This window comes from Muntiacus reevesi, chromosome 2 (assembly GCF_963930625.1).
Source record: "Muntiacus reevesi chromosome 2, mMunRee1.1, whole genome shotgun sequence".
Taxonomy (NCBI): Eukaryota; Metazoa; Chordata; class Mammalia; order Artiodactyla; family Cervidae; genus Muntiacus; species Muntiacus reevesi.
This window is the reverse complement of record NC_089250.1, coordinates 268,738,205-268,860,132: the sequence shown is the minus strand read 5'-3', so window position 1 is coordinate 268,860,132 and position 121,928 is coordinate 268,738,205. Positions and strand designations below refer to the sequence as shown.

The 121,928-nt window shown below is 53.6% G+C and overlaps 4 protein-coding genes and 1 pseudogene across 4 annotated transcripts; 2 read left to right on the top strand and 3 right to left on the bottom strand.

Annotated features, from left to right (window-relative positions):
• Window positions 1-25,195: 25,195 nt before the first annotated feature.
• On the bottom strand, window positions 25,196-27,666 carry CLEC11A (C-type lectin domain containing 11A). The gene is made up of 4 exons (XM_065926624.1): window positions 27,292-27,666; window positions 26,876-27,065; window positions 26,358-26,549; window positions 25,196-25,983 (listed from the first exon to the last, which is right to left on the bottom strand). The coding sequence occupies exons 1-4, from the start codon at window positions 27,436-27,438 to the stop codon at window positions 25,538-25,540; spliced, it is 975 nt and encodes a 324-aa protein (XP_065782696.1). The 5' UTR covers window positions 27,439-27,666; the 3' UTR covers window positions 25,196-25,537.
• A 3,817-nt stretch (window positions 27,667-31,483) lies between these two features.
• SHANK1 (SH3 and multiple ankyrin repeat domains 1) lies at window positions 31,484-79,555 on the top strand. Its single transcript, XM_065926545.1, has 23 exons — window positions 31,484-31,547; window positions 34,057-34,354; window positions 34,589-34,792; window positions 35,498-35,569; window positions 37,187-37,295; window positions 37,399-37,550; window positions 40,207-40,374; window positions 40,780-40,896; window positions 46,990-47,067; window positions 47,282-47,348; window positions 47,609-47,939; window positions 48,794-48,987; window positions 53,293-53,406; window positions 53,578-53,653; window positions 61,814-61,896; window positions 62,130-62,254; window positions 62,840-62,975; window positions 63,413-63,493; window positions 64,251-64,319; window positions 64,793-64,911; window positions 71,876-71,972; window positions 73,738-76,855; window positions 78,786-79,555. Exons 2-23 carry the CDS (start codon window positions 34,100-34,102, stop codon window positions 79,501-79,503), a joined length of 6,483 nt encoding a protein of 2,160 aa, XP_065782617.1. The 5' UTR covers window positions 31,484-31,547; window positions 34,057-34,099; the 3' UTR covers window positions 79,504-79,555.
• Window positions 79,556-81,702: 2,147 nt separating this feature from the next.
• On the bottom strand, window positions 81,703-93,330 carry C2H19orf81 (chromosome 2 C19orf81 homolog). The gene is made up of 5 exons (XM_065926631.1): window positions 93,264-93,330; window positions 85,406-85,478; window positions 85,182-85,302; window positions 83,653-83,792; window positions 81,703-82,397 (listed from the first exon to the last, which is right to left on the bottom strand). Exons 1-5 carry the CDS (start codon window positions 93,328-93,330, stop codon window positions 82,202-82,204), a joined length of 597 nt encoding a protein of 198 aa, XP_065782703.1. The 3' UTR covers window positions 81,703-82,201.
• On the bottom strand, window positions 86,216-86,731 carry LOC136161628 (ubiquitin-like protein FUBI pseudogene; annotated as a pseudogene).
• A 7,311-nt stretch (window positions 93,331-100,641) lies between the features above and the next one.
• Window positions 100,642-115,361, top strand: SYT3 (synaptotagmin 3). The gene is made up of 11 exons (XM_065926568.1): window positions 100,642-100,711; window positions 101,348-101,478; window positions 102,939-103,104; window positions 105,896-106,421; window positions 108,622-109,009; window positions 109,135-109,353; window positions 111,768-111,888; window positions 112,190-112,361; window positions 112,450-112,582; window positions 114,620-114,688; window positions 114,856-115,361. Exons 3-10 carry the CDS (start codon window positions 102,954-102,956, stop codon window positions 114,683-114,685), a joined length of 1,776 nt encoding a protein of 591 aa, XP_065782640.1. The 5' UTR covers window positions 100,642-100,711; window positions 101,348-101,478; window positions 102,939-102,953; the 3' UTR covers window positions 114,686-114,688; window positions 114,856-115,361.
• Window positions 115,362-121,928: the final 6,567 nt, after the last annotated feature.

Below are 121,928 nucleotides of genomic sequence, written 5' to 3'. Positions count from 1 at the left end.
AGAGAGTTGTAAGCCAGCAGATCAGTCAGAAAGTGAAAAGAGAGGGAACTGTGGGAGGAAGGGAGGCCCAGGGCAGGTAAAGTCCAAAATCTGCATGACTTCATCCAAATCCTTGCCTGACTAAATTATTTAAGTTTGAGGGAGACCCCAGGATGCCTGGTGAGAAAGCAAGAGCTGGAATTTGCAAGCACTAAGCAGAGATTTCAGTCGTTTGCCCGCCACAGAAGTTAGTGTGTAGAGTTTTGAGCAAAGATTTGAAGGAGGCGAGGAAGAAAGCCGTGTGAACATCCGGAGGAAGAGTGTTGCAGGTAGCATTAACAGCCATGCAGAGACCCTAAAGTAAGACCATGCCTCCTGAGTCCAAGGAGCAGTGAGAAGGCCAGTGAGCGATGGGGAGAGGGGTTGGAAGTGAGACGAGACAGGGGATAGGGTCGGTTCATGCAGCGTCCTGGGGGCCACAAGGAGGACTCCCCCAGCTTTTACTGGGAAGGAAGTGGGAGCTGCAGGAAGACTCTTCGCAAGTGGAGGGACAGGTTCTCAGTTAGATTTTAACAATCGCTGCAGCTTCTGAGTTGAGGCTAGATTGAAGAGGGCTAGGATGGAAGCAAGAGGCCAGTAAGAAGGCGTCTGCAAAAATCGGGGTGAGCCATGGTAGTGACTGTGATCATGGCGATAAACATCACAGGAGGTATGTGTGTCTGTGTGTGTGCGCACGCGTGCACTCAGTTGTGTCCAAATCTTTGCTACCCGAAAGAGTAGCCCACTCTACTGTAGCCCACCAGGCTCCTCTGCCCATGGAATTTTCCAAGCAAGAATACTGAAGTAGGCCGCCATTGGCTACTCCAGGGGATCTTCCCAACCCAGGGATCGAACCCGCGTCTCTTGCGTCTCCTGCATTGCAGGAAATTCTTTACCACTGCGCCACCTGGGAAGCCCCATCAGAGGAGGCAGTAAGAAGCATATCTTGGATGTATCTTGAAGGCAGAGCTGACCAGATTTGCCAATGGGCTGGGTGTGCAGAGTGAGAGGAAGAACAGACTCAGCGGTGACCACAGATGGCTGAACAGCTGGGATTTGGGGCTCCAGAAACTGATGGGGAAGACAGCGTTGAGGTCGGGGCAGGGTGGGGGTGGTGCAAGTTTAGGATAAGACCGGGAGCTGAGTGTTGGACACGCTGACTTTGCCTGTTAGACACTCAAATAGGCAGTTAGATATTGGCAGTGAGATTACAGGAGAGTGTTTCCAGCTAGAGATATGTGGGCATCATTAAAATTTGTGTTCTTTTTCCTAAAATGCTTTTTATAATTTATTTATTTATTTATTTTAATTTTTTTTTTCCAGTGGGTTTTGTCATACATTGATATGAATCAGCCATAGATAATTTATTTTTTACTTGAAGGATAATTATTTTTAACTGAAGGATAATTACAATGTTGTGCTGGTTTCTGCCACACATCACCATGGATTAGCCATATTGAATTTCTTGTTCAGCCTTGAGCCTGACTGTGAACATCAAGGGTTAGTGTAGAGAGAGAACAGACATCTAGTGTTGGAGAAAGCATGTGAGCTTAGATGTGAGACAGTCATAGGTTGAAATTCTAGTTGAGAGGCTGGCTGTGTGGTCGTGGGCAAAGAGCTTTCCTTCTCCGAGCCTCAGGTTTGCTCACCCGAGAAAGGGGTATAGAATCCTCAAACACCTTTCTCTCTTCCCCTAAGTCCAGTTCACCACAAAGCCTGGTTGATTTTGCCTCCAAAAAGCCTCTTCTGTCTGTATACTTCATCCTGTCTCCCCAGCCCCTCCGTCCAATGGAGGGGAGTGGAGCCCCGGCGTCTCCCACGTACTACTGATCTTTCTGCTCCTATACTTTGATCTCCTGCAAGCCATTTGTCACTGAAGCCAGAATGATCCTTCAAAAGTCCAACTCAGGGACCTCCCCTTTGGTCCAGTGGTTAAGACTCAGGGCGCTTTCACTGTCGGGGACGTGGCTTCAGTCCCTGGTCAGAAAACTAAGATCCCGCATGCCCAACGCAGTGCAGCCAAAAAGGGGAAAAAAAAAAAAAAAAAAGTCCAACTCAGAAGCTGCACTTTGGGGCTTCCCTGGTAGCTCAGTGGTAAAGAATCTGCCTGCCAATGCAAGAAACTCTAGTTCGATCCCTAGTCCTGGAAGATCCCATACACCTCAGAACAACTAAGCCCATTAGCCAGAAGTATTGAGCCTGTGCTCTAGGGCCCAGAAGCTGCAACTACTGAAGCCCTCGCACCCTACAGCCGGTGCTCTGCAAGAAGAGAAGCCACCACAGTGACAAGCCCGCAAGCTGCAGCTCACCGCAACCAGAGAAAACCCTGCTCTCTCGCGCTCAGTCGTGTCTGACTCTGCGACCCTCTGGGCCATTGACCACCAGGCTCCTCTGTCCCTGGGGATTCTCCAGGCAAGACGCTGGAGTGGGTTGCCATGCCCTCCTCCAGGGGATCTTCCCGACCCAGGGATCGAACCGGTGTCTCCTGCATCTCCTGCATTGCAGACAGATTCTTTACCTGCTGAGCCGAATGCCTGGCAGCAATCAGACCTGAGTTTGTGGGGTTCGCTGATTCACGTCTGTCTCCCCCACAAGACTCTGAGCTTCATAAAGGCGAGGCTAGTATGTGACTCATTCACGAGAGCCTAGCACATAGTAAGCACTCAATAAATAATTGAAAACGGATTGTCTAAGGAGGACAGTCTCTCCTTGTCCCCCAGAGGATGGAGTCATTCATTTAAAAGTCTAAATATACGCATGGAGCCCACAGTGTCTGTCACACACTCTAAGCACTGGGGGAGCAGCAGTGAGGAAGAATCTCTTTTCTTGGTGGAGCTGACGTGAAAGGCACGAGGAAGCTCTTCGCCTGGAGGAGGTGTTTCAGAACTTTTCATCTCTTTTGCCGCCACAACCTCCTGGAACTCCCCTGCTGCACTTCCCCTGTCCTCATCTCACCTCCCACCCTCTGAGCCCCCTGAGGCTCTCCCCTCCAAATACCAGTTCCGCGTGACCGTTTCCCATGTCCGAGGGCAGGGGTGTCAGGCTGAGGAGACTCTGTCTGTCTCCTCCGTCCGTCCTGGGAAGTCTCCAGCCTTGAGCTCGTGTTGGAGTAAGGGGGCATATGGCCAGAAGATGGTGAGTGAGTTTGGAGCAGGTAAGATCCAGGAAACAGTGTTGAGCAAGAATCGTGGTGGCCCCAGAGATGAACATCAGAGCCCACGAAGCATCAGTAGATGTGGGTCCTGCTAGGCTGTGGAGGCTGGGAGCTTGGTGGGACTAGGAGGAGAGAGGCTCCAGACAGACCATTTTGCTGCACCGCTCCAGTCCCCCTCGTCTGTCCTTTCTAACACCCCAGACCCCTACCCCACCTCAGGAAGAAAACTCAGCCTGCTTATCCCTACGTTGGGGAGCTCCAGTTGACCTTCTCTTAGGAAATGATAGTGGATACAATGGTGAATAAGGTTTTTCCTTGTGGTCGTTCAGTCACTCAGTCATATCCGACTCTTAGCGACCCCACGGACTGTAGTACCCCAGGCTTCCCTGTCCTTCACTGTCTCCTGGAGTTTGCTCAAATTCATGTCCATTCAATCAGTGATGCTATCTAACTCTCTCATCTTCTGCCACCCCCTTCTCCTTTTGCCTTCCATCTTTCCCAACATAGGAGTCTTTTCCAGTGAGTGGCCAAAGTATTGGAGCTTTGGCTTCAGCGTCAGTGCTTCTAATGAATATTCAGAGTTGATTTCCTTTAGGATTGACTGGTCCAATCTCTTTATTGTCCAAGGGACTCTCAAGAGTCTTCTCCAGCACCGCAGTTTGAAAGCATCAGTTCTTTGGCGCTCAGCCTTCTTTATGACCCAAATCTCACATCTGTCCATGACTACTGGAAAAGTCACAGCTTCAACTATACAGACTTTGTTGGCAAAGTGATGTCTTTGCTTTTTAATACACTGTCTAGGTTTATCTTAGCTTTCCTTCCAAGGAGCAAGCGTCTGTTGATTTCATGGCTGCAGTCACTGTCCACAGTTGGCTTTGTATAAGCCAACATAAAAAATACATGTCCTCCCCACTAATTTTTCCGATGCATGGCGGTGGTGATCCATAGAATCCAAAACTCTAAGAGGAGTTCCCCAGATTCCTAGGGTCAGTAGGGATTTGTAGCAAAGCCCAACACATCAGAACTTCCCACAGAGTCATGAGCAGGAGACATGGTTGTTGTTTTAAGCTTCTATGTTTTGGGGTGCTTTGTTTGGCAGCAAAACTAACTGATACACATGGGAAACAGCCCATTTCATTCAAACTTCATTGACTATGTTTTAAGCACCTGCCATGTGCCAGGCACTGGGCTGGATGTTGGGGAGAACAGGGTAGACACACAAATTCTGCCTCCAGGAAACTCTGAGTACTGAGAGAGAGAGAGAGAGAGAGAGATATGAAATAAATACACTGACAACAAATGTATTTATTTACAGATAGGGTTAAGTGTTCTGAAGAAAGAGTAGTTGAGGGTTGCAACAAAGGAGATGGTATCAGGGCTGGAGGATTGATGAGGAAGTGACACTCAGGGTGAGATCTGAAGGCTGATAGGTTTTCAACAGCTGTAGAGGGAGGGAGCAGTGTCCCAGAGAGTGGAAATGCACATGCAAAGGCCCTGGGGACGACAGAGCCTTTTCTCTTTTTTATCTTGCTGAGGTTTCTTTTATCAGCAGTTTGGGACAGCTGGAATTTCCAAAACCAAGCACCAAAGTTGCCTTAGTTGAGAGTGAGAGAAAATAGCAGACCTATAAAGCTGAAAATACACATATGGGAACGAAACATACAAAAGGGATTCCCAGCAAATAGAACATGAAGCGTGAAATGTTTTCATCCGGCCAGAAGAAAGTCAAGAAGTCAGCCTTGGGAAGGTCCAAGAGTTTAAAAAATCAATTACCTTTCAGCAGAGAGAAACTTTGAATTGGTATAAGCCCAGCCAACAACAAAACATATGAAACCTTGTCGGTCTGTCAAAAAAATAAATCCCATTGAGGTTTAATTTACATCTAATAAAATTGCCCATTCTTAGCATGCATTCATTTTTCCCCTGAATACATGCATCCATGTGAAACAGAAACTGTTGGTCATTCCATTGCGTCCCATTCTTTGCAACCTGATGAAATGTAGCCCTCCAGGCTCCTCTGGCCATGGGATTCTCCAGGCAAGAACACTGGTGTGGGTTGCCGTGCCCTTCTCCAGGGGATCTTCCTGACCCAGGGATTGAACCCGTGTTTCCCACATTACAGGCAGATTCTTACTATCTGAGCCACCAGAGGAGTAACCAGCACTATAATTAAGATCTAGAACATTTTTGTTCCCCAAAGTTCCCCCAGGCCCCAAGTGGCCGCTCATCTGTTTTCTAATATTATAGATTATATCAGAAAACGTTTTCTAAGTTTCATATAAATATGTAATCCTTTTAGTGGTTCCAGATCTAACAGATGAAAATACAGGATGACTTAGTTACATTTTAATTTCAGGTAAGTAAAAATAATTTATTTAAAGATTTCATGGGACATGCTTTTTAACACGTTGTTTATCTGAAATTCAACTTTAGCTGGACATTTTGCATTTTATCTGGCAATGCTTCTATCTTTAGAGCCGGTTTCTTTCAGTCAGTACAATGTTTTGAGATTTATCCATGCTTTGTATCAGGATACATTTTCATTGTTGTGTAGTATGCCACTATAAGGACATAACACAGTGTATTTATGCATTCTTTTGTTAGTAGATGTTTGAGTTGTTTTCAGTTTGAGGTTTTCAGTGGGCTGAATATTTGTGTCCTCTCAGTATTCTTAAGGGATTCCCAGGTGGTACTAGCAGTAAAGCACCTGCCTGCCAATGTAGGATGGATAAGAGATGTGGGTTGGATCCCTGGGTCGGGAAGATTCCCTGGAGAAGGGCATGGCACTCCAGTATTCTTGCCTGGAGAATCCCTTGGACAGAGGAGCCTGGAGGGCTATGGTCCATAGTGTCGCAGAGTCGGACATGACTGAAGAGACTAGCATGCAATATTCTTATCTTGAAATCCTAGTCCCCAGTGCGATGCTATTAGGAGATGATAAGGTCATGAAGGTAGCATGCTCATGAATGGGATTCGTGCCATTATAACAGAGACCATGGAGAGCCCCCCCACCACCACCACCACCACCGGCACCTTTCACCAAGTGAAGACACAGTGAGAAGATGGCAGAGTGTGAACCAGGAAGAAACGTGAACCAGATGCTGAACCTGCTGGCACCTTGATCTTAGACTCCCCAGACTCTGAAATTGTGAGAAATAAATTTCTATTGTTTATAAGCCCCCAGACTATGGTATTGTGGCACGGCAGTTCAAGCAGGCTAAGCTCTGAATTCGGCTCTGAATCTCCAAGCCCAATATTTAACATCTCCCCCCCACCCCGCCTCCACAGATGATGCTGGTACTCTTGAACGTGTGGTGACCACAGACACAGGTCGTGGAGGACCTGGGGAATTGCAAAGACAGTGCCTAGAAAGTACACGTGTGACTGTGCTCCCAACAAGCTCGTCACTCCCTCTGGCAGGCAGGGCCCTCCCTCAGTCCTGTATCCGCTTTCCCCTCTCTCTGCACTTCCTGGGGCTGTCATGACCATGAAATTAATTATTGCCTGCAGAGTGCTAGAACAGTGTCTGGCACAAAGAAAGTGCTCAAAACTTGTCAGCTGTCATGATTAACATGAGTGCGTCTTCTGCAGAATGTTTCATCTGCTGCATTTCAGCAACTCTAATATGTACCATTTTTTTTAAAGGTTATACCATTTTACCAACTGGCCAGTTAGCTCAGTTGGTTAGAGTGAGGTGCTAAGAAACTATGGTCCAGGTTCGACCCTTTGTGAGCAGTCCAGTTGGTGCTAAGGAACCTGCCTGCCAATGAAGGAGGTGTAAGAGACACGGGTTCGACCCCTGGATCGGGAAGACCCCCTGCAGTTGGAAACGGCAACCTACTCCAGTATTCTTGCCTGGAGAATCCCATGGACAGAGGAGCCCGGTGGGCTACAGTTCATGAGGTTGCAAAGAACTGGACATGACTGAGCAAATGTTTCAGTTACAGTTACAGGCAGTTGGACTCCATGAAGAATGAAAAGACATAACCTGTAAAATAACAAATGCTTCTTACCACCACCAGGGAAGTCCAGACTCAGAATGTTACTTTATATTTATTGAAAGATCTCTTCTAGATGAATTTTGCGCATGCACAAAAAGGAAAATATAAGAGAAATTAAGTGTTTGTAGAATTTCTTCCTGATTGAGTGCTTCTTTTGTTGTTTGAAAATTTCAGACACATTAAAAGTAGTCAAAATAGTGTAATGACCCTCGCATGTACTGATCACTCAGCCTCAGTGATCTCATTTCATCTGTATTCCTGTCCATTCTTCTCCAACTGGATTGTTTGGAAGCAAATTCCAGATACACCATTTTATTACAAAAATTCCAACTTATGTCTCTCAAAGGAAGAGCACCTTTAAAAATATGTAATAGCACCATCACACCTAAAAAGTAATGAAAACTCCTCAAAATACACAAAATAAGTTCTGTCAGTGTTCGCATTTCCAATTGTCTCCTAAATATTATAACATTTTTTGAGGGGACTCAATTCTTCCGATGTGAACAGCTGACTCATTGAAAAAGACCCTGATGCTGGGAAAGATTGAGGGCAAAAGAAGAAGGAAATTTCAGAGGATGAAATGGTTGGATGGCATCATAGACTCAATGGACATGAATTTGAGCAAACTCTGGGAGAAAGTGAAGGACAGGGGCGTCTGGTGTGCTGCAGTCCATGGGGTCACAAAGAGTCGGACGTGACAGAGAAACTGAACAATAACTCTTATGGATCACCAGAGTCAGTAACGTCCATATATTATATACCACACCATCATCTGTGCCACCTAGATCAGGGGTGGGTGAAATTCTTTCTGTTAAGTGCCAGAGTGTAAATATTTTTTACTTTGTGGGCCACGTGAATTGCATCAAAAGTACTCAACCAACCCTGTATTATGAGAAGCGTTTCCACCGATAACAGGTGAATGGCTGGACATGGCCATGTACCCATAAAACTTTATTAGTGGACACTGAATTGTCATTTTTGTATGATTTTCATGCGCCATGAACATTATTGCTTTGATTTTGTGCAATGATTTATTTTATTTTGTTTTTTGGCCGCTCAGGTCTTGGTTGCGGCACGTGGTTTCTTTGCCGCAGCTCACACAGGCTTGCTTCTCTCTAGTTGCAGCTCGTGGACTCCAGAGCACGTGGTCTCAGAAGTTGCAGCTCGTGGGCTGAGTTGCCGCTCAGCTTGTGGGATCTTAGATCCCAGACCAGGGACTGAATCCCTGCTCCCTGCACTGGAAGGCAGATTCTTTATTTTATTTTTTTTTAATTTTATTTTATTAGTTGGAGGCTAATTACTTCACAACATTTCAGTGGGTTTTGTCATACACTGACATGAATCAGCCATAGAGTTACACGTATTCCCCATCCCGATACCCCCTCCCAAGTCAGATTCTTTAATACATTTATTTATTTGTTTATTTTTGGCTGTGCTGCGTCTTCATTGCTGCAGGGACTTTTCTACAGTTGCAGCGCGCGGTTTTCTCATTGCAGAGGCGTCTCTCGTTGTGGAGCACCGGCCCAAGGGCACCCGGGTTTCAGGAGTTGCAGCACGTGGGCTCAGCAGTTATGGTTCCTGGGCTCTAGAGCACAGGCTCAGTAGTTGTGCCCGGGGTTAGTTGCTCCGAGGCATGTGGGATGTTCCCGGATCAGGGATCGAACCCGTGTCTCCTCCATTTTGCAGGTAAGTCATTTACCACTTAGCCACCAGGGAAACCCTGGAAGGCAGATGCCCTGGACCACCAGGCAACTCCCTGGGCAATCATTTGAAACTAAAAACCATGCTTAGCACACGGACTGTATAAAAACAGGCAGTGGGCCACAGTTTGCCAACCTCCACCCCGGTCTCGATTTGGTGAGGCAGTGTTTCTTTAAAGATGACCTGGGAAAACTAAAAACCCGTTGCTCCCCGGCTCTTGAGGCTGCTTGGCCATTACATACGCTGGCCTATTACTGATTTCTATTTCCAGGGCACTTCCAAACACGACTTGTTCATGACTGATCCCCCCACGCACACCCAGCTGGGTCCCGGGGGCGCAGAGTTGCCCTGCAGGACTTTCTTCCAGGCTTCAGACAGCCCTTCTGCAGGAGCTCGTGCCTTGCCAGGAGCGATCCTGCGGTGCTGGTCGTTGGAAGATGCCTCCCGGTTTCAGACAGGTCAAGATGTGAGGCAGTGTAATTCTTAGAATAGATCAAATACTATACCTTTCTGATGTTCTGCTTTATCAAAGCCAGTTTCTTTTCCCAAAGGGGAGCACTGCGGGCAGCTGGCAAGATGCTAATTGTTCTCACCAGGTTGCTCTCTGCCTGGAATCCGGGACTTCTTCCTGCAGGGGTGAAATCCTGTATAATATATTTAAATGGGTAGCTTTGTTCTACATAATTGATTTCCAGAAGTATTTCCCCACTGCTATAGATGCTTCAAACTTTAAAAAAAAAAAAAAAAAAAAAACCAGAGTGTCCCATGCAGTGATGGTGACATTCTCACGGAATTCCATCTGGTCACAAATTCAAGTTTTTCTTCATCCCCGTCCCCACACCACCATCACCACCACACTGGTTTGTTTTCCTTGGCCAGTCCTGCAGCTCGTGGGATCTTAGTTCCTCAACAGGGATCGAACCCTCAGCAGTCCTAACCACTGGACTGCCAGGGAACACTGGAACAAACATTTTTTTCCCCACCATGTGTTTTGTTTTTACAGATACTGCTGCAAACAACCTCTTTGGGGATAAAGCTTTCTCTCCATATTTAGGATTATTTCTTTGGATTCCCAGAAAGTGAAAGAGGCTCAGTCGTGTCCGACTCTTTGCGACCCCATGGACTATACAGTCCATGGAATTCTCTAGGCCACAATCCAGGAGTGGGTAGCCTTTCCCTTCTCCAGGTGATCTTCCCAACCCAGGGATCTAATCCATGTCTCCCGAATTGCGGGTGGATTCTTTACCAGCTGAGCCACAAGGGAAGACCAATGACACTGGAGTGAGTAGCCTATCCCTTCTCCAGGGTATCTTCCCGACCCAGGAATCGAACCAGGGTCTCCTGCCTTGCAGGCAGATTCTTTACCAACTGAGCTATTAGGGAAGCCAGATTGCCCACAAAGAAGAAAAGACTTCACCTTTGTCTTCTACAAGGATGGATGTACAACAGAGCAGGCCTCTCCTACCAGCTCTGGGTCTTCTTGTGTGAAAAATTCCCCCTGAGGGCTTGCTTTCCTGGTGTCTCAGTGGTTAAGAATCCACCTGCCAATGCAGGAGAGAGTTTGATCCCTGGTCAGTGAGGATCACTCTAACTCCCAACTAGAGAGAAGCCCTTGCAGCAAATAAGACCCAGCACAGGAAAAAATAAATAAATAAATTATTTTCCCACCTGGGTATTGACTTATTGGAGTTTTGTAAATTATTTATTTGTTTTAAATTAATTATTTATTTGTTTTTGATTGTGCTGGGTCTTCATTGCTGCAAACGGGCTTTCTCTAGTTGTGGTGACCGGGCTTCTCTTTGCAGGGGCTTCTCTTGTTGCAGAACCCCGTGCTCTAGGACTTAAGGGTTAAGCAGTTGTGGTACACGTGATCAGTTCCTTCATGGCACGTGGGATCCTCCTGGAGCAGGGATTGAACCGTGTCCCCTGCATTGGCAGGCGGATTCTTAACCACTGGACCACCAGAGAAGTCTCCAGAATTTCTTGATTTCTTATGTGACGCACTGTCTTCCTGTAAGGCTGGTTTACTCCCTATATTCTCTCTTTGGGGAACTGTCTCTTTACGTATTTTGCCCACTTGCATCCTGGAATCTAACTATTGTGTTCCCTTTTTCTGTCACTTTATATGATAAGATTATTAACGTTACTTCTGTCACATGTTATTTCTGTACAATTTTTTTTCAAGTCGGTTTCTTCTCTTTTAATTTTAATGTGAGCTGTTTTTTATACACAGAGCTTTTAAATTTAAGGTTGTCAAATCTGTATCCCTAATACAAGGGGGGGAAAAGGAAAAAATCTACTGTAAGTATTTTTAACACAAAAGCATTATTTGCATACAGTACAATCCACGCTTTTAGATTCAGTTCTATGGTTTTGACAAATGCATATGCTGTGTAATCACCAGCCCAGTCAAGACACAGATTGGTTCCATCACCCCCGAAATCCCTTGCACCCTTTTTATACTTTAAGTATTTTAAAACCCAAGAAAGCGAAGTGAATTGACATGATGAATAGGCAAGTCTTATCTCCTAAACACATTATGTTTTCAGATATTGAACCAAGGACTTCCCTGGTGGCCAGTGGTTAAGAATCTGCCTGCCAGTGCAGGGGGACATGGGTTCGATCCCTGGTCTGGGAAGATTCCACATACCACGGGGCAACTAAGCCCGTGCGCCTAGAGCCAGTGCCTGTGCAGTGGAAGCAGCCCCCACTCACTGCAGCTGGAGAAAGCTCAAACAGCAACAAAGGCCTAGCAAAGCCAAAAATAAATAAGTGACATTTTAAAATACTGAACCCAAATACAGAAGATCTCTAGTAGATGTCATCACAATCATTGGTGTTACTGACACCTTCACACAGGCCAGTCTATCGGGAATACTGGAGGAGAAGAGAATGGAAAAGAGATGGACACGACTCAGCGATTCAACCACCATCACCACCAATTATGTAATTATAGAAGGTAGTACAAATGCATAGTTTTTCTGCTGTATTCTCTCAACTCACTTAAAAACAACTATATAAAGTCATGCATATCTAATGTATTGCTGGCTTATCACATATTGAAATGTAGTATGAAATAAAGCAAAGTGAAAGTCGCTCAGTCGTGTCTGACTCTTTGCGACCCCATGGACTAGTCCATGGAATGCTCTAGGCCAGAATGCTGGAGTGGGGAGCATTTCCCTTCTCCAGAGGATCTTCCCAACCCAAGGATCAAATCCAGGTCTCCTGCATTGCAGTCGAATTCTTTACCTGCTGAGCTACAAGGGAAACCCGTATCTGCCTATAAAAACCAAAGGAGGCAAGTGGGAAAAAAGCTATATTGGACTGAGGAAATGACTACAGACTGCAAAATATTAATAACAATGTACTGTTGGGTTTGTAGCATTAATATGTATAAAAGTAATTTCACAGAAAGAGAAAGAGAGGAAATTGAGCTATATAGGAGTGACAATTGTCTATCTCACTGAAATTAACCTAGTACAAATCTGAACCTGCCACTGATCAATTTAAATGTATATGGTAAGCCCCAAGGCAACAAGTAAAAAAAAGAACAAGAAGAATACATAAAAAATTCTTACTGTTTAATAACAAAAAGACAAATGGCCCAATTAAAAGAAATTTTTTTTACTGTAGTATAGCTGATTTACAATGTTGTGCTAATTTACGTACAACAGCAAAGTGACTACAGTTATATACATATATACATTCCTTTTTAAAATATTATTTTCCATTATGATTTATCCCAGAAGACTGAATGTAGTTCCCTATGCTATACAGTAGGACTTCATTGCTTATCCATAATAGCCCAATTTTTTTAATGGGAAAAGGATCTGAAAGACATTTCCCAAAGTAGATACACTGATGTCCAAAAGTACATGAAAATATTAACACATTGGTGTTGGTGTTTAGTCGCTAAGTCATGTCCCACTCTTTTGTGACTCCATGGACTGTAGCCCGCCAGTTTCCTCTGCCCATGGGATTTCCCAGGCAAGAACACTGAAGTGGGTTGCCAATCTCTTCCCCAGGGGATCTTCTCCAGGGGTTGAACCTGTGTCTCCTGCGTTGCAGGGGGATTCTTTACCACTGAGCCGTCAGGTAACATCATTAGTCGTCAGATAAATGCAAATCAAAACCACAATGGGGACAGCACTTCACACCATTAGGATGGCTAAAAGAAAAGGTCAGTTAGTAACAAGGGTTGGCAAGGTTATGGAAAAGCTGAAACACTCATACACTGATGGTTGGAATGTAAACTGTAAAGTGATGGAGCCATTGTAGAAAATGGCAGTTCCTCAGACAGTTAAACATAGAGGGACCATATGACCCAGCAATTCCCCTCCTAGGTACAGATCCTGAGAACCTTGGTGGTCCACTGGTAAAGAATCTACCTGCCATTGAGACAGAGTTTCAATCCCTGGGCTGAGAGGTCCCCCGGAGAAGGGCATGGCAACCCACTCCAGTATTCTTGCCTGGGAAAGCCCGTGGACAGAGGAGCTTGGCGGGCTATGGTCCAGGGGGTCACACGAAAGTTGAACACGACTTCACAACTCAGAACAACAGGCATAGATCCAAGAGACACGAACACAAATGTTCACAGAAAATCTTGTAGACTTGTTATAGCAGTGTTATTCATAATAGCCCGAGAAAGGGAAGCAACCTAAATGTCCATCAAATGATGAATGAATAAAATGTGATATGTCCATAAAATCAAATGTCATTCAGCATAAAAAGGAATGAGGTACGGATACACACCTCTACCTGGATGAACCTTGAAAACTTTACGCTAAGTGAAAAAAGTGAGTCACAAACAACCACATATTTATATGGTCCCACTTACTCCTTGGAAGGAAAGTTATAACCAACCTAGATAGCATGTTAAAAAGTAGAGACATTACTTTGCCAACAAAGGTTTGTCTAGTCAAGGCTATGCTTTTTCCAGTGGTCATGTATGGATGTGAGAGTTGGACTGTGAAGAAAGCTGAGTGCCGAATAATTGATGCTTTTGAATTGTGGTGTTGGAGAAGACTCTTGAGAGTCCCTTGGACTGCAAGGAGATCCAACCAGTCCATCCTAAAGGAGATCAGTCCTGGGTGTTCATTAGAAGGACTGACGGTGAAGCTGAAACTCCAATACTTTGGCCACCTCATGCAAAGGGTTGACTCATTGGAAAAGACCCTGATGCTGGGAGGGATTGGGGGCAGGAGGAGAAGGGGACAATAGAGGATGAGATGGCTGGATGCCATCACTGACTCGATGGGCATGAGTTTGAGTAAACTCCGGAAGTTGGTGATGGACAGGGAGGCCTGGCATGCTCAGTTCATGGGGTTGCAGAGACGGACACGACTGAATGACTGAACTGAACTGAACTTATATATATGGAAATATCCCCAAACGCAAATCTGCAGAGATAGAAAATAGGTTAGTGGTTTCTTAGGGCTGGGAGAAGGCAGGGAGATAGGGAGGTGACTGCTGAATGGTATAGAGCTTCTTTCTGGGATGGTGAAAAATATTCTAGTTCACTGTGGTGACGGTTGTACATATCTCAATATACTAAGAACCATAGAATCGTACACTTTAATTGTGTGAACTGTATGATATGTGAATCTCAATTTTGTTGTTCAGTCACTAAGTCTTGTCCCACTCTTTGCCATCCCATGGACTGTGGCACCCTGGGCTTCCCTGTCCTTCACTATCTCCTGCAGCTTACTCAGATTCATGTCCACTGAGCCGATGATGCTGTTTAACATCTCATCCTCTACCGCCCCCTTCTCCTTTTGCTTTCAATCTTTCCCAGCATCAGGATCTTTAGCTGTTACAATAATCCAAGTAGAAATTTGCTTGCAATTGTATTAAATCTATAAATTACTTATGAGGTATTGACATCAGTATAATATTTAATCCCCTCAACCAAGAGCAAAGCATGCCTTTGCTTTTATTCAATTCATGTTGGGGCCCTTTATTGGAGTTTAAGTTGTCTCCAGAGAACCTTATGTCTTCTTATTTGTTAGTTTCTATGTGGTTTCTAGATTTCATTTGGATGGTGAATGGTATCTTTACACTGTATGTTTGTTTATTGTTGGTATAAAGCAAAGGAATTGAATTTTGTAGGTTAACCTTGTAACTGGAGATTTTGTGCTCTCTTATTATTTGTTCTCACTGTTTGTTCATTCCATTGGTCTTATTGGGTATATAATTATATCATGTTCAAATAATGACAGCTTTCTCTGTTCCCTTTTAGTCTTTACACGTCTACTTTCTTTTTGTCTACTTGAATATAAATGCATATGCTTCATTACTTATTGGTTTATCCAAGTTCTTTATTTTGTATAATTTTTAGCGTGTGATATGTTTCCTTTACTCACAGTTAGTCATGATCACTATCATGTACCTTTCTGTGTCTCAGCCCTGGCCCATGTTATTCACTCTGACAGCCTATGTTCCACCTGCAGCCTGCCTCCTATTTTGAAGTCTATTTATTCCTTCACTTTTGGCCAGGCCGGGTCTCTGTGACTACTGTGGGCTGTGTCCGGTCGTGGCGCCTGGCGGCTGCTCTCTGCTGCAGTCTGCAGGCTCCTCGTTGCGGAGCCTTCTCCTTGTGCAGAGTGTAGGCTCTGGGGGCGTGGGCTTCACTAGTTGCAGGACCCGGGCTCCCTGTCCCAGGGATCGAACCTGTGCCCCCTGCATCGGCAGGTGGATTCTTAACACTGGGTTGCCAGGGAAGTCTTAGCCTATTTTTTTATTCCTATTTGGCTTTGCCAAAAGTCAATTTATCTTAGTAACTTTTTCAAAAATTAATCTTGTCCTTGATTTTATTCATCTTCTTTTCTTCCCCCGCTCATTTCATTGATTTTTGCCCATATTTTTTGTTTCTTTCTTTCTTTTTTTCATTTTCAGATGGTTTTTTAAATTTTATTTATTTATTTTAATGGGAGGCTAATTATGTTACAATATTGTCGTGATTTTTGCCATACATTGACATGAATCAGCCATGGGTGTGCATGCATCCCCCATCCTGAAACTCCCTCCCACATCCCTCCCCATCGCATTGCTCAGGGTCATCTCAGTGCACCAGCCCTGAGCACCCTGCCTCAAGCATCAAACCTGGACTGGTGATCTATTTCACATATGATAATATACATGTTTCAATGCTATTCTCTCAAATCATCCTGCCCTCACTTTCTCCCACAGAGTCCAAAAGTCTGTTCTTTACATCTGTGTCTCTTTTGCTGTCTCACATATAGGGTCATTGTTACCATCATTCTAAATTCCATATATATGCATTAATATACTGAATTGGTGTTTTTCTTTCTGACTTACTTTACTCTGTATAATAAGCTAATTTTGCCCATTTTTTTTTACATGTGAATAGAAAATTTATTATTTTCATTTTCCAAGTGTTTTTTTTTTTTTTTTTCTATCAGGGGAAAGAAAAATAAATCTTAAGGACAGTTGTCACTTGCTGCCAAATTGAAGGTAGTCTTTCTCTGGTGGTTTAGTCGCTAAGTCATGTCTGACTCTTGCGACCCCATGGACTATAGCCTGCCAGGCTCCTCTGTCCATGGGATTCTCCAGGCAAGAATACTGGAGTGGGTTGCCATTTCCTTCTCCATGTCCATATTTTTAAAATTATTTCTTTTGGGCTTGTTTCTGTGGTTTTCATTCATGGCTTATTTATTTTCCCACTATTTGAGTTAGATGTTTAAACCATTACAGAAAAATATATCTATTGAATAAAGTTTTTTTTTTCTTGAATAAAGTTTTTATCAAATGCTTTTTCTCCACATGTAGAAATATGTTTTCCTTATTCATGCTGTTTTTGACATTTTTGTATTAACACTGTGTCACCTGGGGACAGGGAAGGATTTTTTAAATGAACCCCCAAAAGTACCAAGCAAAAGCACTTGGAAATTTGACTGCACTAAGTTTAAGAACTTCTGACCAATAGACTACACTATCAAGAAATAAAAAGTACAAGTCACAGATTTGCAATGCAAAGTGAAAGTGAAAGTGGCTCTGTCAAGACGTTAGCTTAGCCTTGGGAAGATCCAATAGTTTAAAAAATCAATTGCCTTTCAGCAAAGAGAAATGTTGAATTGGGATAAGCCCAGCCAACAACAAAACACACGAAACTGTCTATCTGTCAAAGAAAATCAATTCCATTGAGGCTTAATTTACATATAATAAAATTTCCCATTTTTAGCATATATTCATTTTTTTCTCTAAATATATACATCCATGGGAAAATGAAACTGTTAGTCATTCCATCATGTCCCACTCTTTGCAACCCCATGGACTATAGCCCGCCAGGCTCCTCTGTCCACAGAATTCTGGAGTGGGTAGTCATTCCCTTCTCCAGGGGATCTTCTCAACCCAGGTATCAAACAGGAGCCTCCTGCATTGTAGGCGGATTCTTCACCATCTGAGCCACTAGGGAGGTTTTGCAATGCAAAACTGGCAAAGGATTAGTATGCAGAATATATAAAGACTACTAATTAGTAAGAAGAAAATACCACAATAAAAAATTTTCCAAGTGTATTTAAATTTTTGTCTTCAGGTTTTACTGAGATATAATTGACATACAGTACTGCATGAGTTTAAGGTATACAGCGTAATGATTTGACTTATAAACATCATGAAATGACTACTACAATACATGTAGTGAACACCCATCATCTCGTATAGACACAGAATTAAAGAAACAGAAAAAAATTCCCATGTGATGAGAACTCTGAGGATTTATTCTTTTAATAACTTATAAAATACACATCTGTGTTAATTATATTTATCATGTTGTACTCTAAAACAGCTGTTGTTTAGTCGTTAAGTCACATCCAATTCTCTTGTGACCACAAGGACTATAGCCTGCCAAACTCCTCTGTCCCTGGGATTTCCCAGGCAAGAATACTGGAGCTTGTTGCCATTTCCTTCTCCAGGGGAACTTCCAGACCCAGGGATCGAACCTGCATTTCCTGAATTGGCAGGCGGATTCTTTACCACTGAGCCACCAGGGAATCTCCGCACTTGAATAGAGTGATGGGTTAATAGATGGTCTTTTTATGCCTCAATATTTACATATCTGTTCTTTTACATGTGTCAGATATTACAAAATAGCCAAAGAGATTGTTTTTAAGGCAGAGCTGGTGTTCCATTTCTTGTCACCTCCGTCCCCTGACTCCACCCCAGCTGTGGCTTCCTCCCCACAAGGCGGCCAGGAGTTGTCACTGCTCAGGGTCAGAAACCAAAACCCGGTTGAACTTGGAATCTGTGGAGAGATCCAGAGGGGAAGGTTAACTTGCCTTCCCAAGGAGATTTCCAAAACCCACGCTCACACTGCCGCCTGGCTTGGCTCACACAAACCACCCATACTTTGAAAAGAAGCACTTTGCTCTTAGAAATGATGAGGCTGGCACTTTAGGAGGAGACGGGGGCTGGGGGCTGGGGGCTGGGGCAGGAGAGAGGTTGTTTAAATGATGACGGGGGCTAGCCCAGGAAAAAAACCGAGGAAGCCAGGAAGGAGTCATGTTCACAGAGGACCGCTGACAACAGAAAAGTAACTTAAAAGACACCATCCCATGCTTCACACACTTCTCTCAACTGGCCCTTAAAAGGAAGGATACACCTGACCTCACACAGTCTGGTGGAGAACATATAACCTGAATGTAATCATCATAAGGAAGCATCAGGAAAACTCAAGTGAAGAACTTCTATTTTTTTTTTTTAAAGGGGGAGAGCTGTTCTTCCAAACTGTCAATATCATAAATATGGAAATGCAGATTCAAGGAGATGCAACAATTAAAGGCAATACAGGTAATGCCAGGCCGGTTCCTGAACTGCATGGGGAAAATACTATGAAGGACCGCATCTGGGTCAGCTGACAAAACTGGTCAACCACCAGTAGATTAGACAAGTATTATGTAAATATTACATTTACTGAGGTTGATTACAGCTGGGTTAGGTAAGGCAATATCTCTAATTCTGAAGAAATACACGGTGAGGTATTTAAGGATAAACACCATGATGTGTGTAAAGAACCCTTACACGCTTCAGAAAATATATGTATTTTGAGAAATGAAACCAGCTGGGACTAAAACTCTGCCGTCTGTGGACACAGATAAAGCCAACTGCAAAGTTAACAGGTAACATCTCTCCCAGAGATCTCTCCCACTACTGTCATATCGTAACAACTCCTTTTGTGGGTTACTAGGGCTTCCATGGTGGCTCAGTGGTAAAGAATCCACCTGCCAAGCAGGAGATTCGAGTTCGATCCCTGGGTGGGTAAGATCCCCTGGAGGAGGAAATGGCAACCCACTCCAGTATTCTTGCCTGGAGAATCCCATGGACAGAGGAGGAGGCTGGCGGGCTACAGTCCACGGGGTTGGGAAGAGTTGGACACAACTGAGCAGCTCAAACAAGAGTAGCAACAAAGGACTATTTGACTCACTGAGAACCTTAGTTCTCAAAAATCATAAGCTTTTGGAAACTCTGCTATTTGAAAGTGTCTCCACAAGAATTAAACAGGGAATCCCTGGGTGGTCCAGTGGTTAGGACCTGGCGCTTTCACCAGGTGGCCGAGGTTGGATCCCTGGTTGGGGAGCTAGGATCCTGCAAACCGTGTTGCATGGCAAAAAGAAAAAAAAAAAATTAAGCATCCTACTCTTGCCTGGAAGATGTAAGTCAGTTTGACATAGACAAGAAGCCTCCATTTCCAGCCCTGACACAGAGCTTTAGATAGAGTTTCCAGACACAACATGCCACATTTGTCCTAACTTTGGAGTTTCCAAGGAAACAGGACCCTGAGACCACGTTGCAGTCCAGACCTGATGTTGACTCATTTATACAAACTTCTGCTTTGCTCCTGAGCTATTAATAATACACAGTTTCACTTAAATTTCCCTCAAATTCCTCAGTTCAGTTCAGCTGCTCTGTCACGTCCAACTCTTTGCAACCCCATGGACTGCAGCATGCCAGCCTTCCCTGTCCTGGAGCTTGCTCAAACCCATGTCCATTGAGTTGGTGACACCATCCAACCATTCATCCTCTGTCGTCCCCTTCTCCTCCCGCCTTCAATCTTTCCCAGCATCAGGGTCTTTTCAAATGAGTCAGCTCTTCGAATTAGGTGACCAAAGTACTGGAATTTCAGCTTCAGCATCAGTCTTTCCAATGAATATTCAGTACTGATTTCCTTTAGGATGGACTGGTTGGATCTCCTTGCAGTCCAAGGGACTCTCAAGAGTCTTCTCCAACACCACAGTTCAAAAGCATCAATTCTTTGGCACTCGGCCTTCTTTATGGTCCAATTCTCACATCCATACATGACTACTGGAAAAACCATAGCTTTGACTAGACAGACCTTTGATGGCAACGTTATGTCTCTGCTTTTAAATATGCTGCCTAGGTTAGTCATAGCTTTTCTTTCAAGGAGCAAGCATCTTTTAATTTCATGGCTGCAGTCACCATCTGCAGTGATTTTGGAGCCCAAAAAAACAAAGTCTCTCACTGCTTCCATTGTTTCCATCTATTTGCCACGAAGTGATGGGACAGATGCCATGATCTTAGTTTTCTGAATGCTGAGTTTTAAGCCAAATTCCTCTCCTCTTCCAAATATTATAGCTCAATCCCAGCTCCTTCTCTGGGAGGTGGTCTCTTTCATTGCATGAATCCTTTACCATCTGAGCGAGCAGGGAAGCCCAAGAATACTGGAGTGCATAGCCTATCCCTTCTCTGGGGGATCTTCGTGACCCAGGAATTGAACTGGGGTCTCCTGCATTGCAGGTAGATTCTTTACCAGCTGAGCTACCAGGGAAGCCCTTCTTTCATTGCAGCAAATTGGTAAACCTGACTTTGGTTTGTCCCTGGTGATCAGGTTAGGATGGAAGGATGAGTGGTGAGTGGGTGGATGGATGGATGGAGAGATGGATAGAGTGAAAACAGAAAAGATCTCATTTAAAATGAATTCAGTAAACCCTGAAGAGCAAGCTCTCACACACATATTACACAGGGCAGCCTGTATGTGTGAGTGTGTGTTTTAGTCAGTCAGTCGTGTCCGACTCATTGTGATCCCATGGACTATAGCCCCGCCCGGTAGCCTGCATAACCAGAGGGAGAAAGAAAGATAAAAATTACTTTAACAAGGTCTATTTACGTAAAGTTCTTTGTGTAAAATTCTCTCAGTCGCAGCTTTTTTTAATTTATTTATGTGACTGTGCCAGTCTCAGTGACAGCACACGGGATGCGCAATCTTCTTCGCAGCATGTGGGATCATTAAACGCGACATGCAGCTTCTAGTACCCCGACAAGGGATTGAACCCAGGCCCCCTGCATTGGGAGCAGCAGTCTTAGCCACTAGACCACCAGGTAAGTCCCTCAGCTTCTTATTTACGATGATTAAGAATATTAGATTTTTCCTCCTGGGACAGGATAGAGGACATATTTTCACATAAGAATTTCATCTCCTGATTTTAAGAAGATGGAGGAGGGTCCCTCCTTGCCCTAGGAACGGTGCACTAACCCCTGTTTGCAGTCAATAAGAAACCACCACCATCCCAAATTCTTGTTCTTCTCCAGTGAACTTTTATTCAAAACAATCCTCCCAAATAGATGTAGAGAACAGATCTACGAACCTGGGGAGAGGGGAGGAGAGGGTGAGATGTATGGAGAGAGTAACATGTAAACTTACATTACCATATGTAGGCCAGACTCTTCCAGAAAAAAAAAAAAAAAAACATTACCATATGTAAAACAGATAGCCAAAGGGAATTTGCTATATGACTCGGAAACTCAAACAGGGGCCCTGTATCAACCTAGAGGGGTGGGATGGGGAGGGAGGTGGGAGGGAGGGTCAAGAGGGAGCGGATATATATATATACCTATGGCTGATGCATGTTGAGGTTTGACAGAAAACAACAAAATTCTATAAAGCAATTATCTTTCAATTAAAAATAAATAAATAAATAAAAACACAAACCTCCCCAGTTTTCTCCCGAACCCTAATAAAAGCTGACCAGTTCGTCGCCTCTTCGCACTTGCTCACCCCAGCTTTCTTGTTCCAAATTGCAATTCTTCTGCGATTCCCACATGAACTCATTTTGCTGGCAAAATAATTGAATATTTTATGCTTTCAGGTTGCAAACAGATTGATGATGATAAAGCTAAAGCAACGGGATGAACTGTTAACAATAAATACATCTGGGTAAATGGTGTATGCAAATACAAAATACTATTTGTGTTTGTGCAGATTATTTGTAAGTCTGAAACTATTTCCAAATAAAAAGCTTTGATTCTTTTAAAACAGGCTAAATTGGTTTGGACTAGAGTTTATCAGATCTTTAGCAGGCAAAGGAAGAATGTTTATGTTGAGTCTTATATTGTAATTCAATACAAACTCAAAAACTCGAATTTTGAGAACTGTTTCTTTCCATTTTCTCTGTATTTTGATATTTTCTATGAATTGATTTCACTTTTTAAAGAATGGTAATGATACACCGGTGGAAATTCATCCGTATTTTGAAAAAACTCTCGCAGGAAAGATCTTAGCGCCCACTACTTTCTAAGCCTAATTAATGTTGTTGCTGCTGCTGCTAAGTCGTTCAGTCGTGTCCGACTCTGTGCGACCCCATAGACGGCAGCCCACCAGGCTCCGCTGTCCCTGGGATGCTCCAGGCAAGAACACTGGAGTGGGCTGCCATTTCCTTCTCCAATGCATGAGAGTGAAAAGTGAAAGTGAGGTCGCTCAGTCGTGCCCGACTCTCCGCGACCCCATGGACTGCAGCCCACCAGGCTCCTCTGCCCATGGGATTTTCCGGGCAAGAGTACTGGAGAGGGTTACTATTGCCTTCTCCGGAATGGAATGTTATGCTCTGCCAATTCGGGTTTTCCTACCCGTTGACTCGGGACCAGACTACATTTCCCAAACTACCTCGGGGCGAGGTCCAGTGGGTGGGGAGTCGGGATCTGAGCTCTGATTGGAGACTGGGCGTGGTCCTCTAGCCTGCGGGGGAACGTAGGCAATCTTCACATTGGAGGAGGGGAAGGAGCTTGCCAGAGGCTCTGCGAGAAGCGCCAGATGGCTTCTAGGAATGTGATTCTGGGCAGGCCTGCCGGTCAGCCTGCTGGGATTTGTAGTCCCGTGTAGGCCTGGTTCTTTTCCTTCACGATCAGGTTTGCGCCCGTCCTCCACCACTTCTCTGGAATCCCTTAACTCATCAATCCCAACCACCTGCTGGGCCGTCTCTGGTCCGTGGCTCCAAGCTCTCAAACCGTAGGTGCTCCACGGTGAGCCAGGGAGGTGGCATTGGCAGACTCCGGGCTCTTGAGAGGCCTGGGAGGGCTTCTTGGAGGAAGTGGCAGGGTTCCCCTATGCAGAGCTGAGTCCAGGATGTTTCGCCCAGAGCGAAACATACAGGTTAGCTGATCTGATGCATAAATAGTCCTTGCAAATGCCCTCCACTCCCAACCTCCACCGTCTCTGTGTACACAACTCTTCGTCTCTGGACTGGTATGACAGACACTAACCAAGCAATGGCACCTAGAGTGATGAAAGTTGTGATGAGGACAGCCCCTGATCCACTGGGAGCCCAGGAGAGGCGCCTGACTGAGGCCTGCAGGACACCAAGGAGGAAGAGAAGCAGTTAGAAATTCATCTTAGGGTTCCCACCGTAGCTTCACACGGGCATCTTCCTTCATTCAAAGAACTGTCGTGGCCTGGGATGCTGGGGACAGGGAATTAGTTATACCAGTTCTGCCCCCACAGGAATCCCCCGTATGGCTGATTAGGGCTCGGTTCTGGAACACCTAAGGCAGCATCTAATACTGCTGGGAAGGGATGCTAGGGGGGCGGTGACTCATTAGCCACTTCTTGGAAGGACATTTGCATATGCAGAGACAGTGTCTGGAGAGAGCAAGCAGAGGTGAAGGTGAGGTTAAAATAGCCAACTGAGGATCAGAGCCCCTGCTGCAAAGACCCCTCTGTGTCTGGCACTTTTCTAGAATGTAGATCTTATTACCCCTATTGTACAGATGGGGACACTGAGGGACAGCAAAGTTATGTCTCACTCAAGTTACATAGTAGGTAAGTGGCCAAGGAAGGATTAGAATCTGGGCCATCTGGCTCCAGAATCTAGGCAGGTCACCACTGAACTGTCCCATCCACTGACTTCCCAGAATGTCAGGTCTGTGAGGGTGGAGCTCTCCCAGGTAACAGCAGATACTAATCGTCATCTGCCTCATCTGCCCTTTGATGTTCTATAAGACATCCCGCTGCCCTACTGCAACTCTAGGAAACAAGCTTAGAGGGGGATGAATTTGGGGCAAAGTCGTCAGTTTCCTTATGGAAGTCTTCCTGACCAGAAGCCACCCCTGCTTCTGTGACTCCTATGGGGGTGGTGGGGCTGGGAAATGACTCTTAAAGGGAGTGGGTGGCTTGTGCTCCCTCCCCCCACTTCTGGAGATGACACAGTGGCTCGTTCCTCCCACTGGAGGAGCCAGTGGTGAAACTTTAGGCGGGAGTTGCCATGGCTGACAAAGGGGAAGGGACACAGACGTAAGGACAGACAGGGTCACACTCCAATTCCTGGGCTCCATGATGGTATCAGGGTCAGAATACCATAATGCTGGTACGTGGGGAGACACTGGGTGGGTGTTTCCAAGAGTTCTTGCTCCAAAGAGTGCTGTCCAGAGTGCTGAGGCCCAAGCTGGGCCTGGATGTCCTCACTGCTCCAGGGGATTAAGGTATGAAAAATGGTGGGGGAAAAGAAAATGTAATGTGTGCCTTATGCACCACCATTTCCCAAATGCTCACTTTCCTGGGCTCATGTGAACATCCTAAGAGACATACAAGGTAGGGGTAATAGCGTCTGTGTTCAGATGAGGAAACTGAGGCTCATAGCAAGGAGGGATTAGCTCACGGCTTCAAAGTCAAGGGATCAGTTGGGAGGGAGCCTAAGCTTCCAGGCTGGGTATGTCCTTATGCTTGTGTCTAAACACAGGCCCTGGAGTTGGAGGAAGGGGAAGGGAGTAGGGCAGTGCCTGACTTTACATGACATTATGGTGCCATCTGATGAGTCAGGTTTGAGACCCACTTAAAAAAAAAGAAAAAAAATTAAACGGGAGTCTTTCCTGCAGGACTTGTCAGAGCCTTTAGCTCCTTTGTGCTTCCCAGATCTCTTTGATCAGGGCCAAGGCCAAGGCCTGGGACAATGACTGACAGGCTCTGGGTCCCAAAGACCTTGAGTAGGGGGCACGATTCGGGCGGGTGTCAGCAGCGTTCGTGCGTTCGTGTACTCCAGACATATGTGCGCAGGAACAGATGACCGCGTGTACGTATGCACATGTATTCTCTATCACTCTGATCTCGGGCTCGAGTAATACCTGTAAGAGGGGGACAGGGCCTTGCCAAATAAAAGGCCAAAAGTGCCTCCACTGCCTGTTCAAGCGAGATTCCTCAGCGCTTTATTGGCGCGGAACCTAGCCTTGTGCCCACCGCTTCCAGGAAAGACAGGCAAGGAAGGGGTCCCGGCCCCGCAGGAGTCCCCCAAGGATCGGCCACCCAGGGAAAACACATTTCCATCCGCGGGCAAGGAAGGAAGGAACGGTGTCTTTGCGGGGAGCACAACCCAGGCACAGGGCGGGTGGTGGGGCGCAGTGGAGAGGCGGGGAGCCGGCCCCGCTAATAGGGGAACTCGCAGACATAGTAGAGGCGCCGATCGCAGTCGTGGTCCCACCAGGAGCCATCGTCCGAGGCCTGAGCCACGCAGTTCTCGAGCACGCCGCCATTGGGCTGATTGGGGCTGAGCGGGTGCGGCGCTGCGCTGGGCCGGGCGCCGGGCTCAGGGCTGGGGGCGCGGTGCCAGGCGAAGAAGGATACGCGCTGGCCGTTCTCGAAGAGGTAGAGGCCCTCGGCGCGCCGGTCGTGCACACCCAGCCACACCGGCCAGTTGTACGGGGCGAGCGCCGCGCGCAGGTAGCGGGTGAGCGTCTCCATCTGCCGACTATCAGCGGGCTGAGCCAGGCTCCCGCCCCGCGCCACGCACCGCGCCTGCGCCGCAGCCTGAGCCTCGAAGTCGCGCGAGAGCAGGAAGCACTTGTGGCCAAGACGCGCCCCCTTCAGGCAGCCTGCGGGTGGGGCGGGGCGGGGCCGAGCGGAGGCGGGGTTAGGGCCTCGGAGGCGGGGAGAGGGCGGGGCCAGAGACGCCCGGAGCCAGTGACAGAGCCGCCGGGGGGCGTGGCCATGCCGTGGGGGCGGGATCGTAGGGGGCGTGGTGCGGCCGGAGCAGGGTCGGCTCGCTAACACTGTGGGGAGCGTGCCCGTCTCCGCGTTCACCCTCCCCACCGGCAAGCACACCCCAAATCCTCCAGGGCCGCCCCCCCTCGCCCCTGACACCCAGGGTCCTCCCGTCTCAGACACCTTTCGGGGCTCCCCTCTCACCACCGGTCCGCGGCCTGACCCGGATCGTCCCTCCTTCCCCGCCCGGCGGGTTGCGACTCACCCTCTAAGCGGCCATGCTCGCGTTCGGCGCGGCTCTGCGCCTCCTGCAGGGCTTGCACGGCGTCGCGGGTGTCGCCCGCCACTTCCCTCAGCTGCCGCAGCCCCCGAGTAAGCTCGGCCACGCGGGTGTCCAGCGCGTGCAGACGGACGTGCACCTGGTGCAAGCCTGCGTCCAGGCCGGCCAGGCGACCCACTGCGGGTGGACAGGGCGCACGCTGGACGGGGACCCTGGGTGGGGGGGACCAGGGGACCGGAGGACCTGGGGGGGACCCGGGACCTACGGCTTCTAGGGCGGAGTTGGGGTGAGGGGTGGGGGCTCTCAAGACTTCTGGAAGGTAGGGGCCGGTGGCCACCCCGGTCTCTTGAGAGGCAAAGTCGGGGACCCGGAGCTCCTGGGTGTGAGGGCTCCGAGCTGGGCCGTGGGCAACTGAAAAATCCTGGGGCTGGGAAAGGACGGTTCGTTTTTGTGAAAATGACCACGGAGGCCAGGGGGGCAGGGCGGAGCTAAGGATTACTTACGGATATAAGTGATGGCGTCCTCTGGGGTGGGAGAGGGACTGGGGCTGACGTGGGGGGTCGGTGTGGGTTCCTCCTCGCCTTCCTCCCCCTGCCCGTCCTCCTCGGTTGCCCAGGCCCCCCTGCCTTCAGAGTTTCCCTCGGGATTTTGATCTCCCCTCCTAGCAGGCAGCCCCAGCGCTTCCTGTAAATGCTAAGGCAGGGAGGGTGATCAGGACCAGGCTGGCAGCTATATCCTGACTCCCCAGACGCCCCTTTCCAGCTGTCAACTGGCTGGCTGAACCCATCACCTTCATCCTCCTCCAAGCCTATCCCATCCCTTCCGTTGCCCATTTTTCTAACCCTGGAATACACCCCTCCCAAGCCCACAGTTGCCCTCCCAGGTCCCGCCACTGGAGTCCCAGCAGTCTCCAACTCACCTTCAGCATCAGGGCCTCCCTCTCCCGCTCCTCCTCCTGGGCGCCCCCCCAGCCCCCCTCCCACTCCCTCTCAGCTCCCCGAGCCCCATGACTGAAGCCCAGGAGCTGGGGTACCACCAGCGCGCCAAGGAGCCAGGCGGCCCGCATCAGGCTGGGCTCGGAGCACCCCAGGCTGCAGAAGGGTGTGTCTCGGAGGAGAAGGATGTTTCTGGGGACCCGGAGTGTGTGCTGATCACCAGTCCCCTGGTCCGCGCCTCTCCCAGCTTCTCTTTGGTCCCTCTCCTCCCAACTCTTGTCTCGGTCCGTTGGTCTCTGCTCCTCTGTGTGTGTGTCTCTCCCCGCCTCTCTTGGCTCCCCGGAGGCCCTGCCTCTGTGGCCGGAAACCTCCAGCGTTCCAAAGCTTGGATCCCGCCTTGGGTCTCCACACACGCCCTCCTCTTCCCACTTTCCAGAGCTTGCTTCCGTCCTGTCCTGTTCTTCCCTTCTGCCTCGGCCAGAAACTCCAGAAGGTCAGGAGGAGGATGGAGCCAGCTCCCCAAGGGATCCTGGAGGCTCAGCCTCTGCCCAGGAACCTCCTCCGGGAGTTGTCAGGGCTTGGCCCCGCTTCCCTTTCCTCTCCCTGGCCACGCCTCAGGTCAGGAGAGACCTCAAGGTCTTGCTAAGGTTGTTATTATCCTGTGTCCACCGTCGCCCACACACCCTGCGGAAGGAGGCTCTCACGGCATTCTCAGGCTCTAGAGCGCCTCCCGCCCCCCAGATCTCCCATCCTGCCCTCCAGGTCCTTGCCCCAGATCCAGATGAGTATCTGTGCCTGTCTGTGGGGATCCGTGCAAAGAGCACACGTGTGGCTTGTGTGCAGCCCCCAGAAAGGTGGGGTTCTTGGATCCATCTGCCATGCTTTCCTGGAAGCCTCCTACAGTCGGGATCCTGGGTTGGGGTGACACGGGGGATTCCAGCTGTTCACAGGCCCTGCAGACAGCCCCATCGGGGTGAGGGGCTGGGGCAGAGGCGAGGGTGGAGTTGGGTGGGGTCCGAGAAGCTTTCTCCAGGAGGTGGAGTAAGCAGCTGCTGGGCTGGGTGCACAGAGAGCTCTGAGCATTGAGAGCTATTTCATCTCCCTCCTGGACCACTGCAGTCCTCTCCTCCTGCCTCTCCCCCTCCTTCCTCCCGAGCCCCTCCAATCCACGCAGCCTGCCGCAGCCAGAGCAATGCTTCCAAACCGTAAATCAGATCACATCACTCCCCACTCCCCTACTCCCCCCCAGCTTCCCATCATGTGCGGGAGTGAAGCCAAACCCTGGCCTCAGCACAGGCCTGGCCTGCCCAGCCTAGGGGTGGGCAGGGAAGGGTGGATCCTTTGCACCTCTGCAAACTCATCACCCCTACTCCCTTCACCACCCCCCCTCCAAGCCCCAGTCACACTGATCTCTTCACTACTTGCTGAATGCTAAGCTCCTTCCTGCTTCAGAGCTTTTGCACCAGACTTTTCCTCCTTCTAGAAGGCTCTTCCCCCCAACTCCTTCTCATTACTGAGGTCTCAGCTCAGAGAGGCCTTCCCCAGCTAGTTTATTCAAACACCCCCTTTTATGTTTTTGGTTGAATCAATACCAACTTTGCCTTGTTGGCTTGTTTACATGTTTGGTGTCTGTCTCTCGCCAATGAAGGCAGGTATCCCTGTTCATGGTCATATCCTCGGAGCTAGGACAGGGCCAATCCAGCACATAGTAGGTACTCAGTCAATTGAACAAGGAAAGGAGCCTTCCCTGGCAGCAGGGTTGCAGCTCAGCGAAAAGACTGAACCCTGCATAGTTGTGTTTAAGTGGAAACTCAAGTTTCCTGTGGCCCTGGGGGTGGGTGGGTGGGTGGGGGCCTGGTGACCGGGGTAGAGGTGATGAGGGCAGTGGCAGAGAGGCTGCAGAGGCAGGAGGAGCAGGAGGCTGGCCATGCCCACTCCATGCCAGACCCGTGAGTCATGTAGGGCTTCCCCAGCTTCAGCCAGGCGGGTGGTGCCAGGATCGCAGGGCCCACTCTTCCAGGGGGGACACCGAGGCTCAGAGAGGGGACAGCTGGGCCTGCTGGAGGTTACCAGCGCAGCGGCGGCAGCTAGCAGAAGCTTCTGGCTCCCAGCATGAGCAGGGTATTCGCCCGCAGCTGCCGGGAGCCCCAGGATGGGGCCTTGGAAATCAACACAGCCAGACTTTTCCATTTTCCAAGAAAGCAAAGGGCAGTGTGACCTTGGGCAGGCTGCCCACTGCCTCAGAGCTCAGGCCTCTCTTAGGTGCCGATGAGGGGCCTGGGGACCCCTCACCGAGAGCTGATGCCCAGGCCCAGAAAAGCCTCGTCAACTGTAGAAAGGGTGCACAGCCCCTCTCACTGCTGGTGCTGACACACACAGGCAGCTGTTTTCTCCCCAGGCCCAGCTGCTCACCACCTGGGCTGGTGGGGGTGAATCCAGAACCGGGCCTCCTGGGGCAGCTGGGCCGGCACCTGCTCCCGCTCATCCCGTGGCACCTCAGAGCCTGCAGCAGGACGCGCACCCAGAGGCTGCCTGGAACTGCCCTCCGCAGGTGCCTGGGCTCTGGCTGGTGGCCCCGGAGGAGCTGTTGGAGCTGGGAGAAGGGTAGGGGGCTGGGCTGCGGCCACGCACTCACTGCTGCCCTATGGGATCGACCCTGTCTCTGCAGGTGTATCCCACACGCCATGCGGAGATGGCTGGGGGGATTGTGTGTGACGAAGAGGGATATGCAGCCATGGAGTGCCCAGTACTGAACCCCAGCACACAGCAGTCTGAAGATTTTGAGTCAGGCTGCCTGTCTCTGATCCTGGCCACCACCTCTTGCGGGCTGGGCGACCTTGGGCAAACTCCTTAACCTCTCTGGGCCTCAGTTTCCCCCTCTGGTAAATGAGGATGATGCAAGTCCGTAGCCCGGAGGACTGCGGTGTGCAAAGTTGAGGAGTAAACCCAGCACAGAGCCAGGCACAAAGGAAGTGCTCAAGAAATGTCAGAGATAATTATCAGGAAGGAAGTGATGGTGCAGGGTCGTGCCGCTAAATGGGTGTGTGCACACCTGTGTGATGGACGGCCAGGGCGCGGTGGGTGACTGTGACAGAGGCAAAGCACACGTCTCCCTGTGGTTCTGTGTCTCTGTTACAGGGTTTCGTGTGAGCTGGAGTTCTGAGCAAGCACAGCGGGCTGCGTGCCCGTGTGTGGGGTGGGCAGACGCGTGTGCTCTGCCGTGTGCATGCTCCGGCACACGGGTGTGATATGTACATGATGTAGCTGGCTGTGCTCATGGCAATGTATCCTGCAAGCCCTGGAGAAGATGTGTTTGTGGAGACGTCTGCAGGGGCAGGGCTGGGGAGCGGCTGGCTGCACCTGTGCCTTGCGGGAAGGTGTGTGTGTGTGTGTGTGTGTGTGTGTGTGTGTGTGTGTTGGGGGGACAGGACAGGAATCTATAGCTCTCACCATCCAATTTGGGGGTGTAGAGTCTAGCAACGAATATTTAATTGCACCCTACTGTGTGTAGAGGGGGTGGGGGCTCCCTGGGAAGGGGCGGTCCTGGGGGGTGCGGGGAGAGGTACCCTTAGGGGGGCGGAGCCCCATCGCCGGGGTACTGGGGCAAGCAGGGGTGGAGTCAAGGTTCGGGGATCTGGCGGCGGAGAGGAGCGGTGGGGGAGGGCAGGGGGAGGGGGCGGAGCTGGAGTGGGGGGGATGGGCGAGGTTTGGGGGCGCGGGGAGGGGCGATGTCTCCTCCGCCGGCTCCCGGAGGGAGGGGAGAGGGCGGAGGGAGGGAGAGAGGGAGGGAGAGAGAGAGAGAGACCGGGTGAGGGAGAGACAGCGAGAGCGAGAGAGCGAGCCGGGAGGCAGAGGAGGCGCGGAGCGGGTGGCGGCGGCGGCGGCGGCGGCGGCGGCGGCGGCGGCAGCGGCCTGAGGCCGAGGAGAGGAGCCGGCGGAGACGCGGCGCCCGGAGCCGGCCGGACCGAGCCGGGGGCGGGCTAGCTAGGAGGGGCGCGGCGGCCGCGGCGCAAGGGGGGGCGCTCTGCGGATGGCAAGGCCCGGCCCGCGGGGGGGGTGAGGTCCGCGGGCCCCCCGCCCGCCCCCCCGGCCCCCGCCCGCCCCCTCCCCGGGCCCGCTCGCCCTCCGGGGCGGTGGGGCATGGCCTGAGGGTCCCCCGTCTCCGGGGGGGTGGGGGGTGGGGGGAGGGGGGAGGGGCCGCGGGCGCCGCCGACCGGGACTCAGCAGCCCCGCCAGGCAGGTAAGGGGGCCGAAAACCGGGGGTCTGGGGAGGGGGGGAAGCGCGGGCCCGGGGCCGCGGGCGGGGGCGGGGGCGCCCCGGACGTCCTTGGCCGAGCGCCGGGCTCCCGGCCCGGGTGTGCGGTGGGGGGCGGGGGTGAGGAGGGGAGCGTTGCCCCGGGCGACGCCAAATTGGGTTACGCCCGGGTCCCCCGTGCACCGTCCCGGATCGCGGACTTGCTGGGGGCATGCGGCCCCGTGGCCCCCTGCCCGAACCCGCCTCCCGCGCTCCAGGGCCGAGGGCTCGGTCGCGGTACCCGCCTCCCGGCCCGGCCCGGCCCGGCCACTCCCCCGCCTCGCCCATCGCGGCCCACCTGGGCTCCCTGGACCCCTCCTGCGGCCCCACCCCTCGAGACCCCTCGCCGAGGTCATTCCGGCGCCCACCCCCCTCCAGCAGGGGTCTGGGCCTCGGCCTCGACCGCCCCCTTCGACCCCCTGTGGCTTCGGCTTCTCCTTCCTGACTCGTCCAATCCCCTCCCATCCTTTCACGAGCTCCCTGCATCCCCACCCGGTCCCCGCTTCCTTCCCCACCGGCCGGCGCGCCCCCTCGGCTCCCGCCCCCGAGTCCTGCTCCCGGGGGCCTCCGCCCCCTCTCCGCGGACCCGGGCTCTCCCCCACCAGCTTCTCGGCCCCAGCCGGGGCTCCGTCTGCCCGCTTCTCCCCGCCTCTCTCCGCCTCCATTCATTCTCCCGGGCCGGCTCCCGGCCACGCCGGCAACCTCCCCCCGCCGTACCCCCGCAGACTCCCAGGGCACCCCCTCTCTCCCCTTTCTCCCCCCCCCCCCCCCCCGCCGATTCCTCAGCCCGTCTCGGTACCAGCTGCGTGCCAGCTATTCTTAGCCGCGGAGCGTTTGATTCATGCCGCCCCGGCGGAGTGTGCCCGCTCCCTCCCTCGGGGCTTGAGGAGGAGGGGCCCGAGCTGGTCCTGAGGGTTGGGGGCAGCCGCACGCGCCGGGGGACCGGGCGAGCTTTGTCAGGGCCACTGGCCACCCCATGAGTGCCCGTGGAGGCTGGGGGAGGGGGTCAGCCAGGGTCAGCCGAGGGGGAGTGGCTGCCAGCCCGAGGTCTGGAGGTGGGAGTGGAGTCGCCCGGTAGGAGAAGGCCGGGGGTCTCCGCCAGGGCCAAGTAGGGGAGGCTCTGATGGGTATCCAGAGGGGGAGGGGGCCGTGGCCACGCTTGGGGGAGGGGATGGCCAGCCCACAGTTCTTGAAACTCTCCTCCTCCCCCCGCACACATTTTGTCTTCTCTCCCCAACACCCCCCCAGCCTATCCCCACTCCCCCAAAGTCAGCAGTACCCTCCACTGCTTCCCATCTCCATGGCAACGTGCAGGAGCCGGGCCTGGTGTGGGGGGGAGGGACCAGACCAGACATTCTGGTTTCCGGTGCTGGGGTGGGAGGGGGGAAGAAAACGGGGAAGAAGGGCCCCATCTGGACTCACCCTTATAAGATCAATTCAGGGGCGAAGAATAGTGGGGATCTGAAGAATAGTGGGGATTTCACCCCAGCTCCCCAGACTCTCATCCCACTCCTTAGCCTCCCTCCCAGCCCCCCAGTCTCCCTCAGAGTGGAGCCCCCAGGACCAGGCAATGCCGGTCCTCCCACCCAGCCACCGCCAGGCCTCGGACACACCCGCAGGTCACCTACCGCCTCCTACACCCACCCAGGCCACGGCAAGGCTGTCACCCTGACAGCCCCCTCAGGGCCAGTCTCCCCACCCACCCACCCTCCCTCTCAAGATGCCTCCTGGAAAGTTGCATAGGCCACCTCTTGTGGTTCCCCCGGGGGACACCTCATGCGTGGTACTCTGCCCCCGTGACTCCCAGGGTGCCCCTACCCCCTGGAATGCTGGCTCTCCAGCAGCCCTCCGCACACACGCGGTCAGCCACACTTCAGTGAAGTCACCAGCTCCACCCTAGGCTCAGGGCACCTCCCTCTCCCCCTTACTACATCTCAGCCTCCTCGCGGTCATCCGGGAGGCACAGGGAGCAGAAGGCGGGGAGGACCTTGGGTGAGGAGGGGCCAGGCTGGGGCCAGGGGGGCAGGGTGCCGATGGGTCGCCCACCTGTCTGTCCTGGGCTAATTTTAGCTGCATTATCCCTGGCCTGACAAAGTGGGCCAGCGGCTCCCGCGGTGATTCTGCGGTTTCTGGGACACCAGTGCGCTGGGTCAGCGGCAAAGTGGGGCGCAGGAGGGGCGGGGGGCCGCAAGCAAGGCCAAGGGCAGGGAAGGAGACACGTGCAGGAAGCATGGCAGGGCTGGGGGGTGTGTGTGCCCGGGAGAGAGAGAGAGAGAGAGCTCGGGAGAGAGCTTGGAGGCGGTAGGAGTGTCTGGGGGTGTGTCCAGTCTCCTGCCGGCCTCCGTCGGGCGGCTTGGAGCCACTGCCCTGGACCGTGTTTGTCCGCTGAGTGCGCCCGTGGCCTCCGAGCCCGGGCTCCTGGTCTGACGGCCACCCCCGCCCCCTCCCCCGCCAGCCGCCTGTGATGCTGCCGTCCCCCGTCGCCCCGTGGCCCCACGATGACCCACAGCCCCGCGTCAAGCGAGGACGAGGAACGCCACAGTGCCAGCGAGTGTCCCGAGGGGGGCTCAGAGTCCGACAGCTCCCCAGACGGGCCCGGGAGAGGCCCCCGGGGGACCCGGGGCCGGGGCAGCGGTGCAGCTGGTAGCCTGGCCTCCATCCGAGGCCTCCAGGGCCGCTCCATGTCCGTCCCAGACGACGCCCACTTCAGCATGATGGTTTTTAGGATCGGCATCCCTGACCTCCACCAGACAGTGAGCCACAGCCCGCTGGCTGGCGGATGGGGGGCGGGAGACAGGGGCCACCAGAGTCTGCACGGGGAGCGGGGAAGGGGACGGGGCCTCTGGTTCTGGATGACCTCACACATGGCCCCCACTGCCAGACCCCCATGGGTTTCCCCCCAGCCCTCCTCTGTCCTGGGAATCACCCAGAGCCCTCCGCAGACCTGCTCAGGCCCCTTCTCTCTCTCCTGGCGCCTCCCCCGCCAGAAATGCCTGCGCTTCAACCCGGATGCCACCATCTGGACCGCCAAGCAGCAGGTGCTCTGCGCCCTGAGCGAGAGCCTCCAGGACGTGCTCAACTATGGCCTGTTCCAGCCAGCCACCTCGGGCCGGGATGCCAACTTCCTGGAGGAAGAGCGGTTGCTTCGGGAGTACCCCCAGTCCTTCGAGAAGGGGGTGCCCTACCTGGAGGTGAGACCCCCACGGCCTTCCCAGCCCCTCCACAGATGCGAGCAGGTGTCGGCCCACCCCTCGTTTCTTCACCCAGCCCAGACCTCAGCAAGGGAAAGCCCCGTGGGCTCTTCTGGATATAAAGGGCACCCTAAGAATCCCGGGGCTTCCCTGGTGGCTCAGAGGGTAAAGAATCCGCCTGCAATGCAGGAGACACCCCTGGGTTGGGAAGATCTCCTGGAGAAGGGAATGGCCACCCACTCCAGTATTCTTGCCTGGAGAATTCCATGGACTGAGGAGCCTGGCGGGCTCCAGTCTGTTGGGGTCACAAAGAGTCGGACACGACTGAGTGACTGAACACTTTCACTTAAGAATCAGAGTGAGGGAGGCCCGAGTTCAAATTAGCATGGTGTTCCTGCCTCTGACCGGCAGGCAGAGTGGCCTTGCATGAGTCATTTCCCAGTCCCAAGTCTCCCCTGGCCTATCAAAGTGGGAAATGGCTCCCAATGACAGTGGTTATTCTAGAACATTCCCCGCGGGGTCCAGACACCTTAGGGGGTGCAGTCCACAGGTCCGCAGTGGTCCAGCAGCCCTCTGCCCACCCAGCCAAGACTCGGGGGCTATGTTTCGTCCTGACCCTGCACTGACTCTTTCCTGGCTCAGAAGAGGTCCAGACCCCTGACTCCGAGTCTTTTGTCTCTCCCGTCACCCCACTCCTGGCCTCAGTTCCGATACAAGACCCGTGTTTACAAGCAGACCAACCTGGATGAGAAGCAGCTGGCCAAGTTACACACGAAGGTGAGAGAACCCTGCTGGTACACCACCCCCAACCTGGAGCCCCCTTCCCTAACCACTTTCTCTCCTACCTCTTCCCGACAACCCTCCAAACCTTCTTTTCTTCTGCCAGCATCCCCCACTTAACTTGGGATGCTGTGTCATATTTGGGACAATCCCAAATGCACCTGATGACTCCATCACAGCCTTTTATAAAAAAAACAAAAAATAACTTTTTCTTTTGTGTTGGAGTACCGCCAATTAATAATGCTGGGGTAGTCTCAGTTAAACAGGGAAGGGACTCAGCCATACATACATGTGTATCCATTCTCCCCCAAACTTCTCTCCCATCCAGGCTGGCACATAACATTGAGCAGAGTTCCATGTGCTATACAGTACATCCTTATTGGCTCTCCATTTTAAATACAACAATGTGTACAGGACCTTCCCAAACTATCCTTAACTTCCTTAACTTCCTATCCTTAACTTCCTTAACTATCCCTTCTCCCCTCCAGCATACATCATAGCCTTTCTCATCTTCTCTCTTTGTGCCTCTGCCCAGGCGCGTGCCATTTCCACCTGCCTCCCACTTTCTTCATCCTTGGATTCTCCCCTCTCCTGGGGCCCCTATATCCATACAGGACCACCCCCCCCCCCCGCCTGCCAATGTGGCCTACGACTCTGGTATCTAGTGTCCCTCTGCCTAGGGTCAGTTTCATAGACACCCTGCAGTTCACACAATCCCAGAGCCTGAATCTCTACCAGATCCAAGGATGCGCTCCTCCACAGCCATTTATCCTCCTGGCATCTTACTCTCTGGGGCTTCCCTCGTGGCTCAGTGATAAAGAATCCGCCTGACAATGCAGGGGGTACAGGTTTGATCCCTGGGTTGGGAAGATCCCCTGGAGGAGGAAATGGCAACCCACTCCAGTGTTCTTACCTGGAGAATCCCATGGACAGAGGAGCCTGCTGGGCTATCGTCCGTAGAGTCGCAAAGAGTTGGACACAACTTACTGCCCAAGTATGCACTCACACACCTTGCCCTCCAGTCCTCAGACTGTATGTCCCCTGTGTCTCCTCTGGTCCCTTGAAAGCTGGGAGTAAGTCAGGGGGCTGCCTCGGTTAGAAATGAACGATCCTTGACACTTGGGAAGAAAGCTCCCTGGCTGCTTCTTATCCTCACCCCCACCCCACCATGCACTTGTCTCTGTCCTCCCCCAAACAGTCCATCCATCCAGACCTGTACCATCTGCAGGAGCCACCAGTCACATACAGCCCCCCAGGTACCTGTGGTATACCAGGTCCAAACTGAGCCTCACTGTGAGTGTGAAATATACACCCGATCTCGAAGACTCAGTACCCCTGAAAGTATCTCAGGAATAAATTTCACGTGGATTACCTGTTGAATCAGTAATATTGTGGCTATATAGGATAGACTAGAAATAGATAGGTCGTCAAAGTGAATTTCAATATAATTGGAAGGTCTTCTTCCTTTAAAAAAGTGGTGGCTACTAGGGACTCTTCTTTGGCATGTGTGGCTCGCTGTGTGATTCCACTGGATGGCGCTGCTCCAAACCCAGCTTTGCCTCCTTCCTCCCTGACCGCCTCTCTCTCTCTCTCTCTCTCTCATCTGTGGTTCAGACGGGGTTGAAGAAGTTCCTGGAGTACGTGCAGCTCGGGACATCCGATAAGGTGGCACGGCTGCTGGACAAGGGGCTGGACCCCAATTATCACGACTCAGATTCAGGAGGTAGGGAGCGGGCGGCGGGGCGGGGTGCTTTGGGAGGGCTGGGGAGTCGGGGACCACGAGGCCAAGGGGCTGCACATGACTGGCCTTTCCCCCTGCCTCCCAGAGACCCCCCTGACGCTGGCTGCCCAGACCGAAGGCTCCGTAGAGGTGATTCGAACCCTGTGCCTGGGCGGGGCGCACATCGACTTCCGGGCCCGGGATGGCATGACCGCGCTACACAAGGCTGCCTGTGCTCGCCACTGCCTCGCTCTGACGGTGAGGTTTCAGATCCTCCCGGGACCCTCCCCAGAGCCCAGAGACACCCCCGAGTGACCGTGTTCCTCACCCAGACTGCGTCCAGCCAATCCCCCCGGCCCCTCTGTCCACCTCCCTCCTCCACAGTCACTCCTCTGACTACAACCAAGACCCTCCTGGAACCTCCGTGAGCCCCCACCCTCCCCAGCTCAAGGCTGGTGATCACTATAGCTGATGGTCACATGGACCCTTGCCCTGTCCCCAGATAGATCGTGTTAACTTCCTGACACCCAGAACTTCTCCAGCCCCACTGAGCCAGCAGCCGACACCTACCTCTGTCTCCCCGAGATGTAGACTCTTGCTGGTGCCCTTTATTTTCTTATTTTTGGGCCACATGACATGGCATGTGGGATCTTAGTTCCCCGACCAGGGATTGATCCCATGCCCCCTGCACTGGACGTGCAGGGTCTTAACCACCAGACCACCAGGGAAGTCCCTGGTGCCCTTTAAAATACAGAGTGAGCTCACCGCCGTGCCCCCAGACACCGTCCCTCCATCTGCTCCCTCAGACACTGGTCCTCCCGCTTCCCAACTCAGCCCTTCCATTCACTCTTCTCAACCTACAGCTCACAGTCCCAGTACTCCACCTTCGCTCACCTGAAATACAGCTCTCTTCTCCAGCTGTGTTGTTCAGCTGCTCAATCGTGTCCAACTCCTTGCAACCCATGGACTGCAGCATGCCAGGCTTCCCTGTCCTTCATTATCTCCCAGAGTTTGCTCAAACTCATGTCCATTGTGTCAGTGATGCCATCCAACCATCTCATCCTCTGTCGCCCTCTTTTTCTCCTGCCCTTAATCTTTCCAAGCATCAGGATCTTTTCCAATGAGTCAGCTCTTTGCATCAGGTGGCCAAAGTATTGGAGCTTCAGCTTCAGCATCAGTCCTTCCAGTGAATATTCAGGATTAATTTCCTTTAGGATTAACTGGTTTGCTCTCCTTACTGTCCCAGTATACTGCCTAAAATGTGCCTTTACAAGCAGATGAACCTCGTACACCCTCATTGTATATACATGGAGGCTTCCCAGGTGGCTCAGAGGAAAAGAATCCTCCTGCAGTGAAGGAGACTTGGGTTCAGTCCTTGGGTTGGGAAGATTCCCTGGAGAAGGAAGTGGCACCCACTCCAGTATTCCTGCCTGGAAAATTCCACGGATAGTGGAACCTGGTGGACCACAGTCCATAGGGTCCCAAAAGAGTTGGATACCACTGAACGACTGAGCATGCACGCATACATTCATGGAGTCTGCTTGCCCAATCTTATTTTTAAATGTTCTTCCTCTCCCCCTCCCCAAGGGCACTTGATGCGTCCTCATCCATAGATCAGGATAGAGCGCCCCGGAAGTTGTTGGTAAACACAACGACTCATAGATGATCCAGCCTAACCGGCCCTCCCCCTCCTTCTCCAATCCTTTCCTGAAGAACCCTGAAGGCAGTCAGACGCCAGTCACAAAGGTCTGCCTTACAGCCCTGGAATTGACAGACCCTCTTCATTCACCCCCCCTCCCCCAAACCCCTTCTGCCACCTGCTTCCCAGGTGTCTCTAATGGTAAAGAACCCTCCTGCCAAGGCAGGAGACATAAAAGATGTGGGTTCCATCCCTGGGTCGGGAAGCTTCCCCTGGAGAAGGAAATGACAACCCACTCCAGCATTCTTGCCTGGAGAATCCCCATGGACAGAGGAGCCTGGCGGCTACAGTCCACGGGGTCGCAAAGAGTCAGACAGGACTGAAGCGACTTTACACATACACACATACCCCCAAACCCCATTCCTGCTCACGCCCAGCCCCTACCTCCCAGGCCTGCGCTTGTTCAATCCAGCCGCCACTAGCCACGGGCGGGAAGGGGGGCTGTTTAGCTTTAAATAGATGAAAATGAACTAAAATTAAAACTTCCGATTCTCAGGCTTACTAGCCACCTTCCAGCGGCTCGGTAGCCCCCCACGCGGCTGCCATGTTGGATCGTGCGGTTGTAACTATTTCCATCACCGCAAATGTTGGAAATGTGCTGTTGGACTGCGCCACCGCTGACTGTTCGCGCGGCGCTGGCGCCGCCAACACTCCTCACACGCTCGAAGCTGCCAGTCTTCCAGGCCCAGATCCGTGTCTCGAGGGGCACCACTCCCTGCCCCCACCCCAGCCCCTGGTCCCAGCGAGGCCGAGCCGAGTCTGCTTGACCCGAGCCTACCCCCTCCCAGACCGCTTTCTCTGCCTCTTGAGATCCCGGACCTCACCACACCTCCCACTCAGCCAGGGGCCCTCCTGCATCCAGGCGCCCTTCTCTGATTGGTTCCCGACAGCAGCCTGTTGAGTAGGTGGGCATTGAGGCATTATGCGCCTTCAGCGGCTGATGCCTCATGGCTCATGGTGGAAGGCCGGGCAGGATTTCAGAGTGAGAGGAAGGGGTCCTCTGGAGGCATCGCCCCGGTCCCTCCGTTGTTCACAGGGATGAGAGAGGCCCCGAGAGGGCAAGGGCCAGCCTCAAGGTCACTCAAGGGCATCGCGGCAGCATCAGCTCTGGCTCTGACCCCGTGTGGGGTTACCCAGGTCTCTTCGTCCAACTGGCCCTTGATAACGAGCCAGTACTTGTGTGATTGTCATCTTTTTTTTTTTAACCTTTCCTAGGCGCTCCTGGATCTTGGGGGCTCCCCCAACTACAAGGACCGCCGAGGGCTGACTCCCCTGTTCCACACGGCTATGGTGGGGGGTGACCCCCGCTGCTGCGAGCTGCTCCTGTACAACAGGGCCCAGCTGGGCATAGCTGATGAGAACGGCTGGCAGGAGATTCACCAGGTGCTCCTGCACGGCCTAGAGGGGTTGGCGTGGCGTGGGCGGCGCGTGGGCCCTGCGGGTGGGCAGGGATCAGGGACCCTAGTCCAAGGATCGGGGACCCTAGTCCAAGGGCCTAGGGCTGTGGATGCTGGGGTCCTCATGGGGGATGGAGGTGGGAGTAGCATGGTCCCCAAAGAGGAAGGACAGAGGTGTCACCGCCGGGACTCTAAGGAGTTAGCCTGAAGCCCTGGGCCTTGGAATGACTGGTGACGTTGACAGCGCGGGTCCCTAAGCAAGAATGGGGCCTCAGAGTAGAAGGCGGGGGGAGTGGCGGATGCAGGGCTGCCTGACCTCCAGGTGGAGGAGAGAGACAGACGCTGTGGTCAGGTGGATCTGACCCGGCTCTTCACCCCCGGTCCTCTCCAGGCCTGCCAGCGGGGTCATTCTCAGCATCTGGAACATCTGCTTTTCTATGGAGCTGAGCCTGGAGCCCAGAACGCCTCGGGGAACACGGCCCTGCACATCTGCGCCCTCTACAATAAGGTCTGCTCTCCTCCTGGGTCCAGCCTCCCAGACCCCTGGTGCCCCCCCACCCCCGCCCCTACTCTTCCACTATTTCATTCATTCGTTCATTTGTTCATTCATTCATTCATTCGAGAGCTGTTTCCTGAACTCCTTCCCTGGGTCAGGCTCAGAGCCAGGGGCTGAGGGGACAGTAGTGAGCAAGACAGACAACCTCCCATCAAGGGACACACCCTGCCAGCGTGATCCCAAGTGTTCAGAGGGAGGTCACCAGGAATCCAGGTCTCCGTGGGGGCGCACATCTGGGCTTGGCCTTAGCGCTGGGTCGATGGAGGTGGCTCTCAGGAGGATGTGCCATCAGAGCTAAGAAGAGCAACAGGTGGTCATGTAGAAGAGGGCAGAGGGGCGTTCCCGGCAGAGGGCACAGCCTGTGCCGAAAAATCCAGAGGGGAGAGGGTCAGGGTTGTTCCTGGAAACGCAGGAAACTACAAAGGTCCTGTTTCTTTTCTTTAAAAAAATTTTAAGGTCTATTTATTCATTTATTTATTTGTTTTTGGCTGTGCTGGGTCTTCATTGCTGTGCATGGGACTTTAGTTGTGGAGAACGGGCTCTAGAGCAAGGCTCAGTAGTTTTGGCACACGGGCTTCATTGCTCCACAGCATGTGGGATCTTCCCCGACCAGGGATCGAACCCGTGTCCACTGAATTGGCAGGCAGATTCTTAACTGCTAGACCACCGGGGAAGTCCTCCTTTTAAAAACATTTTTATTTTATGTTGGAGTATACGTGATTTACAGCATTGTGTTGGTTTCAGGTGTATAGCAAAGTGATTCAATTATATATAAATATAGATCCATTCTTTTTCAGGTGCTTTTCCCATATAGGTTATTACAGACTATTGAGTAGAGTTGCGTGTGCTATACAGTGGGTCCTTGTTGATTGTCTATTTTATATATAGTAATGTGTATATGTTGGGCTTCCCAGGTAGCACTGGTGGCAAAGAACCCACCCGCCAAAGCAGGAGAAATAAGAGATGCGGGTACAATCCTTGGGTTGGGAAGATCCCCTGGAGAAAGGCATGGCCACCCACTTCAGTATTCTTGCCTGGAGAATCCCATGGACAGAGGAGCCTGGCGGGCTACAGTCCATGGGGTCGCAAAGGGTCGGACATGACTGAAGCGACTTCACACCCGTGCACGCATGCCGTGTATATGTGTTAATCCCCAGGGGTTCTACATCTAATGGGTCTCCATTCAGCTGCCACAGGAGCACCTGCTGCAGGGGACAAGGGACGGCCCTCAAGGGGGAAAAGAGTGTGTTGCAAGTTGTAGAGATTCAGGGCTGGGTGGACGGTCCCTGGCTCAAGAGCTCTGAATGGAGGTGAGCAGTGAGGAGCTGGATGCCCGCTGCAGCTGTGCTGTCGTGGCTGTTTGGGTTGATAAAAGCTGGGGCTTTGAGCCTGATGACCCCAGCTGGTTTGTCACCAGTGTGCTGGGGGAGTCTGGGCAGATCAGCCCAGTCCCCGCAGCCCCAGTCTCAACACCTGCTTCCCAAGGCTCTCTGCCCTTGGAGGGTCTCCCTGCCCTTGGACGGTTGCCTCAGGTCTTACGAGGCCAGGGCCTGGCATGCTGCGGCTGATCCATCAGCCTCTTCCCCCCTCCTCCAGGAAGTCTCCCAGAACAGTCCCAGCCCCTCTCATCAGAACGTGCAGTGCCAGGATGTGGCAGGTAGCCACGTGCCGCCTTGTGGCAGAAAGCAGTCTGCTCGCTCGGCACCCGCCCGAGCAGGGAGAACGCAGTGTTTGTCAAATTGCCTGTACCTCCCCTCCCCGGTGCGTCTGTCGCTCCCGCTCCCCATGTGGGCCTCATACCAGATTTTCTGACCCCACAGCCGGTGCGCAGGCCAGGGCACCCCGAGCAAGTCCCCTCCCCTCTCTGAGGTTCCATCCGGCTCCCTGAAGTCAGGATAACAGCAGCTGATTGAAGGGGATGAAAGATCATGCGTGATAAGTGCTCATCCCTAGGAGGCAGCTATGCTAATAATAATGATTATTATCATTATCATTACTGTTATCAGTCAGGATCTGGTCAGGAGACAGAAACCATACCGGCAATTTGAAAGGGAAAATGTAGTGTATAGATAGAGAGAGAGGCTTCTCAGGTGGCGCTAGTGGTAAAGAATCCACCTGCCAAGCAAGAGATGTAGGTTCGATCCCTGGGTCAGGAAGGTCTGCTGGAGGAGGGCATGGCAACCCACTCCAGTATTCTTGCCTGGAGAATCCCATGGACAGAGGAGCCTGGTGGACTATGGTCCATAGGGTCATATAGAGAGGGAACAATTACTCCGAGTGGGTCAGATGAGTCAGCCATTTCCCTCTCCTTGAGCTTCTACTTTCTCATCTGTAAAATGTGTCAGTAACCTCTACCTCGAAAAGGATCAAGGGTGTGAATGTTTGGCTCCCTCTCAGCATGGTGCTTAGCAAATAGATGCTTGACAAACACAAGTTCTTCTCCGACTTTCTCTCCACTCCTCTTCCCTCCCAGACTTTAAGCTTCCCAAGGCCCAGAGCTGGGTCTGAAAGATTTCCTCACTCTCTGCCCCTCTGGTCTCCTGGCCAGCCCATCTAGCCTCTGGTGCTGAGGGTCAGGGCCATGTCCGGGTTGTGAGCTCCTCAGGGGTGGGGCTTGAGTCTGATCAAGCGCTCTGTCCCAAGGCCGTGGCATATAGTAGGCTTAGATGCATCTTTGTTGAATGAGTGAGAGTGAATGAATGAATGATGGATCAGATACCTTGAATCCCCCGCCAAGACCACGCACAGCATCCAGCTCAGAACACTCAACAGGTATTTGCTTCGAGATAGACTGAATGACTCCAGGAATGAATAAATGATTTGAACGAATGACTTTTGCATGACTCAACTGCACATCCTCATCCTTTCCAGGCCCATTTCCTGAGCACCTATTGTATGCCCGGATGTGGGATGAATCAGACACAGTATGACGCCCGTCCTCGGGAGGGCGGGGTGGGGGGAGGTTCACAGTCTGGCCAAGAGGCAGATGTGTAAACGAATCACTGCAATCCAGTGGGATGAGTGCTAGCGCTCCAGTACAAATGGGGTGCTCAGGGGTGGAGCAAACTCCTGGTTGAGATGAAAGAGATGCTCCTGGGCCTGGGCTAGGCACAGTGACGGTGGGGGCAGGCAGATATGCAAAAACACACACGGCACCGATTTATCATCGAGTCGGGGAGACAGCATGTGCACACAGGGACACACACTCACACTCACAAACACGCCCGGAAAACGAACCAGGCTAACTTTGCCATCCAATCAGGAGCCATCGGACATGGGCGATCAGAGTTGTGCTTTCACAGTAGGCAGATGAGCGCTAGGATCAGAAAGCTTGGTCTGAGTCCCAGCTGCCCCACTGACTGGCTGTGTGACCTTGGCTACGGATTTGCCTTCTCTGAGCCTGTCTTGTAGGAGGGACCCGTACAAGCATCCTTGATGGGTCTGTCACGTGAAGAGGGTGAGACTGAGGAAGTGTCTGGTGAGTGCTGGTTAGACTGGCATCTAGGGGATTTGGAGTGGAGCTGAGCTGGAGGCCAGGTTGGGTTTGGCCAGGCCAAGACAGAGGAGGAGGGTTCCCCTCATCCAGCAACCGTTTTTGAACGGTTCTATGGGCCAGGCACCATGCCAGGCCGTGGGTGCCACAGACAAAACCTTGCCTCTCCAAAATAGACAATGGAGTGGGGGAGAGATGCTGGAGATGAATAAAATCGAAATGTAATTTCAGGGAGGCAGTATTATAAGGAAAACGAGTTAACTCTGACTTAGAAGAATGCCCAGCACACAGCAGGTATCATATAAATAACATAAAGACAAGAACAGGTTAGGGGTTTATTTTTGACAAGGTTATCAGAGGGGCCTTTTCTGAAGAATTGGCCTTTGTGCAAAAATGTGAATCAAGTGAGGAAATGAGCTGTGTGGAGAGCTAGGGGCAGAGACTCCCAAATCGAGGAAGCAGCAGGTGCAAAGGCCCTGGGGCACGAGCCTGCCTGCCAGAGAAGGGAGGCCAGTGTGCCTGCGGAGCAGGGAGTGAGGAAAGATGGTAGCAGATGAGGTCAATGAGGCTGGGGCTGGGGGTGGCAGGGCAGGCAGATCAGTGGGGGGCCTCCCAGACCAAGGCAAGGACTTTGGATCTGTTGTGACTGACACTGGCAGGGAATTGACCTGGACTTGGATGGCATTTGTCTCCCACCCCCTCGACCATCCAGCCCTGGCCCCCACTGCCCCCTGCCTCCTTCCTTCCGGGTCTAGCAGAGCCTTCGAGTAAGGGCTCGGGAGTCAGACACACCTGGGCTCAAATCTGAGGGCTGACCATCACCGGCTCCCTTTGAAGCCTTAGTTTCCTCATCTGTAAAATGAGGACAGTCATTTCCATCTCACGGAATTGTTGGGCCAGTCAGTGGCTACCGCCTCTAGGGCGCTCTGACATCCAACATAGTAAGTCCCCCACCCCAAGAGGTCTGACTTGGTGGCTCCCAAGCCAGATGCTCCCGCACCCTAGGGGACATTTGGCAGTGCCTGTGGACGTTCTTCACTGTCACCACTGAGGAGGGAGTGTCACTGGCATCTAGTGGCAGAGACCAGAGAATGCTGCTCAATGCAACACACACACAGGATGGCCTGCAATGCACAGGGTGGCCTGCAATACTCAGGGTGGCCCCACTACAGAGACTTGTCTGGACCCTAAGTGTCAGTAGTACCAATGATGAAAACCCCTGATTGGGAGGTTGGGGTGAGCAGATGCAGGCTATTATATATAGAATGGATAAACAGCAAAGTCCTACTGTAGAGCGCAGACAGCTATAGTCTCCTATGATAAACCATTAAACGGGCTTCCCAGGTGGCACTAGGGGTAAAGAACCCACCTGCCAATGCAGGAGACCTAAGAGATGTGGGTTTGATCCCTGGGTCGGGAAGATCCCCTGGAGGAGGGCATGGCAACCCACTCCAGTGTTCTTGCCTGGAGAATCTCCATGGACAGAGGAGCATGGAGGGCTACAGTCCGTGGAGTCGCAAAGAGTCAGACACGACTCAAGCGATTTGGCACGCATGCGGGCAAACTGTAATGGAGAGGAATAATTTCAAAAAATGATATAAATATGTGTGTATGTGTGTATAACAGATTCACTTTGCTCTACAGCAGTGATTAACCCAACATTGTAAATCAACTATACTTCAGTAAAATAGTAATAATAAGAAGAAAACCCTGGTTTAGGTTAGTAGCCATCCAATACACTATAACCCAAGTCACATGTAATTTTAAGTATCCCAGGAGACACTTTTTTAATAAAAGGAAAAAACAAACAGGTGACATTAATTTTAGTAGCATATTTTGTTTCAAAAATACTATCCTTTCAAGTAATCAGTATAAAAACCGTTGTGCTGTGCTTAAGTGTTAGTCACTCAGTCATGCCGACCCTTTGTGACCCCATTGTCTGTAGCCCACCAGGCTCCTCTGTCCATGGGATTCTCCAGGCAAGAATACTGGAGTGGGTTGCCATGTCTTTCTCCGGGGGATCTTCCCGACCCAGGGACTGAACCTGGTCTCCCACGTTGCAGGCAGATTCTTTACTGAGTGAGCCACCAGGGAAACCTGTACTGCGCTCAGACGTGTCCAACTCTTGAATCCCATGGACTGTAGCCCACCAGGTTCCTCTGTCCATGGGGCTCTCCAGGCAAGAATACTGGAGTGGGTTGCCATTTCTTCCTCCTGGGGATCTTCCCAACCCAGGGATCAAACTCACATCTCCTGCATCTCCTTCATTGGCAGGCGGATTCTTTACCGCTGCGCCACTGGAGAAGCCCCCATAAAAACTACTAGAGAGATTTAAACTACATTTTTCAAGTCCTTGAAAGCCGGTGTGCATTTTGCATACGCAGCGCCTCTCAGGGTGGGCTCGCCACGTTTAAAGGGCCAGTGGCTGCTGTTCGGAGCAGGCCGGGTTTCCACCAGACGGTTCCAAAGGCCCTTAGCGCAGTGTCTGTGTCTGCTCGCGGTGGCCTTAACTGCTTTTCCCTTTCCTTTCACCCCGTGCCTCTGCCCACCAGGAGACATGTGCTAGGATCCTTCTCTATCGAGGGGCCAACAAGGACGTCAAGAATAACAGTGGACAGACCCCCTTCCAGGTCTGTTGGGGCGGCTTGGGGGAGGCGTGAAGAACTCAGAGGGGTAGAGTTTGGGGAGCTGGGAGGGAGGCAGGTGGTCTCGGAGAAGAGGGAGGCTGGACTTGCTGGGGTGAAGGTTGGGGGGTGCAGGGCAACTGGCCGGAGACCTCACAGTGTTTCCTGTTTGTTTTTCTCTCTCTCTCCTACCTGGGCCCCCCTTACCCCCTCGCGCTAGGTGGCAGTGATCGCTGGGAATTTTGAACTTGGGGAGCTGATCCGAAACCATCGAGAACAGGACGTGGGTGAGCGAGCTAAGGGGAGAAGTTGGGGTCCTTGCAGGGGGGGGTGCATGGTGGGATGGGGAGTCAGCGGACCTGATCTGGGGGCCAGATTGGGACAAGATAAACCTTAGAGGACCGTGAGCACCTGGGCAGCGGGAGGGGTTGGGGTCCAGGAGCCCCACTCTTTCTCATCTGTTTCTCCCCCGGCGCCTCCCCCCCCAACTGTCTCTTACCTCCTGTGTGTCTCCCCACCTGCCCCCCGGCCTCCGTGCCCACCTCAGTGCCCTTCCAGGAGTCCCCCAAGTACGCAGCCCGGCGCCGGGGACCCCCGGGCACAGGGCTGACGGTGCCCCCCGCGCTGCTGCGGGCCAACAGTGATACCAGCATGGCCCTGCCCGACTGGATGGTGTTCGCCGCCCCGGGGGCCTCGTCCACAGGGGCCTCCGGCCCCACCTCAGGGCCCCAGGGCCAGGCGCAGCCCGCCGCCCCCAGCGCCAAGCTCAGCAGCGGGACCCTGCGGAGTGCCAGCAGCCCCCGGGGCGCCCGGGCCCGCTCCCCGTCCCGCGGGAGGCACCCCGAGGAGGCCAAGCGTCAGCCTCGTGGACGGCCCAGGTAGGGGGTGCTCAGCCCTGGTCCCACAGACCCCCAGCCCCTGAATTCCTCCTGGGAGCCACGGCTGCCCCCCACCCCGCTCCATCCAACGCACTGGTCCCCACCTCGGACCACCGGGTCTCCCTCCTGACCCCGAGGCAGTGAGAGCGTTGTGAACCAGCCTCGCAGCCGTGTATTCCGATGCACCAGAGTTTAGCTCAGCAGTCACTCCGTGGGCCAGGGGTGGGGAGGGTGCCCAAGAGAAAGGCTGGTTCCAGCCCCTGAGGACAGGCAGGCAGAGACATACAGACAGCCTGGACAAGGTGAGAGGAGGCCCAACGGAGTGGGGGTGGGCAAGGAGGGAGACTGGAGGGGCTTCCAAGCCTGGAGATGAGGCTGGAGGTGGGGAGGATGAGCAGGGGGCATTGCAGGGAGCCGGCTGGAGGGGGACAGGGAGGGGGTGGGCGGGAGGAAGATGGTGGCGGGCTGGGGATGGCAGGAGAGGCACTGGACCCAGCCCAGGAGGAAGCTGGGAGTCGCCGAAGGCTCGTGAGGCAGGGATGACACAGGCAGAACTTCAGGAAGCTGAATCAGGCAGGGTGTGCAGGCCCGTGGGAGGGGACAGAGCCGGAAGCCAGGAGGCAGGAAAGGGGGCCGGCGGGCCCACAGCGGGCAGGCAGGGGGAGCCCCCAAATGCCCTCTTCTCCCCCACCCCCCACCCCCGGCCCCCGAGGACACCAGAACCGAAAAAGGCACTCAGACCCCCTCCCCCACCCTGATGCTCCACCTCCCACCCCCCCCCAAGGACCCCTGTTCTCCCAGAGGTGCCCCCTCCCTCCACTCGCCCCTGCCTCTCACACCCTCTGTGTATGCAGCTCCAGCGGGACACCCCGGGACGGGCCGGCCGGGGGCACGGGGGGCTCCGGGGGCCCCGGGGGCTCCCTGGGCAGCCGCGGGAGACGCAGGAAGCTCTACTCGGCCGTCCCTGGACGCTCCTTCATGGCCGTGAAGTCCTACCAGGCCCAAGCCGAGGGGGAGATCTCCCTGAGCAAGGGCGAAAAGATCAAAGGTAAAGGGGCAGGGTGCAGCCGGGCTGTGGGCAAGGGTCAGCAGGGGAACTTACCCCCTTCTCAGGGAGGAGCCTGCGACCAACAGTTGTCCAGCACCTGGAGCTTCCAGGGCAGGCTGGAGACCTCAGAGAGACCTAGGTGCCCCTTCCGCCTCCGAGGAGCATACAGTGGAGCTCAGATGCGCTGCCAGGAGGCGGGGTTCAGGCAAAAGAGAGGAAATGAGCATCTCTGGGACATCGACCCCACGAGGTCCCATCTCGCTCACTGTCACCCTCGAAGGCGGGTGTCCGGAGCCCATTGTACAGTCGAAGGGGCAGAGCCTTGCACGGGTGAAGCAACTTGCCTGAGGTCCCCAGTTCGAGCGCACAGCTCTTCTCGCTCTCTTGTGCGGAGAGTGAGGGACATGCTGCCTTGACTTCACCTGCCTCTGCTGGGCGTCTTCATCTGAGACCCAGGGTGTTGGTGCCCGCTTCCCCGGGCTCTGACGAGATGGGCAGTAGATGAAGCCGGTCCCTGCCGAGGGCTTCCTGAACAGAGGCTGCTGTCACGGGGGTTTGCCTCTCTTCTGCCTCCCTGCCTTCCTCTGGAAAACCATGCCAGGATCCCCCGCGTGCAGACTTTGCAAGGCTGCGGATGTGTGTTCTTGGACAGAATGGTGCTTTGGAGACAGGAAGTACCCTGCCGTAGTTCACTGCAGGCGGGGGAGCAATTCTTTGCCCGACTCTAGGCTGGCAGATGAGCCGAGCCGCATAGGGGTTGAGAACCAGGCTGTCTGGGTTCAAGTCCCGGCTCCTGCACTTGCTAGCAGGGCGGCCTCAGGCAAGTGACTTCTCCGGGGCTCAGTGTCCTCATCTGTACAATGGGACCTTTGCGAGGATTAAAGCAGTCAGCTCTTGGAAAGCCCCCAGAACAGTGATTCATACCTAGTAAGGCCAGCTGTCATTATCATACACGGCCCCACTAGGGGCACTTAGAAGGGAAAGACCCTAGGCCCTGGGGGAAGCTGAGTCCGGGGGTTGGGGGGGGTCTTCCCACAGGAGACATGGTTTAAGTGGGCCTTGAAGAGCGTGCCGGGGTCAGAGTGTCAGTCGGGTTGTGTAATTACATCTGTCTTGTAGTCTGTCTCCCTGGTGCCTGAGTTTCTGAAGATGAGGTCACGTGTCACCGGGTGCCGGGTCATCAGGGCCCAGGTTAAGGACCTGGGACACAGAGGGCCTTGGTGCATACCTGCTGAGTGAACAAGTGGATGGGTGAATGGCCAAATGCAGGAGCTAACTGTGGGGGCCAGGCAGGGACAGTGTCTCTGGCGGGGGGGGCAGCGTGCCAGGGGAGTGTGTGTATGTGTGTGTCTGTGTGTATGGCCAGGTGGGGGGGTCAGTTCCGTCACTCAGTCGTGTCCAACTCTTTGCAACCCCACGGACTGCAGCACGCCAGGCCTCCCTGTCCATCACCAACTCCCGGAATTTACTCAAACTCACGTCCATTGAGTCAGTGATGCCATCCAACCATGTCATCCTCTGTCGTCCCCTTCTCCTCCTGCCTTCAATCTTTCCCTGCATCAGGGTCTTTTCCATTGAGTCAGTTCTTCGCATCAGGTGACCAAAGTATTGGAGTTTCAGCTTCAGCATCAGTCCTTCCAATGAATACTCAGGACTGATTTCCTTTAGGATGGACTGGTTGGATCTCCTCGCTGTCCAAGGGACTCTCAGGAGTGGGGGTCAGGTCTGTGCAAAAGAAAAAAGGGAAGCTGAGGTCAGAGGTGAGGGACCCTCCCACAGTCAGAGGGCCATGGGCTGCATCTTCTGTGTGTCTTTCTGAATGTCAAGCCCAGTCATCCGATGCACTGCCCGGATTTCATATCCTTTCCTTTCCTTAAAAGTTCCCTGATTGCCTCAGAGCACACCCACATCCATGATGTCACTGGGCTTCTTCATTGCCCGATTAAGGCAGCAGACTCCCTCTGCTCTCAGGATCAAAGCTTAGGGCCTCAGCCTGGCCTGCAGGCCCCTCCTCTGCCCACCCTGCCCTCCACACGACCTCACCTCAGGCTACTCTTCCCTTCACCTGCAGGGATCCAGGGACCTTATCCTCCTCATCCTTCCTCAAACTCCCCAAGTTCTTTTCCACCCTAAACTCTTTGCACATGCTGTTCCTTCTGCCTGGAAAGGCTTTCTCCCCTCTCTTTGCCTCCTCCACACTCAGCATCCTTCAGGTCTCAGCCTGTATGTCACATCCTCTGAGACGCCTTCCTGATCCCCCTATACCATCAGATTTGTTTATAAAGATTTTTTTTTTTTGATGTGGACCATTTTTAAAGTCTCTACTGCATTTGTTAGAATATTGCTTCTGTTTTATGGTTTATGTGGAATCTTAGCTCCTCGATCAGGGATCGAACTCACACCCCCCTGCGTTGGAAGGCGAAGTCTTAACCCCTAAGACCACCAGAGAAATCCCTTCATCGGATTTATATACTCCTATCTGGTCTTTCTCCAAAATTCCTTTCCTTTCCCCCCTCAAGCCCTGACCTCAGTTTTCCAATCATGGGGTCACTTGTAGAGTTATGTCTCCCCCGGCTGCCAGTCTGGAAGCTCCGTGAGGACAGGAACCACGTTGGCTGTGTCTGACAGCTCTACTCACTCCCCTGGTGGCTCAGACAGTAGAGAATCTGTCTGCAGTGCCGGAGGAGACCCAGATTCGATCCCTGGGTTGAGAAGATCCCCTGGAGAAGGGCATGGCAACCCACTCCAGAATTCCTGCCTGGAGAATCCCATGGACAGAGGAGCCTGGCGGGCTCCAGTCCACGGGGTCACAAAGAGTCGGACAGGACTGAGCAACTTACACAACAACTCTACTCAGTTCCTAGCCTGACGTCTGACTCATGTCTGGCATGAAATACATATTTGTTTAGTGAACAAATGATTGATTCTCAGATCATCCAGCTGGGCAAGGCAGAGTCAGCCAAGAGCCCAGACCTCTTGACACACATCTGCTCTCTTCCATGACCTTGAGCATCTCCTGGCTGGGGTTTCCCCAGACCCTCTCAGAGGAGGTGATTGGTGCAGGGCAAAGCATCAGATGGCCCCAACCCCAACCCTGGCATGGCTCAAGCCACCCCTGGGCAAGAGGTTTTTCTACTCTAGCTTCAACTTCATCTTAAAATGGGAAATCAATTGTTACCTACCGAGGTGTAAGGATAGAATGAGTGAAGGATGTGAAGGGCCAAGTGGGAAGAGAGCTGTGAAAGGTGCTGGAGAGGTGGACGGCTGTGGGCTTGTTCCTTTCACTCTCGTCATGATCAGGAGCAGCAGCAGCAAAGCACAGAACAAATCAGGAGTGTTCAAATCCAGGCTGCCAAACCTGGAGCAAACGCGCCTGAGTGTCTCCGAGCCTCTGTTTCTCCATCAGTAACATGGGGCACATGGCAGTATGTCAGTGCCCTTCGTAGGGTCCTGGCCCCGGTGAGAGTTGGGTAGACATCAGCTGTCCCTCCTGCCCATCATTGTGGGTCAGCGTGTGCCCCATGTCTAAGGGGCAGGGGTGGTGGGCAGGGGCCTCCGGTAACGAGCAGCGGAGAGAAGGAGAGACGATTCTAGTCTCCCATCTAGAGCCAGGGGAAGCAAAGAGAGGCGGAAGGAGGGGTCTGGGAACAGAGGACAAAAGGTTTAGTGGCAAGGAGACTGCGGGAGGTGGCAGGGGTAGTGATGAGGTATAACACGTGACCTAGGAGCCTAGCAGGGGTTTAGGGAAATTACGGAATAACTGAGTTGTGACTGGTTACCCAGGGCGATGAGAGCCAGTTGTGGACATGTCCCTAACTTGCAAGGACCACATCATGGGACACAGCCCCTCTCCCCAGTGCCTCTTGGTGTCCCCGCTGTGTTCAGGAAGCTACTATGCAGGAGTTACTATCTCCCCATTCCCCCTTGTGGGGCTTCCCTGATGGCTAAACTGTAAAGAATCTGCCTGCAATGCAGAAAACAATGCAGATTCAATCCCTGGGTCCAGAAGAGCCCCTGGAGGAGGAAATGGCAACCCACTCCAGTATTCTTGCCTGGGAAATCTCAAGGACAGAGGAGCCTGGCGGGCTACCATTCATGGGACCGCAAAGATTCGGACATGACTGAGCGCACACACACTTCCCCCGAGCCCCTTCCTGGGGGTGCCCTCGGGTCGGGTTCTGGGCAAGGTGCTGAAAATTGTGGAAAGGCTGTGCATCAAGTGTTGGGAGCAGGCGGGGTAGGGGAGGTGTGGGCAATAGGGAAATGCAGAAATGTTTCTATTCTGTGTCCCCACTCCCCATCCAGTGCTTAGCATCGGGGAAGGAGGCTTCTGGGAAGGCCAGGTCAAAGGTCGCATTGGCTGGTTCCCCTCTGACTGCCTGGAAGAGGTGGCCAACCGCTCCCAGGAAGCAAAGCAAGGTAACGAGGAACCCCCAGGTGTCCCCGACTTACTCTAGATTTTCATGTCCCTTCCTTTCCCCCTCCTGGTGGGGGTGAGAGGTTGAAGGGAAGGCTTGGGCCAAGACCCCAGGGGGTGAACCCATGATTTCCAGAGGAGAAGATCCAAGGTCATCCTTTGTCCCCCTGCAGAAAGCCGAAGTGACAAGGCAAAGAGACTCTTCCGGCATTATACCGTGGGCTCCTACGACAGCTTTGATGCCCCAAGGTAAATGTCCTACACCCTCGGGCAACCCACCCCCACCCCACATCCCTCCCACTCCACCTTTTAAGTAAGTCCACCACCTCAAAGCCCCCTCTCTCATCTGCTCCCTCTAACGTTTGATCGGGGTGGAGGGAGGCAGGGTTAGCTTCAGACCACACAGCTCAACCCCAAACCATCCTTGGCAGCTACTGAGACTGCCCAGCTCTGGGGTAGCCAGAGGCCAATGAGGTGGACTGGGGCAAGGTGGGGATGCCTGGGGGGCTGGGGAGTTCCCCTGTATGGTGGCTGGAGGCTCCCATCTCCTTCATGTGCCGCATCTCTGTGCAGTCCTGTGCGGCGGAAGTGTGTGCATCCCATGCTGGCCATGTGGGGGGAGGTGGGGGGGGACAGCAGAGCCGGCCAGGTGGGGTGGGGGTGGGGAGAAGGCACACTGACTCCTTTCCCCTCCCTGGCTGCTGGCTGACTTGCTTCTGAAGCTTGATGGATGGGATTGGCCCAGGGAGGTGAGAGGGGAGGGGAAGGGAGGGAATGGGGTCAGGAATGGGAAGGAAGGGGTGCCTGGGGGCGTATGGATGTGCGTGTGTACCCCCAGAGCTACAGTCCCCCTGTGCGTGACCGTCTCACACAGTCGGCGAGCATCCCTGTACAGATTCCCCAGGCGTATTCTTGCCCGTGTGCCTCTGTAGGTGTGCATGACACGTGTCTGTGTGCATGTGTGGCCGGAGGCCCTTGGAGTTCTAGCCCCGTGCACATGCCTGTGACAGCGAGAGGGTGTGTCCCGCTCGGTACAGATGGGTGCATTTGTGGCTGTCATTTCTGGTGCACGACTGTGGCTCAGTGTGTGGCTGTCTCTCTCTGCACCTCTCTTTCCTCGAATCCGTGTGTCTGAGAATGAGGGCCAGTGTTTTCCAGAGATGTCCAGTGTGTCTGCTTACCACCTGGGGACCGGCGGTGGGTCTCTGCACATGCCTGTCCCTCTTCATGCACGTCGCTGTGTGTGCGCATTAACGCATAAAGTTGTGTGCATGCATTTGTGTCTGTCCGATTGATCTGGAATTCAGGACCTGGGGTGTTGGGGGAGGGGAGGGAGGAAGAGGGGAGGACTCCAGGGCTTGAGCTTCCAGGAGGGCCAGGCTGTGGGGGAGGGATGGTCATAACTGGGCATCTGAAAGATGACATCCCCCCCCACACCACTCCCCCGATCCAGGGAAGGGTCTCCTTGTTCGTAGCATCCTTCCATTAAATGTGTCCAAACCTACGTGTCTGTGTTCTGGCCAGTGGGGATGGATCGGGGCGGGGGAGGGCCGGGGGTGGGGGTGGGGGGTAGGAGAGAAGTGACAATATGGGAAGAGAGGGTGGGACTGGGGTGCCACCCTGCGCCCCAAGTGTCCGAGGCGCTTGACCATTGTGCGTGTTCACCTGGCACGTCTCCGGCTCTGGGCACTGGGTGAGTATCGAGGTCCCCCCCCACCATCCGGAGTCTCCCCATCAGCCCCTGCTTCTCGTCTCTTGTCAGTGTCTCTCTGGGTCTCCCCTTGGCTTTGGTTTGGGGGTCGTTTGCTCTACCAGCTGGATGAGGGTAGTGGCTCAGCTTCTTCCTCCTCTTTCCTCTGCTTGTCAAGTGCGTGGCCCCCCTCTTCCTCCCCTCCTGCCTGCTGGCATGTGCTGCCCTGCGCGCGGCATGTCTGAGCTTCTCCTCCCCACCCCCCCACCCTCCGCTCTCCCCGGCCCTGTCTGGGGTGGCCTGGCCGGTGTTGTGACCCTGCCTCCCTGCCGGAGCTGTGCCGTCCCACCGCATGTCACCCCTCTTGGCCTCTGCTGCCCTCTGTCCTCTCCCCGGGGGTCTGCGGCTCTCTGGCGGGGAGCCGTGGTGCGTGGATGTCCCTCCGCATGGACTTCTTTGCTGGGAAGGGTGTCTCTCCCTGTTCTGGCGCCCAGTCCAAACGTCCTGGCTCTCCCTTTCCGGCCCCTTCCAGACTGTCGGGGTGCATCGTGCGTCTGTCTGCCGTGGGGGGGGGGGGGGGAGGGAGAGGGTTGTGCGTCCCCTCCCGGGGTCTCTCTCGTCGCGCCGTCCCCCCCGGCTCGGGAAGTGGGGCTCGGTGTCCGCGCGTCCCTCGCACGCGGTTGCGAGGCGTCTCGTGTGATGTTGTGCGTCCCTCTCCCCGCGCTCCCTCTCTCTGCACCTGCGCGGGAGGGCTCGGGAGGGGGGAGGGGGCGAAGGGGGGGGCCCAGACCGGAAGTGCCTCCCCCTTCTCCTCCCCCCGCGCTCGCCCCTCCCCCGTCTCCCGCCAAGGGGGCCCCCGCGCTCCCCTGCCGGCCCCCTCCCCCCGGCCCGGCCCCCTCCCCCGCCCGGCGCAGGACGCCAAGGGGTTAAGCCTCGCGCCCGCCGCCCGCCTCCGGAGCTGTCCGCGGTGCTGAAGCCGGCGCCGTCCGCGGTCCTCGCGCTCCCGCCGCGGCCCGACCCCGCGGCCCGCGCCCCCGCGGCCCCCCGGCATGTGAGCCCCCGGCCCTGCCCTCCCTCCCGCGGGAGGGCGCGCGCCCCCTCCCCCTCCCCCTCCCGGCGCGGGTCAGCATGAGGCGGGGCCTGGGGGCCCGGACACGGGGGTTCGGCCGAGCGGGGACGGGGACGCGGCGGCGGCGGCGGCGGCGGGGGCGGCCGGCACCGGGACCGGGGCCGGGGCCGGGGCCGCGGCGGCGATGGCTCTGTCAGCGGTCGGCGGCGGCGGCGGCGGCGGGGGTCTCGCGGGCGGCCCCGGGGGGGGCTCCCTGCCGCAGCCGCCCCCCGCGCTCTCCTCCAGCTGGCCGGCCCTGGGGCCCCGGCGGCGCAGCGTCTGGTATATCTACAGGTAACGGAGCGCGCCGCCCCTTTCCCCCCGCGGCCCGACCCGGAGGCCCCGGCCCGCGGCGACGACCCTCCCCCAGCCGCTGATTCCCCCATCCCTGGGGCTCCCTCCCCACCCCCAAGCCGCCCGCCCCCTCCGCCCTTCTCCTCTAACCTTCTCTCGGCACTAAGCCCTTTCCGGACCCCTCTTCTCTCCCCTTCGTTTTCTCATTCCCCCCACCCAGGCCTGTCTCCCCGACCCACCCCCCCACACACACACGCACACACACACTCCTCCGGCTCCTCCTAGGCCCTTCTAGGCCCCCTTCAGCTCCTTCTCCAGGACGTCCCTCCTAAGGAGGCCCTCCAGACGGACTCCACTCCGGGATTCGGGCCCCACTTGTCCTTCCTGCCACCCTTAGCGCCCCCACTCTAGAGCCCTCCCCTCAGGCATCTACACCCCAGGCCCGCGTTCCTCTGATCCCTGTGTCCCCGCACCCCTTCACGGAGTTGGCAAGTCCCCCCATTCATACCCCTCTCTCCCATTCACAGTCATCTCCCCCCATCACATACGCATCCCGCCCCCGTCTCCCCTCCCCTCCTCTTTTTCCGCTGCGTGTCACTGTGCGACGGTGCGTGTGTCCCTATGGCTGTGGCGGTGTGCGTGCGTGTGTGTGACTGCCTGCAGCCCTGTTTGTGTGTGTGTGTGTGTGTGTGTGTGAGCGAGAGAGAGAGAGAGATGGTGGGCTCCCAGCCCACCCCCCAACTGTGTCCATCTGTACGGCCCTGTTTGCCGGCGTCTATCTCTGTGTGACTTGGAGCGATAGCGAGGCTGTCTGGGGACTAGTGTGTTTGCATGTGTGTGTGTGGGGGGGGGGTCTGTCCCAGGGACTGCGGCTGTGTTTCCCAGCACCCACCCTCCTTGAGCAGGCCTGCCCCCTCCCCCACAACCACCCTTCCCCGTCCCCGTCCCCACGCACCCCTCTCCCTGCCCCAGGGGTCTGTGCCTGTGTGGGGCACGTGTGCTGAGACACGGTCGAGCTTCTGCACGGGGAACTGCATCTGCTTCTGTGTGTTACTCCTCAGCATGGGAGGGGGCTGGCTTCCCTGCGGGGGTCGGGGGGCGCCCTCTGGGCAGGCCATGGAGAGGCCCCGTGGCGATGGGACATGGGGAGGGGCTGAGTGCCAGAGGGGGGGCGCCACCTACAGCAGCAGGCTCTGGGCTGTGGGATCCTGGGTGTGCGAGAGGGACCTTCGGGGTGGGGGTGGGGGGAGTGGAGGCTGCTGCAGTCCCTGTGTGTGGGATCTGGTGAACAAGAGCTGGCCGCTGGGCTCCAGAGGCCGCTCAGGGTCGCCGAGGGATGGCCTGGGGCGGAACACTGTGTGTGCTCCTGCAGGGCAGGTAGTCAGCCCTACCGGAGCATGAATGGGGTGCTGCGTGGGTCGCCAACGGTAGGGCAGGGGGCGGGGTTAGAGGGTCCGGGTAGGAGGCTGGCAGGATGGAAAGGGAACAGGGGGGAGTGGGGGATACTGAAGTCGGGGGAGGAATGGGGAATGCCGGAGCAGAGCCTGTGTGTGGGGTGAACGGAGGAATGGGGTAAGGAGGGGGTGCAGGAAGTGTGGAGAGGATTGGGGGGCGGGGATTCAGGCAGTTCAGGGAGAGCACAGAGGAGATGCAGGGAATGTAAATGAAATGCAGCTGCCAGTGAAAGGAGACAGAAGGAAGGGTGAAGTGAATTGAGGATGCGAAAGTAGGAGGAGGCTTCCATGGATGAGAATGGATTGGGTTGGGGGGGAACTGGAGTAGGAAAGAAACCTAGGATGCTGTAGGGGATACAGTGGGGTTCTATACTGAGGCTCGAGAGGCTGTGGGAGGGATGAGGGCAAAGGAGGGGGAGAGCTAGCCTGAGAGGGGGTGAGGAGGTCACAGAAATCTGTGGGAGAGAACTTTGGGAAAGGGGATGTGGGGTGTGCAAGGGCAAAATGGGAAGTGGGGGGACGGCCCGGGCTTGCAGAGGTGAGAGCTGGTGGGGAGTGGGTTAGGGTCCTTGGGAGCTTTCAGACAACTTGAGGGGGGATCCAGGTGCAGAGCAAGAAGGTATACACAGGAGTAGGGGAGAAGGAATACCCAATTGTAGGGAGTTGTGGACACAAGAGGGCAATTGGGCAGTTCAAGGAGGATGAGAGATACAGCACACAGTGCTGGGGACTGGTGAGAAAGTCATGGGAAGGAGAGGTGTATGTCCAGGATGGGGAGACTCGAGAGGGAGGGATGGGGTGATCTGCTGGTATTTGGATATTATTGGGGTATATGGGTTGCCTACCACTCCAGTATTCTTGCCTGGAGAATCCCGTGGACAGAGGAGCCTGGTGGGCTGCTGTCCATGGGGTCACACAGAGTCGGACACGACTGAAGCAACTTAGCATGCATGCATGCTTGGGTTGCCTATGGGGAATTCAGATCTTGGCTGTGACATTTTTTTCTGGCAGGTGTGATCTTGAGCAAACTTATTTCTCTGTGCCTCAGTTTCTTCGTCTATAAAATTGGAATGATAACAGCCAACCCCTTCCAGGGGGTGTCATGAGGACTGAATGAATGCATAAATGTAAAGTGCTTGGAATGCCGTCTGGCATTCAGCAACTGTTCAATAAATGTTACTTGTTGTGCTATGGGCATAGCCTGGGATAAATTTCAGGCACTGGAGGGGCACATTCATGGTGAATTGGGAGCAAATGTATATGTACTGGGGTGTTTGGTTTCAGTGGAGTGGAGGGTGTTACTATTGCAACTATCCGGGTATTTTCTTGGGAATTGTTGAAGAATGTTGTTCACTGTGTGAGTTCAGGCAAGTTCCTTGACCTTTCTGTGCCTCTGTTTCCTCATTTGTAAAGTGGAAATGGTACTCACACCTACCTAGAGGCCGGCCATGGGAGATGATGGATTGAGTCATTTACTTGTGAGGGGCTTCAGATGCTGGTTGACATAGCACAGGGTTTTTCTTCCCATCTAATGGATTAAGGAGCCTTTTTGAATTGTATTAGGGGCTGAATGTTTGGGGGAGGCTTATGTATGAAGTGTGAGGAGAGTGTGGGGGTGAAAGAGAGATTGAGGGGGTGGGGGAAAGGTAGGGTTTGTGGGATGGGTGAATGAAAGTGAAATTGCTGTAAATGAGGAATAAAGGGGATCTGAAGAATATTACTGGCCACTGGGGGGCCCTGGAGTTCTGGAAGGGCTATGGGGGCAGCGACGGCCTGAGAGCTCAGAGGGGCTTGTCAGGCTACATGGTGGGCACAGAGCTAGGGATAAGGATGCCACGGAGTTCATGGTCAGAAGCAGGCAGCTCTAACCTCTCAACTCATTTCTACTGGCCCCATCATTCACCCACTCAAGGAGCCCTTCTTGACCTCTTTCCTCCCCTTCTTCATTGCTTTCAACCCCTTCCTTCCTTCTCTTCCAACATCCTCTCCACCCAGATACAAGGTGATCAATCCCTGGGTTGACTATAAGGTCTAGAAGACGTAGTGGATGTGGCATAGACATGTTTACTGAGGCATCATCAGCTCTGAGCCAGGGCAGTTGTGGGCTGTGTCTACATGTGCATGCCTGCTGTTGGGCCCAAGGCGTTCTAATAATGGGTGGGAGCAGAGCTAGGGGCCAGGGCGCATGTGCAGAACACTGTTCCTACAGTACAAATGTATGGATTTGACCGTGGATGTGTCGGGGGTCATGGGACTACCCAGCAGGGCTTGCGTGTATGGAGGGGGTTGGTGCCGAAATACAGTAGGAGCACATTAAGTATTATTGGCGTGTGCTGGTTTGTGTTCAGGGGGCGTGTTATGGGAATAGACTGAGATCAGAGTGTGGGGGAGTTATTATTGGAGCATACTGGGATGTGTGTGGGGGGGTGCTGAAATATACTGGAGTATTGGTGGAGGCCTGTTTTGCCAAATCTGTGGGGGTAGGTAATTGGAACGCGCAGGGAGCATGCTTGTCTATTATTGGAGTGTGTTGGGGCCTGTGGATTTTATTGGGGTATTCTGAGGGGGCTGCTTGTGCACTGGGCCATGTTTCAGACGTGACTGCAGGGTGTCTGGACGTGGCAAGGCATGGTGCCTGTGGGGCAGGGGTGGGGGATAGTGGGTATTCTGAAAAGCCTGGAGCTGGGGTGCCTGGGTATTCTGGGGTGCCTGCTGTATACTGGGGCTCCTGGAATGGAATGGATGTGCAGCCCTGATGTACACCATGGTGACGTCTAGGGTTTGCAGCTGTTACCTGAGTGAGCCCGGGGCTGGTGTTGAGAGACACGAAATAGGTCTGCGTTCTGGCTATGTGAGCACCCGGCCTTACAGGGAACTCTCCACGTATTCACGTGCAGTTTTCATTTTGTTAGAATCCTCTGACCGCATGAAGGAGATCCATTTGAGTATGCCAGGAAGTAGATGTCATCACTGCACGCTAGAATTTTCTGTGGCAACGCAGACATTCCATATCTGGGCCATCCTGCGTGGTAGCCACTAGCTGTATGTGGCTGCCGGGCCCTTGGAAACGTGGCTAGTGAGGCTGAGGAACTGAATTTTGCCATTTAACTTTTAATTAATTTGCATATAAATAGACACAGGCAGCTAGCGGCCACCATATTGGACAGTTGCTGAATAAGCAGTGTTAACAATTTGCTCAGGGACCTGGGGAGATGTTACTGTAGCATGTATATATGTGTGTGTGTATATATATAGTCTGGGAGTTGGGAGAGGCATCATCCAAGTACAGCTGTCCTCTGGACTAAAAGACTTGGCCGAAGACAGAGAACACATCGTATTGAGCACACGCTCTGTACCCAGCACTCTGCTGAATACTATATACACTATAGATGAGGGAACTCACATGGTCACCCCACCAGGTGGGGTCTGTCATCGTCCGCTGCGATAGACAAGGCAACCCAGGCCCCAGAGGTTAAAGTCAGGGCTCAAGGTCACAGACAGGAAGTGGCCAGCAGGGCCTCCAGCCAGGCTGTCTGGCGATCTGGTGGTTCACCTCTGCGTTCCTCTCGCCGTGCTTGCTGAATGGATGGGTGGATGGATGAGCCGATGGATGAATGAGGAAAGAGTGAGTGGGAGACCGCGCGCTCCAGGCTCCGAGGGGGAGAGGCCTGTCAGGGCTGCTGCAGGCAGACACATGTGGAGTGGGTGAGGAGGTTCCTGGCTGGGGAGGGGGGGGTGCAGTGAAGGGTTCCGGTGCTTAGGTTCAGGTCGCCAGGTGGCTGGCGGGGCACAAGGTGGCTCCGTGTCTCATGATCCTTTTTCCACCCACCCCACCCCCGCCCTTCCCCCACCCTCCCCGCCAGCGATTACATCATCAAAGAGAAGACAGTTCTGCTGCAGAAGAAGGACAGTGAGGGGTTTGGGTTCGTGCTCCGGGGGGCCAAGGGTGAGTGCCGGCCGGGGAGGGGACGGGAGAAGGGCTCTCTGACCCAGGGGGACGGACAGGGGAAGGGACCCCCCCCTTCCTGGGACCCCTCCCCTGACCCGCCCACCACCCCACCCCGGGGTGCTGGTCCCTCAGCTACGGTGAGGCCTCTGTGACTTGGGTCTGAGCCCCATCCCCTGCTCGGCCTCTCCACCCCCTCCCCTCCGACCCCGCCGGCTCCTCCCCATCTGCAGCGCAGACCCCCATCGAGGAGTTCACCCCCACCCCAGCCTTCCCGGCACTGCAGTATCTGGAGTCGGTGGACGAGGGCGGCGTGGCATGGCGGGCTGGATTGCGAATGGGAGACTTCCTCATCGAGGTGAGTCCTGGCCCCCAGCCTCCCAGGGGCTTCTGCAGAGACCCAGCGCCTGGCCCACCTGCCACAGACACCACACTTTCCCCTGGGACCCTAGCAACAAATCCCCAGACCCCTCATGATCCATGCCAAGATGCTGCTGCCCAGATCCAGATTCTCCTTTGGCACCAAGCTTTCCAGCCCCCTGCCCTTCCCCCCACCCCCAGCAGCTAGCCAGCCTCTTCAGTGATTCCATCTGAAAGCCTCTCTGAAGCATCTCAGAAGATAACAGAGCTGTCCCCTAGGGCTTAGGTGCACACGTATGTGTGCGTGTGCAGGCAGGCACGCCCGTGTGCACACACACAGCTGGAGGACAAGGAGGGAGAGAGGCATATAGGGTGAGCCCAGCCCCTTCCCCGACCCTGAGGCCCTAAGAGTTACAGGAGTGGAGAGGTGAGGGCTTGCACGGGGGACGGGGGAGAGGAGAAGAGTGACCGGCAGTGCCACAGACAGGGCCAGGCAGAAGGAGGCCACTTCGACGGGGACCCGGAAGCAGAAAGCATCCCAACCCTCACCTGTTGGGTGTGGTTGGGGGTGTCTGTGCCACAGGTGAATGGGCAGAACGTGGTGAAGGTCGGCCACCGGCAAGTGGTGAACATGATCCGCCAAGGGGGCAACACGCTGATGGTCAAGGTGGTGATGGTCACCAGGCACCCGGACATGGATGAAGCTGTTCATAAGAAAGGTGCTCCTTCCCCCGACTTGTGTGGTCAGGCTGGGACACTCCCCCCACCCGCCACTGCTACTGGGCTAAGACCTTCTGGACCCCTAATGACCCAATGGTCCCACCAGTAGCAGCAGCCTTCCCCTCCCCAAGGCTGCTTGATCATGACCCTCAGGAGAGGAACTGAGCAAAAGCTCAGCTTGCTGGAAGATCCCCTGGAGAAGGAAATGGCAACTCACTCCAGAATTCTTGCCTGGAGAATCCCATGGACAGAGGAGCCTAGTGGGCTACAGTCCATGGGGTCGCCAAAGAGTCGGAGGCGACTGAGCGACTCAACGCCATCACCAGCATCTCTTCTCTGAGCTCTGGGAGCGCCGCAGTGGTGGGGGGCAGGGGTGGTCGCGGAGGGTTTCTGTCCATGGTGCTGACGTCTGACCTCACCGTCATTTCTTCCCCAGCACCCCAGCAAGCTAAGCGGCTCCCGCCCCCAACCATCTCCTTGCGTTCCAAGTCTATGACCTCCGAGCTGGAGGAGATGGGTGAGCTTGCGGGGCTGCCGGGGACCAGGTGCTGCGGAGGGAGAGGGGGCCGCGGGCGGCTGGATCACCCCTCGGGCTTGCTAGTGTTGGTAGTGACCAGGGGCTCCTGTCCTCATCGCGTCCCCCAGGCCACGGGTCAGGCTCCCACTGACCTGCGCGTGTGTCGCTGGGAAAGGGCGTCTGAGAGTCGGCTTTCCCTGTTTATATCTGTTTCTCTGTCGGGGTGTCTCTCTCTGGGTCTGTACCGTTCCTCTCTGCGGGTCCCGGTTTCCTTTCTAGCCCCTCTCCGTCTGTCCCCCCGCAGCCCCACCCGCATCCTCTATTTCTCCCGCTACCAGCTCCCCGCACTCCCACTAACAGAAGGGAAGGCGAGCCCCCTCCCTCCAGGCAAGGCCGAGTGGACCCGGGGGGTCCGGTTCCCCCCCAACCCCGGGGCCCTGAGGGAGGCGGGCGTTCCAGAAAGGGGGCCCCTCGCCTCCCCGCGAAGTCCTAACTCTTGGCTCCTCTACTGCCTCCCCCCCGGGCTAGTCTCCCCCTGGAAGAAGAAGAGTGGTGAGTGGGCAGAGGACTGGCGGGAGGGCCCCCGTCCCGTTCCCGCCGGCGGACTCGCCCCTCCCCGACCCCGGCCCCTCACCGCCCCACTCGCGCTTGCGCACGCCCGCCGGCCACGCCCGCCGGCCACGCCCGCCGCCGGCCGAGCCCGCTCCGCCCCGCCCCCGGGGGCTCCCCGGGCCTCATCCGCCTCCTTTGCCCACAGAGTACGAGCAGCCGCCGCCGCCGGTGCCCAGCATGGAGAAAAAGCGGACCGTGTATCAGATGGCTCTCAGTAAGATGGCCCAGCCCTGCTCCCCGGGGGGCGGCCGCAGCTCCCGCGACCCCATGCCCCCTGGGGTGCCGCATCCACCCCCACCCCGTCCCTCTCCCCTCTCCCCCGCGCCCCCTTCAGCCACTTCCACGCTGATCATCCACACACCGCGACTGTGCACCAGCCGATAAGTTTAAGCACCCACCTCTGTCATGAGCCTCTTTGCAGCCCCTCCTGCCTCCGCCCCACCCTCCGTCCCTCGAAGGATGGCTGTCCTGTTCCCCGCCCTCAGCCCTTTCCGTCGCTGCCTCCCACCTGCCCTGCCGGCTGGACCTTGTGTCTCCAAGGAGGCCCGCCGGGAGGGAGACAGAGATGCCCGTCCCTGGTTCATACAAGTCACCGAATGGGGCGCCTAGCAGCTCCGTCTCTGTGCCCGCCAGGCCCAAGCCAACTTCATTTCGCTGTCTCTCTGCCCCTCCTCCGCCTCCCCCCAGACAAACTGGATGAAATCTTGGCGGCAGCTCAGCAGACCATCAGTGCAAGCGAGAGTCCTGGGCCTGGTGGCCTGGCTTCCCTGGGCAAACACCGACCCAAAGGCTTCTTTACCACTGAGGTAGGCAGCCTGGCCTGCGGGATTGGGGGACTTGGGGGAGGGAAGCTTGAGGGGTAGATGGAGCAACTTGGAGCCTTTATCCCTCCCCCTACAAACCCTTTGTGACTCCACTGTGTTGAATGCTCTTCCTAAGGGGCACCGGATTTTCTGGGGTCTCTCCTTGCTCCCCACTCTGGGGGGACCCTTTCCTCTCTACCTGTCCTCTTCCTCCTTTTTCCCCCCAAATCCCACCGTTGTCCCCTCCCTCCACTCCCCATCCCCACACCTCCTTGCTCCCTCTCTCACCTCCCTCTTTCTGTCCATCTCCGACCCGCCTTAAGGATCACGGGGAAGGTAAATGGAGGTCAGGGATGGCACTCTCTAGCAGAGGCACAGCGCATAATAATAGGTGTTCAACAAGTGGTAGTTATTAAAATATTAATTATCATCTCTGTCTCCGCTCTGCCCGCTCACCTGCAGTGGGTGTTGATCACATTTCTGACACTCTGTTTTTAACGTGGATTATCTCATTCATTCCTTGGAATCATCCTGGGAGGTGCACTAGGTTGTGATACAGAAGGGAAACTGAGTTTCAAAGAGGGAGCCAGGATTTCAACCCCAGGCAGTTCAGCAACTGGGATCCACAGTCCAGCCATGGCCCTGTCATTTCCGGTGTGGACCTGCTGGTCCTTCATTGGATTGTGCCCCTTCACGGGGACACATCTGCACCACCACCCTCCAGTTCTCCACCCAGGCCCTCCCTGCCCTCTGACCGCACCCTCTGACTCCTTCTTGCAACAGGCCACACCCACACCTGGTGGTCAAGGGGCCACTGACTCTAGTGCTTTGACTTTGGAGGGACTGTGGACCCTTTTAGGCTGGCCTAGTCCTCCAAATAGTGCTCCGAATTAATGCTCCGAATAATGCATAAAATAAAATACATAATCCGTAAGGGTTAAGAACCCTTGATAGCTCAGTTGGTAAAGAATCCACCTGCAATGCTGGAGACCCCAATTTGATTCCTGGATTGGGAATACCCACTGGAGAAGGGATAGGCTACCCACTCCAGTATCCTTGGGCCTCCCTTGTGGCTCAGCTGGTAAAGAATCTGCCTGCAAAGAGGGAGACCTGGGTTCAATCCCTGGGTTGGGAAGAACCCCTGGAGAAGGGAAAGGCTACCCACCCCAGTATTCTGGCCTGGAGGATTCCATGGACGTATAGTCCATGGGGTTGCAAAGTCAGATATGACTAAGTGACTTTCACTTCACAAGGGTCAAGAACAGTATAGAACCATGGGGAGTGACAATGGAAGGGTGTAGCCCTTCAGGGCAATGTAAGCCTCAGCAAAAAGAATTCAACTCTCGTGAGCAGATGAAGTGAGGTTACAAGGCCCTTGAACCAAAAATAAAATTAAAGCAAAATATAATACATAAAATAACAAAAGAAGCCAGGTACACAGAAAAATAGTTATCAAAGCATTGTTTTAATTTTATTAATATTTATTTTTATTTATTTATTTGATTGCGCCAAGTCTTAGTTGCTGCATGTGGGACTTAGTTCCCTGACCAGCGGTCGAACCCCAGCTCCCTGCATTGGGAGCTCAGAGTCTCAGCCACTGGACCACCAGAGAAGTCCCTCAAAACACTTTTAAAAGCAGAATTTGTGATACAGTAATGTTGGTGCCTTTTCTTCAACACAGTAGCCAGCAAGGTCCAGTGGTGGATCTTGACTACTCTAATTTCAAAGTTTCTAAGAAGCATAAACACTGTTTAGCAAAATGTGCCGCTCTGCCATGAAGAATGCAGAAATACCTATGATTTCTGATACAGTCACACATTTTGTTAAGACTGGCATGGTCTGTGGGCAACATCCTTAATTAAGGAAATGTTGTGTTTTAGTTGAAGGCTAATGAAAATCAAGATGTAGGGAGTTTTCTCCCTACCCAAGTGCACAGCCCCTCCCTACCCCCAAAATCTATCCACAGCCCTCCCAACAGTTCTAACACCTACTCTGGAAGGGTTAGTACTTTTACAAGAGCCAAATGCAGCTGGCAGATTTTGTATCCAGACTCCCAGAATTTCTTTCAGATTTAGAGGCAGAGGGTCCTTGGCCACTCCTGAAGGCTGGGCATAGGGCCCTGCATGCAGCAGGCCCTTGCTTCACACCTGTCCTTGGTTTCTCAAAGAATCTGAAATCTCTCAGCCTGGGACTTCCCTGACAATCTGGTTGTTAAGACTTCCACTGCAGGAAGTGCAGGTTAGATCCCTGGTCAGGGAGATTAAGATCCTGCATGGCATGCGGCCAATAATAATAACCTATAGTGGAAAAGAACCTGTAAAAGAACAGACACATACACATATATGCGTGTGTGTATATATATGTACATATACACTGAATCACCAAACTAACCCAACATTGTAAATCAACCATACTTCAATTAAAAAAAAAAAAAAGCACATGGGCAGTAGAGCCAGGCAAACCTGCCTTCAAAGCCTTACTTCCTCTAACTTACTATGTCACTTGGCCCATGCTTTATAATTTCTCTGTGCCTCACTTTCCTGTTCTGTAAAATATGGCTAAAGTCAATCTTGCTGGCTTTTAGGAGGACTGAATGAGATCAGCTTCTAGCAGAGGCTCTCAAGAGATGGTGAGCACCCCCAGCCACCATAACATAACAAACTGGAGCCCCCGCTGTGACCCCAGCCTGCACCCCCAGAGATGACCCCACAACAACATCCCAGGCTCAATATGGAGTCTCTAGTAACAGATTAGGGCCGATTCTGTTTTCATTTATTCAACAAATGCGTGGAGTACCCACCAAGTGCCAGGTTGCCAGCCCCTCTTTACGTGATCCTGGCTTCAAAGACAACCCCTCCCCCAGGGCCCAGGCACTAGCCAGTAATAAAACCAGCTGCCTGCCCACCCCCTTCTCCTAGAAATAAAACGCCTGAGGTCTTCATGGGGCCTCCTTTTCTTCTGGGTCCTGGAGACCAGTGGTCATTTCCCCTTTTCTTCTCTTTCCTTCTCCCTCCTGGGGCCTGTCCCTGGGCCCCCCCCCCCAAGCCCTCCCTCATGTCGCAGGCTGTCTCTGTCACCATCTCTGCCCCCCTCCTCCCACCAGCCATCCTGATCGTTCTCAGTCCCTGAGACACAGGGGCTCCTCCATGTCCTTCCTGTGTCTCTGTGGTCTCCCTGTGTCTCTCTGCCTCTCTCAGTGGGTGATCTTGTTCTCATCTGTCTCCATCTCCCATCTGTTCTGGCTTCTCTCCCCTTTCCCACCTGGACTCTCGCTGCATCTAAACCAGGGGGACAAGCAGGCAGTGTGGAAGCCCAGTGCAGACCCTGAGGCTTCTTTTAACAGGGGCCTGCACCACACTGAACAGAGGTCCCTGAAATACACCTCTGGGTTAAACCTAAAGGGGGCTAGGGAGGATCCACTGCGCCAACACGGGGGCTGCAGACTCCTGGTAGATCCACTGAAGGTCAAGATCCTCTTGGGCTCCGACTCTTCCTAGGGCTCTGCTGTTCGTCTGTCTGTCCTTTCCTCCGTGTGGCCTTGGTTTTCTTGGCCACTGTCTCTGTTACCTGGTCACTGCTCCCAGCTTCTCAGGGGTCCCCTGCTCCCTGTCCCCCACATCTTGGTCTGGGTGGTCTGGGTTCTAGTTTCAGCCTCTCTCTGGACTCAGTTTCTCCCTCTGGTTATTTTTTAGCGTATCCTCCTGGTTGCATACTCTGCCTCTCCCCCTCCCGGGGCATGTCTGACCCTCTGGCTGCATGTTTCCCTTCCTAGGCTGGCCCTGGTCCTCTCCATGGCACGACCTCACAGGACCACCTTTTTCTCCCTGCCTGGCTGTTTCAAGCCCCCTCTGGACCCCCATCTCTGTCTTTTGTCTAGCTCTGTCTCTCCATCAGCCTCCCACGCCGGTCTCTTTCCCCTCACCCCTTTCCGGGGCTGGCTCCCTAACGTGAATTTCCCAGCCCATCTTCAGCCTCTAGCCTGTGCACTGCGCCCGGGCACGCTCTCCTGTGGAGGCACCGGACCCAGAGCTGACCCAGGACGTGGCACAGCGGAGGGCGGGACCTCTGGCCGACCTCCTGGGGAGAAATCTGCCAGGCAGCCGGTGACGTCACGGCACCTGGCGCCCTCTGGCTGGCTGCCCTCTCTGCGCGGGAGAGGACGCTCCCAGCTTGTTGACAGGTCGGCCTGTTCCGCCTTGAGTCCGTACGCCCCTCAGGCAGTCACTCCTAGCCTCCTCAGACGCTATTATGCCTCCTCTGTCAATCTGGCATCTCCTCTGCCACTCTGATCCCTCTTGGTGCCGAACTAACCCGTTCTTTGATCCCTCTTTTTCCCACACTTAGAAGGTCTTCCAGTGTGCCGATCAGACACCTCCCCCTTTAGTCTGGATCCTCTTCGGTTAGCGGAACTCTTCCCCTGTCACCCTAGCCCCTCCACCTTTATTCGGCCCCCTCCATTGCCTCCTCCTGCTTTGACTTCTCCCCTGTCACTGTGATCCACCGCCATCAGTCTCTCAGAGGCGATCTAATGTTACATCATTGGTGGCTTGCCACATCTTGTTAGGATGTCCTTCATTCTACAAATATTTGCTGAGCATCTACTGTGTGCTAGACCTGCTGCTCCCTCCTGGTAGTATAGGAGGGAACCTGTCAAACAAAGTTTGTTTGTAAATAAAGTACTTCCTTTAGAGAATTTATATTGGCAAAGGGAGTGGGGGTATTTTTGGGGAAGTGGGTTCCATGGTAAGAGAAATCTCCAAATAACAGAGGTTTGAACAAGATAAATGCTTATATCTCTGTCATGTTGAACAAGTCAGGAGTAAGAAGTCCAAGGGAGGTGTGGTACCCTCTATGGTCATGAAGATCTAGAATCCTTCTCATCCCAGACACAAAGTTCCCTCATAGTCCACAATGGCTGCTGGAGCTCCAGCTATTGCACCAGCATTCCAGATAGCCGGAATAAGGAACAGTGGAAAGACAGGAGTGCAAAGGAGGGCACGTTGTTGCTTCTTGGGTTACCTCTAATGAGACTTTCCAGAAATAGCACACAACACTTCCACGTATGCATTTGGGCCTGCCTTAGTCCCATGACCACGCCTAGTCACAAGGGAGTTTGGGAAATACAGTCTCTTAATAAGTGCCAAAGAAGATCAGGCTCTTCTTATCGAGTAGAATGGGTATTGGGTAGGCCACATGCTGAGGAAGACAGACAACAAGCAAGTAAGAAAATAATTATAATAACTCTAACCTGGGATGAATGTTATCCAGTTTGAACTATATTCAAGTCTCCTTCCTATCTGAAAAGAAATGAAAACATTTCTCCTCTAGAATTATCATAAGCCCTTGACCCTGTACCTGTAGCACCTGGGAAAATGTCTGGTGCCTTCAGGGAGCCAACATTCTAGACGGGGAGACAGACAGTAAACAAGTAAACCAGATCATTTCGGATGGAGAGAAGTGCCTTGAAGAAGACAGGACAGGGAAATGCAGTAGGCTGTGACTGGGAGGGATGTTTGAGCAGAAGAGGTAAAGATGGGAAAGAATCTGTGATGATTAGGAGGAAACCATTGCAGAGAGAAGATCCAGGATTGTAAGTGTCCTAAACAGGGATGGACCTTGGGGCATCGGAGGAGCAAGAAAAGGTGGGTGTGGTGGGACCAGAGCAGGAGATGTAAGCAAGGGCTAGATCATACATAGTGTCTTAGTTTGGGTTTCCTAGCGTTGGAGTCTGAGATATGGATGGTCGAGACAATGATTTCTTAAGGGGGAACTTTTAAGGGCGTTGGGGAGACAGAATGAGCTGCAGAGGTCAGCAAGCCTGATCTCCACTGAATTTCCCCTTCAGCCTGAACTCTCACAGATCTCTGGAGTGTGAATGACAGGATGGAGTTAATCCCGCCTTAGACTTTCACGTCAGTGGGCTGCGGGCTGCTGCTTCCAGAAGTGGGGACACCTAACTGCCTGGGCACATCAGCTCCTTTGGGGGAGGGTGATTCTTCAGAACAAGGGGCCACCAAGTGCTGCAGGAAGGTGATGCTGCAGCTGGGGACAGACACAGCATCCTGGCCAAGGAGATATCTGGGTGAGCACAGGCAGTGCCTACTGCAGGGGGATTTGAAGATCAGACTTGGAAATCTGGATCCCCTCTGAACTGATGTGAGATGCAATAGTAGGATTTTAAGCAGGGCAATAGCATGATCTGAGTTTCTTTTAGAAAGATCCCTCACATTTTCTTCTTCTTCTTTTTTTTTTTTTTTTTTTTAGATTGATTGATTTTTATTTATTTGGCTGTGCTGGATCTTTGTTGCTGCATGGGTTTTTCTCTAGTTGCAGTACACAGACTTCTCCTTGCAGTGGCTTCTCTTGTAGCGCAGTACCAACTCTAGAGTGCCCTGGCTTCAAGAGTTGCAGTGCACAGGCTCCATAGTTTCAGCTCTTGGGCTCAGTTGCTCCACAACGTGTGGTATCTTCCCAGATCAGGGGTCGGACCACTGTCCCTTGCATTACAAGGCTGATCCTTAACCACTGGCCCACCAGGGAAGCCCGCCTCTGACTCTTGTGTGAAAAGTAGATCAGAAAAGGGTGTCAGGACAGCTGTGGCAGTCAGGAGCCAAGGAAGAGGCTACTGCCGCCATCCCGGCAAGTGATGGTGGTCACTTGGACCTGAGCAGTGACAACACGAGTGGAGAAAAAGTGCCCAGATTAGTGATCGGTTGGAAACAGAGCAGACTCAGTTGATAATCTGCCTTTTCTTTCCCTCTTTCTTCCTCTCCCATGCTGCCGTCAGGATTCAGAAACCTTTCTCTTCCCCAGAATTCCCTTCCACTTCCTTCACACCCCTTTCCCTTCCTGCAGAGGCTGGAGAAGGGAAGGAGGATGGCCGTGGGGGGAATCCATGGATTTCCATGCCCTGACTGATCTTCCCTCACTCTCTTTTCTCTCTCCTCCTCTGACTGCCAACCCAAAGTCAAGCTTTGATCCCCACCACCGCTCCCAGCCAAGTTACGAACGTCCTTCCTACCTGCCTCCGGGACCTGGGCTCATGCTCCGGCAAAAATCTATTGGTATGTCACCTGCAGAAGTAGGCGTAAGGGATGCTGGAGGGGAAAGGGGAGGCTGGGAGGGTGATGGTTTATGGGGATAACAAGGGTGCCTGGGGATGTTCTTTTCTCCTTCCATATGTGACCATGAAGTTGAGCAAAGAGCTCAGGCTTTGTTGCTGGGCAAACCTGGGTTTGAATCCTGGTTCTTGTCCATCCCAGCTGTGTGATCGGGGGGAGGTGGCTTCACCTCTCTGGGCCTGGGGCTCTGCATCTAGAAAATGGGGGCATCACTGCCCCTGCCTGGATGCAGCAAGTTAAAGCCCCCACCACAGACTCTGGTTCATTCTCTCATACCTGACTCCATTTATTTATTCATTCATTCTACAGATGTTTATTGAGCACTACCATATGCAAGGCTAGACTACTGGGGATTTGTCAGGAAACAAAACAGACTAAAGGGTCCCACCCTCATGGAAATTACCTTCTAGTAGGGGAAGACAGACGATAGATTGTAAGGAGGAGAAATAAGAAAATAATATAGTATGTTAATTGTGGTGAGTGCTATGGGGAAAAAAGGAAAAAGAGTAGAATGAGAGGTCAGGCATGCTGGGGGGCAGGTTTGAGCTGAAACTTGGAGATGAGTGGGGAGCCGTGGGGATATCTGGAGATAAGGCATTCCATGGAGCAGGCACAGTCAGTGCAAAGGTCCTGAGGTAGGTGGGGGACTGAGCTGCCATTTGCTGAGAGAGCAGGTTGGGAAGATCACAGGAGAGATCAGGAGCTCAGTTTAGGGTCTGCTGAGCTTGAGATGCCAAAGAGACATCCAAAAGGATGCAACATTTGGATACATGAGCCCAGAGCTCTGGGGCAAAGATGGGGTCCAAGACAAGCATGGGAGTCTTCAGCAGGGAAGTGGTGAATGAAGTGGTGACACTGGCTGAGATAGTCAAGGGAGAGAGAGAAGTCAGGTGAAGAGACAGTGAAGCACTGAGCCCTGGCAGTTGATCAGTAGGCAAAAGATTTCACCCCTCTGGTTTTCTCCAAGTTGTCTTGCTGTTTGAATCTAGCTTTTCCTCAACTTCGGTGTCCACAGTCCGCCAATGTGTGTTACATTGGCTACCTTACATCCACCTGACATTGCTTACCTATAAATTGGCTCCCTCTTTTAAAATATCAGCCTCATCCTGAGTTCCATCTGTGAAATCACAGATTTGATGTGCTAATTACATTTCTTTTCTGCCTGTCAAGAAAAGAAATCTAGAACTACGCACATAAACAAGGTATCTCTTCCTGGCTCAAGCCAGTTTCGCTCACCGCAAGAGACCCCTGGTGGTGGTGGTGCTTTAGTCACTAATTAGTGTCCGACTCTTGCGACCCCATGGACTGTAGCTAGCCAGGCTCCTCTGCCCATGGGATTCTCCAGCAAGAATACTGGGATTGCCATTTCCTTGTCCAGAGACCCCTAGCCTAGATTATACCTTTGGACGAGTTAGAAAAGACGCCCCCTCCTGGCCCGGAGAAGAAGTACATCTGAATTTCGCCCCACCTCTCTTGCTCCCTCTGCTGTTTGCTGCTGTGCAGTGCACAACCTGAATTACTGTATCGAGCGGATTTGCATTTGCCACAGCTGGGGAAGGAAGCTCTGGACTAACGTCCTTCTTAACATCTACTGGGTGTCACCATCAGTATCATCATGGCTGTTGTTGTAATACTCTAGCTCCATAGGGTTAGGGGAGACCACCCCTCCCACCCCCGCCCTGCTCCTGGATCCTCTGTGTCTTCCCAGGGGCTGCAGAAGACGATAGACCCTACCTAGCACCCCCAGCCATGAAGTTCAGCCGCAGTCTGTCTGTGCCTGGTTCCGAGGACATCCCCCCGCCGCCCACCACGTCCCCGCCAGAGCCCCCCTACAGCACACCTCCAGCCCCGTCCTCCTCCGGCCGCCTCACTCCCTCTCCCCGGGGTGGGCCCTTCAACCCCAGCTCAGGTGGCACGCACCCGGCCTCATCCCCGGCGTCCTTCGATGGGCCCGCCCCGCCTGACACCCGGATAGGGAGCCGAGAGAAGAGCTTGTATCACAGCGGGCCCCTGCCCCCTGCCCATCACCACCCGCCCCACCACCATCACCACCACGCCCCGCCCCCCGCGCCCCACCACCACCACGCCCACCCGCCTCACCCCCCGGAGATGGAGACCGGCGGCTCCCCCGACGACCCCCCACCCCGCCTGGCTCTGGGGCCCCAGCCCAGCCTGCGAGGCTGGCGGGGCGGCGGGCCCAGCCCGACCCCGGGGGCGCTGTCCCCGTCGCACCACGGCAGCGGGGGCGGCGCGGGCGGCCCCTCCCAGGCCCCGGCGCTGCGCTACTTCCAGCTGCCTCCTCGGGCGGCCAGCGCGGCCATGTACGTGCCCGCCCGTTCCGGCCGCGGGCGCAAGGGCCCGCTGGTCAAGCAGACCAAAGTCGTCGAAGGCGAGCCCCAGAAGGGCGGCGGCCTCCCGCCCGCCCCCTCGCCCACGTCTCCGGCGTCCCCGCAGCCGCCGCCGCCGCCGCCGCCGGCCGCGGCCGCCCCGTCGGAAAAGAACTCCATCCCCATCCCCACCATCATCATCAAGGCGCCGTCCACCAGTAGCAGCGGCCGCAGCAGCCAGGGGAGCAGCACCGAGGCGGAGCCCCCGAGCCAGCCCGAGGCCGCGGGCGGCGGCGGCGGCTCTTCCGCGCCCAGCCCCGCCCCGGCCGTGTCGCCCGTGCCGCCGTCCCCCTCGCCCGTGCCCACCCCCGCCTCGCCCAGTGGCCCGGCCACCCTGGATTTCACCAGCCAGTTCGGAGCGGCCTTGGTGGGGGCGGCTCGGAGGGAAGGGGGCTGGCAGAACGAAGCCCGCCGGCGGTCCACGCTCTTCCTCTCCACCGACGCGGGCGACGAGGACGGCGGCGACAGCTCGCTGGCCTCAGGAGCGCCCCCGGGCCCCCGGCTGCGCCACTCCAAGTCCATCGACGAAGGCATGTTTTCGGCCGAGCCCTACCTCCGGCTGGAGTCGGCGGGCGCCAGCAGCGGCAGCGGCTACGCGGGCTACGCGGCCGGGGCCCGAGCCTACGGGGGCAGCAGCGCCTTTACCAGCTTCCTGCCGCCGCGACCCCTGGTCCACCCGCTGACCGGCAAGGCCCTGGACCCGGCCTCCCCGCTCGGGCTGGCCCTGGCCGCCCGGGAGCGGGCGCTGAAGGAGTCCTCGGAGGGCGGTGGGCCCCCCCAGCCCCCTCCAAGGCCCCCATCGCCCCGCTACGAGGCCCCGCCGCCCACCCCGCACCACCACTCGCCCCACGCCCACCACGAGCCAGTGCTGCGCCTCTGGGGAGCCTCGCCCCCGGACCCGGCCCGCCGGGAGCTGGGGTACCGGGCAGGGCTGGGCAGCCAGGAGAAGTCCCTTCCGGCCAGCCCTCCGGCGGCCCGACGCTCCTTGCTGCACCGCCTGCCTCCCACAGCTCCCGGGGTCGGGCCCCTCCTGCTGCAGCTGGGGCCCGAGCCCCCCGCCCCGCACCCCGGGGTGAGCAAGCCCTGGAGATCCAGCGCCCCCCCGGAGGAGCCCGAGCGGCTGCCCCTCCACGTGCGGTTCCTAGAGAACTGCCAGCCCCGGGCCGGAGGGGCGGGTGGAAGGGGGCCCCCCTCGGAGGACGGGCCGGGGGTCCCGCCGCCCAGTCCGCGCCGCTCGGCGCCGCCCTCGCCGACCTCCCCGCGGGGCAGTGAAGAGAACGGGCTCCCCCTGCTGGTCCTGCCGCCGCCCGCCCCCTCGGTGGACGTGGAAGACGGCGAATTCCTCTTTGTGGAACCGCTGCCCCCGCCCCTCGAGTTTTCCAACAGCTTCGAGAAGCCGGAGTCGCCCCTCACGCCGGGGCCTCCCCACCCGCTGCCGGACCCACCCACCCCGACCACCCCCTTGCCCCCTGTGCCGCCCCCGGCCGTGGCCGCCGCCCCTCCCACCCTGGACTCGACCGCATCCAGCCTGACTTCCTATGACAGCGAGGTGGCAACGCTGACCCAGGGGGCCCCCGCGGCTCCCGGGGACCCCCCTCCAGGCCCTCCCGCCCCAGCCGCCCCGGCTCCCCCAGCCCCGCAACCTGGCCCAGACCCTCCGCCGGGCACGGATTCTGGTATTGAGGAGGTGGACAGTCGGAGCAGCAGCGACCACCCTCTGGAGACCATCAGCAGCGCCTCCACGCTGAGCAGCCTGTCCGCTGAAGGCGGGGGTGGCGCAGGGGCTGGAACCGGGGGCGTTGGAGGCAGTGGCGGTGCCAGCGTGGCCGGTGGGCCGGAGCTCCTGGACACCTACGTGGCCTACTTGGACGGGCAGGCCTTCGGGGGCAGCGGCACTCCTGGCCCCCCGTACCCCCCGCAGCTCATGACTCCCTCTAAGCTCCGGGGCCGGGCGCTTGGGGCCGGAGGAGGCCTGCGGCCGGGCCCTGGCGGGGGACTCCGAGACCCTGTCACTCCCACCAGCCCCACTGTCTCGGTGACGGGGGCGGGAACCGATGGGCTGCTGGCCCTGAGCGGTTGTCCGGGATCCTCGACGGCAGGCGTGGCTGGCGGCCCCGTGGCTGTAGAGCCGGAAGGTCCGCCAGTGCCCTTGCCGTCGGCCTCCTCCCTGCCTCGGAAGCTGCTGCCCTGGGAGGAGGGCCCGGGCCCGCCGCCGCCCCCACTGCCGGGGCCCTTAGCCCAGCCTCAGGCCTCAGCCTTGGCCACTGTAAAAGCCAGCATCATCAGTGAACTCAGCTCCAAGCTTCAACAGTTTGGGGGCTCCTCGGCAGCTGGTGGCGCTCTGCCCTGGGCCCGGGGAGGCAGCGGGGGAAGCGGGGACAGCCACCACGGGGGAGCCAGCTACGTCCCGGAGCGGACTTCCTCCCTGCAGCGGCAGAGGTGAGCAGGGTGCAGGGCTGGCGGTTGGCAGTGGAAGCCAGAGGGACTGATGCTGTGGGTACTGAAGCCCACCTCCCGCATCAACCCCGTCCCTTTAGGCGGCAGAAAGAAAACAAACCAGGCTGGCTTAGAGAAGTTTGCCCTTAGAGAAGCATGCTTTCCCAGGCACTCAAAATTTCCCTTTATCTCAGTAGCTTCTGTGATCTCTTCCCATCACCATGACAACCCACATTCCATGATGAACAAAAAGTGATGAACAGAGACTGGACCACAACTTGTCAATGTCCATTTCCTTGGTGGGTTGTCATTTCTGACAATCCCTGAAATCTCTGAGTCCCTTTGAGCCCAGTGTTGGTTCAAGACAAGAGGCTTTAGGGCATGGTGGTTACAAGCATGGTACTAGAGCTAGGTTTTTGGGGGGGGGTTTTGGGGGGGGGTCCTGGTTCCAGCCCCACACTTGCTAACTGGGTGACCTTCGGCAAAGGAATCTACCTCTCTGTAGAAGGAGGAAGATGTAGAACTCACCTAAAAGGGTTTTTGAGGCCAATTGTTGTACCATGAGATGGAGGAGGGGAGGGGGTCTCTTAAAAGGCCATCAAGTATAGATGGAGGAATCCGGAAAGATGCAGGGAACTTTTCCAAAGAAGCTAGCTAGTTGGAATCAGCTCAAAGTTCGAGCCCTTCTAATCTTAGGGAAAGTATAGAGTCACATTCCTGACTCAGACAGAGCGAGTGGAGGGAGGTTTTTTAACCCTCTTGTCCTTCTTCAGAGCTTACTTTAATTCTGCTTGAGGGTTTGATATCCTTACAGCGATATTCTAAGGTGGTTTTTAAGGTCTTAGAGGTCTTTGAGATCTTAAGGCATCTCACTGATTACGGAGGAAAGGATGCTTAACTTAGTTGACCCATCCACCAATGATTGACTTGCCATCTATTCTGTTACTGGATGCCCTTTCAGGGGGAGAGGGAGGGACCCCGCAATGGACAAAACAAGCACAGCACATCCCTTATAGAGCTCACAGCCTGACAAGCAGAGGTGGAGGTCAGACAGTAAACAAAGTCACTGCCATCATCCTAGGGGAAAAAAATGCAGTAATGGGATGGTTGGGAGAGGTGTCTCAAATAACAGGCAAGCTGAACAGAGACTGGAGGAGGAAAAGAGCAAACTATGGCTCCTCGAGGGAAAAGAGCGCTAAGCTGAGGGAACCGTTCAAAGGCCCTGAGGCAGGGACTGTTGTGGAGGGAGCTAAAGGGATGAGGGGAACCCTTTTCTCCCCTCGTTTCTTCTCTCTTTCATTGCCCTCTCCTCATCTCTCTCTCTCTCTCTGTCCCCTGTCCCCTTCCATCTCTCTCCCCTGAATGCTCCCCCTCTTTTTTTGTTCCTCTCTCACCGTCTCCCTGTCTTCCACTCTGCTGTGACTTGGCCATAACCCGGAAGGCAGTATAGGGTAGTGGTTAAGAGCTCAGACTTTGGTGCCATATAACTGGGCTCTGCCACTTCCTGGCTGTGTGTCCTTAGGCAAGTTACTTAACCTCTCTGTGCTGCTGATAATAATAGTAACCTGCATCAGGGCTGTCACGGGGATTCCATTGAGATGCGATCTGTAAAAGCACTTAGAACAATGCCTGGCACACGTGAGCATCAGTAAGTGGTGGCGATTATTATTATTATCACTTAATGTCTCTTTTTCTTTCATCTCTCTCGACTGTCGCCCTCTTCCCTGTCCTCTCACTTTTCTCTCCCTTCATTTTCTGTCCTGACATCCATCTTACCCCCTCGCTCGCTCCTCCCATCTTTTCCCATCTCTCTACCCCCCGCCCTGGTCTCTCTTCCTCTCTCCCTGTATCTTGACCTCTGCCTCTTTCTCACACCGCCCCTGCCCCCCACCCCACCCCTCTCTTCCACCCCCGCCCCCTTATCACATTCCAGACTCTCCGAAGACTCCCAGTCCTCGCTCCTCTCCAAACCTGTGAGCAGCCTGTTTCAGAACTGGTCCAAACCACCTCTGCCGCCACTCCCCACGGGAACCGCGGTGTCCCCTTCAGCCGCTGCAGCCCCGGGGGCCACCTCCCCATCGGCTTCCTCCTCCTCCACGTCCGCCCGCCACCTCCAGGGCGTGGAGTTCGAGATGCGCCCACCTTTGCTCCGCCGGGCCCCCAGCCCCTCACTGCTGCCCGCCTCGGAGCACAAGGTCAGCCCTGCGCCCCGGCCCTCGTCCCTCCCCATCCTGCCTTCCGGACCCCTCTACCCGGGCCTCTTTGACATCCGTGGCTCCCCCACCGGAGGGGCAGGAGGCTCGGCCGACCCCTTCGCCCCCGTCTTTGTGGCGCCCCACCCCGGGATGTCCGGGGGTCTCGGCGGGGCCTTGTCAGGGGCATCCCGCTCCCTCTCACCGACCCGCCTGCTTTCCCTGCCCCCGGACAAGCCGTTCGGCGCTAAACCTCTGGGCTTCTGGACCAAGTTCGATGTGGCTGACTGGCTAGAGTGGCTGGGCTTGGCCGAACACCGAGCCCGGTTCCTGGACCACGAGATCGATGGCTCCCACCTGCCCGCCTTGACCAAGGAGGACTACGTCGATTTGGGGGTGACCAGGGTGGGACACCGCATGAACATCGACCGGGCTCTCAAGTTTTTCCTGGAGAGGTGATGGCTGGCCTGGACGGACCAGCCCGTCCACAGAACCCTTGAGCCAGCTGGCCTCTTGACCTCTGACCGCCCCCCCCCCCCAACCCAACCGTCCTTCTCTCCCCGGGCCAGGGACTCTTAGAACTGCGCCCTGACCCTTTTCTCCCAAGGCCGGAGGTCACCAGGTGGCCTGACCCCGGCCAGACATTTGCACCTCACAGGAGGGGGCAGCTGACACGAGACTGTGTGTGTGTGTGAAGGGGTGGGGGGAGCGGAGGGGGGCTGGAGGAAATCACAGAGGGGGATGGAGAAGGAGGGAAGGGTCGATTCTGGGGAGCGGGGGACAGACAGAGCCATAGAGGGTCAGCCCTGAGCCTGACCGGTTGGGGGTCGTCCCCCAGGCCGCAGAGGAAGGGGACGCCCTCAGATTCCACCATCTGCCGCCCCTCTAACCACCCTTCCCCCCCTCTCCATGCCCCTGGCTCTCCCCACCCTCCCCTCTCCCCAGCACACACAGCAGCCCCCCCCCCCCCAGGCTCTTGCACGCTCCTTTGCACGCCTGCTCACCTTTCTCCCCTCCCTGGGCTACAATTTTGCACAAATGCGCCCTCTGGCTGTCTAGCGCGCTCCGCCTTGGCTTCCTCCGCCTGCCTTTGCTTCCGGCTCACGCTCGGCTCCCCTGGCACACCACGGCGTCTGTCTCCCCCACGCTCCACACCCCCCTGGTCTCAGACTCTTCCCACGGGCGCCCTCCTCCCCCCCACCCCTCTCTCCTGAAGAATCTCTGGGCCCTTGCTGCAGACACACTTGGGACACCCTTTCCCTCACCCTCTCTCAGACTGTGCGCCTTCCCCTAAACTCGCGCCTCCGTTCTCCTGAAGCACCCTCTCCCCTTAATCCTACACCCCCACCTTCTCACTCTGCCCACCTCTCCGTCTCAGTGACACTCCCACGCCCCCTCCTTGCCCCTCCCCCTCTGTTGCTTGCACCCTCGCCTCCCAGGAACCGTATCTTCTCCTCTTTGCCAGGCTTCCCCATTCCCTCGCCCCGTCGTTTCCCAGATCCTTGTCCATCTCCACTGTCAACTCTTTGATAAAGCTTCTTGCACGCCCGCTCTTGCACACGCATCCTCCCCAGCACTTCTCTGCTCTCTCGAAGCCGCCGTTTCGCCCTTAACCAGGCTCTTGCACCCCGCAGCCCTGCCTTGCCCGCTCATGCTTGAATTGCTCCTTGTTCTTGGGTAACTTTTTCCATCTCTCTTGGAGAACTCTGCAGCCTCTTTCTTTTTGCACACTCATCTCATTCCACACGCTCTTGGGACTGTATTATTGTTTCTTTTCCTGGCACTTTTTTTTCTGCCCCCAAAGATCAGCTCTTATGATCATTCGCACTCTGCCTATTCTCTTAGCTCTGTACACTCTTTTTCTGGCAAGAGAAGATTCTCTGCACTCTCAGTTCTTGCCCACCTTGCTTCCTCGCTTCCTCCTCTCCCTGCCCCAGTCTTTGCTCTCTCAGCTCCTCCCTCCTCCGACTTCCGGTCCATCCATTTTGCACGACGACACCGCCTCCCCTCCCCCTTCTCCTAAACTCCGTCTCTCCCAGAAACTCCCTCCAGCATGGCTGTTCCTTCCTGCACGCTTCCCTGTCCCTCTATTCCTAGGGCTTGGAAATTCTAAGCCACCCCCTTCCCCTGGAAAGCCCCCTCCCCTACTGTGGGCAAAGCGGGGGAGGGCATCGCCCCTGGTCCCCCCCATGTTCAGCTGCCAAAGAAGGGAGCTCCCCCTCCTTCCCCCAAGCCCATTCCCCCTCTGCTGCCCCCTACCCCCGAGGGGGGGGCGCTCCGTCCTTGGGGGGAGGGTGCTTGCAGCCCTCTCCCCTTACCACGTCAGGGATCTGCGGGGAACCTTGTGGGAGGGTCGTGGGAGGGGGGAGGGGTGGCAAGGAGGGGGGCGGAGGTCGCGCTGGGCCCCTACCCGCCCCCTCCCCCTTGTCGGATGCCCCCCGTCCGCAGGGGGCCTGCGCGGCGCTCGTCTATCAAGGGCTTGTTCATTCTGGATGGGTGCCGCGGGGTTGGGGAGGGTGTGGGGGGTGGGGAGGGGGGTAGGAGAGGTTGGGCTGGGGAGGGGGAAGGTACTGGATGGGGGGCAGCGCGGGGCGGAGAGAAGAGACAAAGCAAAAAGAGGAACAATAACAAAAGAAAATACACACACACAAAAAACCTAGAACACACACACAAAAAAATCCAGAAAAAAACCTGAAATAAAGCCCGAGAATTGTCTTCCAAGGGGGGGTGGGAGGAGGAAGAGGAGAGGGGCGGATGAGGACGTCTGGTTCTCGCTGGGACAGGGATCGCACGCGTTCAAATCCACGGCGCCCGGGTCTTCCCTCTCGCGGGCCTCGGAATTCACCCCTCAAGGGATTGCGACCCAGGCGTCCATTCGCAGGGACTGGGGGAAGACTAGGGAGGCGGAATTATACCATGGGGGTTCGTCCCTACCCCCCATCACCACCCTCCCCCTGACTCCCCACCAAGATTTTGCAGAGAGAAATGGCTTTTGTACCAGGTCATTCTTTATAATTAAACTCACAGTATCCACCCCCTCGAGCCGACCCCGCCTCCTTCCTGGGGAGGCAACTCCCCTTTTCCTCTGAGGTTGCGGGTGGGTATCCCGAGCCAGCGGGGCAGTGCGCAGGCGCAGCCGGGGCCCGCCCCCCAAATGTCAGTCTTCTTCGGTCGGCTCCGCCCCCAGAGCCTCGAGCATGCGCCTTCGGACCAGGGCGCGGCGCAGGTGCAGGCGGTAATCGCTCAGCAGCAGTTCGTCGTGGCGCACGAGAGGGTGCAGGTTCCCGCGGAGTCGAAGCCCCGAGCGCAGCAGGCGCGAGCGAGTCTGGAAGTCCGTGACCATGATGAGCCACCTGCGAGGGGACAAGGCCAGGAGAGGAGCGGGGCGGAGACGGAGGGGGAATCGCTGGAGGCCCCAGCCCCGCCTCTGGTTGTTGGAGCAGTCCTTGCCTGATCCCTGAGTTCGTTTACCGACTCGTCCCTCAACCCGTCGCTGCGTCCCTAAACTCGCCAGCCCTGCACTCTCGTCGGGGTCAGTCTGTTCTTCGACCCTCACAGGGGTCAGTCTAGGCTCTGTCTTCCCTCAGCCTGGTTCTGTCGAGGCTCCATATTTCTAAACCGCCACTGCACTGGCCGCCCCGCCCCTCCAGCGCTGCTCTCAGGCCTGGTCCCGCCCGCCACCAGACAGTCTAGAGTCACGGGATCACTCTGACCCCGCCCCTGCAAGGTGCTCAGGCTCATAGGTGCTGTTCCGACTCCACACCTCGGTCTTGCGCACCCCCGTCACCACCTGGGTTACTGAAAGTCTGGCTCCTCTCTCCAGATCCCGCCTTCTTTTCCGATCTCACCTGGCCCTGCTCCCCCACCGCACCCACTCTCGGCTTCGCCCCGTCTAGGCTTCCGTGTGGGTGCGTACAAAGTCGTTTCAGTCGTGTCCGACTCTGCTCCCTTATGGACCGTAGCCCATCAGGTTCCTCTAGCCTGACAGGCTCGTCTGTCCATGGGGTTATCCAAGCAAGAATACTGGAGTGCGTTGCCATGCCCTCCAACGGACCTTCCCCACCCAGGGATGGAACCCGTGTCTCTTACGTCTCCTGCATTGGCAGGCAGGTTCTTTACCGCTAGCGCCGCCTTTCAGCCAGGTAGAGGTCCTTCTATCTATCACAACCTTCTCTGGGCGCTCCAGGCCCCGCCCCCTCACTGTCTGTCTCCTCCCCGCCCTGACTCCCGACCACGCCCACCCAAGGTCTCCGCTCCGCCCCGCCTCTCCCAGCCCTCACTCCCGGCCCCGCCTCCTAACTGTCTGTCCCCGCCCCGCCCCGCCCCTCGCTGCTCTTCCTGTTGGCCTGCACCTCCTCCTGGGCACGCCCAGCCAAGGTCTCCGCCCCCCTTCGCCCTCACTCCCGGCCCCGCCCCCTCACAGTCTGTCCCTTCCCCGCCCCGCCCCTCGCTGCGCTTCCTGTTGGCCCGCACCGCCCGTTAGCTCCCGGCCACGCCCATCCGAAGTCCCCGCCTCGCCTTTCTCCGCCCTCACTCTCGGCTCCGCCCCCTCATTCTGTTCACGGCGGGCCTACAACTCCAAGCCCTTCAGCCTCGCCAAGGACTCACCGGTCCCGGCGCCCAGCAGTCCCACAGATGACGTTCATGTTCTCAAAGCGGATGCTGCTCACGCGCCCACTCTCCATGGCCCCGGGGAACTCGGCTTCCAGGGCCTCCAGCACCTCCACGTGGGTAAGGTCCTCTTCAGGCTGGGGATGTCGGCAACACCCGAGTTAAGTCCAGGTGCAAAAGTTCCCACCCTAGACCCCACCTGCAGAATCTGCCAGAGCGAGGAGGATAGGAATCTTTCAGGTAGGAAGGCATCTGCTGCCATTCTAGGTCATTCTCAGTGGGAAAAAAAAATCAATCCTCACCAAGCCGATTTGCCAAGTCAATGAACAGTCGGCTGAATGATTCACCAGTTGGCCAACTTTGCCCATCTATTGAAAACTTTTCCAGCAGCCTGCGTTGGATGGTGAGGTTTTGGCAGCCCTTGAAGATTTCCACAAGGATTTAAGCCCTACATTTTTCCTTTTATAGTCATATTAGCATTTTAAGGACTGTTCCTTTGTCAATAAATAAGGATGGTAGGGAAGGGGTTGACATCTTGTCAATCTATTTAACGGAGGAGGAAATGGCAACCCACTCCAGTATTCTTGCCTAGAGAAACCTGTGGACAGAGGAGCCTGGTGGGCTGCTGTCCATAGGGTCGCATGGAGTTGGACACAACTGAAGCGACTTAGCATGCATGCATGCATTGGAGAAGGAAATGGCAACCCACTCCAGTATTCTTGCCTGGAGAATCCCAGGGACGGAGGAGCCTGGTGGGCTGCTGTCTATGGGGTCTCACAGAGTCGAACACGACTGAAGTTGACTTAGCAGCAGCAACAGCAGCAGCAATCTATTTAACATTCAGAAAACATACTGATCGCTAACCACGTTTCAGTCTCAGATAACAGTGTGGAGGGTGATACCATATGTCATATATAAAATTGCCGAGAAGCTACAATGAAATCAAGAAATCAGTCACCTCCATATACACCTCCAAGCCTTGGGTGTATATGTTGAGCGGAGATGGGGATGGGGGTTATCGCATGTAAAAAGACACAGAGAAGCAATGGAGTGTGGATTAGCCTTATCAACAAGAACGGTGATCACTTTGCCTTGGGGTAAAGTGACACAGATCAGCTGAGGGAACATTCTGAGGCTTGTGCCTGGCAAGCCTCATTTAATTCTCAAATTAAAGGGTGAGACCTTAATAAATACCTCCACTGAAGCAGGAATGGCCACAGAAGCCATACATGGTGTAACCACTTCACTGAATCTGTCAAACACCTGAACCTTTTTAAAATGAGTTTTTGCACTATCTGTCCATTTTACAGAATTTCCTAGTAGACGGATTAGCAGGATTCCCACGTCCTCTGTCTCCCTTCTCTCCGCTTCTTTCAACGATGGCCCCTTTGACAAATTCACAGTTTATTTTCAACCACTTATCCCGGTGCCAGGCCCTCAGCTGCTAAGCTGCAGATCTTGGATTCAAATCCTGTCCACCGCTCCAGCAGGGACCTAGGGTCACGGGCTGAGGGAGGGCCACTCACCAAGGTCTCCATGCACAGACAGAGCGGCTGAGCGGCAGGCGGCATGGAGAACTTGCGGATACATGGGAGCTCTTGGTCCAGCGCCTCGTATTCTGCAATGACCTGACGCAGATACTGTTTCCTGGGAACACAGCCAGCGGGCAGGGCCCTCCCAAGGTCAGGGGTCAGTGCCCTGATGCTCAGAGGAGCTGAGGTCAGAAATCATGGGGCCAGGGACCACTCACGAGGATTTGACAGGTCTGCCCAGGCTCCGCGCCTGCGTCTCCTCTGGGTTCTCTTGGTCCACAAGGAGCACTCCTGGGGATGGAAAACCCAAGTACATCGGTTGCCCTGAGCACTCCTCACACCTTATTCTGCTTAAATGGCATCACCAAGTGACTGCCCATGCCACTCCCGGGATAGCTCCTCTGCCAGTTATTTGGCTGTTTTGTCTCAACCCCAAATTCCACCCTACCCCACCCAGCTGTGGGATACCCCAGAGCTGGGACTCACTACTAACCCCATTTCCCTTCCAACTTTTGGGGTCCCCTTAGACTCTGCCTAAAGGGGGCACAAGAGGGAGACTGCAAGGCAGGAGGACAAGGAAGGGACCTGTCCCTTTCCGCCTCCTGTTCAGTCACCCCAGCCAGGCTCCTTCAGCACAGCAGCGTTTGAATCTGGTCTGTGGTTTCTCCAGCACCCTCAGAACTGCCCTCCTGATTGGAGCTCAATAACGTCTCTCAAATCTGAGCTCTTCTACATAACCCCTTCGTCAGCTGATTGATCTCTCTTATGGCCAACTGCTAGTTGTCCCACATAATCCATTTCCTCTTTCTCTTTGCGACCCTATGGACTGTAGCCCACCAGGCTCCTCTCCCCATGGAATTCTCCAGGCAAGAATACTGGAGTGGGTTGCCAGGCCCTCTGCCAGGGGATCTTTGCAACCAAGGGATCAAACCCACGTCTCATGTCTCCTGCATTGGCAGCCAGGTTCTTTTCTTGTTGTTGTTGTTTTGTTTTTTTGTTTGTTTGTTTTTTTTGGGGGGGGGGGAGTTAAGTGGCTTTATTAGAGAAAGCCAAGACTACAGAGGACTTAGGAGTTAGCATTAGGGCCCTTCTCCCTGCCAAAGGTGGGCACAAGATTGACAAAGCGCCGGTTGTACTGCATACGCCTCTTGGCCCTGCCCGTCGTCTTCTTCTTCTCTTGCTTGGCCACCTTGGGAGTCTGACCTCTCACTTTCCCAGCACGGGCCAGGGAACCATGAACTTTACCTCCAAGCATGCGGCCGGCTACTTCCAGAGTGCTCAGAGCCTCCACGCCATACTGGCCCAGAGTGGCCTCATCCTCTAGGGGCGTGCCAGCCAGGAGCAGGACTTGATCTTCTGGAGCGATGCCCTCCAGCGAAGCTACATGAGCCTTGATCTGGGCGACCGTCTCCTGGCCGGTCACCTCGAGAGTGTGTAGCTCCTGGGCGCGGACAAAGAGCTGCATGTTGGCGACTAGATCGCGGACAACGCTACCGCTACCGCGAAGATGGAGTCGAGAAAGAGGAAGGAGCGAGGGCGCGCACGCCCTCTCCGCCTGCTGCGTGTCACGTCACTGGGCAGCCAGGTTCTTTACCACTAGTGCCGCCTGGGAAGCCCCATGTCTTCTCTGGCAACATTTTATTCAGTCGTTGATGTGTTACCATCTCCTTCATTACAGTTCAGTAGACTGTGTGGTGCACTGTAAGTGTTTTCTCTCTCTCAGCAGGCACTAGTTTTCATGGTGTGGGTACGCCCACCCTGCCCAATGTCATGGTACCCATGGTTTTAACAGGGCTTCCCTGGTGGCTCAGCTGGTAAAGAATCCGCCTGCAATGCGGGAGACCTGGGTTTGATCCCTGGGTTGGGAAGACCTCCTGGAGAAGGGAAAGGCTACCTACTCCAGTATTCTGGCCTAGAGAATTTCATGGACTGTATAGTCCCTGGAATCACGAAGAGTCAGACATCACTGAGCGACTTTCACTCATGGTTTTAACAACCAGCTTACAAACGTCATCACTCAGCTCTTGTGAGCTGGGACAGGCTGTCTCCAGCACACGGCTATGTCCCAGCTCTACTCCTGGCAGCCTTTAGCTTCAGGGTGTCAGGACGGCTCGGCTTGTACCTCAGTAAGCCCCCTTCTCTAGTCCCGGTCCTCCCACCTCCATCTGTTTTAGCAGGGCAACTGGGGTGATCTTTTCCTCTCAGAAGCTCATAAATTTCCAGAGGCTTTCTCTTGCCTTCAGGATAAAGTCCTCCCCTGCTTTGGGGACTCATCCCTCAATGTGTGGTCTGGGGGAGCCTCTCAGGGTCCCCTCCAGACCTATGGGATGAGAATCTGCATTTTAAACAGATCCCCTTTGAGAACCACCTGCCCTGCATCACGTATGGTCCCTCTGCTGACCTCTCTGTGTTTCTGTCCGGCCATCCTGGCCTGCCTTCCCTCCTTCCAAAGCAGTCATCTCCTTCTCAAGTCTGTCCACTTAACAATAACTACATGCTTACAGTCACTTTTATAAAGCCAAACACCTTTTAAAGTTCTTTCCATTGAATCCTCACAACAACTTCTGAGGTAGTGTAGTTTAACACTAAACTAGAGACAATGTATCAGTTCAGTTCAGTTCAGTCACTCAGTCCTGTCTGACTCTATGATCCCATGGACTGCAGCACGGCCAGGCTTCCCTGTCCATCATCAACTCCCAGAGCTTGCTTAAACTCATGTCCATAGAGTCAGTGACGCCATCTAAGCATCTCATCCTGTCATCCCCTTCTCCTCCTGCCTTCAATCATTCCCAGCATCAGGGTCTTTTCAAATGAGTCAGTTCTTTGCATTAGGATGCATAATGAACCCAAATGTTCCAATACCTAGCTTCAATCAATATCAATATTTTGCCAATCTTGTCCCATCTAGGCACTTCCTCACCACACACAGAAGCACAGAGAAGTTAAGTGATTTTCCCAAGGTCACACAGCCCAAGCGATAGAATCATGATAAAAATCAAGCCATCTGGATCCAGAACATGTTCTCAGTCCTCCAGTCCACTGCTTCTCATCCCACTATTGTCTAGACAACAGCTTCCTAACTTCTCAATCTCTTTCTCTCTCTCTCTCCTTCATTCATCCCATTAGAATAGCATTTTTTGCTACCATTTCTTGGTTTATTTTATAATTATAATTATATTTATAACTTTTATAATAATTTTATTTAATTATAAGTTTAATTTAATATTTAATTATATATTTAATTTAAGGATTATAATTTTATAATAATTAGGTATAATTTTATTTATTTATTTTCAGCTGTGCTGTCTTTTCATTGCTACATGGGTTTTTCTCTAGTTGCAGAGAGTGCGGGCTACTTCCTAGTTGTGGTGTGCAGGCTTCTCACTGCAGTGGCTTTTCTTGTTGTGAAGCATGGGCTCTAGGCATGCAGGCTTCAATAGCTGCAGCACACAGCCTCAGTAGTTGTGGCCCACAGGCTTAGTTGTCCCAGGGCATGTGGGATCTTCCCATGGGATCCCCCATGGGGATCAAACCCATGACTTTTGCATTGGATTCTTTACCATTGAGCCATTAGGGAAGCCTCAGAATAGCATTTTGAAATGTAGATCCGACCACATCACCACCACCACTTTCCTCAAGACCCTCCCAGGACTTCTCGTTGTCTTTGGGATAAATTAAGACCAAGACCACATAGGACCAAACCCTGCTGATGTCTCAACCCTGATCAGACACCATCGACCTCCTCACTTGCTGCATTCCAGAAACATCATGCTTCTGTGACTTGAACTCTCCATGCCCCCCCTCCTGCCACAGGACCTTGATACATGCTGTAAATCCACATGGAGCTCTCTTCCCCCTCACTTAGCTCATCACGTCTCCTTGAGCATGTGAAGAGTTCCTGTCTTGAATGCATAGCACGATGCAGTGGCTGTCATCACAGCTGCATTTTTACATTTATTTCTATGCGTCTCTAATTATAATGTGAACAACATGAGGCCAGGGGCTTGTCTTCTGCTCTTGGCATCTAGCAAAGCACCAGGCACCTAGTTGTAAGAATTCATTGGATAAAGACTGAAGGGATATAATCATCAAATGCAATATATTGTCTTTGTTTGGATCTTAATTAAAACAAACCAACTGTGAAAAACGAATGTTCTTAATAATTAGGGAAATTCAAATATATACTAGATGAGATGATATTCAAGAAAAATTTATGAATTTTTGCTGGTTGTAATTAATGGCATGGTAGGTCTGTTTTCTAAAACTTGTTTGAAAATAAATTTGTCCTATAGAATGTCCCCCAAAAAAGTGTGTGTGGGGGTGCCTAGGGGCAACAAGATTAGCAAAATATTGATAGTTATTGAAGTTAGGTACTGGAATGTGTGGATTTATTAAACCTTTTCTATTTTTGTGAATGTTTGAATTTTTCCATAGTAGAGAAAAATCTTTTAAATTCCTATCACAGATAACTTAGAAATAAAATTATATGCCCTGGAAAAGTGTGTGAAATGACTTGGAAAATGACTCTAGCAACATCAAAGTGATATGTTTAAAATGTGAATAAAACTGTTTCTCATGAAATGTGGCATTAGAAATAAAGATTCCTAAATTACAACCATGATTTTAATATATTTGTTTCAATGTATATGCATAACTTAATAAAGGTATACATTTATAAATGAGTACTTATTGAATAATTGAGTAAACACAATACTTTCAAACATCAACAGACACCTCCAAGGCCTCCTGTGTGCCCTGAAGGATGATGCAGACAAAGATATTAATGAGACCTCCATCTTGCCCTCCAAGAGCTTTTGGTCTGGTGGGGAAAGCGGTCACTGTAAAGTGCAGTACTTGCTACAGTGGAGGTGTCACAAGGTGGACAGTCTGGGGGAAATCAAGGCAGGCTCCTTGGAGGAGGTGATGTCTACCATGAGACTTACAGGACACAAGAGGAGTTTGCCAAACAAAGAAATGGCAGAGACCCTCCTCATTTAAAAAAAAAAGAAGAAGAAGAAGAAGAAGAAAGAAAGAAATTGCAAAGAAAGGGATATTTTATGCAGAGGCATCACAGGGTGTGTGAGTGGGGCGCTAAGGTCTTTAAGCAAAAAAGAATATTCCCAGAATTCTCTTCTGTCCCAAAGCTAAGGAGTACTTATTGCAATTGTAGGTTATTAATTATTTGTGAGATGACGTGTGTCATGTCTACTTCCTTGCATGAGAACAGGTTGGGTCATTTCATTCATTACTACAGGCAAACCACTTGGGACCCACAGGCTTTCTAATGGCCTAAGCCAAAATTTGCAACCTGACAAGCTAAAAATGTTACTGGTTGCAAAATACCACAAAGAAAATAGAAAAACTGAAATGAACAAATATTGATCTACAAAATGGGCCAACTGGTCAACTCAATGCCACTCAACATAAAGCTTTGATGCTTTTGAACTGCTGGAGTTCTACTGGTGTTGGCAAAGACTCTTGAGAGTCCACTGAACTTCAAGGAGATCAAACCAATCAATCCTAAAGGAAATTAGTCCTGAATTATTCATTGGAACGACTGATGCAGAAGCTGAAGCTCCAATACTTTAGCCACCTGATATGAAGAACTGACTCACTGGAAAAGACCCTGATGCTGGGAAAGATTGAAGGCAGGAGGAGAAGGTGATGATAGAGGATGAGATGGTTGGATGGCATTACCAACTGAATAAACATGAATTTGAGCAAACTCCAGGCTATCATGAAGGATAGGGACACCTGGCATGCTGCAGTCCATGAGGTAGCAAAGAGTTGGACATGACTGAAGCGAATAGCACAGCAGGGAGAAAACTCTTGAGAGTCCCTTGGACTGCAAAGAAATCAAACCAGTCAATCCTAAAGGAAATCATCCCTGAATATTCACTGGAAGGACTGATGCTGAAGCTGAAACTCCAATACTTTGGCCACCTGATGTGAAGAACTAACAACTTGGAAAAGGCCCTGATGCTGGGAAACATTGAAAGAGAAGGGGATGACAGAGGATGAGATGGTTGAATGTCATCACCAACTCAATGGACGTGAGTTTGAGAAAGCTCTGGGAGTTGGTGATGGACAGGGAAGCCTGGCATGCTGCAGTCCATGGGGGTGCAAAGAGTCAGACATGACTGAGTAACTGAACTGAATTGATACAAAAAGTATACTTATCAGGTGGGTGCCTCAGTCTAGGTTAGAGATGATGTGGGGTGCAGGGTCTCCAAATGGAAGAGGTTTTCAAAGACACTAACAGAAACTGGAGGACAGAGAAACTGTCCATTTTGCCACTAGAGCGTTTACTGTGCCTAGCCTAGTAGGTGCTTACAGCCAACACTCAGAAAGGAGACCCCATCAATGATTTCTATCCTTGTTCCTCACTTGAGGAGTGTCCATTCCCCACCTATGGGAGAGATGGGGAGGGAACCAGGTGAGGCTCACCAATCCCCAGGATCCTCAGAAATATCTCATCCAGTGTAAACCAATGACTTTGACCCTTACTGCTCATTATAATTACCTGGCAAGCAGTCAAAAAGTATAGATGCTAGGGTCCCAGTCCTAGAGATCCTGGTTAATTGGGATCTGAAGTAGATTAGATATAAATCCTTTAAAAAACTTTCTCCCACCTGAGGCATAGACCCAATGACTAAAATAATCATAATAATTTCATTCTTTTTGCCAGGCATTGAAACAAGAGTGAATGGGTGCATAGTGCTGGCCAATGACATGTGAGGAGAGATTATTTGGAATTCTTAAGATTAAAAGCTTTGGATGTGATGCCTGGAACTTTGGCAGCCATTTGGTGACCATGAGGTTTGCAAACTGGTGTGCAAAAGGGATATATCCCAGACCAAAAAGCAGGGAAACAGAAATCGGCTTCTCAATAACATTCACTAAGCTGCTGATCCACCCAAACACAAACCCTGCTCCACCTATAGACTTCTTTTACAGCGAGATAATGTCTTTCCTATTCTTCATACTGGGCTTCCCACGTGGCTCAGCAGTAAAGAATCTGCCTGCCAAGCAGGAAACGTGGGTTTGATCCCTGGGTTGGGAAGATCCCCTGGAGAAGGAAACGGTAACCCACTCCAGTACCCTTGTCTGGGAAATCCTACATATAGAGGAGCCTGGCGGGCTACAGTTCATGGGGTCGCTAAGAGTCAGGCACAACTTAGCAACTGAACAACAGTTCTTTATACTGCATTAAGTCCAATTTTGTATTACCTGCTAGCCAAATGAATTGTCACCAAGATATTACTTTAGAAATGTTCACTGAGAAAATGAATGAATGAGCTGTGCTAAAGTAGAGCGGAAGTAGGCAGCCCTGGAAGATGAGCCTGACAACTGGCGCAGGTTACATAGGGCCTCAAACACTGAATTGAGGGGCTGGTGCCCTATCCTGGGAGGGATGGGGAACATGGAGAACTGCGAGCAAGGGAGAGACAGGGTTAGTGCTGGGTGTCATAAAGTTTTCTCTGGAGCTATGTAGGGGATGGGCAGGAGGGAAGAAACTGGAGGCCAGGGAGTTAGGTGGAGAAAGGGTCCATTGGAAGAGGACAAGCCCTGAGCTGGGGATGTGGGGACGGGACAGAGAGAATGAGAACGAAGACAGGGTTAGGGACTGATGTCAGTGGGAGGGAACGGGAGTCGGCAGAACAATGCCTGGGGTCTGGATTGGGTTGGTCGTAGGGTCATTCAAAGATGGAAAGCAGGGAGAAGGAGTAGCTTTGGAAGAAGATGCTGAGTCCCGTGGTGGAGACAAAAAGGGTGTGAGGGACCAGGGCAGCGGGTCTCTGGGGGCCCATGGCCTCCTGAAGAGTTGTTAATGCCCAGAGACTCATGGGAAATGTAGTTCCGGGTCCAGAACATTGGCCAGGGAACTGCAAAGGCTCACGGGAAATGGCGGTTTGAGGTCTTAAAGGGTACTGCCTAGTGGACACAAGAATTTGAGGGTAACTCTGTCTTTGGAAGGCCAGTAACTCACTCACGGCCACGCCGCAAGGCAGGCGGTGACATAAAGCTCGGATGAAGGCCCTCCACCCCCACGCCTGCGTACAGACGCACAGTTACCTGCGTCCCTGTGCATGCCGGGGTTGCCCATGGCGGAGGAGCACAGGGGCTCCACCTCCTGTTGCATCCTGGGAAGGCGGGTGAGGGTTGTCTCAGGAGGACGGGGAGAAGAGCTCTGACTGGGCCAAACGCCCCAGCTCTGTCTCCCCGCTGCTTCCTCCTTCTTGATCTTGAAGCCCCGGGGGAAAAATGTGGACGGCTGAGTCCACATAGGTATCTGGTTTCCTTTCATCTCTGGGACCCCCTGTGTGTCCCAGTTCCTTCTTTCCCAGCTTCCTTTTTCTTCCTCAACGTCTCCCGGCCTCCTCGAGCCTCTTTCCCCACCCCTGTCATTCGCACTATCTTCCTCATGTGCTCCCCACGTCTCTGTTCCCCTCCCTTCCTCCCTCTCCCCCCATTTCTTTATCCTGACTTCTCCTTGTCGCTCTCCCCATCCCTCCTCTACTCTTTCCCTCGTTTTCTCTGCCCTCTTTCTCCCCACATCTCTCCCCTTCCCTTGTTCCATCTCCCCAGTCTCCTCCATCAGTTTCCCCAACATCTCCCCAGCCCCCCAGCCCTCTCTGTCTTCATTGTTTTCTGGCTCTCTCTAACCCTGTCACCCCCTCTCTGTCTCCCTACCTCTCTCCCCATCTCTCCCAGCCCCCTTTTTCCCTCTTTCCCCATCTCTCTTCTCTCGTAGCTGCCTCTGTCCGGCCCCTTGTCCTCCCCCCCTCTGTCATCCCTTTTCTGTTCCCACTTGCCCTCCGCTCATCCCTGTCTCACGCAGGAACTGGGTAGATACAGGCGAGATTCAGACAGAAACTGAGTTCTAGATAGGGGAGGGAAAGGTGACCAGGGGCTGGTTGCCATGGTACCTCCAGTGGGTGGGGGAGGGGCTGGGAGTGAAGGAGTGTAGCCACAGAGGTGCCCACAGGGCATCTCTTCTCTGTCTGCCGAGCTCTCTGGGGAGAGGAGCCCAGACTTTCCCCCTTATTTTGTCTTTCTCAGTCTGTCTCTGTTACCTGTGTCTCAAGCCTTCTCTCCACTTCAGCTGATCATTGCCTTAACTGTCGGTTATTCCTTCTTGATAAGGATTGGTTCTCTGCTTTTTAGTAGTAGCACCTCGATTTTCTGAGTCACTAATGTTTGTGGTGTTGGAGAAGACTCTTGAGAGTCCCTTGGACTACAAGGAGATCAAACCAGCCAATCCTAAAGGAAATCAGTCCTGAATATTCAGGACTGATGCTGAAGCTGAAACTCTAGTACTTTGGCCACCTGATTCGAAGAACTGACTCATTTGAAAAGACCCTGATACTGGGAGAGATTGAAGGTGGGAGAGAGGAGGATGACAGAGAATGAGATGCATGGATGGCATCACCAACTCGATGGACATGACTTTGAGTAAGCTCTGGGAGTTGGTGATGGACAGGGAGGCCTGGCATGCTGCGGTTCATGGGGGCACAAAGAATTGGACACGACCGAGAGACTGAACTAAATTGAGCCTGAAACGCAATCTAGGATAGTCAACCTTGGACTTTTGCTAGATCCATTATACAAAAGGGTCTTTCTTTTTCCAGTGAGGTTAAGAGGCTGGTTGGAGCCTAGGTTTGAGCTGCTGGGGACCATCACATTGCCATATGGGGGGAGAGCCTACCTGAATGCAAAGACAACAGGAGGAAAGCAGAAACCAAAGATACAGACAGATCCCTGATGATGTTTGAGGCGCCTAGATCTAGCTTTGCCTGAAGCCCTCACTCACTCAATTAATTCCATGTTATTGCTTGGGTTATTTGAGTTTCTGTCATTGGTAATTACAACAGTCCAGACTTCAGTGGACTCATTTCCAGACCCACTTCCTTTGCGGTCCAGACTCCCTCTCAGCATCCTTTTGTCTTTTTCTCTCCCATCAGACTGTCCTTTACTTCTAGTTGCCAAGTTCATCCCTATAGGAGAGGAAACATTTTTCATTCTAATGGCCACAGGCACACCCAGCCTGCACAGCCCATCAGCCTCCAAACTCTATCCCCTCTGCTTCCTGACTCTGGTCTTTCTTCTCTTCATTCCCACAGCCCAATACCCACTCTGGTTTCAAGGTCCTTTCCTGCCTGGACCTTGCCCCCGCAGACTCCTCCTCCCTCACATCCTCCAGTCTCTTCCCCACAAGGTTTCAGAGGGGTCTTTTGGCACTCAGAGCTGACCCCTCCTCTGTACTCAGCCCTCCCATGGCTCCTCAGCACCTTGGACAACGTTTCAGTCAGGCGTTTGACAGATACATGATCGGGTCTAAGCTTCCTCTCTCACCTCGTACCTTCAAAACACTATTTAGCCACATTTTACTAATTACTTTATTTAATTAATCCCCCACTTCTGTCCCCACTCCCTACATGCTGCCTTTTCCCGGTGCCCAAATGCCCTCATCCTTTCAAAAGCAACTGAAGTGCCCCCTCCTCCAGGAAGCCTTCTCTGACTCCTCCTCCTATCTGTTGTGTTTTCTGTCTCCTTTCTCTGCACATTCTTTATCTGCTTCCCCACCGCCCCCCGCCCACCCCAGGCCTCTGAACACGGTGCACTCTGCCTGTCTTGCTCAGGGATTTGGGTCTTTGTCTGCCTCCCACTCCAGACCATCCCTGACTCCCCTCTGGTTCTCCAGCATCAGGGAAGTGTGGAACGTGACTGTTGACTGAATAAGTGAGTGACGATTCCCCTCTGTTACTGTGACCCGCACTCAGCAACCCCCAAGCCCACTGCCCTCTCCCTCTTGGTCCACATGACGTAACACAGAATGAAGAAGTGAGTATGGACTCTGGAGTCAAACAGACTAGCGTCAAATGCCATGTCAAGGCTGTGCAACCCTGGGCAAATGTCTTCTCCTCTTAGAGCCTTGGTTTCCTCCTCTCTTGCCAACAATGATGCCTTGAAGGGCTAATGGTGCTTAAATAAAGCAAAGCCCCCACATGTGAGCCAGACACAAAAGAGACACTCAGTTGAAGGTTGCCCCCTTTCCCAGTTCTTAGCTCAGCCTCAGGCTTTAGCTGCCTCTTCTGGGGCTCTTTCTTCTCTCTTTGGATGTCTCTCTCTCTGCATCTCTGGGTGTTTGTTTCTCTCTTCTTCCCTCTGGCATCTGGGTCTCTTAAATTCCCATCTCTCCATGTCTTCATTTTCCTCTGTGATTTGTTCTTCTTTTCTCCCTACCTGTCTGTCGCTGGAACCCTGCCCCATTCATCTCTCTCTATGCCTGACTTTGAATTGCTCTGTCACGTGTCTCTGACTTTCTTTATCTGCCTCCCATTCTCTGAGTCTCTGTACCTTTCTGCGTGTCCTTGTCTCTGTCTTTGTGTCTCTGTGTGTCTCCATCACTTTATTTGCCATCTCTGTTTCAATCTCTCTGCCTCCTTCCCTGTGTTTCTGCCTTAGCCCCACCTGCCTGCCACTGCCGCTCACCCCAACTCTCTAGGATCATCTCTGTCCCACTCCCTGGCCTGGCATGCAGCCCGGGACACAAATCCCTGAATCAGCATTTTCTTTCTATTTCAGAGTTTATGTCAGCGCCACAGCGGGGGTGGGGCTGCTTGTAGCTCTGCTCAGAGGGTTTGCCTTCCTGGACCCTTGTCCACACAGGCCCCAGCCAGCATGGTTTGTCTCTCTTCTCCGCGTTGGTTCTCCCACGGGAGCACCAGGAGAAATGGTGAGCCTGTGTTTACACACACTGCGCATGTCTCTGGGTGTGTGTGTCTGCATTGGTCTGCAGGCTCTTTGTGGGTCTGTGGGTACTTTGCAAACTCATCCGTCCATTCATGCATGCGTCTATCCATCCACCCACGCCATGATCCACTCATTTACCCACTCAGCTATCCATCCATTCATCCAACCATCCATTCATCCAACCATCCACCTATCCACTGATCCATCCATTCACCCATCCAACTCATAAATACACACATGCGAATGTGTGGGCTCAGTTGTGTCTGACTCTTTGCAACCCCATGAACTGTAGCCTGCCAGGCTCCTCTGTCCATGGAATTTTCCAGACAAGAATACTGGAGTACCAGGTTGCCATTTCCTACTCCAGGGGATATACCTCACCCAGGGATGGAACCTGCGTCTCTAGCGCCTCCTGCACTGGCAAACGGATCCTTTATCACTATGCTTGGAAAGTCCTTATACATACATACACTTCTCTGTTTATCCCTCCACTCATTCATTCATTCAGCCAGCCAGTGTTTATTGAGTGCCTACTGCATGTGAGGCACTGTGTCAGGCAGCAAGGACAGAGCACTAAACAAAAGGACTCCCCCCTGTGGAGCTTATGTGCTCACCAGCCCTCCTCCATGTGCCAAACTTCCTCCTCCCCAGGCTTTGCACAGATGGATTCCTCTCCCTGGAGGAGTCCTCTCCCCTCCCTCATCTTCACCTGGTTTATGCCAACTCAAATATCACTTGCTCAGAGAAGTCTTCTGTGACCTCCTTCTCAGACACAGCACCCTGGACTTTCTTTCATTAATGTTGATCCTCAGATGGGGTTATTTAATGACCGTCTGTCTCCACCACTAGACCATGAGCCTTTCCAAGGCTGGGATTTTTGTCTGCTTTCTTCCCAGTCAAATCCTTAGTGCCTAGAACAGTGCCTGGCGCTCAGTAGATGCTCAGTATCTGCCCAATAGCTGCGTGGATTGAATTGAATGGATGTCTCTCTCTGTCTCCTGCTTCCCTGTCCGGTGCTCTGCACTCTGCTACACCCCCAGTGGTGATAACAGGCAAGGTCCTCAAACTTCCTAGATGCAAACAATGTAGTGGCTGAAAGCTGGGAGTCTAGAGTCAGACCACGTGGCTTTGAATCAACTCTTGACACCTCCCAGCTGTGTGACCTTGGGCAGGGCACTTTCCCTCTCTGATCCTCAATTTCCTCACTTGTAAAATGACATTAAACAGTCCGTGAGCAGGGACTTTCTCCTGGTCATCCAGGGGTAAAGAATTCACTCTGTGATGTGGGTTGGATCCCTGGTCCAAGAACGAGGATCCCACGTGGTGCAGAGCTACGGTGCCCATATATCACAGCTAGAGAGTCCATGCACCGCATTGAAAGATCCCACATGCCAAAATAGATAAATAAACAAGCCAAGAAAAAAAAAAGACTCCATGAGCCAATGCATGTAATTACTAATTACGACAACAGTAAACATTAACCATTTTCTCTGAATCACTGGTGAATTTAATCCTGGTGAATAACCTAATGAGGTGGAATCTGGGTTTAAAAAATGATCACCCTCCCAATAAAAAAAAAATTGGGGAAAAAAGATTACCCTCACTTATAGATGGGGAAATGGAGGCACCAGGAATGTAAGTCATTCACCCAAGGCCACAAATGATAGGAGAGCAGAGCTGGGATTTGAACCCACGCTCCCCACTCCCAAAGTCACACACAGTCGATGCACTGCAACTGTTTCTTGATGCCTGAGGGCGTCTTTGGGAACACATCATGGGGGTCTGGCAAGCCCACCTGCGTACACAACTCTGCTTGTGTGCGTTGCTGCATGCTGCTGCGCATCTCTCCCTGCTTGTGGACCCTGGGTGGAGGTCTGGCTGTGAGAGTGCTATTTGGGGTGCTTGTACCTCCCTGCACACGTCTGCGGGTGCACCTCCTCCCATGCAGTATTTCTTGAGTGCAAATGTAGGTCCATCTGGGAGAAAGCAAGAAGCACTGAGGGTAGGATTTGGAGTGAACTCAAAAGGCAATTCTGGGGGATCCTGCAATATGATTTGTTGTTGTTCAGTAGCTCAATCATGTCCGACTCTTTGCGACCCCATGGACTGCAGCACGCCAGGGTTCCCTGTCCTTCACTATGTCCCAAAGTTTGCTCAAACTCATGTCCATTGAATCGGTGATGCCATCCAACCATCTCATCCTCTGTTGCCCCCTTCTTCTCCTGCCCTCAATCTTTCCCAGCATCAGGGTCTTTTCCAATGAGTCGGCTCTTCACATCAAGTGGCCAGAGTATTGCAGCTTCAGCGTTAGTCCTTCCAATAAATGTTCAGGGTTGATTTCTTTTAGGATTGACTGATTGGCTCTCCTTGCTGTCTGAGGGACTTGCAAGAGGCTTCTTCAGCACCACATTTCGAAAGCACCAATTCTTGGGCTCTCAACGTTCATTATGGTCCAGCTCTCACATCCGTACATGACTACTGGAAAAACTTTGGCTAGACGGACCTTTGTTGGCAAAGTGATGTCTCTGCTTTTTAATACACTGTCTAGGTTTGTCATAGATTTTCTTCCAAGGAGCAAGCATCTTTTAATCAGCAGTATGATGGTGGCTGCAAAATGTATACATAGGCACCAATTGGGGGAGGGAGTCGTCTAATTAAAGGGAGACGTGCCTCGGAGACATGTCTTAAAGTATTTGCAATTTTTCACTTAGATTATATTTATATGGGTGTCACTGGGAGGCAGGGGGCAGCACTGAGAAAGACTGGGATGGGCCCTCCAAGTCACCCCTGTGGGCTGCACCCAGACTCTAGGTAGTTCTGGACCTTCCTCAAGGGATTTCACCTCTGTGGGCCTCAGTTGTCTCCTCTGTGAAATGGGAATAACATAATTGCTCCCCACCTGATAGGGCCAAAGTGAAGATTAACTCAGAGAATGATTTCAAAGCATTTAACCCCGGTGCAATTGTCATTAATTGAGGCGTTGAAAAAATATTCACTAAGCACCTCATTGGTGCCTATTCTCTCTATATACTGACTGGTTTTTCAAAACTCTGGGTCCCTTAGGAAACGAGTCTTTTGTCTGTATTTTGGTGATGAGGAAACTGGAACTCAGAGCAAATAAGGCACGGTCACAAAGGTAGGAGCAGACCCAGGAAGAATTCGAGTCCAAGTCCTTGCTTCCACCTCCACACAGGGCTCTGACTCTGCCTCCCCTCCCAGCACCAGCCCTCAGAACCCCTCGGCTGGGAGGACGGGAAGTCCTGGGTCCTGCGGAAAAGCGGGGTGGGGAGTCGGGAGTCCTGCGTCCCCGAGGGAGGAGGGAGCAGGAGAGGTGGATTCCTGCATCTGAGAATGGAGGGGGTTGGGAGCTCGGTACCCGGGGTCCTTGGAGAAGCGATGACCAGGGTCTCTGACTTCTCTGTCTAGGAGAGGAGAGGCTGGGGGCCGGGGCCTTTGGATCCTGCGGCGGGGGGGGGGGGGGGGGGGGGGGGTGGGCGGAGGCTGGAGGAGAGGGTCCTGATCTCCGATCTCTATCTCCTCGGCGGTGGAAGTGCGCTGCGTCTCAGACGCCTAGGTCGGGGGAAAGCGCCCTCCTTCCTCTCTGCGGCCGCGTGATTTCGGCTTTCAAGCCGCAGGTTCGAAGGGGAAGAAGACGGAGGGGGTGCGAGGGGAGGAGCCGGGGACCTGCGACAGGGGCGGGGGAGGAGCCGAGCTGGCGCCGCGGCCGGCGCGCGGGGCTGCGGCGGCGGCGGCAGGGGCAGCTCCGGGTGAGTCCGCTCCTCCCCTTCCCCCTGCCACAGCCCCCGCCCCAGCCCCATCCCGGGGGGCGGCCCGGGCGCGTGGGGGCGGGGGTAGGGGCAGAGGTGCGCGGATCTCCGACCCGGGAGTGGGAGTGCTGCAGCGTCTCCTGGCTGCCCCGGGGGAGGGGCACGTGGTCCCGGAATGTGGGGGGGTCCCGAAACACCTGGGTGCACCCCAACCTCGCCCACCGATCCCCCGGGCGTGGGGATGGTTTACCCACTCCATGGCCCCTCCGGACTTAGGACTCCGTGGCTTCTCGAGGTCCCAGACATTATTCATCTCCCCTGCAGCGCCTTGGGACCCCGTCATCTCATAACCGCCCCCCCCACCTCCAAAAAATTCCCATCCTATCTGCAGCCGGGAGAGGCACTAAGGACTCCAACTCCCATCAGTCCCTGCAGTGCCTGGTCTATGAAGCCGCAGCAACGCGAGCGCAAGGCCTGCCGGGAATTGTAGTCTTTAAGCTTAACAGGAGCTGGGGGCCCGAAGGTGGGAAGGGGGTGGCCGGACCTCTCGGGGGTCGCCTGAGGTCGAGCAGCTGGCCCGAGTAGGACAAGATGTGAGGCTCGGGCTAAGCTTTTTCTCACGGCCACGGCCCCCAGATCCGGCCCCCCCTCCCACCACCTGGTTCTTGGGGACAGTTCCGCAGCCCCATATCCACCCTACAACCCCCATGGGCTACCGCCAGCCGCCGCCTCCGCTGCCATCCAGGACAAGGCAGGGATAAGCGCAGGTGAGTCTGACTATGCCCGTCTCAGAGTCCTGGCCTTCTGCAGCACCCCACGACACCTGTCCATCTGTGAGCCCTGATCTGTCCGTCCCTAATTTCCCCTGCACCCTCCTTCCAGTCTATCTCTGATGTCTAGCTCCAAACCATGTGTCGCTAATTCCCCTTCCCACAGCCACCTATTTTTCCCCGTGTTTTATGAACGTCCCCCCCGCCAACCTTCCTTCTGCCCCCATGACTGTCTGCCCAGTCCTCCATCCGCTGTATGCTTTTGTCCATCTGTGATCTCTGGCCATTATTTTTCTGTCCTTCATTTCTGCACCCCATCCATTCTCCTGTCCACTATTTGTCTCTCAAAGATATTTCGGTCCACTCTCTTGCCTGGCAATTACCACTGCCCGCTCGGTCCATCCATCTCTCACACTCCTGTGAATTACACACCAGCTTATTCTTTATGGCTTGTCCATCCCAAGTTTCAATCCTTGACTTTCCCTCTGTCTGTCTGTTCATCTGTCCTACTCTTCCAGGCCCCAGGTTGCCCTTCCCATTGTTTCTGTCTCCCTTCCCCTTATCTCTCCCTCTCTCAACTTGGTCCTTATCTCTGCATCCTTCACCTTCATCTCTCCACGCCAGCATCAGACAACCATCTCCTATCTCTCTGCCCCCATCCATCTCCTCGTTCCCCCTCTCCTCTCCTCTCCTCCTCTACACCTTCCTGTTCCCTGGACCTCCCAAGCCCTTTCCCACCCTGGGCCATTGCTCATGTTCTTCCCGCTGTTTTGATTGGTTTTCCGCACTCCAGTCCCACTGCCCACTGCCCATGGCTGGCTCCGTCTCGTCTTTCAGGTTTCAGAGAACTCCTCCGATGACCCACCTCCGGGTCCCTTTGTGACACATCCTTCTTTTAGGGCAGTTCTCGCAGTCTGAGGGCTGTGTGTCCACGTGAGTGTGTTTGTTGATTTGATGCTCCTGTGTCCTCTCATTGGACTGTGACACCAGGAGGCCGGGTACCGAGCGGGGCTTGTTCTCTGTTGGATCTGCAGCAGCCCACACCTCACGCATAGTTGGTGCTCAGTGAATATCTGTTGAATGCACGAAGGAGAAATGGCGGTTCCACTGTCTCTCCATCCCTAAATTCTGTCCCTGCATCTGTGCAACCCTAATCTTTGTCTCCTTGTCTGTCCAACCCTTTATTTGTACATCCTGAATCTCTGCCCCTTGCCTGGCCTTCCCAGTCTCTTCCTCCTTGTCCATTTCCTCCCAGTTTCTTCTCGCTTGTTCATTGCCCCTCCCAATCTCCATCCCCGTGTCCCTCCACCTCCCAATCCCTGTCCCTTTGTCATTCCACTCCCAGTCACTGCCCCTTGCCTATCCTCTTTCATTCTCTTTCCACCCCTTATCCATCCCCTCTCTCTCCCCCATCCCATTCCCCATCTGTACCCTTGCCCGGCCCCTCCCAAGCACAGGACTCGCTGGCCACCATGTCAGGAGACTACGAGGATGACCTCTGCCGTCGGGCACTTATCCTGGTCTCGGACCTCTGTGCGCGGGTCCGAGATGCCGACACCAGTGACAGGTGCCAAGAGTTCAACGACCTGCGAATCAGAGGCTATCCCCGGGGGCCAGATGCAGGTCAGCACCCCCAGCCATGTTGGTCAGCCCCCTGCTTCCACCATAGGCAGAATTTTTAGAGATTTAGAGCAGACTTGCTCAGCTTCCTGTGCCTTATGGAGCCAGTCCCTCTTAGAGTCTTGCCTCCATCCTGCCTGTTGCTGGTCCCCCTAACCTCTAGTCTAAGGAGAAGGAGCTATGTGGTTCATTTGACCCATGACCTTTGGAGTTTTGCCCTGTGGGCCTCCTATCCACCCTCCCCACCCCTACTCCCCTGCTGCACACACCCCCTTCAAGTGTCTTTTTGCATCTCACAAGTGCTTAGAAGCTCAGGCTCTAAATCAGTCTGTCTGACTTGTCTGGGTTCAAATCCCACCTCCCCCACTTACTAAATGCATGGGTTCTTCTGTACCTCAGTTTCCTCATCTGGAAAATGGGAATAATAAAAGTGACTACTCCTTGGAGCAGCTGAGAGACTCAAATGATATAACACATGTGACTTGCTAACAACAAGCTGGGCACACAGTGGGCATTTGATAAATGTTGGAATATACTTACTGAGCACCGGTTGTGCGCCAGGCAGTATGCAAGGTCCTTCACATATCTCATCAACTACTCATGATGACCCTTGGTGGTACATATAATCCCTATCTTCTCTTTTTTTAATTTTATTTTAAAAATTTTTTGATTGAAGTACAGTTGATTTACAATGATTCATGTGTATGGCAAAGTGATTCAGATATAGATATTGATGTATATATTCTTTTTCAGATTCCTTTCCATTATATGTTGTTATAAGACACTGAATATAGTTATAATCCTTATTTTCAATGGGGGAAACTGAGGTTCAGATGGAGTGGTTGGTCCCCCAGCTAGGAAGAAGTAGGGTTCTGAGAGCTAGGAAATATCATGAGCACCTTTGTCCAGATGAGAAACCTTCACAAAGCAGGAGCTGGGATATTAGGATGACGGCCACACTCGCTGAGCGCCAGGGCGGGGCTCAGCATCTCAAGTGCAGGGTGTCCAGAGGTCGGTGATAAGGGATGAGGCCCAGAGAGCTGCAGCAGCTCGCTCGGAGTCTCATGGTCTATATGCAGAAGAGCCCGACTGTGACCCCAGGAAGTGTAGCACACTACCGTGATTTGGCGAGCTGGGCGTGGGGTGTCTTAGGACTACCCCCAAATTCAGTAATCCCTAGGACTTTGACTTGGAGAGAGTCTGGGTCAGGCTAACAGTGGGAAACGGCATCTGTCCAACTTCTCTCCCCCTTCTCTTCCAAAACGACCCTTTTTGCTCAGTTCTCTCCGTGTTCAGAAGGCTGGGGGGCCCTTGCTCTGGTTTCTAACAGGCCCCCAGAACTCTAAGTAGGTGCTCGTCATTTCAAAACGGACTCCCCAAGGGATTGGGGTCGGGTGGGAAACTCGGAGTCCTGCCACTGCCTGCCCAGTGGCCCTGCAGGGTCACTTCCTGTCTCTCTGAGCCTCAGTTGCCTTGTCCGTAAAGTGGGATCAATCACCCTCAGGTGGTATAGTGTCATGAGGATAAACATCAGGGCCCATTGACTTAGATTCACTGGGCGGTTCAGGATTGAAGCACATCCCCTTGTCGCCAAGCGCTCCCTGAAGGGACAGCACACAGCGCTTCCACCCTGCTGTCCTTGCCACCAATGCTTTGGTGACCTGCTCCTCCCCGTGCGCCCCATAACCCGTCATCTGGACACAGCAGGAATTTCCCTCTGTGATCCACTTCATGGAGACCCAAGAGTCAACCCCCAAACAAATTCACATTTCCTTGAAAAACCCCAGTGCTGGCACCAATTATTGAACAAACCTTGGATTCAAGATCTGGGCTGTCCGGGTTTCTCTGAAAGGCATACCAGCACACAGCAAGCATTCAGAATGTGTTAGTGGTGGTGGTGATGGTGTTGGATGCAGGTGGCAGCACTGGGATTTATCATCCTAACAAAAAGTCCTGCTTGAACCGCCATTCACTGGGAAACATTGAATGTGATAGCACAGTGGTGAAGATGGTGGGCTCCGGAGCCAGGTGCCCTGGACTCAAATTCTGCCTCCTCCACTCCAGCTACAGGACTTCGTGTCTGTGGTAACTTCATGTCTCTTGGTCTCGGTTTCCTTTTGTGAAAAGTACTAATGGGCATAATCATGTTGCCAAGCTCCTAGGGTGCCCGTGAGGCATAAGGAAGCTAATGTCTATAAAGCACAGTAACCTCTCAAGAAATGTTTGCTATTATCTTCCCCAGCTTCCTCTGCAAGCCATTTACTCCTTCCATTCTTTAAAACCACTATGACAGGCAGAACTGAGTTTTCCCCATTGGACAAATGGGGTGGGTCAAGCTCAGAGAGGTGAAGATGTGTTCCCAAAGCCACACAGCGAGCTGGAATTTGAACCCTGACCTGCCTAACTGTGCCATGCGATCTCCCCACTCTTTGATCACCTCTGAGCATTTGGGGGAAGCTTGGTTCTAAATTGGAGGATGTATCCACTTACAGGAGAGGCAGTGCGATCAAGAGAATAAAAAGGATGAAATCTGAAGACAGACTGCTGGTTCAAGTCCCAGATCTGTCATGGACTAGCTGTTGTAGCCTTAGACGAGTCACCCAACCTCTCAGCTTCCTCATCTTTAAAGTGGTTAGACGGAAACACCGACGTTGCGTAGCCGTGGAGTCTATACTGAGTAGTACATGTAACGTGTTTAGGATGGTGAGAGGCCAACACTGAAGCTTAGCTTTTTCAGGGAGAGCTAAGTTCTGACCCCACCCTGACCCCTGACCTTTGTCCTCACTCTCTCCAGACATCTCCGTGAGCCTGCTGTCGGTCATCGTGACGTTCTGTGGCATTGTGCTTCTGGGTGTCTCCCTCTTCGTGTCGTGGAAGCTGTGCTGGGTGCCCTGGCGGGACAAGGGAGGCTCAACCGTGGGCGGTGGTCCCTTACGCAAAGACCTAGGCCCCGGGGTCGGGCTGGCAGGCCTGGTAGGCGGCGGCGGGCACCACCTGGGGGCCGGCTTGGGTGGCCATCCCCTGCTGGGGGGCCCGCATCACCATGCCCACACGGCCCACCATCCGCCCTTCGCCGAGCTGCTGGAGCCGGGCAGCCTAGGGGGGTCTGACCCCCCTGAGCCCTCTTACTTGGACATGGACTCCTACCCAGAGGCTGCAGCTGCTGCAGTAGCCGCGGGGGTCAAACCAAGCCAGACATCTCCCGAGCTGCCCTCGGAGGCCGGGGCAGGCTCGGGGCTGCTGCTGCTGCCCCCCAGTGGTGGGGGCCTGCCCAGTGCCCAGTCACATCAGCAGGTCACAAGCCTGGCACCCACCACCAGGTGAGACAGGCCACCGGGCTGGGGGTCCACTCTGAACTGCCTTTCCTCTTCCGTATCGCCTTCCCATCTGCGGCACTCCTGAGTCCTGGGAAAGGAGGGAGCTTGGGGCGTGGAGTCCTGGATCCTGGAGAAAGATGAGGCTGGGGACCCAGACTCCTGAGTTTGAGGGAGGAGGTGCCTAGAGGTCTGAGCTCTTAAAACCAGTGGAAGGAAGAAGATAGGGACAGGACTCTGAGATCAGGAAGGTGGGAGAGAATGGAGATTAGACCCCCGAGTCCCTGAGGCACAAAGCGATTCATCACTGTTGGGACCTACAGTTCATTGATACACTGATCCTGATTCTATGCATGCATATTGAGCGCCTAATATGACCTAGACCTGAGCTGGGTGTTGGGAAAAAGTAGAGGTGAGCATTGCAGACAGACCCTCATGTCACTCCCAGTCCAGGGGAAGTGGGTCCCCAGATCAGCCTGTCCCGAGCCAGGAGGCCAGGTCTGCAGAAATACAACCTAAGGGACATGGGTGGGACCGGATGACACCGGGTCTTGGATGCCAGATTGAGGGTCTGGGACCTTGTCCTGGGGCGCTGGGGACTTGTCCTGGGGCACGGAGGGCTTGAGCAGAGGAGGTCAGCTCTGGGTACAGAAAGACCTCTCTGGGGCCACACAGGGGACAGACTGGAGGACAAGAGTCCAGGCAGGGGGAGGACAAGGCTGAGCTAAGATCACGGGGGTGGTGGAGAAGGAGATGAGGCAGAGAGAGTCGGGGGCAGTGAGTCGGGGATGGAACTGGGGGGCTAACGGCTGTGGGCAGGAGGGGGTCGGAGGAGGTAAGGACAGCACCCAGGGGTCTGGCCTGGTGATCGGGTGGATGGTGAGACTGTCAGAGGATCTAGGAAGAGGGGAGGGTTTGAGGAAGACCCTGAGCTTATCTCGGTCTTGTTGAATGAGAGGGACCTGGGGGAGCATCTGGGGGAAACTGCCTTCTAGAAGGATTGTCTTGGGCCCCAGAGGTTCATGGGTGGTTCTCCTCCAGGTGGGAGCTGGTCAGTGGCTCATGGAAAATGTAGTCTGAGGTCTCTGGGGAAACCCTCCAGAGGTTGATGGATACACTGGTTCTGAGTTGCTCATTCCCCCATTATACAGATGAAGAAACTGGGGCTCAGAGGGTGTTAATGACCTGCTCAAAGTCACTCTGGGAGCAGGGAATAGTGCACTGATCAGTAGCTGGGGGCATCTCACCCCGCATCTCTTTTCATGGCTCCCCGCTCCCCCGCTTCTCCTAGCCCCGTGCCTGCCTCTGAGTTGGCGCTGCCCTGTCCAGTCATCACTAGGGGCCCCACCACATGGACTTCACCACGGGTGCAGTGGCCCATGCAGGAAAGGATGGATGAGCAGGGACCGAGGGGGTGGGAAAATTCAGGAGAAGGGAGGGAAGGGGTTTGAGGGGAGAGAGGAGGTGAGGATGGCACCAGATGTCTGGCCTGCAGGCCAAGGTGGATCTTCGGGGGCTGGGAGAGGGAGTGGGTTGGGGAGAAGGGAGCGAGCCCAGTGGGGAACACAAGAGGAATGTGGTGACTGATGGGGCCGGGAGGCTGAACCTGGCCGGAGCCCAGGAGACACACTTAGCAGACAGAGGCTGCTGATGGTTGCAGAAACCTGGGGCACAGATGAGCTTGTCCAGGGAAAGCATACGAGGGAGAAGCAAAGACAATGGCCAAGATGGTTAAGGATGGAGCTGTGGGCTTCCGTAGTGTTCCACAAGCACAGAAAAGACAGTTGAGAGAGAAAGAACAGGCCAGGGGCCACAATGGCCAGGTGGGAGAGCATGAGGATGGGCCGGGGAAATTTGGAGAAGGGCAGATGGAGGTCGAGGGAGTCTGGGCTGTGTGAAACCCCAGGACTCCACAGAGGTTATTCAGGGTCACTCCTGGAGGTCAAATGGAAGCTTTGAGAGGCTGGTGACAGCCCAGGTCTGATTTGGAGCTAGCTTAGAGAAGGGGATGGTCACCCCCCCATACAGACGGGGAAACTGAGGTTCAGAGGATTCAAGCGCCCTGCTCAAGGTCACAGTGGGCAAAGGTGGGGGTCTGTGGGCCCCTGGCTGTGGGGTTTGGGGAGGAGGCCGGGAGGGGCCCCCCAGGTCTTCAAGTGCAGAAATCAGAGCCACTGACTCCATCTGTCTTCCCCACCTCCCGCAGGTACCCTGCCCTACCCCGGCCCCTCACCCAGCAGACCCTGACCCCGCAGCCAGACCCGGGCAGTGAGGAGCGGCCGCCCGCCCTACCCTTACCCCTGCCGGGCGGAGAGGAAAAAGCCAAGCTCATCGGACAGATCAAGCCAGAGCTGTACCAGGGGACTGGACCCGGCGGCCGGCGGGGCGGCGGGGGCCCCGGCTCTGGGGAGGCTGGCGCGGGGGCGCCCTGCGGCCGCATCAGCTTCGCCCTGCGGTATCTCTACGGCTCCGACCAGCTGGTGGTGCGGATTCTGCAGGCCTTGGACCTCCCGGCCAAGGACTCCAATGGCTTCTCAGATCCCTACGTCAAGATCTATCTGCTGCCTGACCGCAAGAAGAAGTTTCAGACCAAGGTCTGGAGTGGAGGGCTGGACATCCGGGTCCCAGGGAGGAGGGGCGGGGTCCGGACCCCGGGCCCGAGGGAGGAGGGGCGGGTGGGCATGGTGTGTGTCTCCCCTTCCTCGCCCACCCCCTCCAGGTGCATAGGAAGACCCTGAACCCCGTCTTCAACGAGACGTTTCAGTTCTCGGTGCCGCTGGCTGAGTTGGCGCAGCGCAAACTGCACTTCAGCGTCTATGACTTTGACCGCTTCTCCCGGCACGATCTCATCGGCCAGGTGGTGCTGGACAACCTCCTGGAGCTGGCCGAGCAGCCCCCCGACCGCCCGCTGTGGAGGGACATCTTGGAGGGCGGCTCGGTCAGTGACTCCCACACCCTCTTCCCCAGGGGACCCAGGACCCCCCAGCTTGCCATCTCCTTGCCCCCCCCTACTACTTCAAAACCTCATAACTCTTGGATCCTGGAGTTTTCTTTTTAACTTTATTTTCCTGCAAAATATTGCAAACGTACCAGCAGGAATAGAGAATGGTATGGGCTCCCACTCCCCTTCTGCACTTAGTTAAATATTAACATCAGAACCAGGCCCCAGATTTCCCAACTTCTGACCCCACCTTGACATCTGATGGTAACCATTCAGAAAACCATAACAGATGCCACCCATTTTATCAAAACTCCAGACTGTGACCCCATGACTTCTGCCCTCTGACCCCGGATTCCTAACCCTCCATCTTCCCAAGCCTAGAGTGCCTGGTTTTTGTTTGTCAAACTTCCTTTCCCCTTACAACCTCCTCATTTTTCAATTTCCAGTCTTCCTGAGACCCCCAGCCCCTCTGATCTCTGAACATTTTGTTTCAAAGCCCTGACCCTCAAGCTTTCTAATTTAATCTAATCCTCTGTGTCTTCATGGTCTCCACTGGAACCCTGATAGTGTGAATCCCTAAAGCCTCATACTGAAATCCCCGATATCCTGACATCTCCCCAGTGCCCCCAACACCCCCCACTGGCCCCTTCTGCCTGTCTTACAGCCTCGTTCTCCTGTACATCCAATCCTTCCCCGAGCCCAGCTCCTAGGTCTTTGGGTGTCCTGACCCCTTCCGCGCCCCGAACTTCACACCCTCCCAACTCCTCAGCCCTCTCAGTTCCAGTCCGTGGGTTTCCCGACATTCTAGCTCTCTGTTGATCTGGGGAAGCTGTGTGTGAGTGGGGAGGGGTGTGAGCCCTGTCCTCATATCTTGAGAGGGCTGGTTTTGCCCACCCGATGGCCCAACTCAAGCTCCTTCCTGTCTCTGAGCCTCCGTTTCCCCCTATGTATCAGGTGCATGTGGCTCTTCCTAAGGTCCCCTTCACTCAGGGGGACCACAGCCCGCTTGCTCCGTCCCCCAAGCCCAGGCTCTGAGAACCACCTGCCTAGTTGTAGGGTCCTAGCCCTGATCCCTGTTGTTCCCCGAGGCTGCCCCGCTCGAGGGCCCCCTCCTGCATCTATCCTTGTCTCCTCCGTCACCTCACATTTTCTCTTCTGCTCTTGATCGCTCCAGGCCTAGGTGGTCACACAGGGGCCAGCATCATGGGGACACCCAGGGGGAGTCTTTGCTCAGGGCGGCAGGGAGTCTGGGAGCACATGGGAAGAGCTGACAGCTAGACTGAGGCTTGATGACTGGGAGGAGATGGGGAGGGAGGGTACTCTCGCTTAGCACAGCCGGGGCAGAGCCTCAGGGGAGCGCGTGGGGAGTCTAGGGACCTGGGCTCCGGATTCGTGGGTGGGGGGCGAGGCCCTGAGATGAGGCTGAAGACCAGGGCAGCCGGGGTGTCGAGGCGGGGGATCTACCTCCCTTGTAACCTCACGCAGGCTCTTGTCTGTCTCCTGCCCCGAGAGTGACCTCTCCATGTGTCTTTTCTCAGTCCCACCTCTCTGGATCTCTGTCCCTTTCTCCATGTAGCTCTCTGCCTCTGTTTCTCTCTCTCCTCCTGCACCCCCTCCCCCGTTCCCCCCCCCCCCCATTCTGGATCTCTGTCACTCTCGATGGGTCTCCATATGTGTTAGTCACTTCAGTCGTGTCCGTCTCTTTGCGACCCCAGGGACTGTAGCTCACCAGGCTCCTCTGTCCGTGCGGTTCTCCAGGCAGGAATACGGGAGTGGGTTGCCATTCCCTTCTCCAGGGGGTCTTCCCGACCCAGGCATCAAACCCGAGTCTCCTGCATTGCAGGCCGATCCTTTACTGTCTGAGCCGGGGATCTCTATGCACCGCCCCCCACCAGGTCTCTGCCCCCTGGGGACTCTCTCTCCTCCCAGGCCTTGGTTCTCCCCCTGAGTCTGTGCCCCTCTTCCTCTCCCCAGTAGGTCTCTCTCCTCTCTGTCTGGGTCTCTAGGTACGCACCCCCCCCCCGCACCCCCAACCCCACTCTGCTCTGGGTCTTTCTGACTCTAGAATCCTGTGGGTCTGTCATTCTGACTCTCTCCCGCTGTTTGCATCTGTCTCAGCGGATTTCTCACAGCGTTCTTCTCTCTGCCTCCCTCTTTCTGTCCTTCTCCTGATCTCCCCCCACCCACGCCTCTTCCAGTTTTCCCCGCAGAACAAATAGGCTTTGACGGTGGTGGGCCGCTGTGGCCGGGGAGTTTACCAGGTTTTGGCCCGGAGTCAGATTGTTAAGTGGATCGGAAACCTGAGCCCTGCAAATCGGGGAGGAGAGCTGGAGGCTGGAGACTGGGAAGTCAGGGAGAGACTGGGGGGAGGCTGAGACAGCGCCTCGCTGGCCCCCTTTCCCCAACTGCAGGAAAAGGCAGATCTTGGGGAGCTCAATTTCTCACTCTGCTACCTCCCCACGGCCGGCCGCCTCACCGTGACCATCATCAAAGCCTCTAACCTCAAAGCGATGGACCTCACCGGCTTCTCGGGTGGGTTCCGGAAAGGCGCCGGTTTCTGAGGGGCGGGGAGGCGGGTGAGACTCCCCGGTCTGAGCGAGGAGGGGGCTGGAAGCCCAGACTCCACAGAGTCCTGAGAGAGGAGGGGAGGGGCGTCCAGACCCCCTGAGTCTGGGCGACGAGAGTCTGAGGTCTGGGCTCCTGGATCCGAGGGGCTAGGAGAGAAAAGATTGGGGAACCAAACGCTTGGGTCTGGGAGAAAGGTCTGGGGTCCGCGATGGGGTCCGAGGGACGAAGACCCGGTTCAGCGCCCTCCTTCCACGCCCGCCCCTAGACCCCTACGTGAAGGCCTCTCTGATCAGCGAGGGGCGGCGTCTGAAGAAGCGGAAAACCTCCATCAAGAAGAACACGCTGAACCCCACGTACAACGAGGCGCTGGTGTTCGACGTGGCCCCCGAGAGCGTGGAGAGCGTGGGGCTCAGCATCGCGGTGGTGGACTATGACTGGTGAGGCAGGGCTCGGGGTGAGAGCGGGGTGTCGGGCCCGGCCTGCCGGCCTCTGGGGTGCTCACCGGCCCCCACCCGTGACCCCCAGCATCGGGCACAACGAGGTGATCGGCGTGTGCCGCGTGGGTCCCGACGCCGCTGACCCCCACGGCCGCGAGCACTGGGCCGAGATGCTGGCCAACCCGCGCAAGCCTGTGGAGCACTGGCATCAGCTGGTGGAGGTGAGTGGGGCGCCACTCACCCCTTCATTCGCGCAACCCCTCATGTCTTCGTGGGCTGCTCGGTCACAGGTTCGAGTCCCCGCTCCGCCCTCTTTAGCCGTGTGACTTGGAGCAAGTTCCTTGATCTCTCTGTGCCCCCGTTTCCCCAGCTGGGAAATAGGACCCTTAGAAGCGTCTATTGTTAGGACCGGTGTGAAGATGCAGTGAGTTAATGCAGGACCAAGTGTCCGCCTCTGAGTAAGGGCTCAGTAAATAGTCAGCTACTCTTATTATTATTACTCATGATGCTAAGTCCCGAATAAAAGGAAAGGGGAAAAAACCTGGATGATAAAATAGAGCAGGGCTTTATTTGTTATTTAAAGCAGGCTGTGAAAATTGGTGGATTGCGGTTTACGGGGTAGGGATCAACAATTTTTCTTTTGAAATGAATAAGAAAATAAAATTGAAATAGAACAGTGCAGAAATTTTCACAGGGCAGGAAACCAAGGATGGTGGTATTAATTTATTTTTCTCCTGGGGGTTGCAGTGCAAAAGGTTTGAGAGTCTTGGGTGGGGGGAGAGGGAATCTGGAGGGGAGTTGGGACATGCCCTTTCAATTAGGGAGTCCTGGAGGGCTTCTCGGAGGAGACATTTGAGCAGAGGCATGGAGGCTGAGAAGGAATGGGCTTAGGTTAAAAAAGCTTGTAGGAAGAGGGTAAGGCTGCCAGTTCCTCCAAATAATCGAGTCCGGAGGTGTCAATGGTGAGCCTGGAGCAGAGAAAGAAGGGGATGGGAAGATCCCAAGAGGCCTTGGGGGTCACGGGAGAACCAGCTTGACAATTTTTAAATTAAAAATTTAAGATCACTTAAGAACCTTAATTGGTCAAGAGAAATTTTCAAGTATGGGTTCTCTCATTTGAATCCAGGAAAAGCAAAGAAGTAACTTTCAAAACTACTGATGACTCTACTGTCACTAAAGCCAAGAAAGTAAAATTATACTAAATTCTTGCAGGGTAAAAATAAAACATTTAAGATAGTATGAATTTCAGTACACTTACTCTTCTTTTTTTTTCCTTCAATATTTTCTCAACTAGTTTAATTTTCCGGGGGGTGGGGGGGAATACAGAAAAATCTAGTACATATTTCTCCTTTTGTCTTTGGTTCCTGAGCCCAAAGGTTGGGCTTTGGTTCCTGGCCTTTACTGCCAATTTAAATAAATTTAAAGAAATAAAATAAATTTTAAATAAAACAAGTTCTTTAAAATGGCACTGGACTAACTTTTACTTAAAATTTATATTTTGCTCATCATGGACTATTTTTGCATTGATTTTGTTTTTTTTTTTAAAGGTGGTATTACAATAGCATTTATCTGGATTGCTGCATTTGGGTGCACCTTGCATTTTACACCTGGATTCAGTTCCTCACTTGGAATTGACTAGTGTGGCCCTGCTTTGAAGTTTTCTCTGGGGTTGGAGTGGGGAGGGATGTAAAGGGCTGAGTGCAGAGCTCAGAAGTGAGTTTTGAAAAGACTGATTATACTTAGCTGAACAGATGGCAGCTCTCCCTGCTTTCATCACTTACTCTTCTTCTAATTCACTCACTCGTTTATTCACAAACTTCTCTGGCAGCTCCTGTGAAACAAGCTTGCCCTGCTCCTCAGTGGAGAGGAGCTGAACCCTGGCAGAGTCTGACCACGACCTTGACTTTCAGCCAATGGTGTTCTGTGGCTGAGCCTGACCATTCTGTAGCTCAGCCCTCCCGTGGCTCCCCAGCACTCTCAGGACTGGGCTTCAGCTCCTTGGGGGCTATGCAGGGTCTTCCTCATCACCCCAGTGGCCTCGTCATCTCTTGTCACATTTCCAGTAATGTCTCCTTCGTGCCTCTGTTTTCCCATCTGTAGAATGGGACTGTAGTACCACTTGCCCCATCACTTCAGAGCTGGGCAAAAAAAGAGAACTATAAATGATGAAAACAGGTGTGGTGTCTTATTAGGTTCATTACTAGCAACTGTTTTGCCTCTGTCCCCCTCCTCCTGAGCCTTTGGATTTCCCCCTTCAGGAAAAGACTTTGACCAGCTTCACAAAAGGCAGCAAAGGATTGTCAGAGAAAGAGAACTCAGAGTGAGAGGTAAGGAACCCAGCCCAGGGGTGGAGGGGCTGGACTCCCAGGTCTGAGGATGGAGGGACATAGCACCAGGATTCCTGGGTCCCTGGGGTGTTTCATGGCCGTGACCAGCCAGGTCATGGGCTGGCTGTCCGCCATCACTAATGTTTCCTTGCTGCCCGGTCCCGCAGGTCTGGCCAAGGCTTGGAATCAGACCAGGCCCCCTGAGGACCCCATCCCTTCCTGCCCGGACTGTGAATTCATCTCCTCGAAGCCATAACGTCCGAGCCGCGTGGTGCAAGGCAGCCCTGGGCCTGCCCATCCTTCTACCCCTGGAGGCTTGGGGGTGGTGGGAGGCAGGCGGGCCCAGCTCCCTGTTTCAAGGTGGGGGGCATTCAGTCTCCACTGTGTCTGTCTTCCCTCCCCGGGGCTCCCCATCCAGATGAGGGGCCATGCATGTCTGGGGGATCCCTGCCCCCCAAAACCTCTGTCTGTCTGTCTGTCTGTCGTCTGTCTCTTTGCTGTTTGTACAAGACTTAGTGTCCTAACCCTCGTGCTGGCTGTGAATGTCAATGGACCAATCTCCCGTGTCCCCCTAGACACGCACACGCCTGTGTCCACCCTGTCTGTTCACCACACCCTGAGTCTGGCCAATTCCCCCCACTGCTGCTGCTATCAACTCCAGAATAAATACATATATTGGGTCTCACTCCATCTGGGGCTCCTGTCCTTTCTGGGGCTGGGAAGCTGGGTTGGAACATCTCAACTCTGCATTCAAACAAATGTTTCATTCACTAGCAGGGTGACCTTTGGCAACTTAACTGATTTCTCTGAACTTTTCTAAACTTTACACCAGCCAGGACCACCGTAGTCATAGGACACAAAATGCAACCCAGGCTATTGTAAGCCACAAGCAGAAATGAAGGACCTCCATGCAAGCCTGAGAGTACAGAAGGACTTCAGGCATGGTTGGATCCAGGTGTTTGGGTGATTCTGCTTTGTCCTTTGTTGACTTCGTTCTCGGGCAGGTCTTTGCGATGGTAGCAAATGGTCATTTGGAACTGCAGGCTTATAATGCTGAAGCTGTTATAATGCCTTCAGCTGAAGAAAACAGAATTCCCAACAGAGAGAGCTGAAGTAGTAGAGATTTCTTTTGCTCGTGGTAGAGATTTCTTTTGCTCCTCTAACATTTTAAGACACAAAATCCCAGGGTTAGTTCAACTGCTCAGTGTCAGGCACTAAGTTGGCATCTCTGAGAATAGTTTGCTTTCCCCGCATGAGTACAAACTGTCTGCAACGATACCACGCATCCTGTTCTCAGTGACATCCAAAGCAGAAAATGTGGACAAGGGCCTCTCCCTTATGTGTTTGACATTTTTATTTTCTCCCTGAAAAAGTTCTCCTCCTTTCTCATTTGCCAGACTGGGTTCTAGGGGGCCAGACTGGGTTGCAATGCAGTCTGAAAATTGAGCATCTGTCATTTCTAGTCTAGATCGTGGGGCGTGGGCTTTGCCAGCAAGAAAGCATGGAAAAGGGAATGATTGTTGGGGTGGAAATTAACAGGACCTGCTGCAGTTGCAGAAAAACAGGAAACAAAATTAGGATATTCCCTTTCTCTCTCTCTCTGTATCCATATCCTTCAGGAAGAGGAGTCCGATTGGTCCTCCTCAGATCTTAAATGACACCCTCCAGCTAGGCAACTGTCCAGTTGAGAAGCTTGCTTTTGCCCATCCCCCACCCCCACCCCCGCCAGAGCTGACTCCTCCCCCTCCCCATCCCACCCAGATTGGATCAGACTCCCTCAGGAACCCGACCCTTCTTGCCCAGCGGTGAATTCATCTCCTGACGTCATAACGTTCTTTAGTGGAGAACGCAGGGGTTCCCTTCATTGACAGCCCCAACAGAATGTCGTGGCAGGGGGGCAGGGGACAGTCCTTCAAAGTAGCCAGTGTCCTCTCCATGATGAGTTGACATTAATTCACACCCCTTTGCCCGTACGCACCATTTCAAAACATGCGATCATGAAAAGAATAGTACAGTTCCTGTACTTGTTGGCGTGAGCTGCCATAACAAATGACCACAAGCTGGCTAGCTGAGAACGGCAGAAGTGTATTCTCTGGAGACCGGAAGTCTGAAGGCAAGGTGTCGGCAGGGTCGGTTCCTTCTGAGACTCTGCAAGAGAATCTCCGCCTCATGCCATGCCTCTCACCCAGCTCCTGGTAACTGTCTGAAATCCTTGGTGTTCCTTGGCTGGTAGAGAATCGCTCCACTCTGCTCCCATCTTGACATCTCCTGCGCCCGCGCGTATCTCATACTTCCCTCTTCCTTTCTGGTTCTCTCTCTTTTAAAGCACATAGAACACTGATTTTTTTTTTTTTTTAATTGTAGTCTGATTAGGAGTACATGAACTCTTTTTTCTCGAGCATTGAGCAACACTTTTCAAACCCTAATAAATGTCAAGGTTAGAAAGGTGCGATACTGTTAGTAAAGTTCAGCTTAAAGGTAAATAAGCAGAGTGACAATATACAGCCTTGACGTATTCCTTTTCCTGTTTGGAACCAGTCTGTTGTTCCACGTGCAGTTCTAACTGTTGCTTCCTGACCTGCATACAAATTTCTCAAGAGGCAGGTCAGGTGGTCTGGTATTCCCATCTCTTTCAGAATTTTCCACAGTTTGTTGTGATCCACACAGTCAAAGGCTTTGGCATAGTCAATAAAGCAGAAGTAGATGTGCCAGCAAATATAGCAGCAGATTTGGAAAACTCAGTAGTGGCCACAGTACTGGAAAAGGTCAGTTTTCATTCCAATCCCAAAGAAAGGCAATGCTAAAGAATGCTCAAACTATTGCACAATTGCACTTATCTCACATGCTAGTAAAGTAATGCTCAAGATTCTCCAAGCCAGGGTTCAGCAATATGTGAACCACGAACTTTCAGATGTTCAAGCTGGATTTAGAAAAGGCAGAGGAACCAAAGATCAAATTGCCATCTGTTGGATTATCAAAAAAGAGAGTTCCAGAAAAACATCTATTTCTACTTTGTTGACCATGCCAAAGCCTTTGACTGTGTGGATCACCACAAACTGGAAAATTCTGAAAGAGATGGGAATACCAGACCACCTGACCTGCCTCTTGAGAAACCTGTATGCAGGTCAGGAAGCAACAGTTAGAACTGCACGTGGAACAACAGACTGGTTCCAAATAGGGAAAGGAATACATCAAGGCTGTATATTGTCACCTTGCTTATTTAACTTATATGAAGGGTACATCATGAGAAACGCTGGGCTGAAGGAAGCACAAGCTGAAATCAAGATTACCGGGAGAAATATCAATAACCTCAGATATGCAGATGGCACCACCTTTACAGCCGAAAGCGAAGAATTAATGAGCCTCTTGATGAAAGTGAAAGAGAAGAGTGAAAAAGTTGGCTTAAAACTCAATATTCAGAAAACTAAGATCAAGGCATCTGGTCCTGGCACTTCATGGCAAATAGATGGGGAAACAGTGACAGACTTTATTTTGGGGGGCTCTAAAATCACTGCAGATAGTGACTGCAGCCATGAAATTAAAAGACTCTTACTCCTTGGAACAAAAGCTATGACCAACCTAGACAGCATATTAAAAAGGAGAACCAAAAAAAAAGCAGAGCCATTACTTTGTCAACAAAGGTCCGTCTAGTCAAGGCTATGGTTTTTCCATTAGTCATGTATGAATGTCAGAGTTGGACTATAAAGAAAGCTGAATGCTGAAGAATTGATGCTTTTGAACTGTGGTGTTGGAGAAGACTCTTGAATGTCCCTTGGACTGCAAGGAGATCCAACCAGTCCATCCTAAAGGAAATCAGTCCTGAATATTCATTGGAAGGACTGATGCTGAAGCTGAAACTCCAATACTTTGGCCACCTGATGCGAAGAACTGACTCATTGGAAAGGACTCTGATGCTGGGAAAGATTTGTCAACTACAAATTGGCACCTACCAAGAGCATTGCCAATGACTGAACAACAAGGCATTTGCCATCTGCCTCTACGGAGACTGAACCCCATGCTGCTATAGCTGTTGACCTGCAACAACCCCTGAGGGAGTTCAGGGTGGAGTGAAGCACTCTGTGCTCCAGGGAATCTGGTAGGACAGGTCTGTAGATAGTTGGATATTTTTAGGAACAGATTTTATCATCTCAATCCTTGCATCTCCTCATATCTAGAGAAGCACTAAATCCCTTCATGGTGATATCAAATCCTCATGACTAACAAGAAGACTTTTGTAAAATGAGTGCTTCATGGCACTGAACTCCCCCGTCACCAAAACCTTATATGTTGACTTTCCCCCACTGCCGCTTTGGAGCAGTCTCCCAGAGCTATCTGAGATGCTGCCTCCAGGGCTGCAGCCCTCATTTTGCCCCAAATAAAACTTAACTCACAACTCTCAAGTAGTACATATTTTTTAGTCAACAGATTGAAGGCAGGAGGAGAAGGGGACGATAGAGGATGAGATGGTTGAGATGGCATCACCAACTCAATGGACATGAGTTTGAGTAAACTCTGGGAGTTGGTGATGGACAAGGAGGCTTGGCATGCTGCAATCCATGGGGTCGCAGAATTGGACTCGACTGAGCGACTGAACTGAACTGAAGTTTAACAGGGCAGCCTGTTAGCATCCACAAGAATTGCAAGTTCATTTTAACCTAATAAATACCCTGAAAATATCCTTAAGAAGACAGTGCATCATGCCAAACTTTTCCTTTAAATGAATGTCATACTCTACTGAGCGTGCTGCTAGCTCATTCTTTTTGCCGTCTTTGATGACGCCACTACGTACCAGCAAGTTCATCTGGTACACAAGTGAGCTTTTTTGTTTTGTTTGTTTGACCATGACCTGCAGCATGTGAGATCTTAGTTCCCCGACCAGGGATCAAACCCGTGCCCCCTGCAGTGGAAGTACAGAGTCCCAACCACTAGAATTCCTTACAAGCGAGCTTTGAATTTGAGCCTAGATTCAAATTCCTCCTCCTCACATATCATCTCTGTGACTTTGGGCAAAGTAGATAACCTATTCATGCCCTGATTTCTTTAACTGTAAGGTAGAAAAATGATAATGCCTACTTCACAAGAATGTTATGCAGATTAGTGAAATAATACACATGAGACACTTAGCGTGGTATTTGGTATATAGCAACTGACTCAAATGTTAGCTATTAATATGGATAATAATGCTGACTGTAATTGCTAATAATTATTATGTATTATTAGAATATAGTTGTGCATTAGAGATCTTCATAATCACTTTCATGATGACCTAATATATTAAGGACCAGGTGTTCTAGAAGGGAAAACGATGTTTCAGGGTAAGGAAATGTAAGCAGGGCAATTTTTTATCACCAGTTTGCTTTGAATAACATCAGTTGGTTACAGTCATCCAGGTATGTTTTTTTCCCTCCTTTCTCTTATAAAGATACCTGTCATTGGATTTAAGGAGCAGTCTAAATCCTAAACAATCTCATCTCGATATCCATACTTCAGTTATACATCTGCAGAGACCCCCCTTCCAAGTAAGGTCCCAATCACAGATTCTGGGGAGTTAGGAAAATATATTTTGAGGGTCATCGTTAAACTTGCTGCAACCATTTTGGAAAAACAGCTCATCAGTTTTTCATAAAGTGAGACATAAGCTTACCATGTGACTCAGCAAAGGCATTCCGAAGTATTTACCCGTGAGAAGTAAGAACACATGTGCACACAAATATTCACAGCAACTTTATTCATCACAACCCCAATCTGGAAAACTAGAAACAATGGGAACTTTCTAAACAATGGGTAAGCAAATTGCATGTTGGTAGGATGGAATGCTACTCAGCAATTAAGAGAAGTACCTACTGATAATGTGTAACACCACAGATAAACCTCAAAAACAGTGAGTCTTGTGAAAGAAGCCAGGCAGAAAGGAGTACAAACTGTATGATTCCATTTCTATGAAATTGTAGGGACTGTTAATCTATAAGATAGAAGTCAGATTAGGGTTGCCTGAGGCCAAGAGAGTGGGGATGGTGGATTGATTATATGCATGTACAGAGCAACCTTTTTTTTTTTTTTAAAGGAATGCTCTGAGTTTTTAAAAACAGTTTTATTTCTTTATTTATTTGACTGTGCTGGGTCTTCATTGCTTTGAGGGCTTTTCTCTAGTTGTGGAGAGCAGAGGCTACTCTCTAGTTGCAGGGCGAGGACCCCTCATTGCGTTGGCTTCTCTTGTGTAGCACAGGCTCTGGGCAAGGGCCCCAGTAGTTGCAGCTCACAGACTCTAGAGCTCGGGCTCCAATGCTGTGGTGCATGGACTCAGCTGCTCCGAGGCATGAGGGATCTTCCCGGACCAGAGATTGAAACCATGTCTCCTGCCAAAGGCAAGCAGATCCTTTACCACTGAGCCACCAGGGAAGCCAGAAACTGTTCTATATCTTGATTGTGAAGATGGCCATACACTGTATATACTTGTCACAACTCATAGAAGAATACACTTAAAATTGGTGCATTGTTTTAAGTTACAATAAAATACACATAATGTAAAGTTTACCATCTAAACGCTTTTGAAGGTTCAGTGCAATAATGTTCAGTAGATTCACACTGGTGTGCGGCCAGTCTCCAGAACTTTTTTATCTTGCAAAAATGGAAGTTTTATATTCATTAAACAACTCCTCAACCCCACCACCCTCGCTGCCTCAGCCCCTGGCAACCAACATTCTACTATGTGTCCCCATGAATTTGACTACTCTAGGTACCTCATGTAAATGGATTCATACAGTGTTTTCCTTCAATTGTAATAAATATGCCATACTAATGCAGGATGTTAATAATAAAGGGAATTAGGAGAGGGCATATTAGGGAGTGTGGAATTAGGGTACAGAGTTCCCATTAGGGTATATGGGAACTTTCTGTACTTTTTTAAGCTCAATTTTTTTCCTGTAAACCTAAAGCTTCTTTGGGGAGAAAAAAAAAAGCCATTAATCTCTTTTAAACAGAACAGATGCCAATCAGGCAAAAACCACAGGTGTCTATTATATGGGTCCATAGCTGCAGGTGGGCGTCCCCTCTAACAATAGTTTGCACGTCTGCGGGAGATTATGGAGCTTGGAAAGGATAATAAAGGTGACTGCCCTCTGCACACTTAAGTATTTGAGTCCAAGGTCATTCCTTATTCCTGAACACAGTATCTTTCTGCCTATGATACCGTTCTCCAGGTCTCTCTTGACGGCTAGAGCGGAGGGATGTAACCAATCAA

Excerpts from the sequence above, each read along its gene's own strand:
- C2H19orf81 (XM_065926631.1), bottom strand. The coding sequence starts at position 93,330 with ATGCAACAGGAGGTGGAGCCCCTGTGCTCCTCCGCCATGGGCAACCCC. Across the intron at positions 85,303-85,405 it reads GGCAGACCTGTCAAATCCTC|GAAACAGTATCTGCGTCAGG; the intron begins GTGAGTGGTCCC and ends CTGTGTTCCCAG. Across the intron at positions 82,398-83,652 it reads ACTGCTGGGCGCCGGGACCG|GTGGCTCATCATGGTCACGG; the intron begins GTGAGTCCTTGG and ends GTCCCCTCGCAG.
- SHANK1 (XM_065926545.1), top strand. The coding sequence starts at position 34,100 with ATGACCCACAGCCCCGCGTCAAGCGAGGACGAGGAACGCCACAGTGCC. Across the intron at positions 37,296-37,398 it reads TCACGACTCAGATTCAGGAG|AGACCCCCCTGACGCTGGCT; the intron begins GTAGGGAGCGGG and ends CCTGCCTCCCAG. Across the intron at positions 63,494-64,250 it reads CTCCGAGCTGGAGGAGATGG|AGTACGAGCAGCCGCCGCCG; the intron begins GTGAGCTTGCGG and ends CTTTGCCCACAG.
- SYT3 (XM_065926568.1), top strand. The coding sequence starts at position 102,954 with ATGTCAGGAGACTACGAGGATGACCTCTGCCGTCGGGCACTTATCCTG. Across the intron at positions 106,422-108,621 it reads AGCCTGGCACCCACCACCAG|GTACCCTGCCCTACCCCGGC; the intron begins GTGAGACAGGCC and ends CACCTCCCGCAG. Across the intron at positions 112,362-112,449 it reads GCGGTGGTGGACTATGACTG|CATCGGGCACAACGAGGTGA; the intron begins GTGAGGCAGGGC and ends CGTGACCCCCAG.
- CLEC11A (XM_065926624.1), bottom strand. The coding sequence starts at position 27,438 with ATGCGGGCCGCCTGGCTCCTTGGCGCGCTGGTGGTACCCCAGCTCCTG. Across the intron at positions 26,550-26,875 it reads GGACGCCATCACTTATATCC|TGGGTCGCCTGGCCGGCCTG; the intron begins GTAAGTAATCCT and ends GTCCACCCGCAG. Across the intron at positions 25,984-26,357 it reads CGAGCATGGCCGCTTAGAGG|GCTGCCTGAAGGGGGCGCGT; the intron begins GTGAGTCGCAAC and ends CCCCACCCGCAG.